The sequence below is a fragment of the Grus americana genome, chromosome 11 (assembly GCF_028858705.1).
Source record: "Grus americana isolate bGruAme1 chromosome 11, bGruAme1.mat, whole genome shotgun sequence".
NCBI classification, from domain to species: Eukaryota; Metazoa; Chordata; class Aves; order Gruiformes; family Gruidae; genus Grus; species Grus americana.
In genome coordinates, this window is record NC_072862.1 from 17,010,897 (window position 1) to 17,141,304 (window position 130,408).

The 130,408-nt window shown below is 51.7% G+C and overlaps 6 protein-coding genes and 2 long non-coding RNA genes across 24 annotated transcripts; 5 read left to right on the forward strand and 3 right to left on the reverse strand.

Moving 5' to 3' along the window:
• Positions 1-14,164: 14,164 nt before the first annotated feature.
• On the forward strand, positions 14,165-15,825 carry LOC129211225 (uncharacterized). Its single transcript, XR_008578780.1, has 3 exons — positions 14,165-14,663; positions 15,285-15,441; positions 15,696-15,825. It is a non-coding gene; the product is annotated as an uncharacterized LOC129211225 (long non-coding RNA).
• A 1,077-nt stretch (positions 15,826-16,902) lies between these two features.
• GLYCTK (glycerate kinase) lies at positions 16,903-31,059 on the reverse strand. 7 transcript variants are annotated; one of them, XM_054837915.1, is made up of 8 exons: positions 31,045-31,059; positions 29,527-30,421; positions 29,087-29,183; positions 24,660-24,771; positions 22,348-22,744; positions 21,839-21,990; positions 19,824-19,999; positions 16,903-19,238 (listed from the first exon to the last, which is right to left on the reverse strand). In XM_054837915.1, the coding sequence occupies exons 5-8, from the start codon at positions 22,632-22,634 to the stop codon at positions 18,333-18,335; spliced, it is 1,521 nt and encodes a 506-aa protein (XP_054693890.1). In that variant the 5' UTR covers positions 22,635-22,744; positions 24,660-24,771; positions 29,087-29,183; positions 29,527-30,421; positions 31,045-31,059; the 3' UTR covers positions 16,903-18,332. The 7 variants fall into 7 exon arrangements, with proteins under 7 accessions (XP_054693890.1, XP_054693888.1, XP_054693889.1 ...); XM_054837913.1 differs by lacking the exon at positions 31,045-31,059 and adding an exon at positions 30,900-31,000 and having other exon boundaries at positions 29,653-29,829; XM_054837914.1 differs by lacking the exon at positions 31,045-31,059 and adding an exon at positions 30,900-31,000 and having other exon boundaries at positions 29,527-29,829.
• Positions 31,060-31,116: 57 nt separating this feature from the next.
• Positions 31,117-50,469, forward strand: WDR82 (WD repeat domain 82). Its single transcript, XM_054837939.1, has 9 exons — positions 31,117-31,538; positions 36,306-36,403; positions 39,812-39,878; positions 40,064-40,163; positions 43,610-43,726; positions 44,513-44,668; positions 44,786-44,855; positions 46,192-46,334; positions 46,827-50,469. The coding sequence occupies exons 1-9, from the start codon at positions 31,378-31,380 to the stop codon at positions 46,854-46,856; spliced, it is 942 nt and encodes a 313-aa protein (XP_054693914.1). The 5' UTR covers positions 31,117-31,377; the 3' UTR covers positions 46,857-50,469.
• A 765-nt stretch (positions 50,470-51,234) lies between these two features.
• PPM1M (protein phosphatase, Mg2+/Mn2+ dependent 1M) lies at positions 51,235-59,192 on the reverse strand. Its single transcript, XM_054837921.1, has 10 exons — positions 58,917-59,192; positions 57,557-57,680; positions 56,631-56,885; positions 56,000-56,112; positions 55,326-55,410; positions 54,875-54,993; positions 54,336-54,399; positions 53,289-53,396; positions 52,846-52,994; positions 51,235-52,575 (listed from the first exon to the last, which is right to left on the reverse strand). Exons 1-10 carry the CDS (start codon positions 59,135-59,137, stop codon positions 52,431-52,433), a joined length of 1,383 nt encoding a protein of 460 aa, XP_054693896.1. The 5' UTR covers positions 59,138-59,192; the 3' UTR covers positions 51,235-52,430.
• A 61-nt stretch (positions 59,193-59,253) lies between these two features.
• On the forward strand, positions 59,254-83,785 carry TWF2 (twinfilin actin binding protein 2). Of its 7 annotated transcripts, none has more exons than XM_054837930.1 (11): positions 66,755-66,997; positions 67,126-67,243; positions 67,695-67,984; positions 69,341-69,418; positions 73,287-73,465; positions 75,030-75,125; positions 75,959-76,063; positions 81,319-81,444; positions 81,541-81,691; positions 82,098-82,219; positions 82,390-83,785. In XM_054837930.1, exons 3-11 carry the CDS (start codon positions 67,756-67,758, stop codon positions 82,555-82,557), a joined length of 1,254 nt encoding a protein of 417 aa, XP_054693905.1. In that variant the 5' UTR covers positions 66,755-66,997; positions 67,126-67,243; positions 67,695-67,755; the 3' UTR covers positions 82,558-83,785. The 7 variants fall into 7 exon arrangements, with proteins under 7 accessions (XP_054693908.1, XP_054693910.1, XP_054693905.1 ...); XM_054837936.1 differs by lacking the exons at positions 66,755-66,997; positions 67,126-67,243 and adding exons at positions 77,249-77,263; positions 79,857-80,051 and having other exon boundaries at positions 67,372-67,984; XM_054837933.1 differs by lacking the exons at positions 66,755-66,997; positions 67,126-67,243; positions 67,695-67,984 and adding an exon at positions 59,254-59,365.
• Positions 83,786-91,232: 7,447 nt separating this feature from the next.
• Positions 91,233-98,690, reverse strand: ALAS1 (5'-aminolevulinate synthase 1). The gene is made up of 10 exons (XM_054837912.1): positions 98,317-98,690; positions 97,370-97,576; positions 96,223-96,378; positions 95,920-96,142; positions 95,234-95,418; positions 94,467-94,646; positions 94,099-94,263; positions 92,750-93,018; positions 92,111-92,273; positions 91,233-91,521 (listed from the first exon to the last, which is right to left on the reverse strand). Exons 1-10 carry the CDS (start codon positions 98,516-98,518, stop codon positions 91,361-91,363), a joined length of 1,911 nt encoding a protein of 636 aa, XP_054693887.1. The 5' UTR covers positions 98,519-98,690; the 3' UTR covers positions 91,233-91,360.
• Positions 98,691-99,014: 324 nt separating this feature from the next.
• On the forward strand, positions 99,015-103,475 carry LOC129211224 (uncharacterized). Its single transcript, XR_008578779.1, has 3 exons — positions 99,015-101,457; positions 101,573-101,747; positions 103,002-103,475. It is a non-coding gene; the product is annotated as an uncharacterized LOC129211224 (long non-coding RNA).
• A 6,946-nt stretch (positions 103,476-110,421) lies between these two features.
• On the forward strand, positions 110,422-123,697 carry LOC129211221 (uncharacterized). 5 transcript variants are annotated; one of them, XR_008578777.1, is made up of 4 exons: positions 110,422-113,140; positions 119,710-119,808; positions 120,145-120,277; positions 122,211-123,697. XR_008578777.1 is itself a non-coding variant. In XM_054837941.1 (4 exons), exons 2-4 carry the CDS (start codon positions 119,799-119,801, stop codon positions 123,551-123,553), a joined length of 702 nt encoding a protein of 233 aa, XP_054693916.1. In that variant the 5' UTR covers positions 118,943-119,325; positions 119,710-119,798; the 3' UTR covers positions 123,554-123,697. The 5 variants fall into 5 exon arrangements, 2 of the variants coding, with proteins under 2 accessions (XP_054693916.1, XP_054693915.1); XR_008578776.1 differs by having other exon boundaries at positions 110,422-112,877; positions 112,988-113,140; positions 120,145-123,697; XM_054837941.1 differs by lacking the exon at positions 110,422-113,140 and adding an exon at positions 118,943-119,325 and having other exon boundaries at positions 122,995-123,697.
• Positions 123,698-130,408: the final 6,711 nt, after the last annotated feature.

Sequence of the window (130,408 nt, forward strand, 5' to 3'; positions counted from 1 at the left end):
AGGGGAAGAGGGGTATGAATAAAATATCATCATGACAACTTTTATATATATACATGAACCTGCTCCGCCAGGCTGCAAGCTTCATTTTTAAATAAGAAGCTCGACTCCATTCCCAAGAGGCTGGGAGAACGCGGCGGGCTTTTAAGAGAAGGGACCAAAACAGAAGAGCATTTTCCTCTTCCATCACATCAGACTGGAGCTGGGTTAATTACGCTTCTCTGTCCTGATTTAAGCACGGGAGCTTATTCAGTACAACTGTTCCTTTATTAATGAATTGCAACCCAATTTTAACCGGAGGAAACTGGCGAGGAGGGAAAAAAAAAAAAAAGGAAACCTTTTGCCAGCATGCTCTGTTTGCCACTGCCTTTCATTTACATAACTTCAAAGTGATGCATTTTTTAAACCAACCTATTTTCCAGGTCTGGCTGGACTGCATGGGTGCATGGACATCCGCGTGGATGTGCCGCCCGGCATCTCTCCGTGTGCGCCTGTTGCTGCCGCAGGGTGCAGCACGTCCTGGGCACGGCCGGGATCCACCACCCCGCTGGGCTGGGACGTGGCTCTCCCGCACTCTGCCGCTGCCCGAAATGCTGCTGGCTCGCTCGGGCACGCGTCGCCGTGAGCTTACGACTCGGTGCCAGCCTGACCCTACAACAGCATCCCGGGGCCCCGGTCCTGCCCCTGGCCCATCCTCCCTGGGCTGGACCAAGGGGCTCGTGGAGGGTGCCCCAGGGGGCCGGGGGACACACTGCCCCGGTCCTGTGCTGGTCCCACAGGTCATCGCTGGCACCTCGGGGTCCCGCTCTGCCTCCCCGCAGCGTTGGGGGAGCCGCGGGCATCGCCGCCCGCCGCCGCGCTTGGGAACCGGGGACATATGCTGCTTTTTCACGCCGCGGAAACACCACCTGCTCGGCTTCCTGCTCAGCCCCAGGCAGGCGGGAGGGGAGCCCGGCGCCCCGGTGCCCCCCGGGACGTCCCCATCAGCCCCCTGCCCCCAGCGGAGCTCGGCCTCGCCCTTCCAGCTGTGGGCACCCATGGGTGACCGGAGCTCTGGAGCCCTCTGGGATGGCGCAGCCGCTCCCCAATGCCGTGGGAGCGGAGAGTGCCGAGAGCAGCTTCCCAGCCCCTCCGCGTGCCGGGACCCAGCCTGGCGTCGGTACCTGCGGTCGGCACCCGCCGTCAGCTTGCTCCGCACACGGGAGAGGTGCCAGGGCAGGGGGGAGCCTCATGGATATTCATGAGCAGAGAGTTTGCTGATCAAAAGGCACAATCCTGTTTTCCTTTATAATATATCTGGTTAATACGGACTTAATGAACGAATGAATAATATATTAGTCCAATTTTGTTTTCTTTCTTCTTGGAAAGGCAGGCGCGAAGGGGGACTCTGTGCGGGTTTGATTGATAGCAGGGGCTTGCTGGGAGAGCTGCTCCTCAAGCCCTTATTAAATATGAAACAAATAACGGTGCAATTGGTTTAATCTCGTTACAGCAGCGGATGCCGGCCGGGCAGGGGGAGAGGAGGAGGAGGAGGATGGTGGGGAGGAAGAGAAATCCTCCGTTGCCTTTGCCCTATGCTGAGGCAGAGCGTGAGGTCCCCGGGCAGGGTGCTGGGTGGCACGGCACGGCGGGGTGCTCTCGTTGCACCGTTAACCGGAGCAAGGTGTGGGCACATGGCTGCGGGAAGCGACTGGCACCGCATGGCACCGGCACCGCACGGCTGGGTCACCGCATGGCCTGACGCAAAAGGCATCACGAGAGGATGGATGGAGTCTGTGCGACGGCATCATTGCACCGGCTGGATCAAGGCAGGGGCTTCTGGGCTCGGTGGGGTGACGTCTGAGGAGCTTTCACCAGAAGAAGGACGAGATAACGAGCTCCATCAGGGAGATGAGTTGTGGCCACCCCTCGTCATGGCCACAACCCCGGGATGACGAGGGGCCGTGGGTGCCCACATGGCAGCACAGCTCGCTGAGCCGGTACTGCCTCTGCCGGCACGGCTCATTACAGCCTTTGGGTTCATTTCACATCCCACCTGCTGATGCAAAGCACCGGGAGAAGGAGTCGAGTCACGGGCCGCTGGCGCATCCTCCGAACCACGGGAAGGCGGCTGCCCAGGGTGAAGCCCACCCTGGCCCAGGGTGTTTCCCCGGGGAGGACCGGGGCTGGCGTGTGGGTCTCCAGGGACACAGACTCCTCCAGAAACACCCTCCTGGCTTCCAACAGGCTTCAAAGTCTGGGCTCCATCCTGGTCCATCCCCAGAATATCCCACCGAGATGCCCGAACCGCCCGGGTTCCCTGCAGAGTCGGCGATGGGAACACCCTCCTGCCCTAGGACCACAGCACCCGCCTCTCCCCACGCAAGGGTGCTGGGCTCCCTGGGGGGCAATGGACATGGGTGTCGTGGGTGACTTTCCCACTCCCAGCACCCCTCTGCCCTGCCAGGAGGGACCGGGCAGTGGGTGCCACCCAAAGCAGTGCCCAGGCCCAGCTTACACGGCAAGGTCACCTCTCTGCCCCCGCCCGGTGCTGGGGACGCCCCCGTCCCCCCGACCTTTCCAGGCAGGAGGAGGTGGTGAGTGCACCCTGCTCTCTGCCACCCCAAACCACCCAGCGATGCCTTACGGCACCCAGCTTCCTCCGCTGCAGCAGGCGTTTGGCCTGAAAGCTGCTCTTCTCCAGGTAGCTTTCCGCTGCCATCACTTCAATCAAAAAAACAATAAAAATAAGCAATTCCCAGCCGCTGTGAGCTTAGCGCCGCTCCAGCTGCCCTGGCCCGGCCTCGCCGCTTCCTTTTGAGGCTCAAAGCCCCTCGCTGGAGTCCCGGCCACGGTGGGAAGCTGGGCTGGGGATGAAAGCACCGCTTACCTGCTTACTTCTGCTCCAGTGCCCAACGAGCAGCAACGCACGGATTACCAAAAATAATTCCCCCTAGAAAAGGAGTGAAAAAAAGAAAGAGGAAAAAAGAAAAGAGAAAGAAAAAAGGAAAAAAAGCCTGTGCTGTGGGAACAGCCAGCTAACCTCGAAAGCCTCTTACCTGGCTAGATTTAACTGCCTTTGTTGCTGCATCAGCCTGAAAAATCCCCTTTTGCATCGTGTCGGTGCTGCTGGCAGCTCCGAGCCGCTTCCCGGCCCTTTGTAATGAAAGGCGGCTCTGTGCGGCGCAGTGGCCGGGTCTCCTCTGCTCCCCTTTTGGGCTTTTCTCCTGGGAAACTCAGCTCATCTACTGCGGTTTTTTTTTCTTTGCGGACCTGTGCTCGGTGTGCATGGGGCTTCAGAAGTGAACCGGGAAGGATTTGCCTGTATTAAACGGCCGCCCCGGCATTAAAATGTCTTCTGCCTCCTTGAGCCTGCTTATCACCGTGATCCGAATTGAGGCGCTTCCAGCTCGCTTGCAAAGCGGCATTTCTGAGCCATCTCTCCAACCTATTAATTAATTAATGGCTTTATTAATGCTAGAGGAACGGCACAGGTTGCGCCCAGGGGCTGTAGATGCGAGGGGCAGGGGAACTTGGGTGAACATGAGGGGCAGTCCTGGGGGGTCGGCACTGGTGGGGCGCAGCTCTCACCCATGCCCCGTCCCCATCCTGTGCCAGGGACAGCCCCAGGACCACCCCGGCAGCTGTGCCACCCTCCAGCCGGCATCGCCGTGGGGCTGGCAGCGGGCAGGACACCACTAAGGGAGCTCTTTTTGGGAAGCAGCCAAGCAGGGACATTGGTCCAAACCACCCGCATCCTCAAGCCATGCCTCATCCAGCCCCAAGGGCCACCTTCCCTCGTGGTTTTGGGGTGAAGTTGCTGCCCGTAGACCAGCATGGACAAAAGGGAAGACAAGGTCCACGTCCTGCAGCCTGGTGTCCCCCTCTTGCCGTCCCCTCTGCCTGGCATGAAGGGGAGCGCTCCAGGCTGGCGTTCCCGAACCCGGGCACCATCTGCGCTTTTCCTTTGATTTTTCCGCCGGCTTGGCCCCAGCCCTCAGAGATGAAGGGGAAGGCAAATTGGTTGTGAGGCATCAAAGGGGGAGGCATGTGTGCGGATGGGGCACACCACCAGCCCAATGTCCCCTCCGAGCTGATGTCACCCAGGGGGTGGGTGGCAGCCACCTTGCCCGGAAGCATCAGGGCAAGTGAGGTGGCAGTACCCAGCTTGAGGGGACCTGTGTGTGCATGGTTTTGGGGGACCTGTGTGTGCCCCAGCACCCAGGGCTGCAGCACCGGTGTGGGATGCACCTGCAGCGCCCCGTTGCCACGCATTGGGGACGGTCGCATCCGCTTTCCTGGACCTGCCACCTCTCAGTGGGGAGACAGCGGGAAGAGGCGGGTGAGGATGCTCCGTCCTGGCTGAGACGGTTTTGGTCTTTCTCCCAGGGTGGGCAGCCCTGTCCCAGGCGGTGCTCCCTCTGTGCCCCCCTATCCCGGGCTGCGCTCCCCTTTTGCCCCCATCCTGGACTGCGCCCCCCATCCGGGACTGTACCCCCTATCCCTGGCTGTACCCCCCACCTCAGCTGTGCCCCCCATCCCGGCCGCGTTCCCTCTGTGCCCCCGCCCGGGCCCAGCGGGGGGTCCCGGGGGGTGTAGGGCAGTTGGGGGTGCGAGGGGTCCGGGGGAGGCTGCGGAGGGGGCGGGGAGCCCCGGCGGGCGCTGCCGGGGCGGGGGGGCCGGGGCCGGGCAGGGCCGGGCCGGGCAGGGCAGGGCAGGGCGGACCGGCGGTGCCGGGGGGAGGCCGGGGGCGGGGAGGGGGCGCTCGCCCCCCCCTTTCCCGCTGCCCGCCCCCGCGGCAGCGCGACTCGGCGGCGGCGGCGGCGGCGGCTGCAGACGGGGACGGTGGCGGCGCCGCGCAGGTAGGACCGACACCGGGACCGGGACCGGCACCGCGACCGGGCGATGGGGACCTCGCTGCGGGGGCAGGAGCGGGCGGCGGGGCGGGCGCGCCCCGGCTCGGCTGGCTGGGTGAGGGCGGGGAGCGGGGCCGGATCCTGCCCGGCCGGTACCGGCCCTGGCGGCAGCATCCCCGGGGATGGGGAGCGGAGCAGCCCGGCGCGGGGGTCGCCCCGCTTCCCCCCCCCCCCCCCGCCCCCGCCTCCGGCTGCCGCTGGCCGGTGGCGCTGGGCTGGAGCCGGGGACGGATCCTGCCGCCGGAGGGTGCCGGCAGCCGGCGGGGAGGGAGGCGGTTGCCTCGCCGGCCGGAGAGAAAAGGCTCCGGGGCCGGAGGGTTGGTGGTCCCGGGGACATCTCGGGGAGATGGGGGGCTTCTCGGGTGCCCCACGGAAAGCAGGGTCGTGGGAAGCTGGGGGCTCTCGTGGGCGTGGGCTCGGGGCGCTGGCAGCCTGGTGGCAGGTGGATCCCGGGGGGAGCTCGGTGGGACCCCTCGGCCGCTCGCCGTGTCCCCCCATGGCCTCAGTGGTCACTCCTCTGGCCACCGTGGTGGAAAGGGGCCTGGTGGAGAGCCCACCCGAGCGGGGAGCACCCTTGGGATGCAGGGGCCATGCTCGGGGGGGGTGTGTGTGTGGGCGAGCCCTTGTCTTCCCTGCACCCTCTTCTCCCCGCAGAGCCCTGGCCCACGAGAGACTCCTGTGGGGGCACGGCATCCCCCCGGGTGGCCTTGGAGGGCTGTCAGGGTGGCTGGTGGCTCCCCGGGGGTGTGATACATGTGACACGGCCGAGCTCCCCGCTCAGCTCCTGGCTGCCGCCTCTTCCCTCTGCAATTTTTTACCCTCCCATCTCCACGTCTACCTCTGCAGCCTCCGGTTTCTTTTTTATCCTTCCCTCTTGTTTCAAGATCTGTGGGTTTGTGTGGGTTTTTTTCCAGGCACCCCCCCCCCCCGCCTGTTTTCTCATCTGTGCTCTCACTCGCTCTAGCCCTCGTCTTTGTTTCAGCTGGGGGAAAAAAAAAAAAAGAAAGAAATAATTGCTTCCCTTGTAAAGTTGGCCCTGGCAGAGCGAGCCCCTGGAGAGCGATGCTGCCCGGGTGGTGCGGGAGCCAATGGCAGCCCCTGCCACCCGCCAGCCGCGGTCCCCGGTGCGGGGAGACAGCCGCTCACCCCAATAAATACCTGTCACCTCCCAGGGAGGGTGGCGTTGGGATGCCCCGTGGTTGGGGGGCACCGGTGGTTTGGCTGCGGATCGCACAGGTACCTCCGCGGTGCTGCTTTCCCCAGGGTGGGTGTTTCTCCCGGCATGATTTTCATTGCGGGCCCTGTGTCTCAGTTTGGGCATCTTCGTCACTTGGGTCTGTGCGTGGTGCTGGTCCCCGGGGGTCCCGCGGGGCTGGGGGGGGCCTTGGCTGGCCTGGGGTCTCGGGGGGAGTTGTGTTTCACGTGTGCACTCCTATGCCCAGGTTTGCCTTTGTCTGGAGCAGGGACAGGGATGGGGGACGCGGCAGGGGGTCAGTCTTTTATTTTCCCTTTTGCATGTGTCTTTGATACCGTCCCCAGGAGGGGATCCCGTTTCCCCAAGCCGCCTTCGCTTTGCGTCGCTCCTCCTGTGCCACCGGGATTCACTGTGGCCCCAGGTAAAAGGAGAAGCCGGGACTGATCTGTGCTTCCTGCTCCCCATACCGCGGGCAGGCTGCCGGATCCCGGTCGTGATCCCCGCACGGAGCTGCTTTGTGGTTGGGTTTGGCCTTGTTGGCTCAGGTATCGACTGCCGGATGCTGGCGGCAGAATCTGGCCCCTTGTTTATAAGCGGGGGAGTAGTTTTGTCCTTATCTCCATACGCTACAGAGGCCAGAGCTAGAATTTCAACGGGATGCTGTGGATCGCCCCGGGTGGCAGCTGGCATGGGTGCTCCTCCCAGGGGATGGGGTGCCTGGGGGCAGGTGTGGGCACCCCGAGCGGGGCAGAGGAGCGACGAGGTCTGTCAAGCCTGGAGCTGGACTGTCGAGGACTGCGGGTTTAGCCATGGGTTTATTGTCTGGTGCTACCATCTCCCCTCTGCTCCGTCTGGTTCCTTCTCTGTCTTGGGGCTGGCTCTGAAGGGCAGGAAGGACGTGATGCTCGGGGTGGGTGGCACACAGAGCGCAGGCGGGCTGTTTCGGGGGGTACGTGCACTCTAGGGTCTACAAATCGCCCGCACAGATGCCTCATCCCCAGGAAGTTTTTTTGAGGATGCTGTTCTGGCTTCGGGCACTCGATGGTTTTGATAAACTAAATAAACGCAGGCCGTGTGGGAGCGGAGCGCGAAGGCACTAAGCCCCACGCTGTGGGGCACGCCGGCCGGGCCCCCTCCGGTGTGTCGGTGTCGGCACCGCCGCGCCAGCTACGTGGGCTGTGTTTGGAGGAATGACGTGTGCGGTGACGGGAGGGTGGGAGGGAGGGCGAGCAGGGGACGAGCGGGAGCCGGAGCCCAGCCACGACCCAGGGCTGGCGTGGGCAGCCGCAGCGAGGACGGGAAGCCGAGGAGAGGGATGCACAAGGGATGGCGTCTTCCTCCGATCTGCCCCTCTGCCTGCGCTGCTGAGCACCAGCACGAGGTGCTGCGAGCCCCTGCCTGCCCTCTTGAAGCCGTTTGAACTCGGCCGCGGGGAGAGAAGGCCAGGCGTAGGGTTTCCTCCCACCTCCCTTTTTTTTTTTTCCTCGCTTTTAGACATGAGACATTCCGGAGTGGATATTCGTTACTGGGGCTGGGATGCCTCCTGCCAGACAAAACTAATGGGCAATGGGGGAACTGGGTTGGGATTTTTCCTCCTGTGTGTTGACCCTTTGAGTTATTGTAAAACCAGCTGCAGCTCAGCCCCGCGCAGCGATTCCCACGTGTCTCCAGCCAGTCATTTTGGGTCTGTAGGTGGTTTGCAAACAAGTCATCGTGAGTACGGGAGCGGCAGCTCGCGCTGTCGTGGTTACTGCGGCGGGTTACGTGGTTTTTGTCTCTGTTTTCCCCCACCCCGATCGGATGTGTAATTATCAGAATCGGCAAAGTGTAAATTATAAAACAAAAAGCCTCAGTGAAATATTCATAACGCTGCCCTCAGCGAAGGCGGAGGAGCGCTCTGCCACCGTCCCATCGCCCGTCCGGCGGCAGGGGAAGGAGAGGGGAGATGCAGGCGGGGAGCGGGTGACCTTGTGATGTCCCCGCTGTCCCGCTCTGCTCCACCACCTCTCATTTTTGTCCAGGCACTGTAGACATCTCTGAAAGCTGTAATCTGCAAAGCCCTGGGGGGCTCCACACTGCGCTGGCTGCTATTATCCCCGAGACAAAGAGGGACAGGCAGGCAGATTACCTTGGCCTTTATTTTTTCAGCTGGGAGCAAAGAAAAGCCTTAAATGAGCTTGCTGCTGCCGGGGAGGGATTGAACCCCGAGCGCCTCGTGCTCGTTCCCCTCCCCAGAAGCCGCAGGACCCCGGCTCGTGCTGCCCCGTGGCTCCTTCCCCGGGCTGGCTGGGAGGGTGGATGCTCCCTGCTCCCCTCCAAAGCCCCAAGGCCAGGTGAGGTCTTGGCTCAGGGCTGGGGCTCCCCGGCAGCACCCCACAGCACCCTCACCTTCTCAGCTCACGTGGCACCCGGGGTTGGGGTGACCAGGAACAACCTGACGCTCACACCCATCTTGTACCCATCGCCTCTGTGCCTGGCCTTGCATTTCCAGGCCGGACTGGCGATGGGCAGAGGCAGGGGCCGCGTGGCCTCATCCCGCACAGCTCAGCACCCAGGCTCCTATCTGTGCCGGGGGCCACATCCCCAACCAGGCTGGCCCCGTGCCGAGATGGCACCGCCGTGGTGAGGGGCAGGTCCCGTCCATATGGTGCCCCTGGCCGGCTCCCAGCGCCGGGGCAGGTGCTCTCGTCTGGGCTACACAAAACCCTATTGTCAGCACCCGCAGGGTTTCCCTCCCCGGGCAGGGACCCGCGCCAGCCCCTGCCGCTCTCCTCACCCCAGCACCGCCGGGGAAAGGGCTTAGCCTGGCCGGACACGGCTGCATCCTCCCCAGGGCTCCCCCAGAGGATGCTCTCCATGCAGCCAGGGTCCCCCCACGGTCCCCTCCACCTTGGGTGTTCCCGGGCAGCCTCACTGCTGATAGCCACGCTGGATGGGTTTTGTCAACTGGCCGCTAAAGCGCTGATGGTTTTATGCCTGGCACTTAATTATTTCCCCGATTGCCACCGCCATGTGCTGGCGAGCAGCGCTGGCTGTGACCCCACCGAGCCTGACTCCGCTGCTGCAGCCTGGGGAGCTAATGGCACTCCACGCCCCACGTGGAGTTTAATTATTGGCTTTCTTCCTTAACAGAGTACATTGGCTGACCTTAATGCAATTAATTAGGGCTTAATCAACTTCTGGTGGCTCAGCACAGCACACAGCGATTCCTGCCTTTCCAGGAGGGTTTATAAGAGGTTAAAGTGGCTGAGGTAGGGGTGGGATTTGTAGGTTTTGTGGGGTTGTGCTGGCAGGTGGGGCTTGGCCAGCTGGGCACTGGGACATGGCATGTGTGTTCTCCCAGGCTGGGCTTGTTGCTGGAGGTGCTGGTAATGGCAGGCAGGAGGTGAGCTGGGCTCAAGGGCTGCGCCTGTGCCCGGGATTGCCTGTGGTGCTTGTTTTCTGGCATCGCCTTCAGCTTGGGGGTGGCTTTCTGCGGGGCTTACCTCTGTAGCCTGTGCTGGGCCAGGACTTCTGCGCTCTTTGGGTGCTCTCTGCTAGTGATGGGGCTGTGGCTGGGTTGTGTATCCAGCTGCTGGTGGGTGGCTCCCAGGTTTGCACCCAGGGTGCTGTGGTGGGAGCCCCTTCACCTCTCCCTTAGTGGGTGTTAGCCCTGGAGACAAGAAAGGAGCTGTCAGTCACTGGCCCTCTGTGGGCAACAGGGGGGCTCCTTCCCCCCTCCAGCAGCATTTAATAACTAGTAGTGCTAATAAACATTGCAGGGTGTCCCCAGCACCTCTGGCATGAGGTCCTGGCTCCCTCTTGGCTTGCCTGCTGGGTGCTTTTGGAGCCCTTAAATAGGGACTGAGGCACGGATGTCCAGTGTAAGGATTTATTTGCATGCCTTATGTCTCCAGCTGCTGGCTTTTACGTTTCCAGGCCAGCAGGTACCTGTTGGTGTAGCTGGTGATGGGGTGCCCCATCCCTGGGCTGCTGGCTTCATCTGAGGGTGAAGGTGGGTGTCCCTGTGCAAGTGGTGGCATCTCCCAGTGGCAGCTGTGGGGATGGGGACCAGGACTGCGGCGTGGCCTGCCACGTGCCCTGGCATCCCGGATGCTTTGTATCCTTGCTGTGCCATTTATGGCCCCTCTCCCATGGTGGCATGTGTCCCCTGTTTCCTTGGGTCCCCGTGTCCCTGGCTGTCCCCACCCCAGTGGCTGTGCCACTGAGCCCCCCGTGCCGGCAGCCTGGTGCTGGGACTGGGAGGGGGTGGCAGGAGCTGTGCCAGCTGCCGTTGCTGGCTTGTTTGCTTCAGTGCCAGTTCATTAATATCGAAGAGCTAATTAGGATTCTGCAGCCCTTCCCACCCGCCCCTCTCCTTCAGAGGCTGGAGGATACTTGTTGTCTGTGGGATTCTGCTGCAGCCCTGTGTTAAAAGGATTCAGCCCTGGTCTGTCCCAGCCTGCTGGTTTGTGTCCCTCTCTCTGCTCCCAGCTAATCCGCATGGCTGAAGCCTGGCAAACGGGAAGTGATATTTGCCAATAATCCCTCTGCTCCCCCGGGCAGGCTTCTCATATTACAGGTTATTAAAAACCCAAAACCCAGGCAGCAATAAGTGTGGCCCGCAGAGAGCCCAAGCACAGGCTGCTCCTGGTCAAACCCCCCCCAGCAGAAGAGCCACAGGTGGAGATGGCACGGCATGGCACGGCACGGCACAGCACAGCTGGATCTTGTGGAGCATCTCTAGGCAGAGCCCAGCCCCTCTTGCAAGCAGAGGAGGGATGAGCCACAATCCTCTTGCTCCCTGGGGAGCGAGTGACGATTCCCATGAGTCGCAGACTAAATCCCGCTTCTCCCCGTGGAGGCTGTGGGGAGCCCCGGAGCAGGCGGAATAAACCCCACGATTGCTCACCGAGGTTCCGCACCCCAGTGCCGGCATCCTCCGGCCTCAGCACCTTCCCCACCGTTCGGGCTGGGCAGGGGCAGCTCCTGCGCTGGCATCTTGCGGGGACAGCACAGAGCCAGCACCGCTCGCCTGCTGCCCCTCGAGGACAAAACCAGCCTCTACTCCCAATTTTTTGCTTTGCTTTGCAGGGCTTTTGAGAAAATTTGCCCAGAATTGGGGATGCTGTTTCCTCTGGAACAGGGCAGTGATGCTGTTCCATCCTTTTCCATGCAGGTCTGGCAGAGAGAGGCCCAAAGTCTTGCTTCCTCAAGAATGGGTTTGTCCCATGGGAAATTCAATCCACAAAAGATCTGTAGTTACTTGCAATTTTGTTTTTTTTCTTCTTCAAAAAACATCAATTTCCCTGCAAGGAGTCTCACTGCAGCTCAAAATGTTTCATTGCATGGGTTGGGGGGTTTCCTTCTGGTTTTAAGTCAACATTTCCCCTTAAAATGTCACTCAGGGAAGGCTTTTTTTTTAAAGCAAAAGTCTGTGATGACATTTTAAGTGGAGAAGAAAATTGCTGCTTCGTTTCAAAATGTCAACTTCGAGTGGGGTGGGTTTGGGTTTTTTTTTATTCCAGTGTTTCCCAGGGGAAAAGTGAAACGGTTTCATTAGACTTGAGTAACCACTGTGGGGCCCCCCCCCCTTCACCCCCAAAATTAATTTTTTTTTTTCCCTAAACCCAATTGCATTTTTGTAGCAGGGAAACTTTTGCCAGGAGAAGTCATGCTCTGGTGGGATGCCACCCTGGGAAGGGACAATCCTGTCGCAGCCAAACCCTCTGCCACCAAAGTCCGGTGGGGACCTGCGGGAGAGACTCCATCGCTGCCGGCCGGCTTCGATCGCTGTGGGAGGGATTAACGGCACGTCCAGGTTTTGAAGCTCTACTCTTTCTGCTTTCCCTCTGCCTTGCGCTCCTGGTTTTCTTTCACGCAGCTTGCCCCGAAAAATCACTTGTGCTAGATTAGGCTGGAGACTGGAGTTATCTTCCTTTTATTTATTAGGGTAATTATGTCTAATGATTCACATGCTCGTGGAGAGTAATTACTCCCAAATACAGCACCGGCAGTGTTCTTACCCAGCCTGGGTACAGTGATTCACAAACGCATCTTTTCGTACAATTCATCAAATAACGATCCCTTAATTGCTGATCTGGTTTGGAGGCGGTTAAGAAGCGACCGAGGACCTGGCGGCACCATCCCCGAGCCCGGTTCCCTCCGGTGGTACAGTTACTTGCTCGTGTGCGTCTTCTCCCTGCCGTGCTGACGGCCGTCACTGCTCCCCTCCTGCGTGGGCTTTGCTGGGGATTTCGGTTGGGTGAGGCCCCTCGAGCTGCGGGGTTTGCGCTTTGTTTTTTGAAGAGCTGCAGCGCCTGATCCGGCAATCGCCGCGGCACAGCCCGGCTGAGGGAGAGCTGGGGCTGCCCCCCTCCGGGGCGGGGACGACCCCTCCATCCTCGCACGGCACGGCAGCGATGCGGCTCGGCTCTTGCCGTGTCACAGCTCTTGGAGCAGGTGGGTGAGGGCTTAGGAAATGCTGATGTGGAAAGCCAAACCCTCCAGGTTTTGCACCAAAAAAAAAGGGCCCCTTGCACTAAATTGTTCTGTGTGGGGCAGCTGCAAGGGATGTTCCCCCCTTCCCTGGGGCATAGCAGCCCCCTGCCTGTGCTGCTCCGGGGAGGGGACACGTGGGGACCCTCGGCTGGGGACCCCTGCCTGTCTGCTGGGCAGGAGCATCCCATGAGGGATGACGTGCAGAGTCCAACCTGCGGAGCTGCTCCAGCCCCTGGGGATGGAGGAAGGTTTCTGGGAGTGTTTTGAAGGGTGTCGATGTCTCCCGGTGCTGCCATGTGGCTCGGAAAGGCAGCCTGGAGCTTGAAGTTCCTCCTCCTGGGCTAAGGGGAGCCCAGGGTGACGGTGCTGGGGTGGCTCAGCCCTTCCAGTGCTGCCCAAGGCAGCACCACGGTGCTCAGCTGAGGCTGGTGATCAGCTGCCGTCTCCTGGGGCAGCTAAGAGAAGCTCTTCCCTTCTAGGTGCCTGTCCCGGCTGTATTGCATGAGCCTGCGCCCACTACCCGTCCCCTCCTGCTGCGGGTGCTGCTCCAGGTCTCCCATCCTGCGGATGCCAGAATCGCTGCTGGGATGTGAGCAGGAAGGCAGGAGGAGAGGAGGCGGCACAAACCCCCTTTTCTGTTGGCCACCGCTTGCCTTTATCCCCAGCATTGCTTGGGTGGGCTCCCACGGGAGCCTGTCCAAGTTTCCCCCCAACCAGTACGCGGGGCTGCCCGCAGCGGCCATGCCGGCACCACTCGGTAAGCGTTCACCAGTATCTCATTCCACCTACATCTGCCTTCTTCGCGGAGGATCCGCGCTCGTTCGCACCGGTGCCTGGCCCCGTCAGGAGCTCTGCAGGCAGCCGGGAGCTGCTCCTAATGGGCTGCCAGGGGATTTGTGTGCTGACAGCTCCCTGCAACCGCTCGCTCCGCCCCCCGGGCTCTCCTCTTCTTGGTCGGACGGTGGAGGATGCTCCGACCAGCGTGGGGAGGGGGCTGGCTCCTTCCCCCCAGGTATTCGTGATGGTGCTGGAGGGTTGCGGTACCCATTGCCTTGGTGGGGCTGATACAGCCCTGGGGGTGCTGGCGGTGGAAGCAGAGGGTCCCTGGGCTGGAGGAGCCCCTGGAGGGTGATGCTCTGGGATGGGGATTGGTAGAGGGGAGGTCTGGGGGGTACCACAGGACAAGTCTTGTCTCAGCTCCAAGGGGAAGCCTGGGGTGAGGGGCTCCTGTTAGCTGGGAGAGTTGGGAGCAAGTGCTGATGCCCCGCAGGACTCCCTCTCCAGCGGCTCGGGGGCCTCCCACACTTTCTCCTGGCTGAAACATCGCCTCTCTTCTCTGTTTGATGCAGGGCTCCCCTGTCTCCCCACGGACCCCGCAAAGGGGCTGCGGGGGGGGGGTGTCCTGGGGGCTCCCCGGGGCCCAGCCCCATCCCAGCGGGGGCCGTGGCAGCTGCTGCAGGGGGACTGCCCTGTCACCCTGCCAGCACGGAGCGAGTCGCAGCCTGCCGTCTTGTATGGCTTTTTATTCCTATGTGATTATACATCCCACTTCATATAGGGATTGAAGCCGTGCAATACGCCGGGGTCCTACGGCGGAGAACAGCCCCTGAGCCATGGGAACTGGCTTCGGAGGAGCCACCAAAGCTATCCCCTGGGGTGCGGGAGGAGAGCTGCTGGCCCCAGCCTGGGCTCTAGCCTAAATCCCAGGCTCCCCAGCCCTCTCGGGGCAGGTGAGGGGTGCCATGTTGCTTTGGGGTGAGGCCCAGCGCAAGCCCACCCCTTGCATTGCATCCCCTTGCGAGGGCGGGCCTGATTCTGCACCGTGTCTGCTGTGGAGAGCTCTGGCAGCTGCGCTGATGGGCTCAGCCCCAAGGTGGGGAGGTCCCTGGGGAGCCCCTCGCCTTGCTTTTGCCCCCCACTATCCCAGGAGACGGGTGACAGCCTCCTGGTGAGGGCACTGGGAGGAGGTGCTGCTGGCAGGACAGCAGGAGAGGAAGAGGAGGAGGAAGGAGCTGGGGAATGGCCACAGCAGCAAGGGCTGCCCCAAGCACGACGCTCTTCAAAGTTTGTCAAGAGGCCTCAGCCACTCTTTCAAGGTTTGCGTTAAATCTGTCACATTAGCGAAAATAGTGAAAATTACCTGGCTTGTGGAGGAGATGAAAGGCAGCTCCCTTCCGATCCCTCCATAAAGGAAGGGCCCCATTAACACCTAGTGAAATATTAGCTATTAATCAGGCTCTGTGCAAAATAAAACCATCCACATTTATCATTATTGGATCCTTAATGAAGTGATAATGGGAATGCTGGGGAGCTGTGATATTAATGTCTCCTAAGAGGCAAGAGCAGAGCCAAGGGTGGCAGCCAAGATTTTTAATTTACTGCCAAAAGCTCGTGCTGTTAATAACGCAGTTACTTCTCCCGGCCATTAGCACTGTTTGGCTACGAGCAGCCCACTTAAGAGAGCGAATCGACCCTGAACACGCCTGGGCTTTGCTCGCCCACTCCCTGCCCAGCGGCTGGGCGTGCTTTTCCCGACAGCTGTCCCTGCATCCCCTGCCCGGGTGCGGGGATGCGGCCAGGGAGCTGTTGGCCATCTCCTTTCTGGAAGCTGGCTGGTGTAGAAAGAGTTTTTGCTTTGCCAATAAAAAGGACAGGGACTGGGAGCACCAAAACCAAGCAGCTCTTGTCCTCGTTCTTTCTGTGACTTGTCTCCTTAGGTGAAAGCGCCCCTCACGTGATGCTAATATCCCAACCAGGACAGTGCGGGCAAGCCGCAAAGCCCTGCTCAGCTGTGGTGACTCACTCAAGTTCCGACGGGAAAGTCATCGCTCCTGGCAGGCTCTGACAGCCCAGAGGCAAATCAGTACGTGGCAGGTAAGTGAGGCTGTTGCATCTTTAGATGCAACTGTTATCTCGTAAATCCTTGTAAAACCTGACCAGCGTGGTCCAGGTGTATGCTGGCTCATGCGTGGGGTCTTCTGCTGTCAGCGAAGGGACTGCAGGTCAGAGGGAGCTGGCTTAGGGCTGGAGCAGTAACATGCAATTCTGTGCTGAGCATAGTCCAGAGGAATAAAATGATGCCTTGTTTGTAAGGGGTGCACACGCTCCAAAGCTCCTTTCCTCCCTAGGCAGAAGATGCACCAAGGTCCATGCAAGCAATCTGTCGGAAATGGAGCTTCGCTTTATCCAGGCAGAAGCATCAGAAGAGAAAAAGTGTTTCTGTAACCCAGGTGTCCTTGGTCAACCTCCCCCTGCCCTGCTATCTCCTCATTAGAAAAGAAGGGACAAGAACAAAAACCGTATATAGAGGCCAAACGAATGTAGATGTGAAGTGCACTTCAAACAGCTCCATCCTTTCAACAAACCTTTTATCAACCTTCTCTCCTCCCCAACACAAACTCTTTTTAATGATGAGTGAAAAGGCACTTTTTAGAAAGCAAGGACACTGCTCAGGGTACGTGTGGTATTAGCAGTGTAGGCATTTCCCAGGAGAAGCCAGCGAGCCCTAGCCCAAGGTCTTCTGAACTTGACTGCGACGCAGCGCAAGCAGCGGCTCCAAGGACTAGCGTGGCGCTCGGTGATGCGGCAGGGCTGTGGGCAGAGCGCCGGGGCATGGCGGGCCCAGGCTGGCACGCTGGACCTGCTGCTGAAGATGCCAGTGACCCTTATGTCAGGCACCTCGGCCCAAAACTGGAGTCACTCTGGATTTCACCGGAGCAGAACTGGACAGGAAGCATTAATGTTTTGGAGCCAGATTTAGCCAGTTATCCTGGCTGCAGCCCAGACTTTTTGGCTGTATCGTTGCTTGTGTTAGTGCCCCCGCGGTGCTGGCATGCCGGGCATGCAGCAAAAGCCAAATGCTCTGAAACCCGCTGGTGACCTCCGGAGAAAAACGCGCAGCACAAAGCAGCTTCTCCTGCGCAACCACCGCCTGACATCACGGGGGCACAGCGAGCTTTAGAACGCTTGGCAGGCTTCTCCCAGCAGATCTCAAAGCCGTTTGCCAGTGTGAGCAAGTTCAGGCATGTTACAGAAGACCTTCAGACTCAGAGGACAAATGAGATGCGTGGATGAGTTTAAACCACCGGGGTAAGACCAGGGCTTTGAAATCCCCAGGCTTGTGCCTTGACACTATGTCTGGGCTGTGGCCCAGACAGTCCAGCTGCCAGCCTGGCATCGATAGCGGGCCCCGTGACGGTCCTGCTGATATCCCTACTTGTTAGATATTGGCTTCAAAACCAAAGCAGGAGGTGTCGCATCCTCCTCAAAAATCTACCCTCCGATCAATCTCGGAGCAGGGTGCAGAACGACTGTTCAGTGAGACACCATGACTCGTGGTGTTGGCAGGATGGTGTATTTATGTCACAAGATGAGATCAGCCACATGGAGTAGGTCTGTCTGTCTGGAAAGAGTCTAAGTCAAGCGTGTCCTATTAAATTAGGGCTGGATTTTCAAAGGAGCTCAGCTCCCACTTAGGCTCTGTAACAAACAGGCAGATATTCAAAAGGAGTCGAATGTGTTGGGTCCTACTGGCTGCTGAGCTGAAGCCCTTTGAATATCCAGCCAAAACTGTCACTGTGCCTGTTGCTACAGGCAGAGCCCTTCTGAAATCCCGCCCCACCATGGGCTCCGTGTCCTGGGAAACTCAGCTGATCTCTGCTTTCCCACATACTGCACTGCAGTAGGTGATGAAACCGTGATAACCACCGCATCCTTATACATGCGGGGAAGCGGCTCCCTGTCAAAGCATGGCTCCAGCAGCTTTGCCCTTTGATCAGCTCAGCAGCATGGGTCAGGAGAGCCGAGCGTGAAGGTTTCCTTGCCTTTTGTTCTGCAGAATTAGTGGAGTTAATCAGAGTGACAGTGACTTCTGCCTCAGCGCAGAAGAAAGGTCAGTGGCTCAGCCTGGATGCGCAACTGTTTTCTAGGCAGTTGGAAAACAACACTGTGAAAGCTCATGGCATACACGCTGCAGGCCCGGAGGCTCTCCTGACAGGGATCAGTGGGGAAGATGTCCAAGCGGAGGGAAAGAGGCTGGAGGAGAAGGGCTCAGCTGGTTCACCACTGCACCTCAATCGTCCCCTTCCTTATGCTGCACAGTGAAGGTATACCACCCTCTCTGTCACTGCACTGCTTGCGTGTCACGCGTCAGGATGAAACACTGCCGATGTGCTCCTTAGCTGTGCTGCTGGGTGTGTGTCGTGCTGGGCTTGGGACCTCTGTGTCACCTCAGGCACCCTGGTGTGGGAGCAGCCGCAGGGCACTGCGTGGAGCTGGTGCTGGGTGCCCCCTTCCCACTGCGTCCCCCCGTGCCTCCGGCTGGCAGGCCGTCCTGTTGCTCTTCCATCCTTCAGTCACTGTGAGGCACTTTGTGAACCTGCAAAAGCCCCCTGATGAGCTGCTCTTGAGCTGGGGGCACTGGCGGTGCAGCAGCCGCAGCGAGGGCTCTCCCTGGCAGCCCGACCGCGGCCTCACTTTCCTCACGTCTTCTAACTGTAGTGGAAGCAGACACAGGAGTGGCGGCTCACAGCACAAGTGTTAAATGTGGCCTCCGTGTCCGTAATGTGACCTCTTACCTTCCTCTGATCCCAATTACAAGTGCTTGCTTTTGCTGTGGACATCCACTCATGTGTTTAATTAGTGGATTCTTTCTGTCAAAGATATTAGCAGCCTTAACAGTGAGCCTTAATTTAAGTGGTTTACATTTGTCTGCAGTGTTGAGGCCTTCATTTACCCCCAGTCCTAATTAAATGCAGAGGGAGCTCTCACAATCTCTCTGTGGCTCTAATTAAAATTGCCTGGATGTCCATGACATTGGTGCCCGTCAAGCCTGTCACCAGGAGGTGATGCCCACCTTGGAACTGGCTGAAGAACGTATAGGAGTCGTTGTTGCTGAGAAAAGCCTCCACATCGAGGCCCTCCTGCAGCGCCTCATCCACCAGCTCCAGGCTGCAAATGGCGCCCGCTGCCTCCGTGGGCCCATCCTGCCCGTCCGTTCCCCCGCTGAGGAAGACGATCTCGCACCTCCCTGGGGGGCTGCTGACTTCTGCAGCCTGTGCCCTGTGCAGCTCCAGCCCCACACGCAGGGCCAGCTCCTGGTTCCTCCCTCCTTTGCCGGTTCCTTGAAGCTGAACCGTGGTTTCTCCGCCGGCCAGGATGCAGACTGGTCTTTCAGGTCCTAATCCTCGCAGGGCCTGTAGAAACTTGGCAAGGTTCAAACCCGGGATCCCTAGCTCTGCCACCAGCTGCCGGAGATTCCCTCTCACCTCATCACCCAGGGGCCCTTCTCCGAGGCCGGCAAAGCCCAGGCAGACCAGCCAGATCAGCTGGCAGTACAGCGTGGCGACGCAGCCAACTTCCCCACAGATTGCTGCGCTCAGAATCAGAGTTGCGTAGCCCAGGCCCTCGGCTTGGCGTTTGGCCTCTTCTAAAGCCAGTGTGTTTGACCCGATGATGATGTTGCAAACGTGGGAGTAGTCTTCTGGAGCATTGGGCTTGGTGGGAGAGCTGGACAGAACTGTTTCCACTGACTGGGGCAGGTTGTGTAGCAGGTTGTATTTGGCGAGTATCTGAAGGCAGTCTTGGACGCTGTGGGAGCTGGCAGCAGTGGGCCCACTCGCTATGATGTCCAGGGGGTCACCAATCACATCAGAAAGGATAAGGCTCACCACCTACCAAGAGAAACACCTGCAGATTATTGTGGGAGGCAGAGACAGATGATTGTGCAAGAGCCTGGCACAAGCACTGCTCTGAGTTCCACCTGCACCACCCTCATGTCAAAGCAGATGGAGACAGGGGCAGATCTTGGCCCATTTTTGTTTTAAGGTCCCAGGAGAGTCACCTTGCCCTTCTCAAGTTTGCAGATTTAAAACAACCTTTGACGTCGGATGGTGACCTAGTGTGGGCTCAGTAACAGCATGCGCTGAGAACAGTCCCCAGAGGAGCCAAGGATTGGACCCAGCCTCGAAAGCGTTGTGGTGGAGCACCAGCATGCTGGAAGTGCCTGCTGGGAGTGGTGTGATGGGACGGCTGACACTTGCAGAGTCTGGATTCCCCCTGCTCCGTCTCCGTCTTCCTGAGAGTTTGGGTCCTCAATGACATCTGAGCCACAGAGTCCCAAAACAGATTGCAAAGGTTATTCATTCATTGGGGGGGGGGGGGGAAACCCTGCAAGTACACTTAGGTCAGTTGATTAAACCCCTATTTTGAGGGCAGATGGGTGATCTCTGGGCAAGTAGGGGCTTCCCCTCCGTTACCTGTGCGGGATATGCGAGCCGGGCCAGCCCTCCACCCTTCAGCAAGGACAGAGTCTTCCGGACAATATTCAGCTCCTGTATGGCAGCTCCTCGGGAAGCCAGCGTCTTTGTGAGTTCCTCCTTCTCTTTGAGGAGGATGGGAGGGATGGGAGCAGGTAGCAGGGCTGATCCACCCCCTAGGATGCAGAAGAGATGCCAAGAACATCAGGACGGCAGGAAAAGGAGGACAGGAAGAAAGCAAGGCTGTTCAACGCTTGAGTCTGTCTTCCCTCACCAGTGTGCAGTGGGAAGGCAGAGGTGGTTAGAGAACTATGCTGAGATCTCTGCAGAATTTCATCTTCTTCACCAATGGAATTTAATCACTGCTGTCCCGCACTGTCTGTGGTCAGCTACGTTTCACCTGGGCAGCGTAAACCTCACCGGCCCAGGGTACCACATGCCTGCAGTGCTGTGGGGATGACAGAGAAGAGCCAGCAATTACTATCCCCACCACATCAGGCTTAGTGTGTTGTCACACTGATTTTTCAAGGGCTGTGAGCAGGGAGCGTGGGCTCCACAACTTGCACAGCAGTCAGTGCTAAGCAGATGGAGACACTGCCTGCTCTGGCTCCATTTATTCAGGACAGTGTGTAAAGACACCAGCTATGGCTGCAGCAAGATCAGAAACTGCTGAACTGCACTCATCTAGACCCGGGGGGTAAGGAAAGGGGGAGGGAGTAATGCAAAGGACAAAGCACGAAGAATCAGGGTGATAGATGGGATTCCCATTGGTGAGGCTGATACAAGTGGGCACTGGAAATGTGGAAAAGGTGGCAAGAAAAAAAGGTTCTATTGGAAAAGTGGAATAGATGGAAAATACAGAGGAGAAAGGAGCAAGAACTGAGCAGAGAGTGTATGGAAGTACAGCTGAAAGCTACTGTCAAAAGGCAAAGCCTGCTCAGATGTTTGAGACAAATCAGTATCAATAAAACATGATGAGCAAGAAAAACAAATGCAAATGCCTGTGTTTCAGTCAATAGCCAGGGATCTAGCAGAGACTCAGGAGCAGTTGGGGACCGGCTGCTGCGTGGGAGCGTGTGTGCATGGGGAGCCACAGCTGTGGGGAGATCCTGTACAGGCTCCCTGAAGGGCTGAGGAGTCTCTTGGAGATCCCTGTAGCCAAAGGACAGGAGGAAGCCCAGGGGAATCCCCTGCAAGTGCAGCTGGATGCCATTCACTTGGGTGTTTGCCTAACAGCACTGTTTTCTCTGTGCTAGATTGGGCTGCAGCATCCACACAGGAACCAGAGGGAAAATCACTGAGCAGAGGAGACCAAGGGGTTTCTACAGAGCTGCTCCAAGCCCTGCATGCTTTTGCCCTGTGACACCCACTCACTCACTCAGCCGAGCTCAGGCTGGGGTGACATCGCTGCATCCCTCTGATGCACAATATCTACCTTCCTTACCCAGCCCTGGGTCTGGGGACAGCCTGGGGGCCTAGCAGCCAGGGCCTGGGAGTGTTCAGCACTGACCCTGCAAGGTGTGCTGTGGCCTCATTGCCACTGCAAAACCCTGGAAAGGGTCAGTCCTGAATCTCAGCTTACAGACTTGCACCCCTGCACAAATTCGGAGCATGCAAGTCTACCAAGTGCTTGCTTCTCCAAGTCTGCATCCCCAAATGTAAGGAGGGGGCAGGAAGAAAGCATCCCCTTGCTAAGGGGTGAGAGCAGCTGGCAGGCTGTGCCCAGAGGTGCCATCTCACAGGGGTGGCACAACCGCAGGACCCAGCCTGTGCAGCTCAGCTTCTCCCCCATGCTGGGAGGCAGCGTGTCTGCTGCAGCAGCAGGCAGCCCTGTGCCCTTCCCTGCTGCATCCCTGGAGAAAGGCTGGCAAGAGAATGGAGAGGAAAAATCAGAGGTGCAGGTGTCAGTGCAGAAAGGGCCGGCACAGCACAGCGCTCCCCTGCTGCGTGGCCGCGTGTGGGCAGGCAGCTGGAGGGCCCTCAGCAGAGCCCGTTCCCTGGGATCCCCACGCTACCTGAGATGAGCACAAGGAGCAGGTCGTCCGCAGTCAGGCCCTCAGCCAGCTCCTGGATGGCAACTGCTCCTTTCAGAGCCTCTGCATCCGGGAGGTTGTTCTTGGCACCTTCAATGACCTGGATTTTGCTGCGTGGCTTCAGGAGCATCTCCCTGGTGAGGTAAGAGAGGCAATCACACTACTGACATGTGCACCTACACAGTTAGCCAGGCTGTCACTCAGCAGGAAAATGGGTTTGGTGCACAGCAAGTGACCAGGATAGGGAGGTGACCTTTGCTCAGTGTCTCTTCCCAAGAGCTGGGATTGCAGTGCGTCCAGTGCAAGACGTGGGCTGTGTCACTGGTGCCACTGGGATGTGATGGTGGTTGAGGACCAGGGCAGTGTGGTAGATGGGGTAGGCACCAGAGTGAGGGCAGCTGGAAAGGACTGAAGGGGTTCACAGCAACATCCCACAGAGGACAAATCTGGCAGCCTACCCCCCCAAACTGTCCAGATACAGCCCCACTTACTGCATTCCTGCTCGCTGCAGGCTCTCCTGGATGCCTAGTGGCACATTGATGATCCCCTGAATGAGGTGGTCTCCCAGGATTTCTTCTGCTGCTGCGGCCATCCCCAGCACGGCTTTGCCGAAACCCACCAGGTACAGGTCCCTCTTCACTGGAAAGGCCTGGCCCTTCACCAGCAGCTGAGGGCACTCACCTCCCTGGAGCTTCACAGCCCTCTTCAGCATTGGAGCCGGCCGGACGGTGCCCACTGCGCTGCGGAAGAGGGACAGTGCGTGCTCACGGAGGGACATGCTGCCCAGGGCGGCCAGGCTGAGTATGTCTGCTCGGTGGGGTGGGCTTGTACACACTCTGCTGACACTGGCAAGGCCTCAAGAGCTTGGGGCAGCCGGCACGTTCCAACCTGCAAGGGAAAGTGAACGTTTTTGCTAGCAGAAGAGACAGAGCTGTCACAGAGAGCACAGGGAGGGCAAAACACGAACCACGGAGCTCTAGTTCCTGTTTCCTCTAGATTACGGTGCCATATCAATGGCATTTTCAAACCTCTGTCCAAGCAGGAGGGAGGGAAGGACAGTGTCACGTTCAAACTACCTGTCAGCTTGTGGTTCCCTTGCAATCCCATCACCTCCCGCAGGGAAGGTGAGCCCTGCCAGCCAGCTTCTCCACCACTGTAGATTCACCACTGGCAAGCCATCATTTCTATTTGCTTGGCATTTGACGCCTTTCCAAACTGTGGAAGCTGCTCTCTGTCCTGGAGAGAGCAGGGCCTCTGGGTGGAACAGCTTTTCACTACATTAACTCCCTTCCTCGTGCTAGCCAAATGCTGATCTCATTCCCTGGCTGCGCGTTGCCCCCTGTGCCCCTGCAGCATCAGGCGTGGACTTTGGAGAAACAACAGGCTTGCTGGCTGCCTGCTCCCTTGCTGCTGGTGGCCGCAGAGAGACAAGTAAAGAGGCCTCCCCACCAAACAGCAAATTAACATAAGGCTTAATTCACCTTTATTTTTCAGTCCCCTCATTATCCATTACAATCACATTTAGAGCACAAATAGGACTTCAGATCCAGGCAAAGTTGCCAGACGTGTCTGTGAAAGCCCATTTGAGCTATTCTCTGCTGAGTATTAGCATTATACACAACAGAGATGAGTGTGGACCAAAGGATCTCAACTGCTCAAGGGCAGACACTTGTCCTGACAAAGGAAAGCAGCCCCTGCCAGCACGCACACATCTATTCCCTCCCAGCATTTCTCCTTCCCTCCGTTAACTGGCAGCAAGTTCACCGCTGGTTTCTCAGGATCAAAGATCCTTGTGATCTGCATCTCTCCCGCTCATGGCAATTATGGCACAGGCAATTAAGGCAGGGTGCCAGGAGGCTGAGGCAGCCCTGGCAACACACTCCATCACAGAACCGTTCAAAGTACCTGAGAGTGTTAATCCTCTCTAGTAAATGGATGTGTTTTGGTGCAAGGCCAGTGACTGGCTTCTTCTGGGAGAGCTCACAAGTCCAGAGGTCTCTTTGCCCTAACGCTGCCATAGCATTGCAAAGCATTAATCATTAAGCCAGACAAGTTTTCCAACAGCTTCTCTGGGTGTAAAATCTGCCTCATTTTGCTGCAAAACACCAAAGGCTCTGAAAACCTTCACACAAGCACCTTCTCAGGCAATGAAACTTGGACACATTCTGAAATCTATTGGACGGGGGACTTGCAGGTAAAACTGTACTGCGAATCATAGCTTTGCCAGAGGAAAAAATGATTTAATGCTTAGGAGAAACAGATTTTTAAAGGCAAAACCCAGGAGAGAGAAACTACCTATCTACGCTCCCTTTAGATACTGCTCAGAAAGACTGGCTTTTCAGTCATGAGGAGAGATAAGAATAAATAAAAGACAGGGTGTCCTGACCACTTTGTTACTGGAGTCCTAAACTTCAGGGCAGTTGGTGCTGCCAGCAGTTTAAACCACTGAGCCTCAGCCCTCTTACAATGAGGGCCAGAGTAACCCTGCTAACACCAGTGAAGTCAGCTGTACACCTCTCAGGAACTGAGATTAGCATCTCCGTTCCCAGCAGGTCCCCGATTCACCTGGCAGCACAGCGCAATCAGAGGAAGGTGTTACAAAACAGAGGTGCATCACGCCCCAGGTCGCCTCGTCTGAGCTGCAATACAGGGTTTGCAGAAGTGGTTGTAGAAAAAAGGCTTAAATGGAGCCAGGGGAGTTTAAGAAAATAAAACCCCAAAGCTTTTAACAGGCTCTGTCTCTGCCTTGATGTTTCTGTGCACGGCTGACCCTGAAGACTAGGAGAATTGAGCACAACCAGACCTGCAGCTGCGGCTCCTGTCACACACGCCCTCCCAGCAGCTCCGCTCAGCTCCAACTCCAGACACGACACAGCAGGCGTGAGTTGTTTAAAAGCAATCCTCTCTTACTGGGGCTGAAAAAAAATAAATGCCAGCTTAATTCATCTCACACTTGTGTACATACTGCTAATGCTTGCTCTGGAAAGCATTTCACTACAATAGCAGGCATGTAATCTGTTTTCTGCACTCTGAGCTCAGATTATATTTTAACCATCAAGGCCTGATTCAGAGTCTGTTGAAGTCAGCATGTGTCTTTCCATGGCTTCTAAGGATTTTAGGGCATGCTGCCTGCACAGGAGCCCTGGCACAGATCTTCATGCACAGGTGTAAATGCAGAGTAAATCTGGTGTAAAATCCCCTTGCAGCCAGAAGATATCCAACTTTACAGCAATGCAACGGAGAGCTGAATTTGGCACAGACCCATTAGCTTTGGAGGTCTCGGTGTGTAACTCCGCTCCTTGTCAGCTCTGATTAGACACGCAGGCTCACTGGAGGCTCCCCTTGGAACGGGGGTGCTGCTAATGCCACAAATCCATTTTTATGTAATTTATTTATACAGTCTCAGGCACCAGGTACTAAACGTCATCAGGGAACAGCTATAAATCAGTGCTATGAAATCCACCGTAGATATTAACAAAAACTAAAACTCCTACTCATTTTATTAGGGCTTTAAAAACAAGATCAAGAGAACTGAACATCACCCCACACCGAGGCACAGGCAGCCTTGGAAAGAAAAACAATCCAAATGGCAGCTCTCGGACTACCTCCACGGATGGTGGGTCTAGAAATGACATAATTGCCAGTTAGCTGCTATGTATTGCACGTGGGGAAATGACATCCTCACATCCCTGCATTTTCCTCTTTCCACTGCTGGCTGGGAGGAATCTGGGCTGGGAGAAGGGGCTGATGATGTGACTCATAATGCTTCACGTGCTAATCTTTGTTCCTCAGTTTCTCAGGGAAATCACATAGGGATAAACAAGCCCTCTTCTATATGGATATAAGGTGACAAGCGATAGGCAATAGTGGGGCTCGGATTTTACACCTTCCCTTTGTCCCTGCTCGGGATAATTTGGAGTTGGGGTACAGATAGTATTTTGGAAAGTTTACTAGAAGTTTGCACTAAGCTTAGGAGGAAAATGATGCTAAGAATTGCCTGTTCCAAAGAGCAGGAGGACTGTAAGGGGTTCAGATTAATCCCCTTTAAATGAAAACTTCCTCAGCTTTCATTGATGAGTAACGTTCACCATCTACATACTTGTTTGTGTGCATTACCATTATAAGCTCTTTCTTCACAGGGCTCCTCCTAAGCCTGCAGAAATTTCCACTGTTAACTCTCACAACAAAAAGCAGCAAAACCCCAGCTCCTCTTTTCCCCCATCTCTGGGAAACAGGGAGGGAGAGGAGCTGGACTGTGATAAAATACAGGCAAAGCGCTTGTTTGCATTACCTTTCATTAACTTTTTAATTAAAGCAATTCTGCAGGCAAGGAGCCAAAGTCAGAGACAGAAACAATCCAGCACTAGGGGCAGAATGTGATAAGCTGCCAGGTAAGTTGGATGGTGGCATGAGACCAAAAGCATGGACATAGGGGGGCAGAGTCTGAGCCATAAACTTGGAGTCACACTGGGGAGGAAAAGAGTGAACAAATGAGCTGGCTGTGGACATACAGTGAGAAAAATGAGCCAGCACCTCGCTCCATGGCAGGTACTTGAAAGCCAGAAAAATATTCCCTTCTAGAGGCCGGTCTGCCATGGCTGGGCAGAGCTGAGCTATTCCAGGTGCTGTGGTCGGGGGTTTGTTCAAGGGTTTGCATCACGGGCTTGTGGTTTTCTTGAAGTTGGGGCAACTGGGCTTGTTGCAGGCCAACCCAGTCACACATCCCGAGCGTCTCAGGTGCTGCAAGATCAGAGGATGCTGCAAGATCAGAGGATGCTGCATATTAATGCTCTGGGATGTCTAATTTAACTGAGATCTTCAGGGGTCTAAGGTAGTTTAATTTTAATGTCATTGGGATGTCTCTGGATTTCCTGCAGCGTGGCAGTGATTGGTGGCTGGCCCACTGTGTACAGGGTCAACTCCAAAATCCCTGAGGGGCTTGGAAAATGTTTGAGATGGCACCGGATCAAGCCCCAATTGTTTGAGGATAATTTTGAGCTCAAACTCTAAAAGACAGATTACATCTTTGTTACAGTAGTAAACTACCAGACACAGCAAGTTTTAGCAGTGTCTCTTGCTACTTGTTTTTCTTGCTACATGACTTTCTTCTGGCCTCTTCGTACGTAAATTACCGTTAGACTCACTGAGGCTTACCGCTTCCATTTTTCATACATTACCATGGGAGTTTACCTATGAAGTACAACAGAGCAGAGATTTTACTGCCTTAAACTCCCCTGTTCCCACTTACTGACACATCTTTTCCATCATTTGATATATCAACTCTTATTTGCCTGGTAAGCCCTGCTCAAACTCAAACTTGCTGCTCCAGATGGTCCCAAATGCATTACGAGAAAATTTTCCAGGAGATGCACTGAACCCAGGAGGAAAACAAAGCAGTGAAGGTTTGTTCCAAGTGACTATTCTGGGAGGATTAGATGGGGGATTTTTCAAGACTAATTTCTTTAAATGAAAATTTCAGAATTTGATTATTTTTTTAATCTGCACATGGATTTGCATAAAATTACCGCACTGTCTCATTCACATTTTGTAAAAGAGAAAATGTCTGCAGCTAGGATGGACCAGCTCATCTCTGCTCAGCTATGAAGGGTCCAGTACGCAAATGGGTGCGCAGGGACAGGGTGAAAGGTCCTTTTACCCTCGCTCACTGTGGTGCTTCTGCATCCGTAACTGCGAAAGAGGATGACGGTGGACAGAAGCAGTAGGATGAGACCAGGGTTTGCCAGGCAGGCAAGGGAAAAAAGTAGGATGGAGGGTGAATATCTTTGTTTCAAGAATATGCTGAGCTGTGGGCAACCTGGGAGTCCTAATTTCCAATACATGGCTTTCTATATGTTTCTTGGAAAAGAAATATGTTGCTCTCATGACTGATTTACTCACCAGGAAAGTGTCAACAAGGTTTCTTTGCCTTTGATGGGGAACGTAGCCTAAGGCCAAATGCAGGGAAGATAAGTGTTCTGTTCAGCATTTTATATATATAGATCAGTATCATTAGTAAAAAAATTAACTGGATTTGACATATGCATCTTACTAGTTTTTCTAGGTCACACTCCCTTCACTCCCTATATACCTTTTGGAAATGATTTTCCCATGCACTGGGGATTGCAGGGAAGAAAAACTTTTCACTAAAAAAATCCTTCTGTAGCTCAACACAGAACAGTACTACCCTGAAGCCAAGTCCATGCCAAGTCTACTTCCTTTCATGCTGTAATTTCTCAAACTACCTATTCTGAGTCAACTTGCAATCAAAGTTGAGAGTCATTTAAAATACAGGGAAGGATCATAGTATTCTAGAGAAGATGAAAAGTTGCCAGCCTTGAGGACTGGAATAATAGAAACGGGTTGAAATTCAATACTGCAAAACACAAGGTCATGCTCTTTGGGATTAATAGCAAAAAATTACGAGCTCCTCAGTTGGAAATAACATAAGAGGAGAAAGAGCCAGGAATATTAATCAGTCAAAGGATGATGATTACGGCTGCCCTCTAGGCTGAGACAGCAGAAAGTGGAAAGTGGTAGACAAAATCTACCTCGACTTTAGTGAGGTTTTTGACACCATTCTCATGAGGACACTGAAGAAGTGTGGGCTGGGCAAACACGCTGTTAGACTTGCTGACAACCAGCTTGACCACTGGGCTCAGAGGGCAGAAATCAGTGGCGCAGGGTCCAACTGACAGCTGGTAACCCACAGGGACTCTGTCGAGGTTTGTGTCACCCTACGGCTTCATTAGTGACCTGGAGGGTAGCGCAGAGTGCCTAATTTGGGGGAAGTGCTGACGGAGCCACCTTCCAGAGGAACCGTGATAAACACAAGGTCAGGGCCAACAGAACAGAAACCTGATGACGCTCAGCAAGGAGAAGTGTGAACTTTTTCTGCTGAGGCAGGATCCCCGTGCTTCAGGGCGGGCTAGGAACCAAGTGGTGCAATCAACTAAGGAGCAACTTAATAGCAGCTACAACTACTTGAAGGGTGGCTATAAAGACAGTGAAGATGAACCCTTCTTGGTACACTTCCTTCTCCCCACACTTCTGTGATTCCACATTGCAACAGCAGGGACAGGGTTCGATACTCCAGAGCACCACGCTTAGTTTCAAGAGCCCATAAAGAGATGCCAAGCTGTAGGATACAAGTCCTCCTCACGAGCCTTCAGTCATAACCGTCACCCACAGAGAATCATCACGCCCAGCAGAGTCCAACAGAAATATATTCACCTGAGCAGTGTCGTTTCCAGAAGCATCTCTCTGAAATTCACATCCACGCATTTGAGCAAGCACAGGTCTGTCTGTATTGTGCAGGTTACGGTGGCATCTAATATAGAAATGCATAGGTAGAATGACTGTATTTGATCAATGTTACTCAAGCAGCAATTAAACATTTTTTTCCATTAACTAGTTTTGCAGGGGCATTATCCATAATTCCCACTTAATGTGACATTTTGCTAGGAGATCCAATTATCCTGCCAGATAAATTCCAGCTTGGTATAAACTGACAAACTAAGTTCCAACGATTAGGAAGAAAGGCAGAAGAAAGAATAAAAAGGGAGTGACAAAATATCAAATCAACAACCCACGGTGTTATACAACTCTAAAACTTAGCTAAGTATTGTAGGTGTTTTGAAGTAAATTGTCTTATGATGGTATTGGTGAGTCACCTTCAGGGCCCGCATGAGAGAATCCAGGCTTTGATCATGCAATTTACAGCGTGCAAGAGGCATTCTGTTCTGCGCTTCCCTCAAATCTCTCCTCACACGGAAATCAATTGTAGGTTTTGACCCGACCTGCAATGGGGTGGCTGACGCCGAGACCCTCAGAAGTAACGAAGACGTCTTCTGTTGAGTCTCCCTAGACTCCGATGTGAAAATCTTGCCTCCGTTTCAAAGTAAAAATCGGTGAATCGTTCCGAAAAGCCAATCCCATCACAGCGTGAAAGGGTGAATCGGGCTGGATGTCTAAGCCTGTAACGATGAACTCTAATAAGCGAACAGGAAGGGCGAGTAATCTGAGAAAAGACTTTTGTTTCACTAAATTGTATATGCACATAAAATAATTAAGCGTTTGACTGAGGTGCAAGCAGACCTTTGACAATAGCTCCTGGACTTAGCGTTTGACCACAGGAGGGCAATGTTATTCTAAAAGCAAAATCAAACTCTATTCTGGAGACTATGAAAGGAAAATGCAGTTAACACTTATGAAGGCATCCATGGTTTGTGGTTTTTTTTCTTTTGATTCTGAGCTTCTGGGGGACCAAAATGACAAAAGATCTAGTGCTCTTCTAAAATTAAAATAGCAAGGTGCTGGAAATCTTTGGGGTGAGGCGGGGCGGGAGTCCCACAGCTACTGGACACTCCAGGAACAAGTTTTTAAGGTTAGAAATGTACAGAAAGGCCCATGACAAGAAAAAATAACATTTCCAAGGTGTCTGGATTGGAACACCAGCCTCAAAAGCCAAGGCGTCTTTCTCAGAGGTGCAGCGTGTGCTCATCCTTATCTGACGTCTTACGTGATGTCAGACAGTAGCTGCGGTGTTTCTGCAGTGCTGCGCGGAGGCTAGTTTTTAGAAAAATAAAAATTAGTGGGAAATAAAAATATGTAACAATAGAACTGAAGGGGGGGTGTGGGGGAAGCACGAGGAAGTGACCGCAGTGCATTTCCAGGGCGGGGATCCGGCCCGGCCCCGCGGCGGTTCCCGTTACGCGCTGCCGGGCCCCCGGGCGCCGCTTCCTGCCTGGGCACCGCGGAAAGAGCCGTCCCGTTCCGTATCGGGCACGCCACACGCCGCGTAATGCCGGCCCGGGGAGGGGGGGCGGTACCGGGTACCCGACACCGCGGCTTCACCCCGCGTCCCCCGGCCCTGCGCGGCACCGGAAGTGACGCCCCCCCCCAGCGGCGCGAAGCCGTTGCCCGCTCTACGGGATGACGTCGCGCCTTTAACCCCACTTCCCTGCACCTCGCGAGGCACGGATGGGTAATGACAGCTCGGCCCCGCCGTAGCCGCCCGGCCCTACCCTCGGTCGGCCCTTCCCACCTGGGGCCCCGCGTGGGGCAGGACGCCGACAGCCACCCCCGGCCCGGGGCAGGGCAGGCCTTCCTGCCACACTCAATATGGCCGCCGGGCACCGGCCATCCCCCCCCCGCGCCCTCCCCTATCCCAGCAGGCCGTGCGCACGCACCGCCCTCCCGCCGAGCTCCCCCAACGCCCCGCAGCGTCCGAGCGCGTGCACCCCCCCTCCCCTTCCCAGGGTGCCCCGCGCGCCGCCCCCTGCTGTTCCCGGAGCAGCAAGATGGCGGACACAATGAGGAGGAGCCGCCTCTCCGCGGCCTGAGCGGGCCGAGCAGAGCCGGAGGGCGCCGCCCGCCCCGGCCCGCCGTCCCTCCCCGCCCTCTGCTGATCCCCGTCGCCCCGTGAGGTCCTGCCCGTCCGCTCCCGCCGCCGCCGGGAGCCCCGCCCGGCTCCCCTCAGCGCCGCCGCCGCCGCCCTCGGCGCGGCCCGGCCCGGCGGCGGGATGAAGCTGACGGACAACGTGCTGCGGAGCTTCCGCGTGGCCAAGGTCTTCCGCGAGAACTCGGACAAGATTAACTGCTTTGACTTTAGCCCCAACGGCGAGACCGTCATCTCCAGCAGCGACGACGACTCCATCGTTCTCTACGACTGCCAGGAGGGCAAGTGAGTGGCGGGGACGCGGCCGGGCCCGCTCCTCCGCCGGGCCGCGGGAGGGGGATGCCCGCCTTCGGGAGGGCTGGGGGGGGGGGGCTGGGGCGGGGAGGGGCTGTGAGAGGCGCCGGTTTGGCTCCTGCCCGTTCCGGCGTTCGGGGAGAAGCTGTGCCCGGCTCCCCGCCGGTGCGACTGCGCTGAGGGGATGGCAGGTCTGGTTGATAAGCTTTAGCTTTTCTTTTGTTACTTTTTAATGTAGGTTTGCAAGTGGAACTGCAACGATGTCTAACGGGGGTGGGGATTATAAACGATTAAAGTGGGGCGCGGAGATGGGAGCAGCATGGGTTTGTCTGCACTACGGGTGTCTCTGCTTGTTATCTCTGCTAGGCTGGAGCCAGCGATGGTAATTTAATTTCCCAAGTGTGAGGGAGAGTTCACTGCTGTGAGAACTAAATAGTTGTTAAGCTTAAGGGGTGAGTCTGGTCACATTTCCAGGCCTCGGGATTGTTACAGATATGCAAACTGACTTCTCTGGGCTTAAGTCTCGCTAATTAAAATAGAAGTAATTGCTGTGAGCATTGTACAGATGTGCCATTTTAAACAACCAAATTTGAATGTAACTTCTTGGATAAATGTTTAAGCCAAAAGGTGAAGATGTGGTGTGTGTTTACTGTAACTTCTAAAAACTCGATGGTGTTTTCCTTAAAACTAGTTCCTAAGTGGTGTTAGAGAACATTGCAGATAAAGGTGGTCCTCTGTGCTTTAAATCCTTTCCTCTAGTTGCGCTCTTATCTATAAAGCACAGTTAAAATATGTGTGTGATTTACATGTGTCTTCAAAGGTTGTGTTAATTTACATTTAATCAATCAAGGTGTTTATTGATTTCTGTTGCTTAAGGGTAATGGATTAAGATGTGTGTGTTTCTCACTGAACAGAGTTGTCCAGTTTATCTTTCTTCTTTCATTGATCACACGATGTTTGTCCTGTTTTACATATAAAACCCCAGAAATTTGCACTTAAGATAGGGTGCTCTTGTTCAGAGGATGAAAACGTGCAAATAAGACCACCAGTAATACTTGCAGTTGATGTCTGGAATAGAAAGTGAAAGAAAAATGAACATGTGTGTTGTAGGAGAGAGAATAAATAGGACAGGGTAATGCAGGAGTGAAAAAAAAATGGTTTGGGAGTACTGCGAAGTAGATGTGTCAGTGTTGTGTATATTTTCTAGTAAACCAGGTATTCCTAATCCTCCTGCTTTTTCAAGCAGACCAAGACGTCATACTTGCTGTGTTTGAAAGACTGCATCCTGCATATTCTCTTAATTTTGTAGACCACTTATTATATGTTTACACTTCTATCTAGTTTGCTTGCTTTACATGTTAAAGTTGTTGCTGTTCCCTATCTGATACAGTGAACTCTCATTTGGAATGGATTAATTTTTATTTGTGTAAGAATAGGTAACTTTATACCTATGGTGCCTGCCGTGGATTGTATTCTAGATCCTAATTATATACAATAGTAGAAGGGCTGAGTGATGTTAATGCAGATGGTATTGATTGCTCTTCCCCTTTCAAACTTGTAAAGAATAATTTGATGGGTTGGAGGCATTTGGTCCTTTCATCCCTGTCTCCATCTAGTCCTGATGTATGCTTTACAGTCAGAGGGTTTGCTTTAATTAAGTTAAATGTTGAAGATTGATGGTCATCTACTGAAGTGCTACAGGGCAATGAGAGTAGTTTCATCAAGGTAACCCCTGTTTCAGGATGCATTTCTTTAATGGTTATAAAATTAATTTGAGTTTCTCATGTACTATCAATTGACTTAAAAGTGTAAGCGTGATTTTTAGAGGTACCTAGGGATGCAGGACACACTTTTTCTCTCGCCTGGAAAGTTTTAGCTCTGAATTACTTTCACAGGAGATTCATGTGGAGATGAAAAATCAAATCTGTGAATGATCATTGTTGTGACATGGTGGAATTTGGCAGTTTCAGGCCTAGAGTGTTTTTGTTTTTCTTAAACCACTGTTTCAAGGGCCTGGAATTCTCACCTTCTTGTGTATGTCATTGCTAATGAATATAATGGCCAGGAGGAAATATCCTGCTTGCTGGGTTTCAGTATAACGTACCCTACTTCATCGCATGGCCTGAATGTTAAAACTTTTCCCCATGTAAAAGTGGCAAAATTTGGGTGGTGTTTTTTCTCTGTTAATGAGCAGTTCTGTTGGTAGAATTAAAATGCAACTGTGTTTGGTTATACTTTAGGTACACCCTCACCTAGTTTGCTTTGTTTTACTGTACCAAAATGAGCTATACAGTTATGAGAGTCGTTACCAGTATGACCAGGCCCCATCTCAGTGAAATTTAGTTTCTAAAGGCGTCAGGACAACTTAAACAATGATGTGTAGCCAAGGGCTGACAGAACAAGATTATCTCCTTGTAACACAGATTCCCTTATCATGTGTATTTCGAGCATAGCCAACAAACTTGAAAAAATTGTCCTGCTTCATGAGCATCCAATAATTTTGGACCTGAGATTCCACTTCTATTTCAAAATGTGTAAACAACTAAACTGTTGTTATTTTTTTAACCCATTATGTGTCACTAAGTACCTCCGTAATAGGCTGGCTGAAAAGCATAACCAAGAGGCTTACCTGTGTCTGTTGGGGCTTAAGAATGAACTCTGAAAGCGTTTAGAACAGAATTGTGTGTTGGGATGTACAACAGTCCTTGAGGCTGGGAACAGGAGGCTTGTGGCTGCAAATTTGTAGCCCTAGTATGATGTAATGGTGGCCTAGCAAAGGTTTATCTTGTATTTTAGTATTTTTGTTTGGCAATATTGCCTGATTTGCAAGTGGGCTGCATAGATTAACTATAAACTTTGAATTATGTTTAGTGATTGCGATTTGTTTAAAAAAGTATGTAAAACTTAGGTTTCTTGTTTGTATTTTTAAATAATCAATTGGGAACAGGCAGTTGGTCTTGTGTGAAGTGACATGCTTCTGCTTGTATCAGCTTACATGGAAACTTCACCTTCCTTAAAACACAGAAGTACTTTCCTTTTTTCTGGTAAATGTGCTTTTCTCCATCTGTTGATCTTTATTGTCTCTGTGTATATTCTTTGGTGCATATACTTTTATTCTGAATAGAACTTCTAAGCTTTAAACTTTTCATAGATAAGGAAGAACCAGACTAGGCATGAGAGTCTTAGTATGTTTTGCATTTTGGGGGATTTTGGTGGGTGGTTTTTTTTCTGATTTGGTCAGTAGTGTAGCTGGGGTAATTACAGAAAGCAGTATGGAGAAGTATATCAGGCATAATGTTACAGAATTCTGGTGTCTAAATTTACATTTGATATTTCCAGGCACATATTTATATGTGCTGTTTCCAATTTGTAGCATGTTTGCATCAGAAAAATTGATTCAAAAGTCCACTGAAGGAACTGAGGAAGAATCTGTTGAGATTTGGTGTAAGTGGTACAGGTGGTGTATGGGTTTTGATTACACTTGCTGTATTGGCTTTCAGTTAATGGAAGCTTGTCCCCAGCAAGTTCATTTGAAGTCAGAGCCTTATGGCTTCTGCTGTTTGAGAATTAATCCTTAAGAATGAATGTCTATTTTTGTTCTGATACGAAAAGTCTCCAACTTATGCTCATGTTTGGGTGTGTCAATTTGAGGCTAATGAAAACAAGGAAAAAGTCGAGCATTTTAGAAATACCTTGTCTGAGGGTATAGTCTGATAAACTTTTCTTTTGGCAGCAGTATCAGTTTAAACTGCTCCTGCTGTTTGTTTCCATTTCCATGCTGTTGTCCTTGGTTTGTGTTGGTAAACTATTTGGTAAAATATTTTGTGGGCCTGTGTAATAACCAGAGTGATGAATTTCTGGATTAAAAATACCTCCCGGAAGAGACTGTTATTTCTGATGCTGATTGGTACCCCAGTTGGTTGACTGCCCAGCTTTGAAACCACTGTGCTACCATAGTTGAGGAAGAAAGGGGAAGGAGGGTGGTGAAGACCTTGCACTGCTTAAACAGGCACTGCTGCTTTTGTAAGGTGTGCTTATTAACAGACTACTTCTAAGTTTACTTTGCAGTTTAAATTTCTAGTACTGCAGTACATCAGTCGCTTACCAGACCCCTAAATACCCAGTTCTGTGTGTTGTCTTCACTCCCACTAGAATGTCTTTAATTGTGTTGCAAAATGTTACACTTGAGTTTCATGCTTTAATTAAGATAGAATATGAGTATAATTCTCCAGTAGTTTGAGTCTCTGTGTTACCGTTGCTTTTATAGACTACTGGTATATATACATGTTTGTGTTAATACCAAGATGACCTATTCTGAATGAGACACCCTGCTCTAGGTTTTGAAGTGACATAGAACAAAGACAAATTATTCTCAATCTAAAATAAGCAAGATGAATTAGAGATTTGGATGGGCAAGGGAATGATGAGGCAGTGCTGCTTGACATTAAGGGCTCATTATGCTAGCTCCTTGTATTCTTTTTACAGTAGGCATCATGGGAAAAAGAATTTTTGGAGGAGACAAGTGCATTTTGCAGGTGTTACAGGGAACTCCTCAAGCCTAGGGATGGTCTTGGAGAAAGCACCACGGTGCTTGTTTGAAAATCAAATACAAAAGCTTTTCTTTCTTTTTATAAAAACGCCTGACCACTTGAAACAATCTTGTAATAGCTCAATGAAAACAGGCTTTTTTAATGTGGTGAGTTTCGGTGTAAGCTTTTTGTTGCAGTGAGTGCAATTATTTCTGCTTCCTCCTGACAGACCAAAGAGAACGCTGTACAGTAAGAAGTATGGAGTGGACCTCATCAGGTACACACATGCTGCCAACACTGTTGTGTACAGCTCCAACAAAATAGATGGTAAGTGATCCACTGGAGTTGGGCGTATTTAATCTCCTTACACTTAAAACTACATGCCTGGATAAATAGCTTTAAAGAGCTGGGAAAAATTATAGCAACTTTCCAGTGATAAATGCGCTGTCAGACAGAGGAATTAATGTTCAACTCTAATGTACAACTCAGTGATATTCCCTCGAGCATGCTGATGTGAGTTTTGTTCATTGCTGCAATAACTAAGGGATTAAATATTGTTAGTGCCATAAAAGTTCAATTTGTGATTCTGCCGTTCGTTTTGCTGTTAGATACCGGTGCAGTCAGTCAGCCTCCTGCCTTAATTTCTTACATGTGAAATGAGGTAGAAGGAGCATGTGGCCAGAAGGTGGGCTAATCACTGCAGCTCTGTTCTGGTACACACACAAGTCAACTGCAAAAGAAGGGAATGTTTTTCCATTCTCTGTACACAGCAAGGAGGGCAGGAAGTTCAGGTAACGCAGCAAATCACCAGCCAAGCCTGGAGGAGGTTGCAGAGCTCTCCTGAGATTAGCTTTGCTTCTGTCAATCTGTTTTTTTCCATGTGATAGACAGAACACCCATTTTCATGCCGTTTTTCCACAGTCAGTGTCTGTGATAGCTACACTCTCTAATTGGTGACATTGAAGGGCTTCTAGAGCTTCATGACAGGCTCACTATTTGTATTTGTGTATTTGAGTTTAAATTAAAATTCAAACTTAAGAACTGGCACAGATAGCTACATATAATTCTTCCTAAGGTTGGAAACAGCTAGCGTTCATTTCAAATTTTGTCTCAATTTTGTTTGTCGTAGGCAGTGTCTGAGAGTTTTTCAGTGAACGAGTCTCTTAGCACAGCACTTTATAAATGGGTTTTAACACTGTATTTGTAAACTCAATCATTTCTGGAATAGTGGTTTTGGTTTGGTTTTTCCTTTGCAGAAATGGAGCTTGACAGTAGAGGTACTGGTGCCTTGTGGCATGTGCTCGGTTACTTAAGGAATTTAAATGAGTATGAATTTAGAGCAGATGGAAGCTAAGAGTTAGGAAGTCAGGTTAAACTACAACAAGCCGGGCCTGAAACTAGAGGACAAGTAAGTTTCCAACGGAACTGGATTTAATAGCATAAAAGGATTAAAACTGTGATGGGAAGCACTTGCCTTTCTGGTCTGTTTCGCAGCTTACTTGTTATTTTTTTAATTAAGTTATTACTTTATGTCACATTTCTGATTTGGCTGTTATTTAATTTACAATTCATTAACAATTTAATGAAGCATTTTTAATGCCAGTTTGAGTTGTGAGTTTTTGTTTGTAACACTGGTAAGCCTTTGAGGAACGAAAACTTAAGTCTTCATCCTGCAGGGTAGCATTATGATAAATAACTTGATGAGAAGAAAAGGAAAAGATAGAATATGAAAGTATTCGTTGCTGTTACAAACTGTGAGCCTAGTAAAACCAGCAGTGTGTTCTGTAGGGGTCCAGATATTCTATAGTCCCTAATGTGTGCAGTCTTGGGCAAGGTACGTTATATTTAGTGCTAGGCAGTTATCGGGAGGGAAAATTAACCCAGGAATGTGTTACAGGAGCGCTGGCACTTGTTCCCAAGCATTTTATATTTTGGAGTTGCTACCAATCCACTTACTTCTGAAGATTTCCTCAAGACCTTTGAACCTAGTTCCTCTTGCCTGATTCCAGGCTGAGGTAGTAGTTTGTACAGTTTGAGGGTCTATGATACCACCCGGTACAGGAGATAACTGTACAGGCCACTGCCTTGCCTGGGACAGAGCACTGCCAACAAAAAGGATCACAAAGGATCGCAGTTCCTCAGTGCTTCCTCTTTAGCAAAGGAAGATGAAATTCTGCATGGATACTTCAGAAATCAGGTAACGACAGTTCTTGCAGGAAAAACTAGAGACGTGTCTTAACAGCATGCTTGAAGCATGTTGGTTCTAGCCATGATGAGATGCAACACTGGCGTTGGGGATTTATGTTTTGGCTAGTCACCTCAGGTCACTTGAAGCCTTTCAGAATCGTGTGTCTCCAGCATCATGTTTCCAGCTTGATCACTCAGCTTTCGTTTTCTTGTCAAATGCTGGAGGGTGGTCTAGAACTCTGATCTCAGCTTGATGTGAAACCTCAGGCAAAAAATGGTAACTTGATAATTTTTTCACAGAAACTTAATTTTGTTGAATGAGCCTTTCAAAAAGCTCTGAATGCAGTAGCCCTTATGAGTTTTAAAATGCTCTGTGCATGTTGCATCCTGTTGGCTCTTGTTCTTCCAAGTCAAAAGTAAAAATGTCCTTTTCCCTCCATTTTTGTGGAGCCTTGGCAAGACTTGTTGTTTCAGCTGTATGGAGACTCTTAGCACTGTACGGTGCAGGTGCATAATGCCAATCTCTTCTGTCCAGCAATAGCTTAAACTGGTGTCCTCTAACTAATGTGAGAAGGGATTTTGCTGATGCTGCTTTCAGATATCAGAGGTTTAACTTCTGCTCTTCATGTTTCATTGCTCAGATGGATCGGTACATAAAGATTATAAAGTGACTTCTGTGCTTCAATAATTGTTTCCTCTTGAAAGGATTTCTTTTAATCTCCTCTTGAAAGGATTTCTTTTAATCTTGGGAGAAAGTCTTAACAGCATCTTCCAAAATTCTGGGCTACTCTTGGTATGTTCATCTATACTCAGAATAAATTTACCACTTGAGGAATATTGTGGTGCTGCTCTGATTTATTCAATGTATTTTTAAGATTGCTTTAAGTGGACTAAACTTTCAGTTACTCCTCTGTCCTCTTCTTAAAGCTTAGCTGCTCTAAGCGCAGAGAATGTGTGAAGCTATTGTCTGTCAGATTTAAAAAAAAAAAAAAAAAGATTTGCTACTTTTTAATGGTCTTGTTCTGACTTTGAAGTTCATGTTTTTATCTTCTCTTCAGCTACATGCTAGAATTTGCACATTTCCTATACTTACTGTTTAGTTGGAGACTTAGTTGCTGGATGTGTACATAGGTAATGCAGCAAGATTCATGCTGTATAGCAAAAAAGTGATAGTATCAACTTTGTAAATTGATACTCTCAATTTTGTGAGAATGATGGAATAAAACCTACTTGTACTTAAATTTTAGTAACTTTGAAATTAACTTGCGTAAATCATGTGACAGTTTGCCTTTAAGATGCAATATGACTTCAGACTGTGGGAGGTATCTTTTCCTGGTGCCTGATTTCCAGTTCTGCCTTGGAAACCAAGTTGGTTTATGTCTTTTTCTAACTCGATTCAGTTTCAAAGTGTGTCTTGAAATCAAATGACCAGACTTACTCACTGTGTCAAGACTGCTGTTGCTGTGGGGAGCAAGTTTACTCTGTGACCACTTTAGATGACGTTGGATTCATGGTATAATAAAGCTTATGGTTTGTTTATGTTTTCAGATACAATCCGATACCTCTCCCTGCATGACAACAAATACATTCGGTATTTCCCGGGGCATACAAAAAGGTGAGATGTGGCTTGGAGACAGTACAGGAGAAATTGAAAAAATGATTTTAATGAGCTTGATTTACACTTAAATCATTCTGATTTTCGTGGTGGTAATTATGAGCTTGTACACGGCTGTTGGGGTAGATGTTGCTCCATTCCCTTCCTTTCTGTCTCTCTGATGCATGTGGTCTTCTGTGTTGCAGAGTGGTTGCTCTTTCAATGTCTCCAGTGGATGATACTTTTATTTCTGGATCCCTTGATAAAACTATTCGACTTTGGGATCTCCGTTCTCCAAATTGCCAGGTAGGATATCGAATTCATGTGCATAATGTGTTGCATTTTCAGTCAGAAGGATGAAAGATGGATGTGTGCTTGTTATAAAACAAAAACACTGCCAGAAAATGTGTGCTGCTGATTTAGTGTTGACACCTTCCTAGAATGCTGAAGGAGCCTCGATCACAAATCTCTGTGAAATATGTATGCCGCATTGTGTAACACCACTTGCTTTCACCTATGTCTCTGTTGGAGAGGTGCTGGGAAGAGCAAGAAATAACACCCACAGCTGATGAAATAAGAGAAGAGCTGGGTGTCATCAGCTTGTTCATCAGGCTGCTACCCCATGTGTGTGAGAGAGTGTTCTCTCTTAGCTGGTGTCTTAGTTTTTGGCTGGAATAGAGTTAATTTTCACAAGGAGCTGGGAGGGGACACTGCCAGGGCAGCTGACCCAAACTACCCAAAGAGACATTCCATACCATACAACATCATGCTCAGTATATAAAGGGGGGAGCTGGCCGGGGAGGAGGGATTGCTGCTCCAGGACAAGCTGGGCATCGGGTTCCGGGCAGTAAGCAAATTGCATTGTGTATCACCTGCTTTTTATATTCTTTTATTAGTGGTGGTGGTGTTATTTTCCTCTTCCGTTGCTGTCCTGGTAAACTGTCCTTATCCCAACCCACGAGTTTTACCTTTGTCCTATGATTTTCTTCCCCATACCACTGCGAGGGGGAAGGAGTGAGTGAGCGGCCACGTGGTGCTTAGTTGCCAAGTGGGGCTAAACCACAACAGCCAACATCTCTCCTGGGTTGGGAACGCATCTTATCTGAGTGTTTATAGTGGGTATTTAAAATTGATGCCTTGATGCAATTAAATTTGATGAAGAAACTGATGATCTACAGTAACACTGCAGCCATATGGTCTACCCCCTCCTTGCATCACCTTTGTTGTTCATCAGACCTGTTTGTGAGCAGATGTAACTTTCTAGCAAGGCAAACTCTTCTTTGTTTTTATTTATTTATTTTGCTGGAATACCTTACTGCCCTTTTTTTAGTGGAAGCAGGCTTGTGTGGGCTGAGAAAAGTGCCAGAGTTGGCAGCAGGGGCAGGAATGAAAGACTAGGAGCGTAATCTCCACCTTTTATTGTTGATGAGCTGTTCTGTCCCTATATCTGGACATGCAGTATTGTGCTCTCATATTTTCCCATCTCTCTGGGACCATTTTGCTTATGAGAGGGGGGGCTATTTACTTATTCCAGACAATGTAACTGTAAATGTAGAAAGAAGAAAAGGTTACTGTGGTGGGTTGACCCTGGCTGGGGGCCAGGTGCCCACCAGAGCCACTCTATCACTCCCCTCATTCACCAAACAGGGGAGAAAAGGCATAACGAAATGCTTGCAGGTCGAGATAAGGACAGGGAGAGATCACTCACTAATTGTCGTCATGAGCAAAACAGACCAAACTTAGAGAGGGAATTCATCTAATTTATTACTAGGCAAAACAGAGTAGAGGAATGAGAAAATAAAATCAACTCTTAAAACACTTCCCCCCACCTCTCCCATCTTCCCAGGCTCAACTTCACTCCCGGCTTCAACCTTCCCCCCCCTCAGTGGCACAGGGGGACGGGGAGTGGGGGTTACGGTCAGTTCATCTCACGGTGTTTCTGCCGCTTCTTCATCCTCAGGGGGAGGACTCCTCTCATAGTTCCCCTGCTCCAGCATGGAGTCCCTCTCACGGGGTGCAGACCTTCAGGAGCAAACTGCTCCAGCGTGGGGTCCCCCACGGGGTCACAAGTCCTGCCAGCAAACCTGCCCTGGCGTGGGCTCCCCTCTTCACGGGTCCACCGGTCCGGCCTGGAACTTGCTCCAGCGTGGGCTTCCTACGGGCCGCAGCCTCCTTCAGGTGCCTCCACCTGCTCCGGCGTGGGGTCCTCCACGGGCTGCAGGTGGAATCGCTACACCCCCTCATCCTTCCTCCATGGGCTGCAGGGGGACAGCCTGCCTCACCATGGTCTTCACCACGGGCTGCAGGGGGATCTCTGCTCCAGCACCTGGAGCTCCTCCTCCCCCTCCATCTGCACTGACCTTGGTGTCTGCAGAGTTTCTCACATCTTCTCACTCCTCTCTCCGGCTGCAAAAGCTCTCTCTAAGTGTTTTTCTTCTTCTTAAATATGTTGTCACAGAGGCGCTGATTGGCTTGGCCTTGGCCAGCGGCGGGCCCGTCTTAGAGCTGGCTGGCATTGGCTCTATCAGACACGGGGAGCTTCTAGCAGCTTTTCACAGAAGCCACCCCTGTAGCCCCCCCCACTACCAAAACCTTGCCACGCAAACCCAACACAGTTACATTCCTTACAAAATGGTTTTATCTGTCTTAAGCTTTTTCTGACAAGAAATCTTAATTTTGCCTTTCTCCGGGAGTATGCCTTTAACGCCAGTGTGTGAGTTTTGCTTGGGATGAATCTCAATCTCAAAGTTGCTACAGATGAGATAGGGTTGTAAATTCAGTAGCAGTTCTGTGATTTATGCTAATACCTGAAGTTACAAGAATGGTAAAACTAAGACTTGTAAGGAAGCTGCATCCAACAAAGTTTGGGAAACAGGCTGAGGAAGTGTTACTTGTAATTTTCAATTTGCCCATGAGATGGCAGCCATAGTGCCTAGAATTATTATCAAGAAACCAGAGATGTCCCACTGGAGGACCCTGAGTATTGGCTAGCTTACTGCCTAGCCTTCAGAGATCACAGGGAAAACTGACCTAAATTGGAAAGAATAAAGAATAGTAAAGTCTCTAGGCTTTTCTAGAGAAGAATGGTATTTCAGAAATGCAGAAACTTCTTGAATGTATTGTTGATGTAATCAAAGATGTGTTCTTATTTAACTGTATGCACGTGAATAAAGACATTTGGCCAACACACACAGACTGGACAGTCAGGATACAGAAGATCATATATCTTGTTGGCTTTTACCAAATTTTCTCAAGTCTTTTCTACTGTGTGACTTAAGGAAAAGTTAACATTAAAAATAAGCATTGATAGTAATCTGTCAATTTAAATATGTAAGGTCTGTTACCTTCCAGAAGGTATGAGTCCTTAAACCATCGTTGGTAGAGTGTTGCTATCAATCCCAGCAACAGTGTTTTGTGACGCTGTCTGGTGTGGTTATTAATACAGCCACATCATCCTCCCCATCCTCCCTTCTCTGGGTACTTTTTGAGTGGATAACAGCTCGAATGAGGTCTTGATTTGTTCCGCTGTAAACTTTTCATTGCAGCAAACTGGAAACTCTGTATGATGACACGAAATAGTCAGAGTTGATTTTGAGAAGATGAATTCTGAACCTTTGTAAAACTTCAATATTTACAATTGAAATTCAGTTGTTCCACCCATAGGCTTCTGTCCTGCTCACAGTAGGCTCAAAGGGTGGTGGCAGAAGTGTGAGCATCAGTTTTGCAAAATAATTTGGACTTCTATTTTTCAGGGTTTAATGCATCTCCAAGGGAAGCCTGTGTGTTCTTTTGACCCAGAAGGGTTGATTTTTGCTGCAGGAGTCAATTCTGAAATGGTGAAGCTTTACGATCTCCGTTCTTTTGACAAGGTGAGCTACCCAAACTTCACTTCTTACGCTTTTTAGCTTGCAAGAAGTAGTCTAAACTCAGTGGTCAGAGGCTGGATTTGTTTACTCCAGCTTACCATCTGGTGTGCCTACTTGGCACCTAGAGTGTTTCCGATAAGTACACATCTCAGAGAGGGGTAGATGCTGTCACAGATCCTGAAATCCGCTCTTGAACCAATGCTAAAGTTTACTTCGGCGAACTCTTTAACCTGTTCCAAACTCCTGTTCAGGCTTTTTGTTGTTGTTGTGTTTTGGTGCTTGCTTTGTTTTTTTTCCTGGAAGAACACTGCCAAAGATGGAGCCAGGATCGTCAGAAAGGATGGAAGTTTTGAAGGAATCTGTAATTGGGTGGGCAGCTGAACTGGCTAAGCAGTGAGCATAGCTAGTTCCATGGTTTTCAAAAAGTCAGATGACAATAACACTGGCTCAAGCTCTTTCTCTAACTTCAACTAGCAGCCTTGTTTGAAAACGTCCTCCTACCTTAAATTAATTTCTGCTGTTGAATGTGGTAGAGTATGGGACTACTGGGCATTGAAACACCCTACTGGGGATCTTTTTTTGCTACAAAACTGCAGATTCATACCACTTTGAAACTTAAATGTGCAGTGACGTGGTTTTGCCATGACGCTTTCCTTTGGTATCTTTAGGACTAAAGATTTTCTTTTGAAAAATCTTAAACATTTTCCTGAGCTAAAGTTAAAAGCAGACTCTTGTTAGCAGCAATGCATACAGAGTCTACATCATATTTCCCACTTTTTTTCTTTGAAGGGGCCATTTGCTACGTTTAAGATGCAGTATGATCGAACATGTGAATGGACAGGCCTGAAGTTCAGTAATGATGGCAAACTCATCCTTATATCAACTAACGGAGGGTTCATTCGGCTGATTGATGCCTTTAAAGGAGCTATCCTGCATACATTTGGGGTGAGCTTGTTGCCTGTGTTACCTGCTTGAAACTTGGTGTTAGGTTTGGGAGCAGGTGCCCTTTGCTTGCAAAATTACTGTGGACACTACTACATCATCTCCTGTTTTGTGCCATAGGGTTATAACAATAGTAAGGCTGTCACACTGGAGGCATCCTTCACGCCAGACTCTCAGTTCATCATGATAGGTAAGATAATTCTTCTTGGAAAGAATTGCAGTGCTCTGAAATTGGGTGTGTTATGTAGGACTGAAGTTGTGTCTGTTGGGAAACAGAATATATTTAAATAACACAATGCAGCTGTAAGTTTTTTCTTTGCATTGAGAGTTTCCTGTTTTGTTAGTTTACTCAGCATTTTCTAGACTGAAATGTAAATGAGCCTGCAAGAAGGCTTTTCTTTTTTCCTTTTATATATGAACACTATTCCAGAAAAGATAAGAAACTGTCAAACTATTATAATGTATGGAGATCTATCACATAAATTATGTCAGTGATCCTCACCCTGTGGCTAGGATGGACATACTTTGTGGTAATTGGTATCCTGATCCTCATTTTTCCTGGATGAGTGATGCTCTTGGCAAAACTTCTTTTTTTGTGGGGTTTGTTTGTTTGATTGTTTGTTTGTTCTGGCTGAGAACTTCCCAATTGCAGAGAAGGTGGGGAGGGTTCTTTGTTTAGTCTGTTTCTGGAGCACTTTATTGCATATATTTACCTTCCTGTTGTGCCCTTCCAAATGAAAACTATAGTGGAAGACATTCCAAAACACTTATTTCTGTTCAGTTTTTACATATGGTTAAGTTGTAACTTGTGCTTCTTAATTTTTTTCCTCCCTGAAAGGCTATACATAGAAATACAGAAGCAGAAGAAAATTCTTTGCATTTTTATTAGGAATCCTATCTAAAATGAGATTAAAGCACAACTGAATTATAAAAATAAGTGCCCAGCCTCAGGGTTTGCAAAATGCATTTTAAAGTGAAAAACCTGTCACGTTGTAGCAATGTGGAGAGTTGACATTTCCAGTGAAGCTTCTGGTATTTGGCACAGTGCATTGAAATCTGGTTATCTTCAGCAGTAAAGCCTTTGATTTGATTCTGTGCCTACCAAGTGAAATATTTATCTCCTCCTGCGTCTGAACTGAGAACTTGTGGGACTCTTCTACCCAGCTTTTGACCTCTCACACAAACTCTTGCAAGCTGGCAAGGGTCTTTCCTCCTTAGATGGATGGTGTCAGCTCTCCTTTTCGACCGTAGTTGTTAACCTCTTTGCCAGAATAGTGTTGCACTGTGCTGCATAGTTGAGTTTCTGCAGTGCAGAGATACAAACCCGCTGTTTGGATACAGGTGTGTAAACTCTAGCAATGTTTTGTAAATGCCCTAGTGATACTTTGAATATTTTAAAGGTTAAGCTAGGAAGATGAGGCGTGGTTGTTCCTACTGTTTTCTGACAGTAAAGGTTATCTACTTCATTTTCTCTGCTGGCCTCTCCAAAGTATCTTGCATATCTTGTTTTCCACTCCTGCCTGCAGGTTCGGAGGATGGGAAGATTCATGTTTGGAACGGGGAAAGTGGTATGAAGGTGGCTGTGCTGGATGGGAAACACACAGGTCCTATAACCTGTCTGCAGTTCAATCCAAAATTCATGACTTTTGCTAGCGCATGTTCCAATATGGTAAGGAAAGTGTTTTAAGTTCCTCCTAGCTCAATGAGGTGCTGACCCTTTTAGAAATGAATCTGAGACCCATCAGTGGCACTGAGACTTATTTCCTTGGGCTCTGGTGCCCATGTCTGTTACGCCTTGGTTGCGCCCTACCTGGCAGGTAGATATGTGGGGCAGCACACCTAGCAGGCCAGCATCTGAACACACACACGAAAGCAGAGCAGTGAGTGAATGCGCACGCAGAAGTATGAGTTCTTTAGGTCATTGTACATGGCTGGTATTTTCAGTTTGTGTAAGACTGGCTTGCTCTGGAGAACGTGCAATGCAAACCAAACCAGCGTAAGCAAGGATTGTAACTTAAACTGCTGGGAGGGTGTTGCTGCCTCTTTGGTAGTCTCTGCCTGTGTGCTTACAGAAGGTAGCAGTGATAAGCTTTTGCAGTGTGCGGTAGGAGAGATTTGTGTTCTGCTCTGTAAAAGATGCTCTTTCTTTCATCTTTTGTAGGCCTTCTGGTTGCCAACTATCGATGACTAATTCCTACGTTGCTGCTGCTGCTGTCAGATGACTTCCATACTGCTAACAGCAGCACACCATTGCAAGCATAGTATTGGAACTGCCTAGGTCTCCTAGACTGTGTTCCCGTTCCTGCGTATGTTTCCATCTGTCTTACCTTTATTTGTTGCATTCCTTTGCGAGGACTCCTCCACTTGGCCTCCTCCTAGCATGTTCAGAAGCAGCATGCTACACCTTCTTACCTTCCAGTCCGTGCCCTGCAGGCTTCAGCCGAAGTTGGAACTGACACAGTATTAATTTTTAAGAGCAATGAAGTCTGTTTTATTTACAAAATGTTTGTGGCATTTTTTAAGCTGTAATTGTGTGTTTTCCTTCTGTAAGTGCACAAGGCTATTGATGTTCCAACGTGGAACGTGCATTTCCTTCCCATAAGTGCATGTTTTTCACATCTGGGATCTCTGGTTTCACTGCAGTCCACAGATGCAAAGTTACTTCTGTGCCAAAAGTGAATACTGACAATTTTCAGCTTAAACAACAGATGCTGGTTTCTCTTGCAGTGGAACACGTGCCGAAAGAGCAGGTGACTGTAAATATACATTATACATCCTGTCATCCTTTTATTGACAATTTAGTGTGCAACGAACCACAGAGGTTTTGTCCGCTGCCAGAGCTTGCCGAAGCCTCCCTGCTGCTTGCTGTGCCAGCATCCTGGAGGGCACAGACAGTACTGATGAGGTCCGGTCAGTGGCCCAAGCAATAAAGGAGTCTGACAGCAGGAAGATGAAGAAACCAAACTGAGACTGAAAACACAGTCTGCCTGTGTATCTTCCTTCTGTATCATCTTGGCTGATCTTGTAAATATTGGGGCGGGGGGGGAGGGCAGTGGGAATGGGCCATATTTTTTTACTTTTAGATATTAAAAAATATGATGTGGGCCAGTATTGTGGGGTGTCTAGGCTGTTTACCTTCACCGATGCAGTTTTCCCCTCCTGGTTTGTAAATAAGCTCCATTAAATTCTCCCCACACCAGGCTTAGACCCGTATCCCTTTGTTGGTAAAACTGACGTGCAGTTAGTTCATCATGCATTTTCTTACAGGCCCCGCAGGTTTTCAGCGATAGCCCCAAAAGAGCGATGCTTCCTTTGTCAGATGGTGTCTTCAGAATTGAATTTTAAAAGTCTTAATGTGTGACTGTGCTGTCTCTGCTGTGGCCCTGCGCCAGGGAACGCCCCTGCAGAGAGATGGAAGGGACATGCTCTCCTGCTCGGGGGTGGGGGGCAGAGCTTGTGAGCGAATGGCATGGAAAGGCTGGCAAGCTAGTCTTCAAGCCTGGTTTCAGTTTTTTTTTCCTGAAATGCTGCATTGATCAAATGCATCCACCAGCAGGCCGGGACAGACTCAGCCTAAATGTGGTGTTCATTGTATTCTTGCCTTTCCAAACACGCTTGGTTTTACGTGCTAGGTCACAGCTTGGAAAGTCCATTCTTTCCCTCATCAGTGATGTGTGCTTCCCCTCTTCCAACTGTAAAATGCTGGTAAGGTGATGAGCACCATAATGGGCGTGTTCTCTGCTCTCAGGTCCTAGCCCATCCCAGAGAACAGTGCTCGAGCGTTTTACCTTAGGTCAGTTGTCTAGATATTCCCCTATTACAGCAAAGTTCCTCTCAACTGTGGGGCTCTGTATATAATTCAGAGCGTGTCTCCCTGGAAAAGTAAGTCAGCTTGTAGAACAGCTTCTTCTGTGTTGCTTTTCCTTGCCTCTCTTATTTTCTGCAGCCGTTGTCAGTGGAAATGTGCTGTGCTGGGGATGGGGAATGAGCATTTCTCCACTGCTGGTTCCTTTTAAGTAGCAGCGTGTGGTGAGCTGCAGTGTTTGCATGCGGTGGGAGGACTGCTGTGCGTGAGGCGGTCTGATAAACTTGATGTTTGGACTGATGCTGTGGTTGAAGCTTCTCCTTAAGCTCTGTGGCTTGTCTCTGCTGATGCTACTGTGCGAGTTTAGAGCCATTTCTAACAGCACAGGTCTGCAATGTGAGTTTGCCGTCCTCCAGACTGGAGGAGGGAAGGGAGCAGCGGACTGATGCTTTTGATCTTACCAAACAGACCTGGAGATGCAGATGAGAGATTGATACTACTACACCAGCATCCCTCTTCCTGGCATGAACTGTCCCACCGTCACCTATAAATGCCCAGCATGAAAGGAGACGGATATCTCGGTCCTCATAGTTGCGGACGTTCCCACAGCCACCTCTTCAACTCAGTATTGTTGCATTTCAGGCTGCTTGGTGCTATTTTACCATTGTTGGTGTTTCTGTAAGCAGCCGTATTTTGCGGTCGTTTGTAACATACAGGTATTTAGGGGTTGTAGTGCATTTTAACAGTTAAACTTTAGCGTTCAGTAGCAAATTGTCTTTCAGGGTTTTACCAAGTCTGTTGCCTGGAGGAAGTGAACAGATAGCCTTCAGCCATTTTTTGGTTTACTTTTCATAGGGAAGCATTTGGAAGTCTTCTAAAAATGCTGTTTGCTGATGTGGTTTGAGTGCTTGTCTAAAGACTGTGGTTCAACTCTCTTCCGCTTCCAGCGTTGTAAAACATTGTGTGTTGCAGCATGAAATGTTGAAGAAAAAGGACCAAAGGACTGATCTAGAAGGGCACGTACACCGAGAACATCAGCGGATTTCTGGAGTGAAGATGAATTTACAGGTTCGTGCATAACACAGCACTGATGCTCAGCTCACAATTTGAGCTGAATGCCTTCCCAGGGCCGATGGCCACCCACCCAGGCAGAGACTTTCTTGGTTGATAGAGCACTGAGTGTTTTCCATCTGCCTTTTTAAAAGGGGAAATGTGCCAAGCATTGCCAAGGAACTTGAATATTGCGTGTTTCTAAAGGGTCAGACAGGAAAGGTGAATAAAGCTTTTAGCTTCCAGCTTCTATGTGCTTCTCTAAAAGTATCAGGACAGCAGTCTGTCTGCTCTTCAGGGCAGCCAGCTAATGAGAAACAGACCTCGTTAAAAACAGCACTCACGGGTCTAACAGAGTGTCCAACCTTATGTAAAGCCAAGCAGGAAACAGCATTCCCCCTCCAAATTCAACATGTAAAAGATGAATCCCCTCTGTGTTCTTGTAAAAACCTTTCTTCAAAACAAGGGGGAAGCGAGACTCACCAGCCCACCCCTAAATAAGCAGTGGTGGTGGCTGAGCACATCTGCTTGGGCTGTAGATGTCAGGTGTCATTCTCTTCTCCAAGTTAGTCTGTGAGAGATTTATTTTTTTTTTTTGAGGCTCCCAGGTCCTTGGTTAATGTCCCAACCCCTGCTCTGGGGGACAGGGAAGCAACCAAACTGAACAAATTTGGAAGCAGTATTATCTTTTCCAATGCCTCTTGACTATATTTGCACTTTAAGAGACTTCACCTTGGTTTTGGGTCTGGGGCTAGGATCTTGGCGAGCCTCTCGGAAACTGGTCTCTTTGGTTGTGAGCTGGTATGGGGAGTTTGACTCCTAGGTGGTATCTGCCAGATGAGTGTAAATACATCAAGTCAAATTATGCTTTGTCACAAAATACTACATATGTGGAGAATTCAATGTTGTGGCTGTTAACAATAAATATTTTGTAGAGAGATGCTGTAAATTTCTGCGTTTGTCTGGTGTGATATGACTTGCTGGTTTCTTAGAGGGAGAACGGGAAAATAATTTATTTTTATTACAAATGCCTTTGTTTTGGAAAGTCAGAAGCTCTCTAGTAGAAACTGTGATGTTCTGAAGATACCCTTACATAAATTGCCCATTTTAAGAGGGTTTTTTTTTTTGCCTGGGAATGTATTAGGATAGGGAAGCAGTCTTGTGACAGCTGCTGTTGAGGTGTGGTGCCCTAGGAAGAGGGTGTGCAGAAGCCTGTGGTGTGGAGGGAAGAGCTGAGCAGCCCTTTCTCAGCAGGAAGGTGGGGAAATAGCTGGTTGGAGTAACAGGAGACTTGAATCATTACAGTCAACGTGTGTGTGTGTATATATATGTAGCATTACAGCTGCTGCAGGGGGAATGGCAGCCAAGTTAATGCGAGTAGAACCCCATGTGCGTTGTTTTCAGGCTAAAGTCGAGAGAATGGGGGTAAAGCAGAACTGGAGAGAAATGTTTTTTTTCTTCTATTCCTTGCTTAAACCATGAGCAGATAGCTGAGAAGGCAGCATTGTTCCTGGGTCCAGGCCTCCCACTGCGGGAAATCATCTTCTGACACTTAGCCCTCGGGGTAGTACTGCTAAGGGAATGCTTCCAGTGACAAACTGGTTTTCAGCAAAGACAAATCCAAAGCAAAAACTCCCCTGCAATTTTCTAAGGCTGTTTTTCTGCATCTCAGGTCTGTGTAAAACCCGACAGGAATAAAACTGCAGTAAGACGTGTAGGGGAAAAAAAAAAAGTATTTTTATTTGGACTTTCATCCTTGTGGAATTTAAATGCACACTGCGGTTTGCTCCTTCACTAGGGAATCTTGCAACTTGTGAAATGAATAATGAAAACACAAGTGGGGACTTGGGGAGATGGGAAGCTTGTCCAGACCTGAATTTATCTGGCTAATGAACAGGTTGAAGCAGCAGATCCTCAGAATTTAAGGCACAACTTGGTTTGGCAGGTCTTCTGCACTGCTGTTCCTGTTGTAATGAGTGTAAGTGCTTGAGATTCATCACTGCAGACAACTTGGAACAACCTGGGTTTATTTTACATGGAGCTCTTCTACTAAATCAGCTGATGTAAATGCTTTTGTTCTCATCAGTGCTACTGCTACAAAACCAGCCTTGCTGTCAGAAATGACCTGAACAAATAGAAAAGTGTTAGCAAGTGTTGTGGACTAAGATTTGTTAGAAAACTGTACGTTGTGTGACATGCTAATATCCTTAAATGCTCTTAAATAAGTAAGGCACTTATCTTTACACAGGAGGCTCCTGTACACCAATGTGTAGCTTCATCCACTAACAACGTCTGTTTGGAGGTGGTGCTGCCTACAAATAGCAACTTTCTTGAGAGGTCTGGGCTACTGCTCCAGCACTCGTGTTAGGCAGGCGCAGTCACACCTGATGCTGTCTCGGCAGCAGCTCCTGGGTTTTCAGTACCTCTTGTGTGGCAGCAAAGGGATAGGAGGGACGCTATAGCTTACACATCCAGTTTTACACAGCTTAGTTCAAGTCTGATTAAAAGCCAGCTCTTGAGACTGGTTGGATCTCAACTGATCCTCATTCTTCAATATTAAAAAGGGAGGGGGGGGTCACTAGAAATGTGGATTTGAGTCTTGCTGTACTGCAAAGATCCTAGAAATAGTGCCCTTCAGCTTGCGTGGCCCCCTTTGCAATTTCTCCTTGGCCCAACGAGAAAGGAGTAAGGGGAATGATTTGTTGCCCACTGTTCCTCTCCCGTGTTCTTCAGGGGCTGATGTTCTTGTTGATTGTTTGCCTAAGTGCTGGCTGTGCGTTTTCAGGTTCCACTGCAGATGGTTTTGTTGGAAGACAGTGTATGTGCACGGCAGAAATCCCTCTGCCTCGGGTTGATGCCAAGTAGCACCACAGTAGGGGGACACAGAGATCCCGCATGCCATGGTAACAGTCAGTCCTCATCCCTGTTGTATAGTGGGATGACAAATACAGAGATGTCATCGTAGGATGCCTCGTGGCTGTCATCCAGCATCCACTGGTGGCCTCTCTTCTGTCCCCTTGCTCTGTATACCAAGCACTTGGCCAGTTCTGAAAATCTGTGGGTGGAAAAATGCGAGGTTCGGTTTAACGTGGCACTATCCCTTAAGAAAAACACTAAGATGGGGCTTTGCGATGTCAAAATAGGTAGACACCAGCTTTAGAATTGTTTCTTTAGGATGGGGAAAGATTAGGAGGCAGTTTCCAGAGTCACAGCAGAGAGTGCTTGGTCATGCTAGAGCTGACCTAGAAGCAGAGTGATCTCAGCCTGCTTTTGGACTGACCAGGTTCTCTGGAAAGAAAAACGATGATGGCAAGGCTGATGTTACCTGTGAGGATCTGTCCGGTTTTCTGTGAGGAAGCTTCTGACCATATGGGCCACCTCTTTGTTGCACAGAACATCCCAAAAGCCATCAGTTGCCATGATGAGGACATCGTCTTCCTTAATGTCATGCAGAGCAAAGTCAAATACATTCACCTGGAGGGCACAGGAGAAATGTGACAATTCCTGCAATGTACCATAGGGGTCAGGGAGATGACAATTCCCCTGAGAGTGACTTAAGTGGGACCAGGGTGCTTTGAATCCTTTATGCCCCCTTGCTGCAATGCTTCTAGATTCCTCGGTCTTGGGGATTCTCTGGGCAGCACGCAGAGAGACGGCGGATGGAAAAAGGATATGACTGAGATCTGCCAGGTCTGTAAAAGATGGGTGCTACAGAGGGGGAGCAGCATGTTTAATTCCACCCTGTGGTTCCCACATGCCGCGACTGACCTTGGGAATGCAGGAGAGGAAAGGTTTGACTTCAATGTTGGTGTCAATGACTTTGAGTTGATGATCCCCCAAACCTCGAGAGACAGCCAGAGTCCCCAGCAAGCGAGCCTGGCCACAAACAAAGCAAAACAGTATTGAAACATAAGAACGTGGCACCTTAAAAGGCCGACGAGTGGCTTGTCCTGACTGATCTATGTGCTGCCTTTAGGACCCTTCTCCAAGCATCACCCAGAGCAGCCCCTGGAGACTTGAGAGATGGAGGAGTGATCAGAAGCAATGGCCTGATGTAAGCGTGGAGACAGCCTGCACGTGGACAGCTTCTGGTGGCCCATGGTGTGCTCTGGAGTTAGTACCTGTATGCTGGGTAATGCTACAGACCTTGGGAACCCCATGGTGGCACCTGCTCTTGATTTGGGGTTGTGAGGAAGAAAACTGGGTTGTTTTGGGATGGAGGGAAAGGGGTCCCTTCTCCTGGCAAAGGAGGTTCTGTACTGACTCCTCGCAAAGGGGGTGGCATGTGGGTTGTAGTGCTGGGGGAGGTGATGGGGCTTTCTGCTTGACCCCAGCAGGCAGACAGTGGATGTGTGCAGCACTGCTTCTCCCTGCCTCCCCTCTCCAGGCTCCTTTTCTCAGCATCTCCTCAAGGAAGAGTGTTTGTGGGAAAGGCGGTAGGTAGAGCTGGAGGAGATAGTCCAAAGTGGGATCTGATGAAACGAGTTCTCATCCGAAATCAGCTCCTGTGTGCAAGGGAGATGAGGAAAGGGTAGGCTGGCTTGGGGCTGCTGGAGGGAACTCTGGAGGAGGGAGCGTGCTGCCCCTCTGCTCTGGAGGGCTCCGGTCTACACTAACCAGGTCACACAGTGCTGGCCAAGGGAGCCGCTGGAGCGGGGCTGTGGGGCTGCGCCATGCTGGAGAGCCCCAGAGCACTGGGTGCTCCGCAGCCCCAGTCTGTCGTAACGCCCTGGAGTGTGACCGTGAGTGACAGGGACACTGATGACCCCCAGCAGACTTGCCTCTGCCTTCCCAGTGTGTAAAACATTAAGCTACCTGCTTCCCATGACCATGGACAAGAGGATACTTGAGGTCAGCTTTCTCCACCGTCTTGTATCCCCTAGAATACAGAATTCACGGTTGATTTGGGATTTGTCTGACTTGAAGGTACAACCCAGCCAGAGCATTCTGACTGATTCAACGCTGGTGGTGCCCCCATGCACAGGCAGCTGACTGGGGGGGGGGGGGGGGAAGGTGACTTGCAGAAGCAGAAACGGTGAAGACGACCCCTTGCTGAATGCCCAGGGGTTCTTCCCTCTCCCCTTCCTCTCCAGCTTATACCTGCCCCAGCCCCACCTTACAGGAGCCCATAAGGACCATCTCAACTGTTCCCTAACCACCCTGCCAGGGCTCCAGCCCTTCAGTCAGGGGGAAGCTGCTCATGGCATCCTTCGCTTTACCTGGCACAGCTTTGCACCATCAAACCCACTGCTCTCACCAGTGGGGTATGTCCCTCCTCCCTTCACCTCCCCATTGCTACGAGCAGGTCAAGCTGCCCTGTGCCACACCCTTATCCTCAGGCAGAAGGGACTCACCAGCCCTCCATGAAGTAATCCCGGTACAGGACTTTCTGGCCCACATCATCTCCCTTCAACCTCCGTGGAAACTCAAAGCGTGTGAACTCGCCGTCCAGGAGCTTGGGGAAAAGAAAAGCCTGGAGGAGGGAATGAAGGTGTGAGGATGGACAGGTTCTGCTTCAGCAGAGATGGGCACCAAAACTATGCTCTGCTCCTGCCTTGGGACTGGCACCCGCAGCAGCAGAGTGGGAACAGCCAGAGAACAGAATTGGGAAAACACATCCTGGGGAAGATGCGAGCATCTCCCATCCCCAAAGGCTGTCGGTTGAATCTTGCCCCCAGCCCTCCTTGGCTAGTGCCAGATGAAGTGGCCTTCAAGGAAAGCTGGTGGTGCTCTTGCCACAAGCCCTCTCTGACCCAATGGGATGCTCACAGCTGGATCGTCAGATGTGCAAAAGGAGTCACTCACCAGATGCTGGATTCGCTGCCTCTCTGTCTGGGGTGTGAACTCGCAGCTCATGGGCACAACATTGTCCTTCAGAACAAGAATTGCCCTACAAGGGGGAAGAGGCAAGGAGCTGAGCTGTGTCCTCCCCCATGGCTATCAGTACAGCCCTCCTCTTACCGAGGCTAATCCCAGGGTCAGCCAGGTGTGGGACCAGGGGTAACCAGCAACTGAGCAATACCGGAGAATAGCTGTGCACCCAGGAATGTTTAAAAATGCTGGTGTGTTTAAAGTAACTCCATTGAAATTGCACTGTTGCAGCAGAGAACTGAGCCTGCCTAGTCTGACGATAGTAGAGGTCACTGCTAGAGGAACGGTGGGCCAAGGCCAGATGAGGAAGCTCTTTAGGATGCTTTGAAATCACCTTCCACTTTTAAACACCTTCCAGGTTGAGTTTACGGCTGCACTACTGTCCCAAGGCTGCCCTGTGGCTGGGCAGCATTAGTCCCTTGAAATCCCCAAAGCCTTCCAGGAGGCATGAGATGATCCACCCACCCACCCAACAGGTCCTGCGGCAGGCAGGAGGGAAATGGCTGGGCTGCACATTTACCTTCTGTAGGATTAAATAAGATGCTGGAAACACTGCTTATGTCCCAGCTCTCGTCCCCCAGAACCTTCACCCTTTTATTGTGGCTCACCTGCTGTCCCCAGCATTAGCCACATACAGCTTTCCCTGGAAATAAAGGGCAGCCAGAGCAGTGCAGCCTCCTGTCTGGTTGGTAGCTTCCATCTCCTGGCCGATGACTTCATCCTGTTGGTTTAAACAAGTCTGGAGAGTGACGTGAGCTGAGCTGCTGCTTTCTGCAGCTGCCTCGTGCCTGCCAGCAGAAATCCAGAGCCAAAACTCATTACAGATGGGCCACGGGAAACCAGCAAGGTGAAGGACGATGTTGCTTCGGTACAGCCAGCAAAGCTGTTACTACTGGACTAAAGACCGCTTTGGGGCGTGATGGGGAGATCTCAAACCTGTATTTGCTGTACAAGTCTGACAATGGCCACCGTCTAGCCCTAAAGAAACGTATTCCCTGGGTGAGGGCTTAGCAGAGATGCTGTAGCTTTGCTCTGAGTCAGCACTGCTGATCTGCAATAGATCTGAGGCAGATCTTGGGGAGCTGACCCAGTGTGATCTCAGCACGCTTAAGGTTTGGCCGAATGCTCCTGCCTGCTCAATGAGATGTGCAACTGCAGACCTTGCCCACCGCAGGCAGCGAGGAGGGACAGAACGACTGCTTAGGGCAACGGGACCTGTGCCCTGCACAGGGTACTCACGCATTCCTGGAAGGCGTTCTCCAGGGCTCCCACCACCAGGTCTTCTGCGCAGATGTGCTTCTCCTCCACGAACTGCGGGTCGCTGTCGCAAACGCAGCGTCCGCTGAGATGCATGGAGGGACGGGCCTCTGTGATGCCTCCCACAACCTCCTCCAGCTTCTGCTTGATGCAGTAGTGCAAATAGTTGGAGGCAATGATGGCAGCTTCAGGGCCACCGTGGCCGTCAAACAGTGCCCAGTAGTAACCAGTGAGAAACTGCAGTGAGGAAGGGGGACAAGACAGCAAAGAGGGGGAAGACAGGGGCTGGAGAGGTCGTACAGATGGCAGGCTCACAGCCAGGGCATCGCTGTACATGTTTTGCCTGGCTTTTCCATCCCAGCTACCCTTCCCTGCCACCAGTTAATCTCCTGCGCAGCTCAAACTCATGTGATGCCCATGTGCTGCTCTGCCAGACCCACCATCTGAGCTCTGAGCGGGTGGATTCGTGGTCACCCGCCCTCACACGCTATTCCTCTGTGGTTTAGGGGAGATGGGGCCATTTTACAAGAGGCGAGGCAGAGCCGCTCCCAGATGAGAGTGTCCCATGTGCCTGGTTCGTGGTGCTGCCCCCAAGTAACGACAACACACACTGGCCCTTGAAAGCAGAGTGAGGTCAGTAAAGGAAAGGTGAGGGCACCGAGTAAAGGGCTTGGACAACCTCAGATGCTGCAAGGCGTGAGCCAAAGAAATAGAAATGGCACGTACGGGCAGAGCTGGGCGTTTGCTGGCCAGCCATAGGTACACGGGTCCCCTAAATGCATCCAAGGAAGGGTTTCAGCACGTGGTCATGTAGGACTGATGGGGCAACCCCCTGTTTGCTGCACCTGGGCCCTTGGGTGCGGACCAGGGCTGGCAGCAGGTGAGCACAGCCTGCCTGGGGGCTATACCTGCGGGTGGCACAGGATCAGCCATTCCTCATCCTCCTCCAGGCCTGGCTCTCTCCTCCGGATGGAGATCTGACAGCAGGCCGCCTGGTCCTCGTTGAACTCTGACTTCTCAGCGTTGATAACCCTGGGGGTACAAACGCTCTGAGTAAGGCATGTGGACATCCTGCACCTCACCTGCTCCCAGCCAGCTGTGCTGGGTGCTCTGCAGCTGCAGAGAACGGCTGCACCTTGTCTCATCCTTCCAGCCCCACGCTCCCTGCTCCCTTTTCAAACTCGAGGATCGCTTTGCTGGGGACCTAAATAACAAGTCCTTTGTGTGCAGCAGGGAAAAGCTTGGCCAGGGACACAGGGACAAGTGGTTTTGGAGCACCCTGGCCTCGGGCAGCCCTTGTCCGCAGCCCACGCCATGCTATTTCCTTGGCAACACAGTGAATTGCAAAACCACCATCATTGCTTTTCCTTCCAGCCTTACTAATGTTTGTCCCTGGATGGGAGCTTGCTCAGAGGTTTCCGAAATTCTGGTCTCCCCGCTCTTTGTTTTTAAGGCGCTTTGCCAGGAATGGACAGCCAGCGTCACTAGCCCCCAAAATCAACCACCTGCCCCAAACATCCTTCCTAGTCCCCCGTCCCTTTCCCCTGCACGGGAGGGTTTTCTGCCCAACGCAGCAGCCCCGTGGAAGAGCCCTGCCTGACCAGCTCCCTGCAACCAGGGAGCAGGGGACGTTGACATCCCAGCAGTAAAATTACAGTGTAAACATCGTTGCGTTAGGGGATGAGCTGACCCGATTCTGGTCTCAGAGCTGCTCCTGCCACTTGTCACAAGCGATGGTGACCTGCTCTGTGGCTGGCAGGGTGCAGGCAGCTAAATGCTGGCAGGGAGGCGGGCAGGTGTGTCCCACGCCGCTGCCAAGCCACCGCTGGGGAGGGAGAAGGGCCGAGGAAGACGTGCCAACACATCAGACCTCGCACTGCTGCTGTGTCCCGAGGGGGCAGCTGCTCCCCTCCCTGCAGGCAGAGGCGGGCGGCGGGGGGCGATTTCTGCCTGCGAACCGTCCCTCTCCAGGGGAAGCCTGAAGCTCCGTGCCTGGGCCAGGGCTGCAGCCGAAGGGAGCTGCGTGGGGGGAAGAAGTGGGGTGCGACCACCTCCCTGGGAACCAACCCAGGAGTCCCCTAAACCCCCTCACACCCCCTACACACCCCCTAGCCCCACGCAGACACTGGGCGTCCCTCTCAATCCCGCACTACGTCCCCCAAAAACCCTACAAGCACCCTGAGAGCCCCTCTAACCCCGCACCCCCCACCCCCGGGGCTCTCCCTGAGCTCCCTTCCCGGGGCGGCCCCGCTGCCGACCCGCACTCACTCGGCGTAGCCCGCGCCCCATGGCAGGGGCCGCTCGGGCCCGGTGCCCCGCACGGTCCGCCCGCTCTGCGGGCTCTCCTCGCCGCCGCCGCCGCCACGCAGGAACTTAGGCCGGCGGTAGCAGAGGGCGGGGGGCGGCGGGCCCGGCCCAGGTCCCTGAGCGCCGCCGGGCCGCTCCGCGGGGCCGCCTCGCCTCAAGCGCCGCAGCCACTCGGCGGACATGGCGGGGCCCGGCTCGGGCACGCGCGGCACCGCCGAGCTCCGCCAGGCGGCGCCGCAGTGCGACCCCGGCGCGGCGGCTCCTCCCCGGGGCGGTGCGGGCGGCGGGTTCCAAGCTCCGGAAGCGGGCGGTGCTGCCTGCGGAGCCGTTTCCTGCCCGGGACGCGGCGGAGCCGGAGCGGAGCGGAACGGAGCCGAGCGGAGCCATGACTCACCAGACCGGTATCCACGGTAAGCGGCGCCCGCCGAGCCGCTGGTCCCCTCCCGCCCCTTCCCGCGGGGCGCCCGCAGCCCCCGCTGCCGCGCTGGGCTCGCAGGGGGTCAGACCCCCACGCCCCGGGCTGCTCCTCTGCACCCCCCTCGGGAGGCACCGGGCGGGGACGCGCCCTGAGCATCCCTCGGCCCCGCCGCGGCAGGTTGCCGGGCGGTGTCGGTGTCGCCGTAGCGATGATGAGAGCGATAAGATGAAGCTTCCCGAAGGAGCTGGCAGGTTTTCCTGCGAGTAACCGGGGGGAGGGGGCGCTGAGCCAGGCTCAGAGCATTTGGGTGCTCTTAGGAGGGGGGCTGGCTCCGGGGATGCTGCTGGTGAGGGGCTTTCCTGCATCCTTTGTCTGGGCTGATGCTCAGTAAACTGCCGTGACACTGCTCGTAAAGATGCCTTCTGCTGCTCCGCCGCAGCCCCCCGTCAGCCCCGGCCACATCTCCCCTCCCTGCGGCCATGCTCGGCCCCCAGCGCCGCGCCTCCTCCCGGGGGGATTGCGGAGACCCGGGATAAATTCCTGCCTGGGGGAAGCTCCCCGCTTTCTCCGCTCACAGGACCCAGCTAGCACCCGGAGATGATGGCTTTTGCATTTATGGGTGCACGACTGTGTGTCCTCATGGTATTTCCCTCCTGCTCCCCACCGGCCAACTCAATTAACAATATTAATCAGGAGCAGAGGTGCTGCATAATTTATGTAGCAGAATCGGTATGCGAGCAGGGATGTGACAGCAGCCGCCCCTGAAGCCCTGGTCCACGCCAGTCGGGTGCGAATCCGGCACCGCTGCGTGCCCCGGGAGGGGAGCTGGCATGTCGGCCTGGCAACTCCATTCCTCACGGCCGGCACCTTTGCGCGAAGGTGTTGAATTTGTGGCTGCTGTTCCTTTGTGGCACGAGCATCTTTGTTCCTTGAGGGCATGGTTGAGAGCATCCTTCCCCTTCAGATGCTCCTGGAAGACCTATAGTTGAGAAGCGGTTAGCAATGGCACTTCGATGTTTCTCCTGCTTTGCCTGGGAGTGCTGGTAGCTGACAACATTTGGGTTCAGATTCATTGCTTCTGATTTAAGCTGAGACTCTGAAGTTCAGGCTCTAGTTGAATGTTCCCTCTACTGTAAAAAAAAAAAAAAAAAAAAAAAAATCGCAGGATGGACCCCAGTGCCCACCTGAACTCTCGGTGTGCCGGCCCTGCTCTGCAGAGCTCTCCCGTGGGGTTTGGTGCAGGCAAGGCCTGTTGTGCTGCTCGCACCCCAAGAGGCTGCTGCCTGTTGCTCACCGCTGTGCCTGCCTGCTACTCTGCCGCTGATGCCGCCCTCCCTGGCACCCCCGCGGCTGTTGGAGGGGATGCACCGGCTGGGTGAAGCTGATGAGCCGCTCTCTGAGAGCGCCGACCTTCGCTGACCTTGGTTGCCCACCGCTTGGCAAACCCTGCCGGGACCAGCGCTGAGAGTCGCCGCGAGTTATCGTTGCCCGCGGGACGTAACTGCCCCGTCAGCAGCACGCTGCTGGAAAGGGGAAGGGACCCGCACTTCCCCTGAGGAGCCGCAGCCGGTGCAGGGTGGGGATAGACCCGACGGCTCTGCCCAGGCAGCAGGTCCCCAAGCTGGGGGTGGCGTAAAAACCTCCCTGTGGTTATGAAAAATGACTTGCGTGGGGTGGTCTTGCTCTCGCAGCGTCTTGGACATCTCTGGGTGGCCGAGGTCTCTGGGTCTGGTCCTGCATCCCCTGCTGCACGGTCCCTCTTCCAGGAAGCAGCTGTTTCCTCTCTGAATGCAAATCTGCCCCTCCAGCACCTGTGATGCTGAACTGGGGTGCTCTGGGCTTTAAGGAAACCACCCCAGGAGGGGCTTGGGGTATTTCAGTCCTCCCCACCCTGGCACGGTGATCAAATTAATCCCTTTCCTTGGCAAAGAGCAGATTCAGTATTGGATGAGGAGCAGCAATCCCGCTGCTACTTTCATCCCCTCGACTGAGACGCTGAGTTCTGTTGTTTTCTGAGGAGGAGGAGGGATTTTCCGCATCTTCCTGGTTTCTGGGGCCTCATTATTTTTGTGTGTGCGCATCGCTGGGTGTTTTTTTGTTCTCATTTCTCCTCCGTTTGCAGGAAGGCATCTGCTCCTGGGGGACTTATGATTGGACCTGCTGGCTGGCTTAGGGGAGGCTGCAGGCAAGCCATCGAGAGATTTTGGGTGGTCACCACTGTGGCAGATCAGCGTGAGAGCTGGGTGCTGCAGTGACGGGGGAGCCCCCAGAATAGCCCCCCGCTGCGGTGCTACTGAGTCATCTCGGCTTTTGAGGGGAACTGTGTGGTCCCCGGGAGGAGAAGTGATGGCAGCGCTCGCTCGGGGGTGCAGAGCCGCAGGTTTGGGGTGTTTAATCAGGGCTGAGCCTTTCATGCAGAGGCAAGAGGCTAATTATTATTTTTTTTAGGTATCCGTGGCAGCTCCCTCGAAGGTGCTGGCAAGAAAACTGGGCTGCCATGGAGACTGCCAGGCTGGGGAGGTGGTTGGAAGCTATTGAGAATTGCTGTGGGCTTCTTGGGGCTGGAAACCTGCTTTTTAACTACAGCTAGGAGGATTTGCCCGGTGTTTTTGCAGTCCCTGTTCCGCCCTGAGTGGCGTTAGATGGGGACAGCGTTCACTGATGGAGTTCAAAAGCCAGGCCTGGCCATTGTGCCTTAGGAAGGTGATGCTGAACCAGGGCTTTGATGCTGGTGGGAGATCACCTGGTTGCCTCTGGGTGCTCTTTCATGTCCTCTGGGTAGAGACAAAAAGTCTCTTAAAGGGGAATTTATTTTTTTTTAATCTAGAAAGTAAAGAAGTCAAATGCATATTGTTTCTTCAACCAAAAAAATAGAGTTTGGTGCTGGTTCTTTCTGGTGGAGGTGGCAGGACATGGGGACAGGGAAGGACCTTTGCTCCCGTCCATGGCTGAGCCACCACTTTGCCCCAGGACTGGGTCTTGCACTGGGAAAGCGTCTGGTAGGAATGGCCATTTGCTTCAGGAGAAGCATAACTGTGATGCACGCAGGCAGGAATGATGTCAGACGGAGAGAAAGCAGCAGAGAGCGGGGACCCGGGAGCTGCCGGGTCTGCAAAGGTCTCCTGTGAAAGCAGCCGGCTTCCTGGCTCTTCAGTGAGAAGAAAGACGGAGAAGAAAGAAGGAGCTTCTCTCCCCATCCACCGCTTCCTTGGCCCCTCTCCTCCCACCGTGCTGGGAGGCAGTGCTGGCTCCCAAGGTGCCTGGCCGCCTGAATTCGGGGGTGGCTTCGTGGCTGAGATGCCAGGGGTAACCCCTAACCGGGGGTGCATTATGCGGTGCCATCAGTGGAGGAGGAGAAGGGATGGCTGGTCCATGGCCCTTGGTGTCCGCCGGGGACAAGATGCAAGGATGGTTCTGAGGAGCCGGTCCCCACTTGTGAGCTCTTTACTGGGGCCAGCACCCAAATCAAGGTTGACGCCTGCTTGAGGCGATGGCCCGTGTCCCAGCGGGTGGCACGTCAGGATGACCAGAGTGGCAGAAGGCCGTAGAAACACCCTGAGATGTCAAACCCCTTGAGGTTAAAACCTAAAGTGGCGGGGTAGAGGAAACCCCTCGGGAAGCGTGCTGCGAGAGGCTGTGCATGCAACGAGATCTCTGCCACGGTCTGTTCCTGGGTCCTCGTCCCCACCAATGCCCAAACCAGTGCTCCCAGTGGTGGCTTTACCGGGCAGAGAAGAGGAGCAGTGACCAGCAACTTCTGCAGGCAAAGCAGGACTGTGCGTGCTGGCACCACCGCTTGGCGCTGGGATGCTGTGGCGCTGGCCGGATCCCACCGATGCTGCCCGCAGGGTGGGCGCTGCCTACCCCGGCGCAAGGGGAGGGCCGAATAATTCTGATCTGAGGTGCCAAAGAGGAGAAAAGACAGGTCCCGGGCACGCACGTGGAAAATCGGGTGTTGAGAAACGAATGGCTGGCGTGAGGTGGGCGGCTGAAAGTTTCTGGGCAGGATTTGCAATACAGACCAGAAGTCGCGTGAAATCCTGCAGAATACGGCCCAGGTCCACAGAAAATTGTGAGAAAAGCTTTGCTTGTGTCTTCTCTTGCTCAGATATTTTTCCCCCCCTTCTTTATATTTTGTTCTGACATCTGTAGCTTTTTCCCAGAGAAAAGATTCCCTGCAAGGACATTTCTTTTCTCCCACGGTGAGATATAAAATCCTCTTAGCACTGACCGGCCACCTCCACCAGCAGAAAAGCGCTTTGCAGCGAGCGGGTTGAGCGGGCGCTGCGTGACGGAGTTACACTGGGATAGACTGAACAACAGGAATTTTAGCAGCAGCCACAGCTATTTTGTGCCTGTTGCAGCTGTGCCCTTTCCTGGACACCCCGGCAGGAGTCAGGCAGAGCTGCCTGTGCAGGGAGGGCGTGCGCCGTGTGGGTGTAACCGTGTTTTATCCATCAGCATCTCGACTGCTGTCTGGCCAAGCGTCCCTGGAGCTTCGACAAGTTTTGCCCAGGTTCGTGGCTGGATTTTTGGCTGAGTTTCCCTGTTGCGTCCCAGTCACGCTGTGCCCCGGCAGGTGAAAGGGAAGCAGCTGCTTGGAGTCGCATCAATGTGAAGATTATGTCCAGGGAATGAAAGATTGATGGCCGGAGGCTCGGGTTTCCCGTCGGGAGGGTGATGTGACTTGATGTATTGAGAGAGGCATCTGTTTCAGGGAGCATGTATTATTGATCCGGGCGCTGTCGGCGGGTTGGGGGGGGATTGGACGGGTCGAATAAGCAAGAACCTGTTGCTCCCCCAACAAGCGAGGGAGAGGATGGAGGAGAGGAAGGTGCAGAGGCGGCGGAGCGGCTGTCGCCTGCATCCCCATCGCCGCGGTGCTTCCCCGAGGGATGCTGGCACCCTGGCATCCCCCGGGAGAGACCGGCCCGTCGCCATGGCTACAGCTGTCATCGCTGCACGGTGCCTCTGTCTCCCTCCGGCCTTGTTACAGCCTGGCTCTGCTCAGATAAGCTGATTGGGACTGGAGACATCAAAAAAGGCTCGGCTTTAGGGACGGCTTTTGTGTTGGGGTGGTACCTGCAAGCACCATCTCGCTGCTCCATCTCGCAGCGTTTTTGGGGAAGCCTGGTGCTTTGAGCCCAGCACTGAAACCTCCCGGGGACTGATCCAAACAGCCGCGTCCCGGGGCAGGGCAGCTGCCAGCTCTGGCTGCAAACGCGTCCGTCGAGTAAGCGCAAGGATCTGGCCACCCTGCTGGTCCCCGAGGCGCGGGGGCTTCAGGCTTTGGTCCGCACCCGCTCGGTGCTGCTGAGAGGGAAGGCACCGCCATGCCTTCCCACCATGAGCTCCTCTTCTCCTCTGGCAGCTTGCCTGCGTGGCTGGGGCCACCTGAAGGCCACTGCTGGCCAAACCATCGCCTCCCTGCCACGCCACAAGCTGCCCTGGTGCTGACAGCCAGCTCTGCTCAGCCCTCCATCCCAAACGGGTGCCAGGTGCCGCTGGGCAGGGAGGTTTTGTGGTGCAAGGAGACCTGGGACATGCTCTTAGCAGGCTGCTAAATGCATTTTAATTCATGCAGGTGGCTCATGAATAGGGGACAACTCATCCGCAGCCTACAAACAGGCAGGAGAGGAAGGCGTTGCACGACTCGATGGCTGGAGGTGATTTTTTGGGCTGTTGTGGGAGGGTGGATGAGGAGGCACGGGTGCTTGCACGCACTGTGTCTGCAAGGAGAGTCGGTGGCCAGGCCGCCTTGTAGAAAAGCCAGAAGGTTCCTCGAGATGCCACCAAGCTCACCCTGTCTCAAAGCAGCAGCATCCCAGGAGGGTTTCTGGAGGCCTTTCAGGGCAGGGATGGAGGCATGGTGTCCGTCCAGTGTATGGTCACCCTCATCGTGAGATTTCCCAAATGCCAAGGTGGGACCTGATGCTTCTGGCTGGAAAACCACTGCAAGTTGTTCGTGTTTTTCTCCTCTGGGCTGACCAGCCTTGGTTCCTTTGGTTGCTCTGGCACATTGCACCTTCTGGCAGAGGTGCCATCCACCCTGCGCTTTTCTCCTGGCACGATGCTGAGCCTGGACGTGCTGTTTGTGCTGCACCTGAAGCCTTTTTGGTACCAAATAACATCTCGGTGGTTCTGAGCCGTGCTCTTGTTTGTGCCTTCACTAATGACTTTGCCCACAACAGCATGAAGTGATTAACCTGCAATTTGGCTTTTGACCTGCTTCTCCTCTCCAGAGCTGCTGGGCCCTGCCCTGTGTTGGTGTAGCTGGTCCTTCTAGTTACGGTGCTTTGCTTTCTATTGAGTTTCATCCTCTTTCTTTTTTTTTTCAGCCCATTTCTCCAGTCTCCTGAGGGAACGGTGAATTCTTCTCCAGCGCGCGCTTGCATCTCCTCTAGCTTCCAACCTTACAGCTGCAGGCAGCACTATTGCAGTTGCCAGAAGCGTTCATGGAGATGTGGACTAACCTGGACCCACCACAGGTCCCCAGGAGATCTTGCTCCATCCAACCTCTGATGCCCCCCAGAGTGAGTTATCTGTGCAGCTTTGTGCCGGTGCTGTAGAGGTTCACCACCGCCACGTTTCCTAAGCTGGCTTCCAACACTTAGAGATGCTTAGAAAGCCGAGCTGAGACCCCACAGGTCTGTGGCTCTGCCGGAGGAAGCTAGGTTGATCTCGTGCAACTTGCTCTTGGTAGATCCCTGCTGGCTGTAGCCCAGCTTGGGTTTTTCTGGATTATTTGTTCCAGGATTTTCCAGGAATCCACATCAGGAAGGTGATTTGGATGCACGGGTCCCCTTCCAGTCCTCTGCACTGTTGCTTCTCCCTTCCCCATCTGGACGTGAGGATGGTCGCAGCTGGCGCCGTGCATTGGCTGTGCTGATGTGTGCCCAGTATCTCCTTTCCTGCCTCGTCTCATTGTCAAATGCGAAAGGGATGAACCGTCAAAAGCAGCTGATTGTTGCGATTTCCCCACACTTGGGTTTTTAGCCCTTGAGTTGGGTCCTGGAGACTTCCCGGCAGGGAGGTGCCTTGGGGTGGAGGTACTGCTCGCCTCCATCTCCAGGGTAAGGTCTCCTCCTTGCCTTTCTTCCAGAGCTGTCTCGGGGCTTTTATATTAATATTTCAGGCACGCAAACCATCTCGTCAAGTCTGTTGTGCCAATTAAGTTGTAATTGTGCTGTAATGAAGCAGTCGCTGAGCTCATGCTGAAAACCTGCTCTAGCTTCTTCCTCTCCCTCCTTGCTGGGTCTTGGCTCTGCGTCATGAGAGACAGAAGAGGACATCAAAGACACCCCAGTGATCTTTTTTTTTTTTTTTTTATTTAAATGAAAATTGCCTTTTTTTTGTTTTTTAAAATTTTATTTCAGCAGAATTAAAGCTCAGAAGCCCACTCTGAGTTCTTTGAAAGCTCTGCCACTGTCTCCTCTGGAAAGCATCTCCCTCCTTGGCAGACCTTGCGGCATTTGCGGTCGTCAGCATCCGTGCTCGTCCCCATCCCCTTAAACCCCTCTGTACCTACACCGCTCCCAGTGCTTGGCCGTCGCTTGTCAATCACTCAACTGTCAATCACCCCAGCTGTCGATTCAATACTTCTGGGCGCTCCTTACGTTTCCAGGTGGGCTGGGGGGCTGCGTTTGCCCAGACTCCTGATTTTCCAGACCCCCGTGTGCCCCTGGGCTCTGGGAAGGATGGGGTCGGGTCAGAGGGATTTGCAAGCAGAGCTTTCCTCTCTCTCCCCCATAGGTGATGCTATAGAAACGTCCAAGACCAATGTTATTCTCTCCCGTTTTGGCAGCGCAGTAGGACTCGGTGAAGCTTAATGCTTATTAGGAGCTTTTGTCTCCTGCACAAGGCTTCCTGGGTGACTAAATGTCTCTCTCTTCCCTCCTCCTCTTCTGCCTTGTGTGTTTGCAATAACCGCAGATGCTGCCGGAAGGAAAGAGCTGTTCTCAACAGGGAAAGGGGCTAAAAATATCAGAGCATCCTGGGTGGGAACCGCGGGAGCAGGCTGAGCTCCCAGCCGGCGCTGGGAGAGGGTGAAGGTCTGTGCTGGGAACTGGGAGAGCCACGTGCCTCGGTGCTGATGGAGGGAGAAGGATGGTTTGCTCATGGTGGGATTATCTCAGCAAACCTTCTCTGTGTGTCCCCCAAAGTGCCGTTAAGGACTGATGTGCCTTCGCTGGGGTGTCTGCGTGCCCGTTCCCGCGGGGTCCTGCTGGGGTGGCATCTCTGGGTTTGTGTGGGAGCGCTGCCAGTAGCGGGATACCAGCCTGGGAGCTCTTCCTCGTTTGTGCCCCTTCTCTCTGCGGCAGGAGAAACCGTGCGGACCTCTGGTCAGGGCAGGCTTTGAGCTGGCGGGACAGAACGTATCAGATGTGTCACTTGGCGGGGGACAAGCAGGAGTTGCTCAGGGGGCTCCCTGGGACGTCCCCGTCCACCTCTCTGCCTGCGTCGTCAGCGTGGTGTGTGGGGACAAGTCCATGCCCACCCCGTCTGCCTCGGGGCTGGGGGAGCTGTGGGCAGCGCCCCAGCCTGGGCTCTGCCTCCAGGGGACAGAGGGCACCGGCGTGTGACAGAGGCGGTGGCCCCACGCGTCCCTTGGGTGAGTGATGGGTAACGTCCTCCCGCGGCGATGCTGGGGGGCTGCGCCTCGGGGCGGTACCCGCTGCCGTGGGGACTGAACTGGAACGGATACGGCCCTTGCTGTCAGGGAAAGGCTTCTCCAGCCACCGCGCCTTTCCGGCGGACACAGCGGCGGCTTTCTTTGCGAAGTGCCTCGGCTGTGGATGCTCTCGGGTTTGGGGGACCAAAGCAGGGCTCTTCCCAGCTGCAGGCTGCTCCGGCGCGGTGGTCGGTAACGGGGAGGCAGCGTGGCAACGTGCCGGGAGTAGGGGCTGCAGGTGGCAGCTCCGAGCACGGATCCTGGCGTGGACTAAGAGGGGCGTCTGCCCGGGTCTCTGATCTTTGTGTTGCCGGTCTCTTTAGTATTTCTAAAAAGCGCCGGAGCTGCCTGTGGCTTTGAACTTGCAGGACCCCTTTGGCTGTGCGGCCGCATCCAGGAAGGGGCTCAGGCGTGTAACCGAAGGGGCTTTCAGGGGGAGCTGGGCTGGGAGATGCTCCTTGTCGGGGGGCTCAGCCCCTGCAAGCTGCATCTCTTGGGTGTTGCCTTCGCATGTAGCGTATCCTGGGGGGGATGGGGAGCTCTGCACCGGGGATGCTTTCGGGGTGGGCAGGTTAAGCCTCCGATGCTGGCTGTGGGCTGCCCCTTCAACGTCCGCTGCCCGCTGTCACCTCCTGGTAGGATGCTGCAGACCGGTTGCTGGTGCCTGGTTCCTGGGGAGGAGGGATGAGGAGGAAGGTGGCTCCCCAAAACGCTTCCCAAAAGCCTTCTGCAATCAAAGCCCTGCCGGCTCTGGAGCAAAACCCCGGGACCGTTGCCTTTCCCTTCTCCAGGGGCTCCGCTTCGAACCAGTGCCCCCAGTCTGGAGCCACGCTGGTCCCCGGCTGCCTCGGGAGCAGCACCCCCGCCATGCGTTGCGAGCCTGGGACGTCACAGCCTGTCGGGACATCTCCCAGCCACCCCCTGTATGCAAAGCCTGCCACTCTGTAAAGCGAATAAACTTGTCACTTGAGCCCTCCCTGCCTGCACCGGCCAAGCCGTCGTCTAAATTTGGGTGATTATGTTCACTCAGGCCAAGTATCAAGTTCTCTGGATCACATGTGCTCCCAGCTGCTATTTAACTCTGACGCCTCGGGGAGACGCAGCATTTCCCTCCCAGCTGTTTGGGGTTTTTATTATTATTATTTTTATTATAATTTTTTTGGCACCAAAGATTTTATTTTCTTTAATTTTTAAATTTCTATCCCGCCAAGTTGCTCCCCTCCTCGGTCGGTCGTCGAACAGCCCAGCACCTGCTTTGACTGCTAAATCTGATCACAATGTTTCTGGTTCTTTCAGCCACCACGGAATTAAGGGACTTTTTTGCCAAAGCCCGAAATGGTTCAGTTCGGCTCATCAAGGTCATCATTGAGGATGGTAAGTCTTGTTTTTAAGTGCTTTGATTTATGTCGTGTCGGTTCTCTGTTTTGCCTCTCCTCCTCTCCTCTTTGCCGGTGTGGTGCCAGCTCTTGTTTTTGAAATCCTTGAGGAAAATCCTGCTGGGGCTTCCTGGCACGCAGCAGCCTGGAGCTGAAATCCAAGCCCAAAATTTGGGTGTGCCGGTGAGCAGCTATTGGAGCCCCAGGGCAGCTCCGGCGGGGAGCAGTGACTTTGCCAGTGGACCGTCACCAGTGTCTGGGTTCAGCGCTGGGCTCTGAGGAGGCTTTTGCTGCCGCTGTGTCGAATTTTATTACGGGAGCCCTGCGAGAAGCTGCTGCGGGTGCCATGGGACCGCGGTCGGGGGCAACGCGCAGCACCCTCCTCCTCGGCAGGCAAGGAGATGCTCTGGGCGGGGGTGGCTCCGTGTGCGGGGCTCGGCACGGGACCCCCGTTGCATCCCGCGGGGGACGCTGCCCTCTAAACCCATCCTGTCCCAGCCCCTGCTCCTGCGCACGGGGCTGCCCCTCGCCTGGCTTGCAGGCTGGTGCCAACCTGCCCGCGTTTGCCCCGTGGAAAGGTGCCTTTGGGTGGCCTCTGCATCCGACAAACAAGCAAACGGAGCAAAGCACTGATTTAGCATCCCAGCGGGGAGCCTCCGTGGTGTAGGTTTTCCATCACCTCAGCCTCATACAATCGCATATGAATGACTTGTTTCTCATGGCAGTGGGGATGTTAATGCCCTGCCAAGCTGCCGTCCCCACCTCCCTCGGGTGGGCCACCAGAACCACGCGGCAGACGCTGAGGTGGACAGACGCTGAGGTGGACGTGGTCGTAAGGAGCCTGTGCTGGCCTTCGGAGGGGCTCTGAAGCCCTGTTTGGAAGAGCAGTGTGACTTGAAACGCGTGGGACGCATCAGCAGGACCACGCAAGGTTTGACGGTGTTGATTTTGAGTCAGTGAGGTCCCCGTGTGTTGGGATGCGACATCTGCATTGTTTCTTCGGAGCATCTTTGGCAATGATATTGCTCTATTGGCTCTTTTTGCTTTTAAAAAGTAGGAATCAGGTTTGCGTTAGGGACACCCATGACTTATCCTAAGCCAGGGCTTTGGGTCGTGGCCGGTGACGCCAGCAAGGGAGACTTTTTGCCATCAATGGAAGCCACGTCCCACCATCTCCGCTTGGGCTGGATGGATATGTTTATCTGAAGGCATCAGCCTGCTGCTACCCACCAGGGAAGGACCTTCGGGCGGTATTGAGCGGCCAGGCAGACGTCGCAGCTGGACAGATGGGCTCAAGCACGCTGACCCTGGAAGGGATGTGTCCTGAGCTGGCTGGGGAGGACATGCCAGCTGCCCTGCCTGCACAGGGGATGTGGAAGAGGAGCCTCCAGCCCTGCTCGATGGCTTGCACAGGACCTTCTGCCCTATGGGGCATTAGTCTTGGGGTGTGTTGGAGCAGGCAGCAGCGGGTGGAAGGAGAGGAAGATGGTACATGGAGCCTTATGGCAGATACTCTGTGTCTGGGCATCCTCGGGACAGCAGCTACGGCTGAGCGACCCTTTGGGAGCTCTTTGAGCTGATGTTGCCTTTGGGGGCTGACCAGGAGAAGCCAAGGTTGGAAGGAGAAGGTGTGTAGGGGGAGCAGGTGGCACACTGAGGCTCAGCAATGTTTTCCTGGCACGAGAACTACTTGTGGGCCAGCGCAGTTTTGGGTGATGCTCTGCTCCTCGCTGTCAGCAGGTTTCTGGGCAAGGTTGGCTTTGCAGCCTTCCCTGCTGGGTGCGTTTCTTTGCACGTAGGTGGTGATGTGCGCTGAGCTTTGTCGGCTCCCGGCTCCTGCGCTGTCTCCCCGCCGTGCCTGCCAGAGCTGCAGGCAGGGCTGCCTTGTACGGGCATTTCGGAGCAAGGCAGCCTGCCTGCGGCTGAGTGCTGGGGGCACCTCGAGGGCCAGAAACGCTCCCAGCTGCGCTTGTCCCAGCAGCAGCGCCCTGCAGAAACGGAGCCTGAAATAGCCGGTGCTGATGACGATGCTTTGCTGAAGGGCGGCTGCTCTGCGTTTCCCTTTCCTGATTCTTCCTGAGGAGGAGAACTTGGCCCTGACTGGGTTGAGCTGAGCTGCGAAGAGCCCGATGGGAGGCAGGGAACCAGCGGCTGCTCCAGCCCAGGGAAAGCTGGAGGCCGCCGGCTCGCGGCGGCACAGCCAGGGTCTGGCTCGGGCACAGCCTGCGGTGACTCGGCACCGATTGCCTCGTGCGTGAGGGGTCGGGATGTTTGGCAGACGGAGACACCCGCGAGCTGCCGGTGGCTTTGGCCGGGCAAAATTCCTCGTAGTCTCTTCAGGATCCCAGGTCTTTGTGAAGCACAAATCCACTTCCAGGGCTTCATGTTTATTTTAGGGATGCGTTGAGGGTTTTGCGCTTCTTTCTCAAAACAGGTAGTTTTGTTGAAAGTAAAGTGTTTTCAGCACCTTTTTCTCTTCTGTCCTTGTTACTGTACCGGTAGCACGTGCCTCTCGTGCACAAACAATTATGGGTTCAGCACGTGATGGCTGATGCCGCGGCGAGGTGGTGGTGGGCAGGGAAGGGCTACACCGCTGTCGGTGGGGCAGTTCCCTGCTTGGATGGGAATGGGGTTGGGAGTAATTCATCCCAAAGCCTTTATTCCTCAACTGTTTTCCTTAAAAGCTTTCCTGCCACGGGATTTGGAACTGCTGAGCCGGATGGGTTGGGAGGGAGAGGGCTGTGCCCCAGCCAAGGGGCTCCCCATGGGCAGCGGGGCTGCGGGCAGAGCTCCAGGCAGGGCACGTGCCAGGCTGAGCGTCCTCTCGAGTGCCGACTGTGTGAGACCCCAACTTGTTTTGCTTTGGCACCTTTAGATTTTCTTACATCTTGTTCTGAGCCCCAACATCTCCCCCCACCTTTCTGTATCTAAAAATGGAATAAAAATACAGACTGTTTTCCAGCAACCTACACCAATCATCTCCAGCGCTGTCGCTTTTCCATCCAGCCATCTCAGAGCTTGGTCTGAGCCTCACGGGAGGGGTTTTGCGTTCATAGGATGCCTGCACCAGCGTTTAAATCCCAGCTGAGTGCTGCCCAGCTTGTGGGGCTCCCAGCCCCACCACTGCTTGCGTAGCAGCTGAAAAAAATACGCTCCAGGCACTTGAGATGCCACCACGTGCGTGAGATATGTAGGTCGCTTCCAGAGGCTGGGGCTCTCCTGGCAGCATGGTGCCCCCCCCCCCGCCAGGCTGGGGTCTCTGGGACAGCTCTGGTCCCCGTGGACATGGGCTTTGGGTATCAGCTCTGATTTTGACCCCTCTGAGGTTATGGGGAATCTGATGGGAGCAGTGTTGGCTCATCGTCCTGGCTTTTGCTGTGGGACCTTCATTTTTCTCAGCAGCCCAAATATAGGTGGTTCCTCATGTCCCTGGTAAGGTCTTCTAGTGCCCAAGCTGCTAGAGTTTGTCCAGGTGGGATGGAGGAGGGCTTCTGTTCCCCTGTGAGCAAGGAGGGATGGTCGGGGACTACGTGGCGGGAGGGAGCAGAGCGGAAGGAGACTAGGGATGGTCACCAGAGAGGAGACCCCAGGAGGGGAGGAGATGGTTGGACAGGAGGCAGTGGGATGCTGGCAGAAAATCAGGTCCTCTACGGTGGCCACAGCCCCAACGGCATCTCCTGGGGGGTCACCTGTGGGGGTGTGCGCTCCTGCGTGTGGTTCAAGACCTTAATTTGTTTTTCTGCAGGACGGCGTCATTGTCAGTGCTGGAGCTGCAGCAAACCCTTAGACGAGCTGCCCCGTGGTCCTGCGAGGTGAGCTAAGCCTTGCCTTCGTCTAACACCACCTCTTCTGTCTTCTCCTTCCAGAACAGCTCGTGCTGGGAGCCCACAAAGAGCTGTCCCGGCGCTGGGACATGGACTACGATGCCTTCGTGCTGCCCTTGCTGGACGAGCAGCAGCCGTGCTACGTGCTGTACCGCCTGGACAGCCAGAACGCCCAGGGCTACGAGTGGCTCTTCATCTCCTGGTCCCCCGACAGCTCCCCGGTGAGCAGCGCAGAGGGCTGCGACACCCCGGCCTGGGGACACGGACGTGCTCTGGGAGGTGGAGGGTGGAGGAGATGCTGGCCAAGGTGACTGTGGGCTGAGGAGGAGCGTTCGCACCCTCCATCGCTGTGCCCAGGTTGAGTGCAGACCGCTTTGGGGATGGGGGAATTTTTTTAAGCCGCAGTAAGATACGCTGCACCCCGTCTCTGCCCTCTTTGCGGCGCTGCCTGGGGAAGGTGGAGGGTCTGGGACATAGGGAGGGGAGCAGCACGGACCACGGGGCCGGGACGGAGATGTCCCACCGCTGCTCTGGCCAAAAGCGTCACTGGGAAGAGCGGGTGCTGGCACCGACTCGCCTGGCCCTGCGTCCGGCCCGGCCCTGCTCCGCTCGAGGGCTGACGCTGAGCGGCTGCCGGCCGCCTCCGGGCTCGGCTCCAAAATCAGCCGTGAAAAGGGCCGGGCAGGCTGGGTCCCTCGGAGCCACGTGCGGCCGGGTCGGCGTTGACACCGGCTGGGCTGGGCTGTGGGGCCGGCGACGGCGTCGGAGAGCAGGCGCAAAAGGGCCGGGCCGGGCCGGTTGGATGGGAGGCTGGTGGAGAGAACTTCAGTGGCACGGCTTGGAAAATGCCGTCTTGCTGAGCACGTCTCCATAACGGGCTTTCGGCGGGACCGAGGTTTACTGCTGTGTTAACACATGTGCTTGTCATATATATATATATTTTTTTTTTTTTTTTTTTAATGTATAATCTATATGCTATATAGATTTACTGCCATGTTAATATGTGCACTTGTCATATATATATATATTTGTTATATATATATATATAACAAATATATGGTATTATAACATAAATAATAATATATAATAGTAACATATATAGAAAAAAGGTCCTCCCTGGTTTGTTGAGATAATTGAGATATATCTAACAAATATATATTATTACATATACACATATATATGTATGCACACATATACACAATTATAATAGCATCATACATATAATGTTATATGTGTGTATACACATACGTGTGTACACATACATATGCATGTGTACATATAATAATAATAATAGATATTTTTAATCTATATATCTGAAAAAACTGGAGGGTCTTATTGCAAGGGCGGTGCGCCAAGAAGCACTTGCAAAAGCTCTTCCGTGGGTTTTACAGAAGGACGGTGCAAAAGAAGCGCCGAAATGCAAAAGTCCTTTTTAGGTGACTCCGGCGGTATTTGTGCCTCCTCTTACGCAGGTGTGGGTGAGAAACGAGCCGCTGGAGCTCGGGGGTGGGAAAGCAAAGCACAGAATAAGCCGGCCGATCGCTGTGCCGTGCGTGGGCAGCGCAGGAAACGGCACCGATGGGGTTTCCTGGGAGGTGCTGCGGTTAGAAATCGGCCGGAGCTAGAAACGAGGTGGCTGGTCCCAGGGAGGGCTGAGGTTTGCGGAGCCGGCGGTGGGACGGTGACCGCGAGCATCAGGCATCTCTTGTGGGGAGGTGCCGCTCCCCGGTCCTGCCGTGCGGGGTCCCCTCTCTGACCGCGCTTGCCGCCTCGCTCCTCACGCAGGTCCGGCTGAAGATGCTGTACGCCGCCACCAGAGCCACGGTGAAGAAGGAGTTTGGTGGGGGGCACATAAAGGACGAGATGTTTGGAACAGTGAAGGTACGGTGGTGGTTCCTGGGCAGCTTTTTGGGCTGAACCCTGAGCTTCGGGAGCCTACGCCGGGCTCAGCACCAAAGCCAAGTGGGACGTGGGACGCTGGCGTTTGGGGGGGGATGGTACGGAGGTTTGTCCCTCACCCTGCTTTAGTCTCCCCGGTGGCCGCTGCCACTTTCTCATGCCCGCGCAGCTGCGGTCAGCCTGCGATGGAGACCGTGGAAGAGGTGGGAGGAAGGCTCCGAGAAGACCCAGCGCTTTGCTCTGAGTGGGAGGAGAAGCGCCAGGCGGTGGCACTGTCACTCCAGCAGCCAGAGCTGCTGCCGCCGTGCCGGGTTTGTCCGGCTGCGCTTCCCTGGCAGTGCTTGGCGGGAGGTTTCTCCTTCTCTTCCACGGGCTTTTTGCAGAAGCAGCGGCACAGCCAGGGCCTCCCGGGCATCAGACCCTCCTCTGGGGCCGCTGGGGCCGGTGGGAGCCAGGAGCATCCCCGGCAGCTGCCCCCCTGCTCCGCTGCCCCTCTCCGCTGCTCTCGGGCCGTGGTCTCTGCCTTTCCCTCTCGCTTTTGTGCTCGCGAGCTCTGTTAGTCAGAGCAGCCCCGCTGCCGCACCCATGGGTGGCCAGGGAGGGGCAGGGTGGTGTGGACGGGCACGGGCGGTCACGGGCGCTATTTAAAATCGAGCGTGGGATTTGCACGGAGGCATCCAAGAGTGCTGCTCGTCCTGGTAAGGACAGAGCCGGCGACCCACTGGGTTGTTCAGACGCAGCCTTCAAGGCTGGGGCGCATCCAGCCCTGCAGCGATAACCACTCCCTGACGCTTCCCCTGTCCCTCTGTCTGCAGGAGGACGTATCCCTGAGCGGTTACCAAAAGCACGTGTCCTCCTGCTCTGCCCCGGCCCCGCTGACTGCAGCCGAGCAGGAGCTCCAGCAGATCCGCATCAACGAGGTGGGTGTCTGCCAGCCCGGGGAGAAGGAGCCCGAGAGCCTCGGGGCACGCAGGGACGTGGGACGCAGGGACGTGGGTTGCTGCTGGAGGTGTGGGAGCATGCATCCGAGCATCCAGCTAAAAGGGATGGCTCGTTTTCAGTTGCGCTCTCTCCTACCTTTGTGTAACCCATTCCTGCCCTTGCCAAGGTGCATCGAGCATCCTCACGGTCAAATTGGTGGCATAAAGAGGAATTTATAGACTTCTTTTTTTTTCCTTCCTTGCTAGAACATGAGCTCAGAGCTCCGTTTTTTTTGCTGTAACTGGCAGTCAGAAGACGGTTTGAGGCTGAAAGCAGGCAGCAGTCTCTAACTGCTGGGTATCGGGGCAAAAGCCAGAGCTGAGTTTGAAGTCGTGGGGGAGGCAGGAAGAGTTCAGGCTGATCTTGGGGCTGCAGCAGCGTCCTCTCCCATACTCTTCCTCTATGGCTATCAATATGAGGGATGCTCTCCCAAGAAATACAGATCTTAGCCTAAATTTGGGGGCTTACGTGCTGGAAAAAGTTGTGGAAGTGGCACGGGGTAGGGCTGGGGGCAGACAAGGCTGTAACGCCATCATCTCCCCACCGGCATCTCGTGGCACTCGTGCCAACCTCCGCGGGGCTGCGAAACACCGAGGCAGGGAAGGGGGTCGGCTCGCTGGGTGGGAAGACTACCTGGAAGGAGTATTTTGTTGGGGTGGGGGGATTTCACTTAGATGCTGTGGAAAACCTTCCTCTCTAGAGGAGCATCCCTCTCTCTTCCGCCTGTGCTGGGGCTGTGGGGCTCACGGGTGGATCAGGACATGCCTGGGAGACACAAAGCCAATCAGCCTGATGGTGTTAATTAATGGCAAAGAGGAGGCAGGAGGTTTCCACCTGCCAAAGCAGGTCTGGGGGTGGTGGAGTTGAGGGGTGTTTGGGAGATGCCACCAAGGGGTGGTCTGTACCGTGCGGGTCTCGGAGGAGTTATCCCAGCTCCCGGCCTGGAGGGGCTGGGCAGGATTTGTGCTGGAGGATCCAAGGTGATGCCAATACTTGGAGAAGAGAGAGATGCTGCTGGTGGCTCTGCGGCTTGTTTAGCACCTTTGGGCATCTGTGCCATCACCTCGGCTGGCCGGTGCCGCGGGATTAAGTAGTTTTGGGGTTTTTTTGGCTGTGTCCTGCAGGGTGACGTGGCCCAGGTAAGTGGTGCTTTTGGTGCTTGTTCCGACTGAGCTGCTGTGTCTGCTTCCCACCCTCGCCTTTGCGAGATGCAGCTCCTGGGTGAAGGTGCTGCTGCCGTTTGGTTTGGTTTGGTTTGGTTTGGTTGGGGGTTATTTTAAAAGTACGCGTCCCCTGTGTCAGCCTGGGCCATGAGGAACAGTCACCAGCGTTTAGAAAGAAAGGAAAGTGGAGGTAGTTTTGCCCGTGGATTTGAAGGTGGGAAGCAGCTGAGTGCTGGGTGTGCCGAAGACTCTCCGTGTTGGTGTGGGGGCTGCGCCCGCTCGGCCCCGGCACGGAGCAGGAGGCAGTGGGAACTCTGGCCCGGGTGCTCGGTGCTGTGCTCCGTGCCACGCTCACCTCCCCAGGGCAGGGCAGCTCCCAGCTCTGCAGGAAACGCAGCTCCGAGCGAGTTTCTGGAGCCACGCAAAGCAGGGAGCTCTCACCGAGAGGAGCTGTAGGGGAGCAGCTCTCCACCTGTAGCAGCACCCCGCTCAGTACAGCGACGCCTCCAGCTTTGCACGTTGCCTGCCGGCTTACGGGGTCCTTGCACGCGCGTGCACGTTGTGCGCCGGCTCTGGGGTCCTTGCACGTGCGTGCACGTTGCGGTTTCATTTGGGGGAGCAGATGCAGTGCGTGGGACCTGGGAAGCAGCCCCTGGGCAAGCCCTGACCTCAGCACTTCTGCGTGTCTGCCCGTGCCCCCGCGAACGGTTATGGACCCTGCGCGTCCCGCTGAGCCCAACCAATCCGTTAGGATTTTGGAAGTGACACAAGGGACACTGTTTCTTTAAAAGCCAACAGCTTGCAAGAGCTTCGCTGTGCCCCCGGCCTGGAGCCGCTGCTGGTGGTGCAGCTCTCCTCTCCTTCAGTGCCGTTGATGCATGACCCTCAGAGGTGCCGACCTGGTTTGCAGCCTTCACCCCAACGGCGGTTGCGTTTCTGGGCCGGCAGAAGCTCCCTGGGATCCTCCGCAACCACCGGACGGGTGCGGAGAAGGGGCGGGAGGGGAAGGGCAGCAGCCAAGCAGGAGCGGGGAGGTGACGGCCGCATGGCAGCGGCTTCAGGGCCGGCACAGCAGCCTTCTCCACCAAGACGGGAAGGACTCGCGTTTGCACGTCCCCAGCAGCCTGCACAGCCTTTGGTGAAACGGGTTTTAGGCTGCGTGAGCCAGGCTTCCCCTGTGGTTTGAGGACTGCATGGACAGAGGCGATGTCGTGAGCTGCCCTCCTCCTCGATGGCTGAGTGGGAGCTCACAAATTTGCCATTTGCTTTATGTATATTTATTTTAAATAGCTGGAAAACGCATCGCCAGCTTTACTGAGCTGGAAGTTGTCAGCAGACCGTGGGCTAAGAGATGGCTTTGAATTTGGGGTTGAGCTACCTTAACACCCACGAGCGGGAAGTCTTTCTAGAAGCATCGCAGGCTCAGAAACCCGGAGGGAGCCAGGCGCAGGCGTGTCGCATCGTGGGGCCACGGGGAGAAGGCGGCAGCTTTGGAGCTGGGGGATGAAGCAGAAGAAGTAAGAGGAGATAAAAGTCGGTGTGCAGCGTGTAAGAGGGTGTCAGTCGTAGCTGCCTTACAGCGTTGGGGGGTGGGTAGAGCAGAGGCTTTGCCTGAACTGCCCCCCCCCCCCCAATGAAGATTTCACCACAGGACAGAGAAATGTTCGTTAGCCAAGGTCAGCGCCGTGCCAGCACTGAGGAAAGAGGGGGGGAAAAACCCCTAACTTAAAGAAAAGGAGATAAATAACCTCCCCAGCCAAACCTGCTGCCGGCAAGGCTGGGGGGGCGGGATGCGCAGCTCCCGGGCTGTGCCCTGGGGGGATTCGGTGAGCTGATTTTTAATGTTTTTGAAAAGGGAAGGAGTAGAAAATACAGAGGTATATGGGGCAGTTGACATTGCTTGGACAACTTTCCACCTCTTGGGATTTTCGGACTTCAACGTGCTTCATGTCGCAGCTTTAGCTCTCTCCAGTCCTGCCGTAACCCTCCCAGCCTCCTTGCGTTTACGGGGAAGAAAGATGACGATGTGGCAGTGGTAATATCCTCACGGCACAGCTCTGCGCCGGGTAGGACCGGGCGAGCTTGTGTACGCCCTCTGAACCCCCGTGTGCCTGCCCTCGGGCCCTTGCTGGTGCCACGGCACCCCGGGGGACGGTAGGGCAGCGGAGCTTGGTCAGCCAGACCTCTTGCCCACCCCGCACTGGGTGACCCTTGAGCAATTCTTTCCCTAGAGCTGCACGTTCACACCCTGTTCATCCTCCAGGATGCTTGGCGTGGATAGAGGATCGGGCACGTCTTTCCCCAGAAACTTTAGTGTGTGCTGTTTGGCGGGGGATGGCCCAAAATCTATTGCTCCCACCGCTGGAACTCCTCCAGACCCCGGGTTGGGCTGGGGACGCCCTGGCTGAGGAGCTGGCAGGAGCCGGGGCTCTGCGCAGCGACATCAGCGGAGAGGTGGCGTGCGGCGCTGGCGGGGCTCAGGGCTGGGGCTGGGGCTCTCCCTCCCGTCCCTCCCCAACACTGACGTCTCCCGCGTCGTTTTTTGCCGCTCTGCTGCCTGCGCCGCCAGGACCTGCCTTCCCTGGCCTCCAGCAGAGAGATGGTACGCCTCCATCCTCAGCATGTCCGTGTGTCCCCCACCCCCTCTCGCTTCCCACGAGACCCCCCGTCCCCCCCCCCGTCCCCACGCGGGGTGCCATTGACGGTGTGTCTCCTCTCCCCACGCTCGCAGGATTCCTGTTCCCAGGACTCGAGCACCGAGATGGTAGGCTGCTCTGCCCGCTTGATGCCCGGTTTTTCCTTCTCCCACTGGTGTTTTTCTGCATGCTGTGCTCCAGGCACCCGGGCCCATCGTCTCCCGGGGTGTGGGTACCATGCGGGGCTGCTGTAACGAAGGGCAGCCTTGTAACGAGATCCGCTTTGGTGCTGTTGAGCTGGTTTTGAGATGTGAGCTAAAACTCCTGTGTTTCTCTTGGCATGCCTTGGTTTTTCTTCCTTTTCTCTACTGGGCGGGGGGAGGAAAGAAGGGGGAAAAAAAAAAAGGCTGGACCGTCTATCCAAAATCCCCCAAACCGATCCCAAAGGGAAAGGACCCACGCTCGCTGCAGAGCACTCGGGTTAGTGTTGCCGGACTGTTTATCTTGGGGGTGGTCTGGAGGTGGGATGGGCTCCTCTGTCGTCGGGGTGACGCCGTCTCCCTGTATTCTGTGGCAGATGGTGGGGGGCTGTTGCTGCTGCCCATCGCTGGTAGAGTACCCCGGCCCTGAGGAGGTATGCCGCGCCTGCCGCGTCCTGCCCCCCCTTCCCTCCTGCCGGCTCACGGCAGCCTGCGGTCCCGGTCAGGGACCCCCGCGTTGTGGCTGGATGGAGGCACCCAGGGCGATGCGATGTCTCTGCGATCTCGTTCTCTTCCCTTCTCGAAGTGGGGTTCGGTCTCTTGGAGTAAGGGGTTTGCTTGGGGTATGGGCAGCAGCCTCTGCCTTGCAGGGGTTGCGGGGAAAACAATGGCCGGGATCATTCCGAGCTGGGATCTCCCGTTCCCCAGCCCCAGCATCAGAGGAGCTGCCTGTCTGCTGCAATTAAACCCACTGAGGAGGGGGTTGCCCTCCGGGCCGGGGGCCCGTGCAGCTGCACGCTGTGATTTCAGGGCTCCCCACATCACCCGCAGGTTGCAATCAGAGGTGGCTGGAGATGGACACGTGCCAGCATTGGCCGCAGCATCCCTGCCGGGGACTCGCTGGGAAACATCGGTTTTGAGATGGTCTTTACTAGGAGTGAAGTGTGGGGGTGTGGGGGTGCATGGCTGGGGCTGGGCGATCTCCTGGAGCGACGGTGTGGCGACGAGCATCGCCGCCCTGAGCCTGGCTGACTTTCCGTAGTTTAATGCCGCGGTGCCCGTGAGCCGGGTGCCAGGTGGCTCCTTGGATGAGAAGGAGCTCCTTTTGCTGTGGCGTCGGCCGGTTTTCCTTTCTCTCCCTTGCCCACCCTTTGCTGGTCTCTGCCCTGACGCTCGGGGTGGTCTCCATCCCCAGGTGAAGACGGAGATCAGCGTGGAGAGCAAACACCAGACCCTGCAGGGCCTGGCCTTCCCCCTGCAGCTGGATGCTCAGCAAGCCATCCAGGCCCTCAAGCAGAAGAAAATCAACTACATCCAGCTGGTAGGTCCCTCACACGGCTCCTCCGCACCCCGCTGCCCCGGCCTCTTGCTGCCACCTCTCACTCCCGTCCGCTCCCCTGTCCCCTCTGTCCATCAGAAACTGGATCTGGAGCGGGAGACCATCGACCTGGTGCACACGAGCCCCACGGAGATCGCCGACCTGCCCAAGAGGATTCCCCAGGACTCGGCTCGCTACCATTTCTTCCTGTACAAGCACTCACATGAGGGAGACTACCTGGAGTCTGTCGGTGAGTGCCTCGGCACGGGGGATGGCTGCTTGGAGCCTGTGCCGGTGCCCGCTCTCGCTAGGCTTGCAAGCAGGCAGAGATGGGGATGGTGCAGCAGGGGACCTCGAGCGGGTTCCCGCTTGCCGTCCTCCCGTGGTGGGTGCTGGCAAGCCCCTTGGTGCCGAAAGAAGTTGCCGCGCATGGTGCGGGGCTCTCTGGGCACTGTCGCAGAGGATTTGCGTGGGCGGCGTGGTGGCCGTTGCGTTGCAGGCTTGCCAGGAGAGATGTGGGGAGGGGTGATGAATGGGATGGCTCGCCCGCTGTCACTGGGTGGACTGGGACACTTGGGGCTGGAAGAGCCACAACTGGGCTGGGATGCAGCTGCCTGGTGCTCCCTGGTCACGGGAGCCGCGCTCTCTTCTTGCAGTCTTTATCTACTCCATGCCCGGGTACAAATGCAGCATCAAGGAGCGCATGCTCTACTCCAGCTGCAAGAGCCGGTTGCTGGACACTGTGGAGCAGGAGTTTTGCCTGGAGATAGCCAAGAAGGTAAGTGTGAGCCCCCCCGGAGGTGATGGAGCAGAGAACCATGATGGGCATCTGCAAGGGAACGTGCCACAGCCTTGGTCCAGCCCCGCTGGCTGGCTCAGGGGGAGCTGGGTACCAAAAGGTGGGTGTCGAAACCCCACTAACCCCCCCCTCGCATTTTCTGGGCGCAGATCGAGATCGACGATGGAGCTGAGCTGACGGCGGAGTTCCTGTACGAGGAGGTGCACCCCAAGCAGCATGCCTTCAAGCAGGCCTTCGCCAAGCCCAAGGGGCCCGTGGGGAAACGGGGACAGAAGCGGCTGATCAAGGGGCCGGGCGAGAACGGCGAGGAGAGTTAGATCCCGCAGGACTGGACGGTGAACGGACAGCATCCCCGCAGCGCTTCCCAGCTTCCTCTCTGCTGACCTGGAGATCTTTCCCTCCATCTCAGCCTTCTTTTTTTTTTCCTTCCCTTCTTTTTCCTACTTCATTCCTTTTTTAAACATCAAGGTGGCCTGTTGCACCTGGGGGCAGAGCGAGGGGGAGGGTTCGGGGTTGTTGGTGTTTCTTTTCCCTGCGTCCTTGTGCAAGCCCCGGGGCTGCTGGAGGAGGACGGGAGCAGCAGGGTTGTGCCCCCCAGCCTTGCTCCTGTCCCCTCCAGGGGTCACAGCCGCTGCTCTCCGTGTCCCCTGGGTGACGGAAGGACACACTCGCTTGCAAGCTGCTCTATGCAAAGGGAAGGGGATGGCGGTGGGGATTCCTGTTTGAAAAGAGAAAATGCTTCTTCCCCTGCTCCCCCAGCCCCAACATTTTGCTCTCCCATCCCACTCTCGGTGTGCACAGCCCATCTGCCCCAGGCCTGGAGCGATCCTGCACCCCCTCAGGGTGCGGGCAGGACCCCTCCCTGCGAGGTGGCTTTGCTGGCAGGAGTTTGTCCCTGGGGAGGTAGAGGGTCCCCCCCTGAGGCCTGAGCTCAGCTTGGCCCTGGAAAAAGGTCACTCTGCCTTTGGGCGATGTTTGCATCCCCTTTCTGAACCCCCCAATAAGGCTTTTCAGGGAGCTGTTACAGCCCTGACTTGGCCCCATCCTGGTTTAGGAGGGGAGCTGGGGGGGCCCCGAGCCCTGGTGCCCCCCTCCCCGTGTCCTAGCCCCCGCTGTCATCCCCCTAGTTTGCTGCTGGCTCTCTGGTCTGGGGCAGCCTCGTGTTTTAAAAATTTGGCTACCCCAAATCCTCATGCAGGGCAGCGTGATAGCCCCTGCGTGCCCCCCCCGCCCCCCTGGGACGTCCCCAGCCACCAAGGGCCATCATCAGCTCCGAGGGCTGAGCTTGGTGCTGCGAATTGGGCTTCACTGGGGGCTTCGGGGGGGGAGAGCGCCTTGCTGCTGGGTACCAGCGAGGGCTCGGGAGCCGCCCCCCTCCCCGGGGAGATGGAAACGGGGGGGTGAAACCTGCCCTCCGCTTCCCTGCCACCCCGTGAACGTGCCTCAGTGGAGCAGGAGCAGGCGCTGGGGGGGCCGAAGCTGGGTGGAGCAGAGCACACTGTACTGAACGCTGTATTTTCTAAAGAATAAAGTATTTTTAAAACAGTCTGATGGTCTTTAGAGGTCCCCCGGGCTCCCCAGGTTTGGGCAGTTAGCAGGCGCTGGAGCTGCAAAGCCAGGAGCCAGCAGCCAGTGCAGCCTGCCCGCTGTGGCCGCATCCAGCCCCCCTGCCCCCCGCACGGACTTTACGCTTTAATGCAGAGCTCTGGGCCAACCCTTTAATGTCTGGCCGGGGTTCAAGGCGGGACCCCTCCAGCAATGGCCGGAGCTAGAGGCAGCTGCGGGGAGGTGGCATCCCTGCTCAGCCCAGCTTGCCGCCTTTTAATGGCTGGGGATGATTTTGCGAGGCTGTGCTGCTGCCGCTGCTTGGGGCTGTTGTGTTCTTGGCTGGGGTGAATCCCTGTGTGACGATGAGGAGAGAAGGCGGGATGACGCTGAGGCAGGAGCGGGGTTGGGAAGGCGATGGGGTCTGCCTGCGTCCCGGGCCCCAAGCCCTCCCGCTCCTTCCCAGGGCAAGGCAGCGTTTCCCGGGCTCCTGGGAGGGGAGCCGGACCCTGCACGTCCCTCCGTGCCGAGCGGCTGCCCTGCCTTCAGCATCCGAAGGAGGGCCCACAGCCAAAATCTCCGAACTCAGCTGGGCTGCGGGGTCTGAATTTCCCAACAGCGGGTCCTGATGGAGAAGCAGGGAAGCATGTCCTGGCTTGTGATGCAGCCACCAAAAGTCACTGCCTCCCTCTTCCATGCCCAGAGGAGCTCAGCTGCCATTTGGATATAACCTTTTTTTTTTTTTTATTTAATGTATTATGGTGTCCTGAGCGGGTTTCCCAGAAGGAGGGTTCCCTGTGTGCTGCACCAGGATGGCTCAGGCCCAGAACGAGCTCTTGCAATGAGCCTGGCGGGGTTTGCACCAGGTCGGAGCTGCACCCTGTCTCAGCTTTACTCACTGTGCCCAGGATGAGATGGACCATTTGGGAAGCTGGCTGTAAAACACCACTATTGCCAGAAAAAGAAAAAAAAAAAAAAAAAAAAGGGTTTAATGCAAAAAAAGAACCAACCCCAAATGAGTTTTCCCTTGGCACAGGGGAGGAGGAGGGAAGATGCTGCTATGCATGCAGTAGCCCTGGTGCAGGAGAGGTCCCTCTGCATGTAATTACTAATAGTCCTTCAAAGACACGGTGGGTCACTGAAAACCCTGGTAAAACCTGTCAAGAGCTCACCCCAGCTGGGTGGGCATTGAAAACTGTAGGACAGGGAGAGGAAAAGCTGGTCAAAGAGATTTGCACCAGAAATAGGATTAAAGCTGCTCCTGGGCTGATGGGAGTTCCCAGGGTGAGCGAAGGGGCTCAGCTGCAGCGAGGAGACCCCAGTCACTCCCTGGGATGCTCAGGAGGGGGCTGCCCAGGAGGGACCCCCCAAAGCGGGGGGACAGCCAAGTCCCTCCTTGTCCCAAGCAGAGGTGGTGGCTGCACAGCTGGGAAGGAGAAGACACACCTCTGCAGGTCCTCCATCCCAATGTCACCAAGGCCCAAGCCTGCCAGAAGCCAGCTCCTTTGGTGGCAGCGTGGGCTGACACCACCAGAGTTGTCTGACAAGCTCACACACCCTTCTCCTTTGGGTCCTGCTCCTCTTCTGTGATTGACAATTTTTAAACTTGCCCAAATATTGAGGGGGAATGAGGAGTGTCCCTCATTTCCCACCCCCTCACTGCCCTGTCCCCCTGCCAGCACAACCACCCCCAGCCGAAGCCACCCCTGTGCCAAAGGACAACTGTGTGTGGCCATGAGCAGCCCAAGGGCTGTGGATCCCCAGCTGGGTGCCCGTCCCATCCCATCTCATCTCATCCCATCCCATCCCACCCTCCATCCCTTCCCATCTTGTCCCTCCCCATCCCATCCCATCCTGTCCCTCCCGTCCCATCCTGTCCCCCCATCCCATGCCATCCCATTCCACCTCACCTCAACCTGTCCCTCCTGCCCCCCTATCCCACCCCATCCCACCCCATGTCCTCACCTGGCTCAGGTATCACCAGGCTGGGCACAGAGGCAGGCAGCCCTGCTCTGCTCACCCCCCCCACCCCACTCCACCTTTCTTGTCCCAGCCACAGACCCAGAGGGGCCACCAGCCTTCCCAGTCATGGTGGCCAGTGGAGTCTCTAGGGTCTAATACAAGGGTTGAGTGCAGACTGCTGCCTCGCTCACAGCAGGCACACGCCGTCCAGCTCTTTGCTTTTGTGAAGCTTGTCAGGGTTTAAGTCGATTCACAGCTCACCCTCTGTTAATTTTGGTTAAAAATTAGTAGAATAGAATCTATAGAGTGGGACGGGAGGGTGCTGAAGCGGTGCGGGAGAGGAGCCGAATGCCTGGCAGGCAGAGTACCAATGATCACGTGTGCCAATGCCAGCTCAACACCGAGCAACTCCTGGGAGCAATGAAAGCTCTCACAAACCTGGCTGCCGCCCCCCGAGCCGGTGTCCCTACACCCAGCACACGCACGAGGGTTCATGCAAGCATCGGCCCCCTCTCTCTTTTTTAAGATCTGAGCTAAAAGTCTCCCCTGCTGCAAACCAAAAGCTCTGGGGTCTGAGGTGACGCTTGGGAAGCCCAGGTTTGGTCAGCAGCCGCTGGTGCCACCTCGGGGCACGCGTGTCAGGGGACAGGGCCACCCCACCGCGGTGTTGTCCCAGCTGGGCAGGGAGCAGCAGGGCACAGCCAGCTTCAGAAAGAGGAGGCAGCTGCAGGTGGAGGTGGCTGAGCACCCCCACAGCCAGCCCCAGTGCTCAGCTGTTTTAGGACTCACAGACGAGGGTTCGTGGGCTCCGTTGCAAACGAGCTGCAGGGGAAAGGATGGGACCAGGATGCTTTTTGCTATGGGATTTCCAGGTGGAAAAGGGCAAAATCTCAGAGGAGATAACTCCTTTGGCTTCTGCTCCCCTGAGAGCTGAAGTGGAGGAGCTGCAAAGGAGTTACACCTGGTTGTAAGCCAAATGTGTGAATTGAAAGAGCTGCCTGGCATCCCAGCTACAAAACTGCAGGTGCCTGTGGGAAGGGGAGACGAGCCCTCACCCTCTCAAGAGCTCCGTGCGCCCCCCCCCCCCCCATGGCTCTGCTTGGGGGATGGCGGGGCAGTACAGAGTGAAAGGATATTTGGATGTTTACCCAAGGGCGTAAGTACAGGGCTGTGCAAGTCTGGGGGTGTGGGTGGAGAGGAGGGAGCCTGATCCATCCTGGGGATGATGAAGGGTCAGGCTGGAGGTGGTGGCTGGGGCACAGAGCATCCTAAACCATCCAAAGCCTAGTCATGCTGGTGCTGGGCTAGCGGCTTTGGGCCAGGGACTACCGTTGTGTCAGGCTTCGGTGCCTCGTGCCAGCACTAACTGCAGCCTGGTCGGTGTCTCCCAGATCTGTCTCCCTGGATGGGAGTCATTTATATGCCCCAACTACGGCAGTTTGCAGCGAGTCCCCACGCGTGTCCCCTGGCCCAGCCCCTGGCGGCGGGGCTGAGGGCCTCTCTGCAATCCCCTTTGCAAGGAGCTCCCTGCTGCTCTTCCCTGGGGTGCAGCAACCGTGGGTACGGTCCCCTCTGTCCTCTCTGCGCACCCCACCCCGAGTCTGCCAAGAAGTGGAGTTTTCTGTGCGCAGAGCCTGCCCAGCCAGCCAAGGGAGGGCTCCTGCGCTGGGGCTGGTGTTACAAATATTATCTAAGAGCAGGTGCCAGTTCACGGCATAGTCCCAGACTGGTGTGTAGCTGGGTGGCTCGTCTGAACACAAGAAAAGCAGGAGATTCGGACCTGTGATGTGGCTATTTGGTCATGCTGCTGGTGTTTAGAGTAAGACCTGCTGCGTGCATCCATCCGGAGCCTGTGAGAGGTGGTGTGTCCTGCAGGCAGCAAACGTTCAGCCTGGATTTTTAAGGGGAGTAAAGCATGGATTTGCTTTTTCAGGAAGAGACAACAGGTCTTTTGGGGGCTGAACACACCCAGAGGGAAATGCACGTGGTGAGGCACTGGTGTGGGCTCTAAAATACCCATTACCAGGCAGGAGCCCCTTCCTTGAGCTGCAAATATTGGGAAGCTCATGGGGCTTTTAAAGCCCTGGCATGGAGAACAGCAACGGGCTGTGTGGTCCTCCCCGTGCTGGGAGAGAAACCCTGGTGAACATGAGTGCTGGGAGACCGAGCATGGGCTGAGGGGCTGTGGTGTGAGATGTGCCCCAAAATAAATGGGCGCAAGGCACCAGAGATACAAGAGCCGTGAATCTGGTGGTGTTAACAATGCTCCAATTACTGCTGTTATTATTGCTGGCTAGGAAACAGCATGGACTTAATAGCTGAAAGCTGCAGCAGCAAGTGCAGGTGCTAGGAATGGTTTTCAGGGCATTGATTTCCCCGCAGGAGCGTGTTTCAGCCGGGGCTGGATAAGGCCAATGAAGACCTCACGCAGCACAGGGCAGAGGGAGCGCGCAGCCCGGCGGCCGTGACAGCATCCTCCCTCTCCTGCGGCAAAGTCCTGCTGGCCGGGGAGGCTGACCCCAGCCCGACAGGCTATTTTTAGTCCAGTTCCCTAAAGAAACAAAGGTCATGAGCTCATGATGCTGGTTTCCTCCTTCTGGGCTGAACTCATGGGTTATATCCAACCACCCACGTGTTACATCCTTCTCTGGGGATATTTGCAACCCACCTGGATGCGATCCCGTGCACCCTGCTCTAGGTGATCCTGCTCTAGCAGGGGGGTTGGACTAGATGGTCTCTAGAGGTCCCTTCCAACCCCTACCGTTCTGTGATATCCAACCACGCTGAGGGGCTTGGCAGAAAACCAACGCCCCCAAAAGCTTCATGAACGTTAGCAGCTCTGCGAATTAGCAGTCTCTGCCCTGTGGGGCTGAGCCACAGACAGTGGTGGAGGAGGGAGCATGGGGGGGAAGACACCACAGCCTGCCTGGCCTGGCACCTGGTCCTGGCCATGGTAGTAAGAGCAACCTCCTGATGCCTCCTCCCAGCGACGGGGAACATGTGCTTCTGTTTGCACTTGGGATGTTTTCACTTCTCTGTTGTGTAAATTGGTTGAGAAATGGCGGAGGGTATGAGTTTAGGGCTGTGCAACATCGAACTAGATGAATTATTCTTGCCCCAGACAAATGTCAGCAGTGACTTTACAGATGCGTTCTTGCTTGCTTACTCTGTCACAGCCATGGACCATTTGTCTCAGGCTTTAAACATCTTTTACCGATTACTTCCTCTATTATTTTTCCAGAAACCAAACTAAAGCTGACATAACCATCCCTAGTTATGCAACTCGCCATTCAAGTTTTGTTTGCTAGGAAACAATATGTGTTTGCTTTTTCATTCTTTGTCCTTTTCATTGGGGAAAATTTATCCTTTCTATGTGCCATTGGATTTGTCTTTCTTTTGCAGTTCAGTGATGGACTTCTGCTGGCCTCTTACTGCGCACGGGTTCTGCTTTCACGCACCCCCTTGCCAGCACCAGAACTTAAGGTACCATGTCACGTTTGATGTTAATCTGATTGTCACGTGCCGGAGGTTAGTTGTGCTCCTGTCATTTCAAAGGTTGCTACCTTTGAATCTTAGGACTTGGTTCTCTCCTGTGACTCACTGGAATAACATTTTGAGATTTCTGATAGCTGGTACCCTTTCTGTGTCTTATTTCTTCTCCTCTGCAGTACAGAGTGTAGGGTAGCTGCTATAAAAAAACCTAGAAAGAGAAATTTGGCTTATTAACTGGTATGTAAAATGCACTGGGCAGAACAGCACTGAAGTCACTCCACGGTGTTAGGGACACTGTTCTAGGAGGGGCTGATGTAGGATCTGTGGCTTTTTACTTGATGTCTCAGGTTAATGTAGTAATATAACCTAATATGTAATGATAAAAGCTCCGTAATGGTGACGCATATTCAGTCTTAGGCCACAAACTGCTCATAGCAAGACAAGGCGGTCAGGGTGTGGCATCGTATTTATTTCTTGAGTAGCCCCGGCACTTCGCTCAGTAAGATCGGGATAAAGTCACAGAAGTGAAAGCCGATCTATTTGAACGGCAAAGCAACTCCTTGCGTATATGATAATCCGGTGGTGAGTTTGAGCACGTCAGTTCATAAACTGCCTTGTTTGGCAAGAGAGCTAAGTTACCCCGTTAATCCTACAGCCGGATGGTGGGTAGCTTCCTTCTTCCTGCAGAACACCTGCATGTGGCAGAGGCAGGAACTGCCTGGCTGGCTGGTACAGGGCTTTTAAAAGGTAGCTTGACTGGTTGGGAAGTCAAATATTTTACTAGGAATTCTTCTGAGAATAGCAGTGTGCTTCAGTATGTGCTTAAATGACTGGCAACTTCCAGCTAATGATTTTGCTCTAACTTGGGCTCCTATCTCCCCAACACATGGCTACTTGTGATGTTATCATGGATCCCTAACAGGTGCTTCACAGCATGTCTGTGGGCAGAACAGACAGGCAGTGCCAGGAGGGTGGCTTCTTACATCTGGAAAACAAGAGTACCTGGCCAGAGTAGCTGTTCAATGACTTGTGAAAGCTAGACCATAGCAGTTATGGGACATGCCTGTGCACGAAGGAAGCACTTTGGTGCTTTGCTCTAGACTTCATGCCAATATTGACCTCTGTGTACATGTATACAGCCACAAAATTACTTCTCCCTCTTCAAAGCATGCCCTTGCTATTCATGAAAGCATTAAATAGCATGGCAATTAGGCAACAGGCCTAAATTTTCAGAGGGTTGCAAAAGCAGTGCTGATATTCTCTTACAATGACTTCTGTCAGAGACCTGAATTATTAGCTTGCTTACTGATAAATCAGTTTTCACACTGAAGTTTAGCTCTGAGGATGCTGGAGAGCAGACCATGCAGACTTGAGGAGACACAAGCAGCCAGAGGCAACCTGCACCTACCACCTGTGGAGTGGTAAATGTGCCCTCCTGTCCCTACTACACCACCCTGCCACCTTGGTTTTCCAACTTTCGAGCAGTCACAAAATACCCCACTTAAATCCCATTAGCACTTTCTTTCCTCTTAATAGCAAGCACCATGCTGAACACCAAAGGAGGAATGCTGGTGCATGAAACTACAAAGGAAGAGTATGGCAGTAGAAAGAGACAGCAGCTAGCAGAACCCCTTCTAAATGCCTGCCTCAAATAAATGGGTGCAAGCTTGTCGTGCAGCATTTCTTCCGTATACTCTAGCTGAAGTCTTAGCGTGCATTTAGTACCATACCTGCATGTTTTCAAAAGATACCATGAGGAGCTAAAATACCAGTTTTGTTTTTTCATAAGAAAAAAATCCATCCCTTGTAGCACACCAGGAAACGCTACTGAAGTTCTTTTGGTGCTTGCTCATTAAAAAGGCAGTATGTCAACTGAAGGGCATTAAGCTGTAGACCACTGTTTTTATTCCATCAGCTGCCCTTCCAGCCCCTGACAGTGCAGTTCCAGTTATGGAAGGTAAGTGGAAAAGCAAAACAAGAACACAACTGGGCATAGTGGCTCTAGAAATTTATTTTCAGAGCTTAGTGCTTCAACTATGATTAAAATACTTATTAAGCAATTTAAAAATGCTACTGCCTGGGTACTAGAACTAGACAAGAATACAACTAACACCATTACTTTCATGCACGGACAGATAATAGTTTGCTCATGCCACTGAAGTAGGATCTTTCCCGTTCACTCATCAATTCAAAATGCAGGGGTCTTCTACAGAAGTTACATTCAGCTGACGAATGTGGCTTCAGCTCCAGACCAACATCCTTCCATGTAGCCAGCAGTTTTTCTGTTAGGAACAGAAAAGTTAATCAAGATCAAGGCTTAAGACAGTGGATTGCTTTAGAGAAGCAGCAGAAGAGAAGCATCAGCATACTTACTCTCCTAGCAAATGAGAAAGGATAACAGGAATTCACTGTGACATAGTTTACCTCTTGAGTGAGGTGACTGGGCTGCAATTAAGTCTCAGCTATCCTCATATCATACCACCTCTTCTGACAGGATCAAGCAGTAGCTACTTCTCCTGGACAGATCCATGTTTAAGACTGGTTAACAGCTCAGAGGAAAGCAGATTTCTCTGGACCCCACATAAAAATTTTGTTTGGACATTGCATGAGCAGAGCACAGCAGAGGTGGCTGTGACAGAAGGGGCTGGGTGTAAGACTGCACTGGCCTTGCACGCTCCGTTTGAGGTTGCGGTGCAGTGGCTGTCACATCATGCTCAAAGCAGGTTAAGTGCAGAAGTACGTGCTACGTATGCTGTGGCAGTGGAAAGACTGTCCAGCTAGTGACATCTAAGACTTAACTATTTCCTAGTCTCATCTTTAGTATAAAGACTGCACAGACAGCCCAGTATTTTCATGCAAGGATCCACTCACCGAGAAAATAACTCATCATCTGAGGGGTGTGGTGAGGCGTAGGGGCAATACGTAGCAGCTCTTCTCCACGAGGAACCGTGGGGTAGTTGATTGCTTGGACATAGATGCTGTGCTGGCTCATCAGCTTGTCACAGATCTCTGTATTTTTAGCAGCATCTGCAACCTGGAGTTCAAAATTGTAAGTTATGAGATCAGCCAAAAAAGCAAGGTGGCAGAACTGTCAGCCCAGCTTAGCTAGTCACAAGAATCAAATCAGTCTAGTCTTCCTTAGTGGCACTATAAATAGCATATACATCAGAAAGAAGGGTTAAAAGCTTGTGCTGTAGAGCCCTCTGGGTATAAGTACAGCATTGCAGCCTAGGCAGGTAGCTGTTTATACCCCAAATCATCTTTTTACTAGCTTGTTACAGTATACAGAAGGCAAGGAAACTGGTAAGATTGTGGTTTCACACACTTATTTTGCTTTACAACACCTATAGCAGGCTGAAGTCAGCTTAAGCCAGACTTCTGGCACATCACTGCTGAACGCTAGGACAGGTTTAAACTTGTGACTGTTAACTAAAACCTCAAAGTCTCATGTGATCATGGACAGGAAAACAGGCACCACAGCCCTGTGTCAACAGTAACCCAAGTACTCACTCTTATTGGAATGATGTGACTGGGGCAGTGCACCACAGGAAGCCCTGCATCCATCAGCATCTGTCTCATAAGCTTCACATTGCGTTGGTGCTGGCGCCTCAGAACTTGCCCCTCTGCGCTCTTTAGAGTTCGGACGGATTCTAGTGCACCAGCAAGGAGCATGGGTGGCAGGGATGTTGTGAAAATAAAGCCAGCAGCATAGGAACGCACAGTGTCTATCAGAGAACTTGTGCTGGAGATATATCCGCCTACACAACCAAATGCTTTGCCTGAGAAGGAAAAAAAAAAGGCAATCAAGCTTATTCCTTCCACCCATTAGAATCGCCTTTCACTTGAAGGAATGAATTATTTTGACTACATACTTAACATAATTGTGGCAGGCAATAATTCTAGCCCCCTCCCTTGCTAATCTCGCATTTACTCAGCACATGTTACAGCTTTGTTTTTAAGCCAATCCTAATAACACAGATCTAGTTATTATATAGCAAGGACAGTTCAAGACTATCAAATACTCAAGTTTTGATTTTAGGGAAGACCTTAAGCCCATCATAAGCATAGACTTCAGTAGTGATCCCAAGAGATCAACACTAAGTCTCTCAGCAGATTTAAATTAATCTGTTCCAGACATGCTAGAAATAGCCTAGTAGATCCTTAGAAATCTCCTAAGGAGCACATACAGTTGTTACTGTGATTGTTCTGGTACCCAAACATTTGGAAAGGGGGTCTGGTATTGACCGCACAGAGTCAGAACTAGGGTGTCAGTGAATGCTTCTGTTTCTATTAGGCTGTAACACAAGATTATAAGTTTCAAAGCCATGAACTTTCCTAGTAAGTTTTATTTATGTTTTGAAAGCTGTTTAAACAACTTTCCAATTTGCAGCAGTGGACTTACTTCTAAGCCTGCATTCTACTCTAGATAATAGCAGTTGCTTCAGTTCTTGCCAAATCTCTTTACATAACTCCCCATCTCAGGTTTCGGCATTAGGAACGCTCCATTTCACATAAAAGAATTAAGTACTACTAAATATAGAGTACTACCCTACTAGCATTCTCACCTGAATTTATTCTTGAGTTGTATAATATGCCACTGAAGGACTTTTTGCTAGCTTGTTTAAAGAAAAACCCACAATGCTACCCTAACTGATTTGTAAGGCAGTGTAAGTAGCTTAACACAAGCTTTACAAATGGTTGGGCATACTTAAATCCTTTGGGCTTTTTGAAAAATCCTAGCCCCCAACAGCCCTTAGCGAGTTCACTTGAACAGACTGGTTTTTGAGTTAACCCACTTAATTTGGTTGCTCAGAAGCTTTGCTGCCTTAGCTTCTGTAAAAGTGCCAGGCTGTGCATACCAAGCGTTCCAGAGATGATGTCCATCTTGTGCATGATTCCATCCCGGTCTCCTATACCACCACCTCGAGCTCCATACAGCCCCACAGCATGCACTTCATCCACAAAAGTGATTGCCCCATGCTCGTGGGCCACATCACACAGCTCTTCCAGAGGACAGACTGCACCTAAGAACCAAAGCAGTGACTGACAGTTTAGGATTCCCTGTACTCAGCTTGGATAAATATTAGAAGTACCTCCAAACACTAGGCATTTCATGTAATTTACATTTACGTAAATTCTTATAGCACTGTATGCTTTTTGACCTAAAATACAGATGATTTGAGCACTAACCGCACTGGAAAGAGAGGAGGGTTTGATGTCAACTTACCATCCATTGAGTGAACAGTTTCAAATGCAACAATTTTAGGGGTAGATGGATCGGACTTCTTCAATAGTTCTCGAAGATGGTTGACGTCATTATGGCGAAATATGTGTTTTGGCACCCTGCTGTTTCGGATCCCCTGGATCATGGAGGCGTGGTTTCCAGAATCAGAGTAGATCTCGCAGCCTGAGGGAACAGCCCAGTTACACTTCAAGTAAAGAAAGCGTTAGCTGATTCCCAGTGTTGCTTTATGTATGGGAAGCATTCAGGCAGCAAGGGTAGCATGTTCTAGAAAGTAATGCTCTTGATCAAAAGAGCAAGTTACAGATCATGAAGCAAGAATAGTATTTTAAGGCTTATTTTAGGTGTTAAACTAACACAAACTTGAGCTTAAAGAAATACAGAAGGGTTTTTCCAAGTCCTTAATATTTTTATCTAACTCACCTAACTTCTGGAGTTAGAGAGTTCACATCCACAGGTGGGAGGACACTAAATTCCTGCTGCCTCATTTTTCAGGTAAAATTTAAATGCAAGAGCAGAGGACTCTGTGCTTTGTCTAATTCCTTCTGCAGTTCCTAGCTCTCAATCTCAGTAGGCTGCTACTGTGATTTCCATGAGTTGAACACGGCGTTAAAAAAACCCAAACAACCATACTTTGCTGTTTGAGTAGGATGAATCCTCGCTTTGGGTAGCCATTTGTAAGATGTACTCCCAACTGCTTAGGGCAGGGTTGTGTTTTTGTGGTAAATAGGGGGTGCAATTTGAGATCTCACCTGGCAGCATTTTAGCTAGAGTGAAGAGAGTAGAGTCATTGGCTACAAAGCAAGATGAGAACAGTAGTGCTGCATCTTTTCCATGAAGATCAGCTAGTTCTTTTTCCAAATCAACATGAAATTTACTTGTTCCTGAAATATTTCTTGTGCCTCCTGCTCCAGCACCATGTTGTTTCAGTGTATCCCTACAGAGAACCCAAAGAGAGGCATTAGCGTTACTGTGTGACACACAGATGAATAAAAGGATCATTGCCAAAAAACATTCTAGTATATAATAGGTATTGCTCTAAAAAGGAACCAGACACAAAAAGCAGCTGTTAAAGTTAGGGTCTCTGAGCAACTTGTACAACTCAGGGATCCAAGAAGCTAAGAAATCAGTTACTGAGTACAGCTGCAATATACCATCCAGTTTATCTGGTAAGATTTGGGGGCTTCTAAGGAAAATCCAAGGAGCAGGGTCAGTGACTGACACGTAGACTGCAGCCCTGGAGTTAAGTACTAAGTTACCTACCACAGCTCAAGAGAAGAGCATAAGCTTAATTATATACTAAGAATAATATCAGAAACAGCTTATAAGCAGCTTATGTAGCAGAGTACACAAATCAATTCTTCAGAAGCTTTCCCACAAAAGCTTCTGCAGGGCACTATAGCTTGAAACTGCCCCATAAGAATATGGCACTACTCACATAACCGCTCCACACACACGAGGGTGGCGACTCATCCCCAGGTAATCATTGCTGCACCAGACAGACACCTCTCTCTTGGTGATCAGAGAATCAGTGTAGTCATCTGCCATGGGAAAGATTTGTGCCTTTCGGTTCACTGTTTTGAATACTCGGTAGGTGTGATCCTTCTTCTTTTCATCTATCTTTTTCTCAAAGAACTGATCATACTGGAAGGTGGATACAGCTGAAATAAGACAGAAACTTAGGCACACAGGAAATAATCACGAGAGATCAGGCTGTGGGGGTTTTGCCAGACAATCTTACATTTTGGCAAGTTATCCTGAAGCAGATGAGAGACACTTTCTGGTCTTTGCTTCAGCACAATATCCTTAAACCTCTTGAGCAAGCCATCCTGCTCTTCTCCCTCAGTCTCGATGTTCCTCACTGTGGAAGTAGTTGCTTTTTTGGCAAAATCTGCACCTACAGACATTGTAATAAATTCGAGTGAGCTTAATCAGTTTGAAACAAAATGAAGTTAGTTGAGTTCAGCAAAGCAAACATTTTAAGTAACTCTAACTCTTCATTTTTCAGGAAGCGCATGCCTGAATCCACACGTCCCTGTTAGGATCAACTATTTTATGTGCTTACAGTTTTGCATTGTATGAGACAAAAGGAAAGCCTTGCTTATCAATGACAATACAACATCTAATTTCCTTACAACACATTTGGTTCATCATGACTCAGAAAACCACTCTATACAGCTACAGCATTTACCTGAAAGAGCTGGTACACACCTAATTGAAGGCAGAGTTCTAGTTAGCCTCTTCCTTTTTGCTCCTAGTATTTTGTTCAGTTAGCACAGATTTATTTTTTTAAACTATGCCACAGAAAACACACAGAAAAGTAAAATAAGCTTCCTGAGATGGACAGCAAGGCTTTACTGATAACGGTGAAAAATTCCTTCCTTTGAAGGAACAGCCCTTCCGCATCAGGATTGCAAACCAGCCAACACCCTTTAGTTCCATAAAGAAACAATCAAAAAAACCCCCCAACACCACTTTTGCTTGCTGTCCAGCTTGGATTTGTGCTGGTACTTGCCTAGTACCTCAACAGAGTTTCTTCCATCTCTGGATATACCACTTTTGTCTATACCAGCACCCTATTAAAGCTCTCTTCAGTTCTAAGCATTCACTTTGGGTGTGAGCATAACAACTCGATTCACATATTTAGAGCCAGTGTATCAAAATAGAGCATATGGTATTCCCGCACCACAATCACCCAGGGGAAACACTGCACAATTTTGCAGGTATGCCATTAACACCTACATTCTCCAACAGCTTTTTATTGCAGTCTCCTATAATCTTACCCACACAATTTAAGTGGCGACTGTTAGACTTGGCACACTCTACAGTCAAGTCAGGCATCAGAAGCTCTCAGAAGGAACCAACGCTTCAGCACACAGAATACATACCTTTCCTGTCCGCCTGCATTTCCTGCACATCCTCTTGGAGTTCTAGGCTGGCTTTGCAGAAAACATTACTGTTCTTGTGATTCATCTGAGCTGCCAGGAATGGGCATTTGGTAGCAGAGCTCTGGCTAGCACCAGCAGGTGGGTGACCAGCAGGTGGCTGGGTTCCATCTGTATTCTGTTGGGCCACCTCTTCGGCATTTTTGGCCTCTGAGGTAGGGGTGGAGAAAGGAAAGCATTTCAGCATTTTAATACAGTGACTTAAGCTTTTCTATCCATTACCTTTGCAATTAATTTGGCACAAGCCATTCACAACTATTTAACTGAGCAGTCACATTTTATTTATACAAGCACCAAATCCCAGTAACACCCAGGGGACATCTGATTTAAGATACTAGATGTAGCACTGTACCCTGTGAGGGGGAAAAAAAAAAATCTGTTGCTCCCAAAAGGGAGATTTTCTTTTGAGGAGTTCAGCTATTTTCAGCCACTGGTCCTTCCTTTGCTGCAAGCCTCAACTCTTTCCTCGAGTGCCAGAGTAAGAATCCCCCAAGGAATGTTACCAGGTGGGGTGAAGAGCCTCTCACGCGTGAGAAATCCCAGCTCCCCGGTCCAGGATCATGGATCCCCAACCAGAGCTCACTGCAGGGTGTCCTTACAGGCTGTCTCTGATTTGTGCCCATGCTTAATTACCACAGACATTTAAAGAATGAAGTAACCCTTATCTCAAAGCTGCCCATTCCAGAAGTTTCCTTCTATGACATACAATATCTGTGTGTATGTATATATTTTTTTTCCTCCCTTAAGGGCGACTAGGTCTGTGCCTAGGAAAGCTGCCCGCTGCGGCTCCCGGCCCCCGGCCCGGTGACCCGCCGCCCACCCTCAGGAGAGGCCTGGCTCCTCAGGCGCAGCCCGGGGCCGCCGCTCCGCCAGCCCCGGCCGTAACTCACCCCTGCGGGCCGCGGGGGTCTCCTCCTCCGCCTGCTGCCCGCGGGCGGCAGATGTGGCCAGGGCGCGGGCTGCGGCCGGGGGGGCCGCCTCCATCATCCGGGGGCAGTGCTGGGCGTAGAGGAGCAGGGAGGGCCCGGCCTTCTGCAGGAAGGCCTGCGAGACGCGGGCCAGGAACGGGCAGCGCCGAACCACCGCCTCCATTCTCGCTGCCTGACGGAAGACCGGACGTGACGTCAGCGCCCGCTGTTGACGACCACCACCTGTGAGGGTGACGCGAGCGTCAGGCAGCACTCACCTACCCCGCACCGGGTGCTCCGCTGCTGCCTATATAGCCCTGCCGGGCACGGCGCAGGCGCGCTGCGGCTGTCCTGTTGCCACACTGCGCAGGCGTGGGCCGGACCGTCGGGGCAGGCTCCGGGGGGGGGGGGGGGGGGGTCGGGCCGTGAGGGGCCGGTGGTGGCTCCGGGCGGGGAGCGGGGCGATCTCGCATGGCTCCTGGGGCCCCGTGAGGGGATGGAGGGGCTAGAGGGGCCAGAGGGGCCCCAGGCAGCTCCCTGGGCGTTACGAGGGGATGGAGGCACTGAGAGGGCACGGAGGGGGCCCGAGGAGCTGCCGGGGGTGTGTGCGAGGGGGCAGAGGGGGGCAGCCGGCCCCGGGGGGCTGTGAGGGGATGGCCAGCGAGGGGGGCATGGCCAGCGAGGGGGGGATGGCCCGCACGGTAAGACGAGGCGGCAGTTGCCCTGCTCTGGGTTTCCCCTCAGCCCCAGGCAACGCAAAGCTCGTTTCCCAGAAGCGCTGGAGTCCCTCAGCCCTAGCGCTGCAGATTTGGGGGCCCTGGTGCGCTTGTTCGTTGGAAAGCACGAGGTCTGGGTCAGCTGAGCGGGGAAACCCAGCGCTGCTCAGACACAGCTCCTGGATGTTCTTCCTAAATGCGCATCCCTGCCTCCTGCGGAGCCCTGGCACGGGGGCTCCGAAAGCAGCAGGTAGTCTCACTGGTGGTGGTGGGGGGATCCCGAACCCCTCTCGCTTTGCCTACGGCCATTATGAATCTCCCTGTTTCCCTGGGATGCTCAGACTTCCACCACGTTTTTGAAGCATGATGCCATTGCCTGGGTTTTGAAGATAAGACTCTTGTGAGAATGATAGCAGCAAGTAAAATTGAATCCTGCATCCTCTGGTTTGCCATGGACATTAAAGTTTATTTGTTTAAAAGAATATTTACAGGTGGGTAATGATAAAAGGAGCTTTTCTTATATATCTGGCCATCTGAGTTGCAGTAGTACTAATTCCCGTAAGCGTATGCTCACTGCTGAAGCGTGGAAAAATGGAGAAGAAAGATGATGATGCATTTTTTCCTCATCTTGCGAAACAATGATTTCACGGAAGACAGGATTCGGGCAGAGTACTGCGTCTTTTGGCCTCGCATCCCTCAGCTCACCGAGTGCTGGCTCAGGCACTTTGAGGCAAGAGTGGTTTTTGTAACAAGTATGGAGTTTTGAGGAGAGCTCTTTTGAAGCTCACTCTTACTTGCCTCGTGTCTTGCGTGTAGTCATGTTGTGTGGTTACTAGAAGGTGGTCATGGTGGAGTGATTAGTGCCCTCACGTACTCCTTGAGGGGCCCTGAAAAAAATACATAGAGCTTTACAAGGCGGAGGCATGGGGCTGGGGTTTTAGTAGGGCTAAATGTTTTTTTTAAACACAGTTCACTTCTTGCTTACTAGGAATTTAAGACAACATTGTTTAATAAGTCTTGATGCTTAGATCTTAAACAATTCAATTAATTATTCCAGCAATGTAATGCAGAAGTTACCATTAAGAAACAGCCTTTCATCAGTGGGCATAGTTAAACTAGATATATGCTAGTTTTAATTAGTTCTGTAAATAAATGGTTAAACTAAGGCTATAGTATTTGACCCAAGTCTGTATAGTAGTTACAATAGCAACAGTCTTGGTCATTTGGTAATACCAGGACAGTGCTTCAAATTATTAGTTCAGTTGGCTCATGAAAAGTGCTCTTTTTTCACAACTGGCTTTCAGTTAGTGTTACACACCTCAAATATTTACATTTTGTAAAATGTAAGAGTTAATTAGCACTTGAAGTTTAAAGATACCTGATCTGGGTTTCAGACTACTGCTATCTCTGTTCCCCTGACCATCAACACTTGACTCCCTACCCTGAAGCTTTGTATCACATCAGTTACTTTAAAAAATGAGGAAACATCGCGACATTCTACTATGCAGATAGCTGTCGAGTGTCCCTAGAGCACAGAGTTAACGTGTCTGAACCTAAGGGATCACGCCAGTGCTCCTTGGATTAATTTCAGTTTAAACAACAGAAATCAAGTCCCATATGCTTGATTTATAGTATGTTGATAGTATTTTTCTTTGTCCTCCTAGTCTTCCCTAATTAATTGACCATAGTACTTAACTAAGAGGGACAGAGGGAATACACGTTTTGTTGTAAGAGGCACCAGAGAAAGGTGGTGTGCAAATATGCTGGCAGAGTACGGCAAGAGGCTGCAGAGCTCTTCTGTGTGGACACCTGCCACAGTGGGTTCAAGCCCACAAAAATCTGGTAATCCTTCTTTATCCTGATAATCTTAACAGCAGCATTTTACCATGTTGCAAGGTTGAGGGATGAAATACATCAGCCTGCTCTGTTGCTGGAATTCAGAAACTCGTGGTTCTGTATTCAAAAGCGCTTGTGAATTCTGAAGCCTGAAGAGCATCTGGTTTTTACACAAACATCATTCAAGGTTGGCAGCTGAGACACAGCGACCTTGGCTATGATATGGAGATCTCCAAGTGGAGCAGAACTCTCAGCTTCCCTGTCAGACTTCCCTACAATCTGTGCTATTAATCAGATCCTGCAATAACACTTCTTTTAGAGCTTGATTTCAGTGAATTTATTTAACCTTGTACATGACAGGAGTTGCGCAGAGCTAAATAGCAATGGAAAGACATTAACTTGACCCTCACCTTGAAGAGCTGCTGAAGGAACCTGTCCTTGGCAGCACTCAGAAATGGCGGTGAGCTCTGGGACCAACAGAGTGGGGAAAAGTCGGAGGAAAAGGGTGTCTTGTCAACTGCTCTGCCAGTTTGCTCCCTTTGGAAATATTGCCAGAGCTTACATGTTGAAGGTGAAGTAAATATTAATAAAGCTGCCATTAATTAAAATTTCTTACGGTTTCACTGGATTAATTAAATGGTATTTAAAGATGTTAATTGTGGCAATGTATTACCGTCATCCTACAGGGCTCAGGAGAAACTAGCATGAAGTGCCGTGCAAATGCTGTTTGCCACGCTCCAGGAGGAGGAGGAGGACTTCAGCCTGTGACAAGGGGCAGTACCTCAGCAGCCCAAGGGGAAACAGGGAGCCCGTCCTGAGAGAGAAAGCAGGCTTATGCACCCGTCTGGGGAGAGACAGCAGGTACGGCGGGCTGGGGAGAAGCAATGACTGCCTGTGAATATGTAAAGGGCAGAGTAGCATGTAATAAAGAAGTAAAATGGTTTAAGATGGGGGGATAGGATTGGTGTGAGAACAAATTTATTCAGCTGACCGTGACAAAGTTTAGGTTGGAAGGTGGGTAGTTTCTAGCTGTAACTGTGTTTTGGAGCAGTTTTGGGAGCTGGTACCTGAGATGCTGGGTACCAGATGGATTCAGCAGAGGAAGCTCGATCTCCCTGAGAGGCTCATCCAATGCAGCAGCAGGGGAAGGGAAGACTCTCATCTACCCTGAGATCCTCTGCTGATTTTAGTTTTCTAAAGCCCATTCCATTTGATAATTTGTCCATTTCTTTGCTAAATAAGTTGCAAGGGGGGGGAAGGTTAAATTCCAGCAGTTTGGGAGATGGGTGATAAGGCATAGAAAGTGCTTCCCATATAGAAATTGAAATGGGGGAAAAAAAAAATCCCCTCCCACAGGGTCAAGTTGATTTCTGCAGATGTGTGTGAAGGGTTGCTGCTGGAGATGGTCTCTTTCCATGTTCCTGGTTTACCATATAGGCTCAGGTGTAAGTTATCTTCAATAATTCCCTCCCATCCCTCTTCACTTAAGCACATTTTGCCCAACATTCCTGGAAACAGACCTTAATTCACAGGTTTGTAGCCTTCATGTGGCCTCACATCTGTCAATAGTTACCTCCTTTCATGGAATTTTATTGAATTTTATGCTTTTAAGAGAGCATTTAGATACTTCAGCAGAATAGGAAGAGTCAAAGCCCCTCTGTGCTTAGCCTGTCCAAATGAAAGCATATAACTGTACCATTAGCAGCATTTAATCCCTTTTGCCCACTTCTGAAGTCAGAGCTGTGCATATTCCTAATTTTTTCCCACCCAGTCAGTGTCATGAGGGGGCGAGCCAGAAAAACAATTCCCCCTCCCCATGCACAAGCCACTGTCTATATCGAGATCTGAATTTTCCAAGGGAGTGGATGTGATCCTGACATCTGGATTTAATCCAGACTCAAATTCCAGGCTTAGATCTGAGAACTTCCACCTCCGGTCCTGAGGTCAGCAGTTCTTAGAGAGAACTTAGTTTACCTTTTAAGGCAAAATTGGAGGGTTGCAATGACAGCTGCATAGTGAAAATTCTTCCCATGCTCAATTTTTTTAGCAGATTTTCCCCATCTGGATCTAGTCTCTTCTTTACATGACAGAACAGGAAATCTCATTTCTCTCTAGGACCCTCTAATGGACAGAGAATTCAACCAAGCTGGAAGAACTGCTGAACACTGAGGCACGTGCGACCTCTTGCAGAGCGACTGAGCGGCACCCCTGTTTCACAGACGCAGGCCAGGCAAGCTTCTTACCCCATCTCATACAAACAAGCGCCAAGGTGGTTTTCTCCCCAGTGTAATGGATATCTTCTAAAGTTCCTGAACTGCCAGTGGGCCCTCACAAGGGTGTTGGGTTAGGACACTTTTGCCCATCTGCTGGGCCCCAGGTGCTGCCCATTGATGCAGAATTTGTTCTCAGCAAAGTCCCATTACAGGGGCATGTCTCATGCTCAGTCGGGACAGCAGAAGCTGTTGCCGCCCTCCTACAAGGTACCCTGCCCTTCTGCTGAAGGGCACCACTCGCCCACTGGGGCTGCTGTGGTCTACAGCCCATCTGATGAACACATCCAGCAGCGGTTTATCTTAATTCCAGAATATGTCCCTGACATCCCTCCAGTTGCTTTAGATGTGGAAAATCACACAATAGTCTTTTTTTCATCTTGCATCCTCAAGTTTGTCTTGCTTTGTGCAGCTCACGGCAGGAAGTGATACACAAATCCTTCCAGCTACTGTGAGCTTTGCCACAGTTGCAGTGATTTGCATTCAAACCCTTGTTTCCTCCTCTCTCTCGGTTTTCCTCCTCCTCTTAGAAAGAACCAGTAGACTCCAACCAGTATGTTTTTAGTTAGGATTATTGCTGGGCTTCAGCCTGTCATTTTTCTTGCATATCTCAGCCCTCATGTCTCCTCATTAGCTACTTAGGCAGAGACACCACCTTCTACGTCCAGTGTAGGAGCTTGAACTCTATGTAGTCAGCAGAGAGCAGAAGTAACTTCAAAAAAGTGAATCTGAGTGCTTCCTGTAGCAAGGTGTGAGAGAGTGGGGAAATAACTTAGCTTTGAAGTCAGAGCTCTCTCTAGCTCTCTCTAGCTGGTGTTTCCAGAAGGGAATTATGTAGATTGTCTGCTCCCCTTTATATAGGAAGGGCAGCCGGCAGAGGAGAGAAAGAAATGGGTGTCTCTTCTTTGTCTCAATTTAAATGCTGCAGGCCCAGAGAAACACTCAGGTCATGTTTATATAGTAAAACATCTTTGCTACACCAGGTAGCTCTAGTAAGCTCCGACTGGTGCTCGTATCTGCATTAGTGTGGGCATTGGCAGGAAGGTGGAAGTCAGAGCAGAGGCAGGATTGTAAAAGTCCTTGAAAACAGAAATTGACCCCCATTAGTGAAAAATGCTGTGCGGGAGCCCCTGTGGGTTGTCTTTTTTAAAGCCATGTCAATGTTAGGACTTTTCTGTTAAGCAGAGGATAGCTAGAAATCAAGGGCATACCTTGTTCTCTCCCTCTCGCCCTGTAAAAATGTACTGGTTTTGGCTGGGATAGAGTTAATTTTCTTCATAGCAGCTTGTATGGGACTATGTTTTGGATTTGTGATGAAAACAGCGTTGATAACGCAGGGCTGTTTTAGTCATTGCTGAACAGCGCTTGCACAGCGTCAAGGGCTTTTCTGTTTCTCACTCTGCCCTACCAGCAGGTAGGCTGGGGGTGCACAAGAAGTTGGGAGGGGATGACCCCAACTGACCAAAGGGATATCACACACCGTATGGCATCAATCTCAGCAATAAAACTAGGGGGATGGAGGTTGGCCAGGGCTGCCTTTGCTCAGGGACTGGCTGGGCATCAGTCAGTTGGTTGTGAGCAATTGTTTTCTTTTGCATCACTTGTTTTTCTTTGGTTTGGTGGGGTTTTTCCTCTCTTTGTTTGACTTTTTTTTTCCTCTTATATTTATTAAACTGCCTCCACCCACAAGTTTTTGCACTTTTACCCTTCTGATTCTCTCGCCTGTCCTACCGGGGGGAGTGAGCAAGTGTCTGTGTGGGGATTTGCTGTCTACTGGCGTTAAACCACGACAAAAAAATAATCTGACTTGTATACCTGTCCCACGGGCCTGCCACAGACACCTTACAAGGCAGTAACATATTCAAGTGCCCTCACTCCTCCCAAGTCACCCCAGACTCAGTTTGACACAGTAAGTAAAATCCTTTGTGTAAATTGTTGTAGTTTTGTTTTTCAAAATGGAAATTCCCTGACTAGACAGGTTTTTAATCAGTACTATTTCCTGCAGATGTACATGCTACCTTTCTTTTCCCAGGTGTAAAAATACAAATAAGATTGCCTTCTCAGCCTGGAAATAGGGATAAAGGCATCCTATAAAGTCCTAGTAGTCTCTGATCTCTTTTGGGTGGGTGAAAATGATGGCATTTCAGAAGGCTGTCACCTTAAAATGTCTATAGTAGGTACAGTACACCTACAAGCAAGTTGAGTTGTTGTGGTTTGTTTCAGCAAAGGCTTATTCTTCTCTTATGCCTCTGGTATTTTAATTTCTTCTGCAAAGATTGATATTTCATTGAAGTAAGGAGAAGCATTTCAGAATTAAATACCTGCTGATGACATGAGAAGGTGGGGGAAAATCCCCCTCCTGACTAAACCCAAGCTGGGAATTCCTGTGTGGGTGTTATCCCATGAACAAGGACGCAGTGAGGCAACAGGACTCTTCTGTTACCTGGGTGGCTTTTCTTCTTATCCAGCTATTCCATAGAATTAGATATTGCTGCTCTTGAGACAGTCTTAAGAACTGTTTTGCAGAAAGCAAGCAATAAACAGAGGGAAGTGTGAAGCAGTTTTGATCTTTTATTGTTTCCATCAATGGTCAGTAACTAATCAATAACTAATAATAGTTATTAGTTGCTATAGTTGTATAGTCACTTAGAATTAGCTCCTTGAAATAAACAGTCCAAAAGGTTGAGAGGGAAGTAGCCAAGCAGTAGAGTGGAAGGATGCCTCACATCTAAGTGGAGATCTTCCAGATGTGAAAATAGAATGAAAGCGTGTGGCAACAGGGGATATGAAACCTCACAGGGCCAAACCCACTCCTGTGAGTGGGAGAAGAGTCTGTGTAACACCATAGCCTGTGTGCCACAGCAGAAAGCTGGAAGGATGAGCTACAGCCATCTTGGTGTCCACCTCCTTCCTCTGCAAATCTTTCCATCTCCCGGCCTAAGTGTTGGTGCGTTCTGCCCATGGGGTTTGCTGTGCTATTTTGCAATAGCTCTTGTTGCTTAATCTTTGAGGTGCAAGATGTATTAGTCCTTGTGCTCTAAAGATTATAGATAGAGGGTGGTGATAAGGTATTAAAATGAGAAGAGTGTCAGCAACAGGGAGGAAGGGGCCAGTGCTGAAATATTAAGGGAGGAAATTGGCACATCGTATCTCCAAATCTGAACTTGGGAGCTGCAGACTAGAGAAACTCTGTGACATATTCAGGTTATCTGAGTATGTGAGGCTTCCATTCCTTGTTTGCCTTTGTACCGAACTCTTCAAAAAGCTGGCAAGCGCTCCGTTTCCACTGTCTTACAAACAGCCTAAGTCACGCAAAGCTCTGGGCTCTACTTTCAAGGCTCCTGGGCTGCTCTGCCTGCCAAGCAGCACAGGCAGTACCAGGAGGAATGTGAGTGAGGATCAGCCAGGACAGCTGGGATGGGAGGTTTCTTGGGGTACTGTGACCCCACTGGCAGCCTTTTCTGCATGTAGTTTATTTGACCTGATGGCTTTGCAGCTGCTTTGAACACCATTCCAGTTGAGATCTACGGGGTTAGAGGACTCAAAGGAGTGAGTTTTAAAAGTCTCTGAGCAAAGCTAGTCTTGTCAGATGTTGGCTTGGGGTGGTGGTAATGGTTGGAAAATGTGTAGTTCTTCTATCTCCAGGAGATGTGGTAAAGAACCTGGAGTCTCTAATGTCTTCTTTTCAGGAATCCCTCAACTTATTCAGCTGAGATGCACGTGCTTTCTCTTGGAAATAAACATTGTCTGAGCCCTGGGTGGAGAAGGTAAAAGCTGATTCTAGGAAATGTCCTAGAAAGAGATGGAAGTGCAAAAATTGCATAACAAAAAAGTTGAAAGGGATCAGCTGAGAAATTAAGACTGAAATGGCAAAAATACAAACCCGGGGTTAAGTCATTCTCTTTACTTCCGTGCCCGGTTTCTCATGTCGAATTGATTGTAAGAGCAAACCGAGGGAGAGTAGAGGGTTATTGCTGGCTCAGCATTAGTGATGGATCATGTGGCTGACCTGTGTGCTGTGGTTTTATATAGAGCCCTGCTAATCTTGTGGAGCTTTTATATACATTAGAACATCTAGTCTCTTCAGACTTGCAAGGTGCAGCACTTTGCCCAAAAATTCCTGCAGCCATCCCACAAGCTCCTAGGAGTACTAGAGTGTAGTTCTGATGGTTTGGGGTTTTGGGGGTTTTTTTAAGTACTTCCAATCTTGATCTTTAAAGACCTCTAGTCTTGACAAGTCTCTGCTTCCAAGTTTAACTTGACAAAACAATTCAGAGTTCATGTTTTCAAAAAGTTGCATCTTGTTTCCCGTATGAAATTTGATAATGTGTTCATTAAAAAAAAATAATTCAATGTTAGGACAGGAGACCTCTCCTGAGACACCCCCCTCCTAGCACTGATAAGGGATGATTGATCATGTAGGGAGAAAGTACAGAGCCGTGTGAGAATGTGGCGAGGAGGGGTGGTGGCTCTGCATGTAGAGGTAATTTGGGATGAAGGGTAACTGATTTTCTCCAGCCATCAACAGCACCAGCAAACTTTCAGATTAACTGCACTGCACAAGGCTCTTGCTGGGATGCTTGGGTTTAAGCAGTGGCTGAACTGTTTCCCCAAAGAAGAGTTTGGAATTTTGATTGTTTGGCACTTTGAAGTCTGCAAACACAGCACAGCTGGCTTGTATTATTTCAGTGTTTAACAAGTAGGGAGGTGGTTGGGTTGCCTTGCAACATTTTTCCCTAGGCCATTCACTACTTAAAGGTTAATTCTTCTGCTTCTGATGGAGTGTGCGGAGCAGTCTCTGTGTCTGGGTGGGTGTGAGGTAGGGCTTTTTTGCCAAGCTGCATTTTGTGAGGCAACGATTTCTTGGAAGCAGCAGTTTTGGGGAGAGATGTCATACTGGGCAACACACGCTTACTAGGCCAGGCTCTAGGATATGAAGCAGATGTTCATCCTGTCCAACCTGCAGTAGGAATGAGACCCTGTTGTGGAGGGTGGGGTACCTGTTGGGGGGGGGGCAGCCACCACTGCAGCCAGAAAACAAAAGCCAACAACTCTAACATGCGAAGGTGTGCAAACCCTCTGGATCCTTGTGCTGTCTAGTGCTGAAATCCAGAAGGGTCTTCAGGGCTTGTGTGGTACCTGGTCTTGCACTTTGGCTGGAGGAGGGAGAGAGGAGGCTGGTGCTTGGCACAGCAAACAAGCGTGCTGCTCTTCTGTGGGTGAGCAAAGGGGGCAAGCTCTGGGTTCCCTTGTGAGCCTTTGGGACCACGGATTGCTCCGTGCTTCCTGTGCTCTCTGTACTGCTGTCTCAGAAAGGTGGTAACCTTTCCTGTGTTAGCTTCAGCTTGGTTCCCAAAACTGCGTGTCTCCTCTACAGCAAAAACCCTGTCAAGGTATGTTTACCATGAAGGATAAGATTTTGAGCAAGTAATTGAGATTTAAAGCTCCAATTACAAGAGCAAAAAACTAGAGCTGCTACCTAAGCTTGTGTTTTAATTGGAAGAAGTGATTTCAGTACATCCTTCCCAAAGTCCTTGCACTGTCTCTTGGGCTTGATAACCAGTGACCTAGTTTTCATGGAGTGATCTCGCAGCAGCGCAGTCCTCACCCAGCTGCACTTGGATGAGGGAGAACAGTGCATGTGTACGGTGATGGTGCGTATGCCTGGAGTTTGATTGATCTGCTATTCAGAGTTTCCTTGGGTAGAAATACTGGTTTATGTTTACTTGGCAGCTCTTCTCCTTGCTACTTGTTCTGGTTTAATTGTATGGAGTCGTGTCTGTTCCCTGGTGTGCTGTCAGTTGTGCATGTCGCTGACACAATGCCTTTGGGGGTGGTAGTGTGCACAAGTGACACCTTAATAAGGGTCCCTGGAGACATGGCTTTAGTACTAAGCTGCCTCAGTCTCCCAACAATTGTCAGTTTAGGGCTTATTAGTCACATATCCCTCCTTTGAAAAAACTATTTTTAATGCTCCTGCTCTGTGCTGAGTCCTCAGAAGCCCTGTTAGGTTTTGCCATCTTTGCTGATGGTGGCTGCTTTTTCATTGCTCAGGTAGCAGAAGTGGGTCTTGAAAACCCAATCAACATTATCTCAGCTTATCTCCCTGTCACCAGTGGCTTTATGCAGATCAAGACATTCGTAGGGATGATGTGTAGATGCAAAACACAGCTAGCTGTAGAGTCCAGGGCAGATCACATCCACGTAGACTGTTGTTCTCCCAGGTGTCAGCCACCCATGGCCCTTGCCCTCAGCTGGTCTCTGCCACCCTGCTGCCAGATGGGCTCTCTGCTGTCACAGTCAGGGACAGGTCTTTCTGCCAAGTGAACAACCTGGCCCTGCCAGCATGAGACCTCTCCTAACTTCAGCTGCAGTGTCAGGCCCTTCTCCGCTGGCCTTGATGCCCCTTTGTAACATCTGTGCCTCAGGGCTATGACTGCCAGCCCAGCATGTTAATTTAACTCTCTGTGCAAGCTGAGACAGCACACGTGGAGAAGCTGGTATCTCTCAGCTTCTCCCAGAGGAGTAGGGAAGAAGCGATTCAGGATAGCTCACCCTTGCACAGAGAGGTGTGGGGTAGAAGAGCAGGGCTGCGGGTGAAGTGCAGTGCAGGGAGCTGGGGCTCAGCTGTCCAGCAGGATTTGGTATGGGTTCTCTGCTGGAGCCCCATGTCTGCCTGCCCCTGGGCTGTTTTCGATCCTGTCTCTCTCCTGTTTCATGGTTTATGTCAGTGTGGTTTGGGCAGTGGCTTGTGAACAGGCTCCAGGCTGCCGTTGCTTCCTTGGAAGAGATGGGGAGAGCTTGGTGCGTCTGCTGGCTAAAAGCTTGGCAGACAGCAGGCTGGGCAAAGCAGCTGCTGCCGCTGCTGCCAACAGGATTTTGTCCCCAAACCTCTGGGGGCTAGGCTGGGGTCTGGCATTACCCCTGGCCTGCTTCTGGGCTTAATGAGCTACCTTATCTGTCATGTTCCCCATGGCAGATGGGTTCTCTTCAGGATTAATTAAGGATCATAACTGTGACCTAGTTACCAGACTTGCACTATTGTTACTGGAGCTCTCTGAGCCATCAGGCTGTTTGAGAGAGCTTCTTACCCTTGTCTGCTCTGGTTACTCGCTCTGTATATCCTTCTGGGACTGACTCTGAGCCCCAGGCAGGATCACGTTACATTCATTTCTCTAACAGGTTCTTGCCTTAGCCTTGGGTAGGTAGCTAGCTGCTTCCTGCTTGCAGTGCACCAGTCGGTATGGGGATTAGATATGCTGGCCTACATATTTCGCAGTGTTGTCTCCTGTTTGGGGGGGGGTGTGTGAAGATGAGGAGAGATCAGATGCAAGATTAGAGAGGATGGTGCTGGAGACAACATCTTGAGACAATCTGGTTCCATACTGCTATGCCTTAACCTATACTGATGCTGAAGGGATATCCCAGGATCTGTCTTCTTTCAGCTACACAAATCCTTCTCATTTCTAGTTTGTACTTTATTGTGGCAAGCCTTTAGGAATGCTCCCCATAAAGGACCAGAAATTATTAGAGCTTGAAGTAAATTGAGTCCAAGCTCTTCTAACCCTGCTTCTTGCCTGCCAGGTTTTCAGGTAGGGCACTGTTCCAGCTGGGAACAACTCGGTCTTTTATTCCTGTGGTCTGCAGACCTGTTACAACCAGATCCTTCCTTTGGCTGGGGAGGGGTTGTACCACCAGATCATGGTGGGGACTTGTCCACTTCACATCTTCCTGCTCTCTCCTTCCCTCCCTTTGATGCTTGTCTGAGAGCTCACCTTGCCTGGTGGATTGAATCTCACGCAGCTAGGCCATTGCACGGGCTCACAGCCTCATGCACAGGGGTTGCACGTAGCACGTTTACTGTTCACGTGAGGAGGGTTTATGTTCCTGAAGCTCCCCTTGGTCCCCTGTGGAGCTGGTCCTTAACTAGCCTGATGTTCTGCTCAGGGTCTGACCAGGTCCCTGGTGGGATCCCAGCAGCTCCCACTGATTTCAGACGGGAAAAGCATGAAGGAGGCTGGTGAATGGGACCCCTGGGAAACACTGCTTCACTTTGTCCTCAGAAGCACACGCAGCAGGGAAACTGCTTGGCTTTTCTCCTCTGCCTCAGAAAACATCTCTCGTGTTCCAGTGACCTGCTTATTATGTAGGTCAACATCAGCTGGAAGGAAAAAACAATTTCAAAAGTAGGAGAAATCTAGCAGGGTTCCTCCACGGAGCAGCACTTTCTGGAAAAGCAGGGAAAGTTTACCTGGGGGAGGTGGCAGGCAGTGTGGCCTGTTCCTCTTCCACCCACCCACCCTGGGGCAGAGCAGTCGGAGAGCAGAAACTCTGCAGCTGGAGGGATGTGTGATACCCTGAAAGCAATCAGATCCAGTGTGCCCTGTGATGGGGGAACAGTGCATTAAAGTAGACAGTAGGAACTTGACTTGAGTGGTCAGGGGCTGTTTGCCCTTTAATGACTTTGTTGGGCTTGGGTTTGGCAATTAGGACGTTGTTTCTGTTGGTCTTACCTTGATTGTGTATCTGCACAGTGGAGACCTGTGCCACGTGTGCTGCAGGAGCAGTCCCTGCTGGGAGACAAGACCGTCCCACCAGGGGTAAAAAAGGGACACAGAACAAGCAAACGCCTCTGGATGCCAAAAGTAAAACTGGGACCTGAACCAAAATTCATCCCAGTGTCGTGCTAATGCCATTACCCTGGGGCTGCTCCAGTTTGCTCGTAGCAGAGCTGACACTTTGTGATACCCACTGAGAAAAGAGAAGGCCCTTAGCATAAACTGCTGACTGTAACCTAAGCAAGGGACAAATTGCTCTGTGAACAAGAGGTCTGATGAAGTCCAACTTCACTCACACTTGCCTCTGATGCAGTAACTCTTAATATCCCTCACTATCCTCACTTCTCTCAGATCCCCTAAATATCGGCTGTGCCCTGGCTACTTCCTGCTTGGGAAAGTCTGTGTGTGTGTTTGCTGGCCAGCCAGCAGGCAGGTAGAGCTGCAGCCTTTCCTTTGCAGGAGCATGAATGTGACTCCCCTCTCTATCTGCTCACTTAGGGATTTCTCTTTCCCTTCAAAATGTGTAGAAATGCTATGCTTTTGAGACAGCCAGGCTTGACAGGAGAAGCTGAAATCACTCACAGGCTTCACTAGTAATCAAGGTGAGGCAATGTGATCTTGTTAATTGTTACCTTAGAAAATGAGATTTCAATATGCTGCGGTTTTGGCTATGAAAATGTGTATGAGGAGGTGGGTTGTGCAGCGAGCAGAGGGCTCTGTCCGCCTCTGCCTTGCTGTTTGCTGGGTCCCCTCCCCAGGTCCCCATCACGGCTGTGTTGCTGCTCACTGTAGCAGGGCTGGCTGAGCAACCTCTCACTGGGCACTTGCGCTGTTGCTGCGTTCATCCCTGCTAAGGCTGAGTGTTTGAAGCCTCTCCAGTTGCAGGAGGCTCCTGGTACAGACTCTCATGCTTGAAGGTGTGACTGACGTTTTCCCAGAATACAGGTTCTTGCAGAGCTGCTTGCTTTGTTTCAGATGTGCTTGTCTCCTGCAGCCTTTGCTCTTCACTTTATACCAGCATCTGCTGTGTTGTCTGGATAAAGCACATACATCTGTCTGTGACTGGACTGTCCTCCCTCTTCGGCATCTTGATCTTGGTGGTTTCCATGTAATATATGAAGATCTCTCTGTGGATCACAGTTCTCCTGCTGTCTAACCCAAGGGTAAGCAGTCCTCCTTGTCTCATCGCACCACAGTAGTCTAGAGAGAAGTCAGTGTAGGAAGCGATACAACAATGACATTTTGAACAAAATGACATTTTTTTCACCTACAGTAAAAAGATATCTCCCATGCTTTGTGCACCCACCCGGAGCAGAGCATTAATAAAGCAGGCAAGCAGGCGTGTATCTTAGCTGGAGGCACTGCCATGCGATCTGCCAGTGCACCGCAGACAACTTGGAAGTCTTACTCAAGATGTAGGATTAGGGTAAGTTCCTAGCACAAGATTTTCTGAGTTAGTTCTGACAGGGGATGAGTGCCCTGAGGCTGGGATTGTCATGTTGGCTTGGTGGGTCCTCACACAATGAGGCTGCTGTGTGCTGTAGACAGCAGAGTGCTAGAGCTGTCATGTACTTGGGGTAAGAACGTTGAGGATAGCCTATTATCTTTGCTTGGAGGAAGGGTTTGGTTAGAAATTGTCTCATAAATGTGCGATTATTGAATGAGTTGCTCCTTCAGTATGTATGAGCCAACTCCATATACATGCCAAGTGCATCTGTCCTGGGCAGGCATGCAGCTGGGCTAAAGCAAAGCAGATGAGCTTTCCTCATCACAAGCTTTTCCTCATCAAGCTTTTTCTAAATTGCTCCCTGCATGGAGCAATTCTCCAACAATGTTAAACACAGTGGCAGGGGTGAGTCAAGCAGATCTTGTCAAGGCTGCCCTATTTTTTCTCTTTTTGTTTTTTTTATAAATGGAATCCACTGTGTCACAGGGCACCGTGCTGTTCCCAACACGATTGGTGGCAACAAATAGCTACCCAGGAATGGTACATATTGTGTAGTAGCTGGAGAGAGCCTCCTATTCTCAAAATCTCTTGCCTGTCTGGGTCTTGTTGCCATGAAATTGTGGAACTTAACTAAAGGATGATTGGGCTGTGAAAAAATTGTTTTAGCCACTGATTAACTGAGTTCACTTATGTGTGTCTCATTATCTTCAGAAGTTGGGTGTCTTATTGTCTTCAGAAGTTGGTGAGGTCATGAATTTAGCAAGCCTAACTCAGGTTCTTAAATGGGAAGCAAAGCAACTGGGTGTTGTAATGAGCGGTGATACTTTCCTGAGGGCCTAACGGTTGTTACAGTTAGACATAAACCAGTCCTGAGGTAGTGGAGGGCAGGTTGAGACCTATATGGGCAGGCTGGGGTTCTTGCACCTCTTTGGGAAGTGCCTGGTGTTGCTCTGGATAAGAGATGAGGCGAGGTGGCCCTTGGACTTGACTTCTTGAGATGGAGGCATCGGCAACACTCTGCCTCGCCTGGGGCTGTGCACAGCTTTCTGTTGCGAGAGCGCATCTCCCATTTGCTCATCTCAAGATAAGTCTTGATATTGTTTAACGTAGGTTTTCACCCAAACCACGGTATAACAGTTTAACAGTTACTGTAGCCTCAGATGTTGCTGAACTATTGTGGGTAGTAGAAGAGCCGTACTGGAACATGGAGGCTCTTTAAAGTAAACACCAGCCTGGGTCTTGAATAATAATTAGGGCTGCTAGCGAGTAGCTGTCCCACCAGTTACTTGTCTTGCGAGCTTCAATTGTTCTACGAATTAAACAACTTTCACTTGAATTAATCTCAAAGTAGGGGAGTAAAAGGAGTAGAAGGAGTAAAACACCTTAGCTGTTCGTGCTGCAGTGAGCTTGCTGCAACCTGGGGTTGCTCTTTCCTGCACGCCCCCACCCTGCCACCGCTGAGTAAAGCGGGCACGATAGCCTCCCCACCAAGCCTTCATCAAGAAGAATGAGATGGCTTAATTACAACCAGACAAAGCCTTAAGGATCACAGCCTCCAGTGAGCCTCTGACGTCTCTGGTTGCTCAGCCCAGTGTGGCCACTGCAGCTTGGAGTGGGACCGTGCAGGGAAATGGCTTTACAGCTTTCTTGTGCTGGGTGAGATTGTGTTGGGGGGACAAGAAAATAGACCAGTGTCCCAGCATGAATCAGCCATCCATTTATATACAGCTACTGCTTCTCCAGTGGTACCAGGCAGTCCTGCAGGGTGATGGGCTGCAAGGATAAAGAACCGACTCTCCTCTTGTGACAGGAGGGTTCATGCTAGGCAGTTGTGGCTGGCTACTCTTTGTGAGAGAAGAACGAGACTCCAGATTTGGACTGCAGAGCTTCCCTACTGTCTGGGCATTCAGGGCTGAAGGATCTGGTAGCTAGACTGTGACTGTGGAAGCTGTTCGGTTTGGAGGTTCAGGCTATATCTCTGGGAATTGAGGAGATGAGGCTACAGACAATTTTCTGATTTGATGCCTTTTCATATTTGGTATTGCAATTCTCTTGCATTTTAAAGGATTTTTGCTAGGCTATTACATGGTTCACTATCGGCTTCCTTTTCCATCTGTTTTAAGCTGAACTTCATGATGACACACGGTTGTGCTGTGGTTGTACTGACCGCCTGCCAGCGGCTTTCAGTGTGGTGGCTGTGCTTCAGTTCAATGAAAAGCTCAAAGAACAGTAAAGCTTTGAAAGGTCCCTAAGGGATCTCTGAAACCACATAGCTAGTGGGTAGAGACCTTACAATACACTGACCAAGAAAGAGGCTCTTAGCAGACTCAAACCATAGTAGCCACGAGGAAAAAAAACCCCCAAACATGCAGAAACTAATTATCCAAATACTAAATCCATGAGGGACCAGGTTTCTTTAGGTTTGCTGCTGCTGGAGCTCCTTGCATGGCAGAGGAAGCTAAGGTGCTCACAAATTAGAAACCAAGCGAGTGGAAAAGATTTCTGGATTGCCTGCAACTATTTGCCAGTAGCTTAAGACAGACAAAGATTAAATGTTAATTTCTATCTAGTATCTTCTGTACTTTTTTCACTTGCCCAGTGCTAATTCAGTGTAGCTGCCTGGAGGGTGGGATGGCGCACACAGCGCTGGGGGGAAGAGGTGCTTTTGGGTGAGGATATAGCATGAATGTCCACCTTTGTGAGATATCCTGCCAAGACAGGGCTGCTGTTGCCAGTTAGACCGAACGCTACTGAGCTGCCAGATCAAACGTGTGCCACTGTGGGACTCTGCCTCAGGCAAGGTGCTACTCATGGCAAGCCCGGGCAGGAGGATTTGGGCTCAGCATCCAGGGTTGCTTCCTCTCTGGAGTTAGCCTGCTGCAGTCAGTCCCACTATGTACGATGGTATCTTTGGACAAATGAGAAGGTGATGACTTAGCGTGCGTTATCATCCCTGCCTTGGGTTTCTCCAAGTCCGTCAGTTATGAGTCACTGTTTATTTACAAAATGCATGCAAGCGGTATCACTACAGAGTAACGCTATTGCAGATGCTGGTGTTTGGACATCAGGCTGAGTTTGCAGAGCAGAGACAGAGTAGTTGCACAATCTGTGTAAGTAATCACGCACTCCTAAGAAAACCAGTCAGATATCTCAGTTTGTCCACCTGACCTATTGCTTTAGCCCAATGACTTGACTCTCTGTGGTTGCTTTTCCTATGTCAGGGGTTTGATTTTTCTGCTCTGAAGGTGGTTTAGCATGCATGGGCTTTGTATCATCTTTCCACTTCCTCTACTGCATAAAAGCATTAAGTCAAAAGCTGTAAGAGCATCACATCTGCACAGCTGTATTTCTCTTGGGAAGGGGAGGGGTCGTATCAAAGATATGTTTAACTTAAAACAATTTAATGAGTTTACTAGTAGACTTTTTTTAAATTTTTGTAAAGACTCCTCTCCACAGTCTAAGCCCAGAGCAAGCATCGTGAGCACTAACATCACCAGCAGAGCAGCAACCATGGCTCAGTGCAGGGGCAGTGTTTGGTGGCTGTACCACCCTGAACAAGGATGTTTGCCTCTGTAAGAGCTTATGGTGTGGTTGGCACCAGGAACCTTTACCTTATAATTATGTCATCTGGGGGTGAGATCACTATACATCTTTATAGCAGCAAGGAATTGTTTCTGTAACTGTGCAAGAAATATGTATAAAGCAGTTGCAGTAAAATCATGCTTCTTCTGTTTGAAGTCATAAGAACAAGGCAGTCCACTCCAAAGATGTGGCAGAAAATCTGCTCTAGCTTAGTCCTGAGCTAAGATAACAGACAACAGGGTGCAAGTAGTTGTTGGGCTAGCACAAGAGAGTTGAGAGTCTTTGTTTGTAATTAATGTAAATAAGCCATGATGGAAGATTCTCATAGTCCTCTTCTTTGGGTCGTTTTTATCCATGACACCAACGATTGCAACATCAGTGTGACTAATCCCATGCATGGGATTTATCTAAGACGTCTGTTTCGTCCGAGGTTAGACTGTTTGTTTGCACAGCATGTGGTAATACTTTACAAACAAGAAGCAGAGCAGCTCTGTGTGGGGGTATCTGCCCTCTTTGGAGATGGTGGCGTGTCTTCTGCTCAGACTCACAAGAAACAGAAGCAAGAAGTAAAAGCATGAGACATTTTGAGAAACAAGCCTGTAAAATCCCACACCACTGGGTGACGGGGCTTTGTTTTGCACAAACAAAATTGAGCCTTGAATAATTGAGTCTTGGCTGACTGTATGTGACAAGCAAGTCAGACCAAAAGTCTGTTCAGCCAGCAGCGGACACTAAGGGAAGATGCTGGTGTGCACTATGCTCCTGGCAATCCCCTGAGCCAGGGATACAGCCCAGGACATAAAAGTGCTGGTGAACCCATTCTGCATTGATCTGTGTAACCCTTTTATGAACTTGCTTGGTTTAGATCCAGAACCAGATGAGTTAGACAGTTCTTTATCATTTGGGAAAAACTTCCTTCAAAGAAATGAGTATTGTGTGTTCGATGTCAGCTGCACTTTCCTGCCCTCTAAACTCTAAGATAACACATCATGCTGTCATAAAACTTGCTGATCTTTACAGCTGTTGCGGTTTAACTCCAGCTGGCAGCTAAGCACCACACAGCCACTTGCTCACTCCCCTGGTGGGATGGGGGAGAGAATCAGAAGGGTAAAAGTGAGAAAACTTGTGGGTTGAGATAAAGGCAGTTTAATAGGTAAAGCAAAAGCTGCACACACAAGCAAAGCAAAACAAGGAATTAATTCCTCACTTCGCATCAGCAGGCAGGTGTTCAGCCATCTCTAGGAAAGCAGGGCTCCATCACATGTCACGGTTACTTGAGAAGACAAATGCCATCACTCTGAATGTCTCCCCCCACCTTTTCTTCTTCTTCCTCCAGCTTTATATGCTGAGCATGATGTCATACAGTACGGAATTTCCCTTTGGTCAGCTGGGGTCAGCTGTCCCGGCTGTGTCCCCTCCCAACTCCTTGTGCACCCCCAGCTACTCGCTGGTGTGGTGGTGTGAGGAGCAGAAAAGGCCTTGGCTTTGTGTAAGCACTGCTCAGCAATAGTGAAAACTTCTATTATCAACACTGTTTTCAGCACAAATCCAAAACACAGCCCCATATTGGCTACTATGAAGACAATTAACTCTATCCCAGCCAAAACCAGCACAACAGCTCACAGTTTGAAAGGCATAAGGTTTCATTTTGGCTAAGCATCCTGTAATGTCAACAGCTTATATTTCTGACATCTTTTGTCATGGTGGAAGTATTTATGGCAACTATGTTATGCTGGAGGGTTTTTTCCCTGAAGGTCAGGACAGTTGCAGATGAAATAGCCTATCCTTCCCTGTGCCAGTCCCTTACTGTACCTCTGCAATTTCTAATGAACATTTGCTGATTAGAAAAATTACCCTTGGAGTAATTTGACAGAACTAAGTGCTGCCAACCCTAATTGTTCAAGAAGTTGACTTAGCAAGTGGGGTCCTTCTCCTCTGCCTTCTAGTTACGAGCATTTGTGGTGCACCTAGGTTTGTGATGAGGACCATGCTGCATAACTGGGAAAACAAAACTCTGGATGCTCTTAGCATGAAGTTCTCCTACCCCCTGAAATCGAATACCAGCTCTCTTCAGGTGAATACAAAATACTGAAAGATGTGTAATAAAAATAACAGGAGTTGGAAATGACTGGCCTGGCACTTCAGCTCTAATTATAACAGTATTCAGCCACTGCCTGCACTTGGCAGAGATACTGTCTTCTGTGAACAAAGCACCCAGCTCGAACCAGGGCTTGGCCATTCTCCAGCGCCTGGATTAGTGTGGCACTTCTCTGGGCAGGCAGCGCCTTTCTTGTGCTGGTTCTCCAGGGAAGTCTCTCACACAGGACAAGTTTCAGTGGATCACTTCCTCATTCTGCTCTTCTGCTTCTACTTGCACGGGTTAAAAGTTATCATGAGCTTGAAAACTGGGCAGTAAGCATGTGGCTCCTGAACTGGTGTAAGTATGAATGCAGCTATGGTGGAAGCTGTGGAGCCTGCTCACATCAGCTGAAGGTCTGGTCCATCAAACCCTGAGGAGCAGTTGAGCATGATATTCCCACTGTTCTCCTCCTGGCTGCTTGGAGCATCCCAAAGCCCAGCAGGTATTTTCCATTCGGCTGCGGTAGCAGGCTGTGTAGATAAATATCTACATATTTAGTAAGCTGAGCAGGAGGGTTTGTGTGTGTCTGCCTTTAGGCTGGTCTGGACTTTGTCATAGTCTGGCTCCCCTTCCTAGACGCTTCCTTCTGTGCTTCAGTGAAGCAGGATATGGCATCACTTTTGGTTTTGTCTTTGGAAGAGTAAACAAAACAGAAGGCCAAAAGCCAGCTACTTAAAACACATTCCTCTGCTGTGACTGGGAAAAAAATCTCTGCTTCAGATACAGGCACCCACTGTTTGCATTGCTCATCCTCTTGGCAGGGGTTATGGGCTTTGTCTGCTTCACTTGGTTCGAGCCTAACCTTTCTGATATTTCTATTTTTGAGATGCCTGATACGCTGTCCTTTCCTCCCACGGATCCCGGGTTCCAGCTGCTTCCCACATCTCCAGGAGCTGATAAAAAAAATCTCATACAATGGGTCAAGGTACAGTGATAGACAAGAATGCTCTCACTCTTGATAGGGCTTGGTTTATCAGGTGCATTGCGGACCTGGCATTGAGCTGAAAGGCAGAGGAATGTGTCTGCCCTCTGAGAGGGAGTAAACCTGACCAAGAAATGCAGGGCTGGGTGACCTGTGGTGGGAAATAAATTCTTCTAAGAAGGCCTGAGGTGCTGCAGGGGACAGTGGCTTCTCCTGCACCTCAGGATGACTCAAAGCAGCACATCTCAAACTCACTGCAGCTGTAGTAGCTCTCTTTTTTTTAACTTGTCCATCTTCCTGTGACAACTGGCTCCTTTGTTCCCCTTTCTGTTTTTGCAGGAGAAAACGGAACGAGTCGCTTCCTGAAGGCAAAAATGGGAGGTGGCTGTGATCGCTGCATCCTGGCTCGCCACCCCAAAGGATTTGCCCTGCTGCATGTTGCTTGCTGTTCCTTGGCTTGTGTGAGCACTTGGTGAGCTTCACCCCTGGAGCAAGCGTAAATTGCTTAGAATTTTCTGGAGATAACATGAAAGCCGAAAGCTGAATATGGACACTTTCCAAGGGTCAGAATGTGTTAGGAACTGTCTTGTTAGTTGAATCTGTGGGTGGAGGATTCACATCCATTTACAAAAGTCTGAAGCTAGATGGTGAAATACCTTCTGCTCCTCCCATTTCCCAGCACTTAATGGAGTAGTAGAGCTCTGTTACAGCATTTTGAAGGACTCATGCTTAGATATAAACCATTCTATAGAGAAAATACTGTACAGTAATGTTTGTGCTGCTCCCTTGTCCTGCTGCTGGTGAATCTCCCTCTGTTGACAAGCTCTTCATTCATTGGCATGATAGCAGCAAGCCTGCTTTCAGCACTGTTTCCAAACTTAGCCAACGCTTAGAACAGATTGATAGAGAACGGTAACCTGGGACTGCTAATAAGGTGAGCTCAGGGGTTGTTCTGGGCTCTCAGCTGTCTGCTGGGTCTCTGTCACCTTAGAAATAGCCTCCTCTGTTACAGAGCTTGCAAAATGCTGCAGCCAGCCTGCCTCACTGGGCTGCGAGAGAGAGAGAAGCAGGAGCTCAGATACTGGGTACTATAGACGGGTCCTTTGCATTGGTCCTGCTGGCATGAAGAGGGTTTATGCCGCACAAAGGCTTGCTGCAGTGTGTTTCAACAAGGGAAGCTCTTTCCTCTTGTTTGGCAGAGGCATTCATAGCCCCTTTGAAAGGTTAGTTTGCTACCAGGGAGCTTTTCCAGCTGCAGGATGGGTCTCAGGGCATATGAGGAGTCCTTTCATATTCAGGAGTTCCTCCTCTTTTCAGGAGCCTGAAGGAGCTCTGTCAGTATCATGGTAGTGCCTGGAGCCCAGGGTCGGTATAGCTTACATTGAACACGTAAAGCTGGCTCAGGAAAAACTGTTGCCAGCTCTTCAAATCCAGAGAGGGTGTTTCAGGGCAAATTTCTTTATGCACCCCCTCCCTTTCTCATCAAATATAAGAAACAAAAGGCAAAACATATTCTTCCCAGTTAAACTCCTCCAGAGCTACAGAAGCCAAAGGATGAAGGGCACAATGCAGCCAGTGCCAGGGAGGGAGTGCACTGAAAGGTTGGAGCATGTCACGGTGCCACTTCACGTGCCTGGAGCACGAGGGTGCCTGGGGGCTGTGACAAAGGTTATGACAACCCATATCAGGCACAGCTTGACTGTCCTGGTGTGCTGGGCTGGCCTGAGCTGTATGCCTGGCTCCTCCAAAAGTGGCTGTGCAGCTCAGAGGGAAAGATGCTGAGCTTTCACCAGCCCATTAGGCTTCTCACAGCAAAAATACTATCAATGCCTGGGGAGAGTTGACATTACGACTGTGCAGTCCTGCAGTGTTTAGAGATGGGAGTATTTTGCTTGGCTTGTAATGAATGTGCAGCCAAAGCTTGTAAGATGTTTCTCCAGTGAATCACAAAAACTTCAGAAACGGGGCACCGGGATGCCCAATGCTGCAGCTGTCCCTGCTCCTCCCTGTGGACCCACTCCTGGGTGCAGCCGGACACAGCACGGTCCTGTCATTGCCTGCAGCCGTTCAACACGGCTTTACTGACTTCTGGGCTCTGGAGTCCCACCGCCGGTGGCTCTGGGAGTGAAAAGCAACAAGTGCTCTACAGCAATTCCTCCTCTGGCTGCTCTGTTGTGCCAGGTCACAGGTCCCACCCTGTGATGTCATCGCCATGCAGCACAGGCATCACGGTGATGTTTGAGAATGTCCCATGGGAACCTGCAGTTGGCCAGTTGGCTCCAGCTGGCCTTCGATTGGTGTCTGGCTGGCCAGAGCAATGGTTGCAGAAGAAAGGTCAAGCCCAAATGAGACCAGGTGGTTTCAAAGGGAGTTGTCAACAGCTGAAATCTTCTCCTCTTCCTCAGATGAGCTGGGGGAGTCATCAGGCTCAGCTTCTCCTGCCTCTCCAGGGTGGGATGATCAAGCCGCTGGGGACGATGCTGTAGGAGCAGTGATGGAAGAAGTGTCTTTCCAAGCTTGGAGTGATGACAGCACTACTGAAAGACACACTCCTGTTTCTTTTGAGGAGAGCACTGCCAAAACTGAAAACCTCTCCTTTCTCAAGCAGCTCTGGAAAATTACCTGGAGCGATGAGTTTCAGTCCATTTGGTGGGTTGATGATGGAGTCTTTGTTGCCATCAACGAAGAAATGTTCAAGAAGGAAGTGCTGGCAAGAAGAGGACTTGGGATAGTTTTTGAAATGGAGAGCATGGAATGTTTCCATCGTCAGCTTGACCTCTGTGGGCTGTGCAAACTGCCAGAGGTGTCTGATTTGTCTAAATCAGGGGATGAATTTCCAGCAGAAGCAGCTGCTCCTGCTCCTAGAAAGGTACATCAGTTCCTCTGCACAGGAACTGGCGGGAGAGACTGATGTTGAAATCAAGTAAGCCTTGGCAACAGAGGAGATGGGGATGGCCATAAATGTCCTCACCTTCATTTCTTTCTCAGGTGAAAACCCAGGGCTGGTGATGACTTAACAGAACCATATTGTAACGTTTGAGACAGCCCAAGCTTGAGGTTTCAAATGCCCCTAAGAGTTCTTTTCAATACCCCAGTTTGGCTTTTGCAATTAAAAGTCTTAGTTCTCATATATTTTGTTTTCCAGGCTTGAACTGGTTGCAACTAACTCTTCTCCTTTGCATTTTTTAGTTTCTATGCTTCTATTATAGCCCCAGCTTTAAAAGGGACCATCCCCAGCTGCCAGCAAGGTGCAAGCCAAGAGTGGGCCACAAAAGGAGAGCCCCAGCTGCATCGTGCCTGGATGTGGAGCTGGAGGAAAGCTGCTCTACAAGCTGCCAACATCTTTGGCCTGCGCAGGGAACTGCTGCTGGGGTGGAGAAGGAGGTGTTCACACCAGCTCCACCGCAGGACACGTGGGTGTCTCCCCCTTGGAGGTCCTCAAAAACAAAGCGCTGGGCTAAAGCACTTCCTGGCCTCAGCAGCGCCCAAACCCCTTCCCAGGCAGCTGCCCCCCCCCACTTCCCAACCACCTTTGGCACCAGGGCTGGGTTTTCCCACCTTCCCCCCGTGCAGCCCGGCGCAGTGGCTGGGCTGGTCCCCTGGGCTGGCCTCTGTCCCTGCTGCAACCCCTGGCAATGCCCATGCTGGCAGCAGCCCTTGCCACAGCCATGCCAACGTCACCCCACGGACAAAGCCCAACAGCCCCACGTTGTCCCACCTGCACCTGTGCCACCAGCGCTGCAGGTAACGGGGCTGGACCCAGCATGGCACGTGGTAGTTAGGGTAGGGATAGTCGCTAGTGAGTGAAGAGAGCCTAATAGAGGTGAAAATAAATAGGGTCTAAGAGAGTTGGTAAGAAATGGAGCCAAATAGAATTGGTAATAAACTGTTTGAACAATAAACCTTTTGCAGTTGTCCTGTTTGGACAGTGGAAAACACTGTTCTATAGTTCTGTGGCTTTAATGCTCCCACTTGTCCTTTAGTGGTTGTAGCAAGACAGATGTCCCAGCACAAGCATGTGCCAATGTCGCGGTAACGCCAAGAGGTCCGGCAAAGGCTGAGTTCCTGTTTCACTGCACAGAAGAGCAGCCAGGCTCCTCTTTCTTTCTCCAAGGATGAGATGTTGGGAGGGGAAATGATCTGTTTAAGGAAGCAGCTGGTTTGGGTGGTGGGCAGTGGGACACACCACCTCTCTGTCTCTGTCTGCCTTGAACTGGCTTGGAAATAAAAAGGGCTGCTGTCCCCTCATGCAGTTAAATTCACTGCAGAAGGGTCTGGTGTTAGTAACTCTGCAAGCTGTTGAGAGAGGAGAAGGGGAGATGGTCAGGTGGATGCCACAGATTTAATGCTGGTTGGAACCAGGGCTGCTCTGACTTTTTGCAAACAGATGTATCTTTCCCTTCAGCATGTAAAGGCAGCAAATGCAACAGCCATCAGCTGGTAACAACTGTCACTCATTACCTACTGAAAATGTGATCAGATTGACAGCACAGGGATGAAAGTCACTCATGAATCTGAAGTATCTATTCCTTCCATTGAAAGGAGTCAGTCCTTCCCTTCTTCAGAAGTTTAAATTGTTACCCAAAAACTATTAAAAAAGGTCATGTACCTGTGCTGGGCAGGAGAAAATGGGAACAAGAGAAGGGAGAGAGTGATTTTTGTAGTGTTCCGGCAGCTTAACCAATTTGGATGCTGGCAGAGTAACAACAAGAAAAACCTCTAAGTCAGATGTCCCTCACAATTGCATCCTGCTATCAGCATCTTTCTAGTTATTTTAAGAGGGCTGTATCTCAACCATCTCTGCCAGATAGTTGGTTTTGTTCTGTGGTCGGCCCTGGTCATGTTGATCTGCGTGCAGGAATGGTGTGGAAAGGAGAGCAGGTGGCCACCCTGGGTCATCAGGAGGTACAAGGCCACTGGGAGCGTGGAGCTCAGACAGTTGTGTGCTTGCCCGTGCTGACCAAACTCAGTGCTGTCAACATGAGTTTCTCTAGAAAGGTCAACATCCTCCTGCCCACTCTGCTCTCGGCATGGCTGGGCGTGGATCCTTTTGGCTCTTCCCATGCAATCCTCTGCGTGGAAACTGATACCCTCCTCTAATCTGCAGAGTGAGGGCTTGGACTTTGGATATTTTGGCACAAAGATTTTCGACAAGATTATGGACTTAAAAGTTAAGGCCAAATGTGATCCAGCCCAGTGGTCAATGTTGATGGGAAAGCAGCCTGACGGAGCAAGATGAAGAACTCGAAGCATGCTCCCCTTGCGCTGTTCAGGCTGATAATGCCTTTCAGGTTTATTAGGTGGGTGGTGCTGGACTGTGCAGCATTGCCCCCTCTGGCCAGGCCTGCCCCAGCGCCAGGGTCTGTACGGCAATGCCCCTGCTGAGTGGGGAATTCCGTGTACCAACGGTCTCGGCTTCACTCCTGTGAACTCTGCTAGCATTTTCCTAGTACTGGTCTCTGTGCACTTTGCATTCTGGGTTGATGCAACTGTGAGTTTAGCGAAGGCTGAACTCCACTCGCCCCTGCAGGCAACAGCAGAGAAAGTTCAGGGACTGAAAGCAGCCGCCTGCCCTTGGTCAGCAAGTTCGGCGGAGAGACTCTGCTTGCTTAGCAAGCACCTAAATTTCAATAAAACAAAAATTCCTCTGCAGCCAAGGAATTTGGGGCTAGCCTGTAACGTGGGGAAGAGAGGGCTTATTCATGCTGCAGAAGGGGAAACCTATGGGCAAAAGAGGTGCACGTGTCCAGGAGGAACAGCTCTATGTCTGGGGACACCTGTACTGGGAGATATTTTAAAGGTGGGTTTGCTCTACATTCATGTAACAGATTTGAAGATCTTACAGTGGCTTAAGACGCTAGAGCCAATGTAAGTCGTCAGAGACAACTTTGGAGATGCCCAGAAAGCTGCTGATGGGATTTAGGCTGGATCCAGCTTGCCAGGATTTCTCACTCCTGAATCTTTCTCCTCCCTTAGGCCAGTTCTGGAAACTGTGGGCATGTATGAGCACCCTTCCCTCCACCGCTCTTGGATGGCTGAAGAACTATAGCTTCACGCAGGGAGCAGCAGAGTATTCCTCTGGTGCTCCAGGACACGGCCTGGTGTCTGTATGTCTCTGTGCCCTTGTCACCCTTCCCCTCACCACTTCAGCTGTATGGATGAGCAGTGAAAGTAGTTCAAATCACCTGCAAAGACAAGGCAGCAAATAAAACACGGTATTGTGATTAACAGGGTGCTTTCTGGCTCTATGCCTAGCAGATGTTTTGGATCCAAGACAGACACATTTTCTCTTAGTGGCCCGAGCGGCTCCAGAACCCGGGCTCTGCCAGCACTTTGCTCTACAGCAGCGGAGCACCACTGCCTGCCAAGTGCTGAGGAGCAGCGACAGGCTCCCGCAGCCCTGTCAGCCTTCTCCAGTGGTTGCTATAATCGGCTCATGTCACCTTCCTCCCTCTTTTCAAGGCTCTGATAACAAGCACCTAGGACAGCCAGGTGACCTTTGGCTGAGCTTCCTCTTTAAACTCCCGTGGCTTTTGCTTCATTGCCTAGTTGTTACGCAGCAGTAAAGATCCGTTCTGATAGCAGCAGAGCCTGCTCCGCTCCCCTTTCCCCTCTTACTCACACAGGATCAAAGCTCTCTGAATTTGCTCGAACAAATTTGCATTTAGGTCAGTGAGAGATTTACTTGAGGAAAATGTTGGGGTTTTTTTTTCCTGTCTTTTTTCTTAACTCCGTAAAAAAGGAAAATAAGCACAAAGGCGGGTGGGATAAAAAATCCATGGGCTATAAATAAATGGGTTTGGCACACATGGGAGGAGGAAGTCATTAGTAAGAGAGAAAATCAGTGACGTGGCAGCAGGAAGCTACCTCTTCAGCTGATGTAAAGCAGCATTTCTCTGTGGAAGCAATGAGACCGTGTCATTGTATCAGCTGAGCTCCTTGGTGGACCTGGTCCCCTCTGCAGTGCCTGAACTGCCTGCAGCGGCCACCTTCCACCGCAGCAAGGAGGGAAGTATGGACAGCAAGTCTCAGGACTACATTGATCTTCACCTGCAATTTTTGGCTCCTTGTAGCTGCCTGCTTAGGCTGCCTAAATCCCTGCTGCGCTCTCTGGATGCAAAGCGGCAATAACAGGGTGGCTGTCCCATCCCAGTCAGTTGGGTTGACACACCAAAGCATTGCAGGGTTGGTTGCTCAAGGTCCCTGCCTTCATCTCTAGGGTGCTGGGACTTCTTTTTGTTCCACACAACAGCTGTGGAAGACCCATGCTCAGATCACAGTGGTCATGGAGACAGGACGACCTTGTTCTGGGAGTGCTGCTAGCAACTGGGAGACCAGGGTGCAGTTGCTGGTTCTGTCTTAGCTTGTGTGCATTGTCTCGACCAATTCCACATCTCTTGGTGCTTCCTCTTTAGATGGCAAATACGTCTCCCCACTTGTTGCGGAACTCAGCTTTTCCAGAAAAACAGTTGCATCCTGGCTTTCTGAAGCCTAGCACACTGTCCCCCAGTTGGCATATTCTTAAAACTGCAAAATATGTACAGAGACTGGTGTGCTCAGCAGTTTAAATATTAACAGGACACGTGAGAACTGGGGGTTGCAATACAGAAGTGGTAAACATTGAGTTTAGTTGCTAAACTTAGACCCACTCACTCTAGCAAGAACTTCAGAGCTTTCTGATTTAGGCTTGAAGTCAAAGGTTAGCTGTAATTTCATGCAAGAACGACCCACCTGAATTCTGGGTGGGTCTGATGCTGTGCAATACCTTTGCTGCCCAACGTGGCTGCGTGCTGCCTTGCAGCGTGCAGGGACCGCAGCCCTGGCAGGGCTCTGTTGTTATGATAGAGGAGTCAAATCTTGGGGCTTCTGGTCTCTTCTCCAGGGAAGGAGTCGCTGAGAATTACCGTACAATGTCTAAGTTGCCAGCTGGGAAGTGGTATTTGAAAGAGGCTAGCTCAAGGCTTTTTTTTGCCTGGAGTTATGGTAGTCCTAACAAAGAAGCTGGCTATTTTGGCATGATTCATCTTTAATGAAATCATGTTGCGTTTTATCCAATTTTCCTCCTGATTTCTGCATCTTTAGAAAACTGAAGGCTGGAAGAGGCCTCAGCCTGCCCTCAGGTGGTCATCTGAAGAAAAGCAGGAGTCTCACTCCTGGCCGTGTGTCTTCACGCTAATGGGTTGCTCTTTCCTCTGGCTGTTGGCATTGTGCAGTGGCAGCCCAAGGCTGAGGACTTGGTAAGTGAAGTATCCATGTCCACCATAGATGCTGCTACTGTATCATCTAGAAGGTGGGTTGGGTTTGGTTTGGGTGGTGGAATCCTTCAATAAAAGTAAATGTTCCCATTTCCTGCTCTTATAAATGGGAGTGCAACCACACCACGTTTCTGACTTCGTATTTTTCTCTAAAATGGGTTGTACAAGACTTCTTTAGTGCCTCGGGCATATTTAGCATCTTTTCTGTGTTCTGGTTTATTTCCATGCAGAGAAAAAAAAAAAAAGTGATCAAATGCCAAAGAATTTCACAAGGAACAGATTAAGCGATGCTGGAAACTGTTTAGATTTATAGATCCAAGATCCATAGCCACATGGGCAGAAAGGCCAGGCCTGAGGGAGGTACGTGTCTCTTCAGACCCAGTAACTCAAAGGGCAGAGGGAAACAGAGAGCTTTTCAGACACACAAACGCTCCTGAACCAGCAGACTGTCGACCACGGGATGGCAGTGCAGGAGGGAGAAGGACGGATGGCTTCCCTGAGAAGCACAATTCATGGGATTGTGTTTACAGCTCCATGGCAGCCTGGATGGCAGCAGTATCGGTTTGCTGTGGCCATGAGGGACGTCAGTAGGCTCAAGAGGCAACACGTAAGCAGCGACTGCGGGCTGGCAGTGGCCTATGGAGCCTCACACCGACCTCAGTGGGGATTTGTGTCCTTATCCCTTCGCTGGAATCCGGCATGGAGGTGCGAGTGCTGTCCCCAGGGACCAATCAAGCTGGCTTGATGCCGTTGGCTGATTTCGGGGGAAAAAAGCTGCAGCTGGCAGTGGGAGGGGTGTGTTTGGACAGTGCCCAAAGCAAAACATCCTGGCAGATAAAGGAAAAGGTTTGAAATTGTCAGGTGTTCCACTTGGCTCTGCTTTTCCTTAAGAAAGCAAATGTTTTTTAACCCTGCATGAAGCAACTTCGCAGTTAGAGATAGTAATCTTGAAGAAAAAAGGAAAAAAGCTGTGAAAGGCATTTAAACAAAATATATGACCAGTTGCTTTCTGAGATTTGGAGAGCTTGATTGCTTGGGCTGATTCACATTAGGGAAACCTTCTTTTCCTTTTTTTTTGCTCTCAGTTAGAAGTGGGAGCAAAATAATTTCTGGTCCAACTTCAGCACAGCTTGAAATTTGTCTTGTAAAGGTCCCTATTGCTTGGCTGTGCTCCTGGGAAGCGCCGTGTTAGAACTCGTCCATTGCCCTACACCATAACAGGCAGTTTTCAACAACAAAGCTAGACTGGTATAAATTGGAAGCGGTTTGGTAATGCTGGAACAAAAGCCGGAGGATTCCCTGTGTGTTGAACAAAGCTGTCAGTTCCTTAATAACTGGAGAAAAAATCTGTTTCATTTTTAACTCAATTTCATGTAGTAGAATGAGGTCCCTCCAAAAAAACCCTCAGCTTTTAACTCACAAGGTCTCCAGACAAGTGTGCGCTCTGCATTTATGAACAAAGCAGGATCAAATAAAGGGAACAGGAACATCTCCTACCCAGAGGATGAAGAGGAAGGAACACAACGTTTGGCGGTCTGACAAGGAGCCTGTAAAATACAGGCAGGAAAATTATGTGCAGTTCTGCTCTTCTTGGACTTGAGCACAAAGTTAGGAAGCACGTCTCCTGCTGATGTCATAAGAACCGTGCTGGGGAGAGGCATAATGGGATGAAAAAAAGCTGTCTTGGCAGCGGTGCAGGCAACGCGCTATGTAATGAAAATTCACAACTGACCCATGCTGACCGAGGAGAGAGACCAGGATGCAAAGTCTAGAATTACAAGGGTGAATAGTTATTCATGAGCATGAAGTGTCCCAGCCAAACTAGGGCACCCCAAATGCGGTTTTACACAGGGATCTTCCACCCTTCAAGTGTTCAGGTGCAACACGATTTAACTGATCACTTAATCAGAGGAAAACTTTGCAAAGCAACTCTGTTTCTACAGCATTCTTGCTGCTTGTCTGTTGATCCAGACGTACGGGCACTCAGTCTTGCTGGAGTTACTTGTGTATGATGCTGGGAGGGCTTCAAAGCCGTGTCAGAGGGGCTGGAGGCTGGCGTCCTCTCGGTGGTCCAGGGGACACTTTATCCCTCACCGACAGCTCTAAGCTTCCACACAGCTCAGGCCTCGTGCCCAAGGCCGGCCCATCCTTTAGTTTGTTTTACGTAAGTACAAACAATACCAGAGCCTCCGGCAAAATTTCACTACCTCCTTATATTGCAGCGTATAATGTGAACCGTAACATATATTAACAAAGTTAATACGCTTTCATACTCTAAAGACTGACTGATGCGGTAGCGAGGGAAGATGTTTGTAACCAGCAAGTCCCCTCAGACGGGGCTAGCTGTG

What these genes read in the sequence shown, in the direction of transcription:
- GLYCTK (XM_054837915.1), bottom strand. Translation starts at nt 22,634, where the DNA reads ATGTCCCTCCGTGAGCACGCACTGTCCCTCTTCCGCAGCGCAGTGGGC. An exon ending in CTGCAGCGAGCAGGAATGCA is followed by an intron (nt 21,991 to 22,347) that starts GTAAGTGGGGCT and finishes TTACCTCACCAG; the next exon opens with GGAGATGCTCCTGAAGCCAC. An exon ending in GGCTCGCATATCCCGCACAG is followed by an intron (nt 19,239 to 19,823) that starts GTAACGGAGGGG and finishes TTCTCTTGGTAG; the next exon opens with GTGGTGAGCCTTATCCTTTC.
- WDR82 (XM_054837939.1), top strand. Translation starts at nt 31,378, where the DNA reads ATGAAGCTGACGGACAACGTGCTGCGGAGCTTCCGCGTGGCCAAGGTC. An exon ending in TACGACTGCCAGGAGGGCAA is followed by an intron (nt 31,539 to 36,305) that starts GTGAGTGGCGGG and finishes TCCTCCTGACAG; the next exon opens with ACCAAAGAGAACGCTGTACA. An exon ending in TTCCCGGGGCATACAAAAAG is followed by an intron (nt 39,879 to 40,063) that starts GTGAGATGTGGC and finishes TCTGTGTTGCAG; the next exon opens with AGTGGTTGCTCTTTCAATGT.
- PPM1M (XM_054837921.1), bottom strand. Translation starts at nt 59,137, where the DNA reads ATGTCCGCCGAGTGGCTGCGGCGCTTGAGGCGAGGCGGCCCCGCGGAG. An exon ending in TGATCCTGTGCCACCCGCAG is followed by an intron (nt 56,886 to 57,556) that starts GTATAGCCCCCA and finishes TCCTCACTGCAG; the next exon opens with TTTCTCACTGGTTACTACTG. An exon ending in AACCGGACAGATCCTCACAG is followed by an intron (nt 52,576 to 52,845) that starts GTAACATCAGCC and finishes TTCCACCCACAG; the next exon opens with ATTTTCAGAACTGGCCAAGT.
- TWF2 (XM_054837936.1), top strand. Translation starts at nt 67,756, where the DNA reads ATGTGTCACTTGGCGGGGGACAAGCAGGAGTTGCTCAGGGGGCTCCCT. An exon ending in GGTCCCCCGACAGCTCCCCG is followed by an intron (nt 73,466 to 75,029) that starts GTGAGCAGCGCA and finishes CTCCTCACGCAG; the next exon opens with GTCCGGCTGAAGATGCTGTA. An exon ending in AGATGTTTGGAACAGTGAAG is followed by an intron (nt 75,126 to 75,958) that starts GTACGGTGGTGG and finishes CTCTGTCTGCAG; the next exon opens with GAGGACGTATCCCTGAGCGG.
- ALAS1 (XM_054837912.1), bottom strand. Translation starts at nt 98,518, where the DNA reads ATGGAGGCGGTGGTTCGGCGCTGCCCGTTCCTGGCCCGCGTCTCGCAG. An exon ending in GACCCCCGCGGCCCGCAGGG is followed by an intron (nt 97,577 to 98,316) that starts GTGAGTTACGGC and finishes CCCCTACCTCAG; the next exon opens with AGGCCAAAAATGCCGAAGAG. An exon ending in GATGATGAGTTATTTTCTCG is followed by an intron (nt 91,522 to 92,110) that starts GTGAGTGGATCC and finishes TGTTCCTAACAG; the next exon opens with AAAAACTGCTGGCTACATGG.
- LOC129211221 (XM_054837940.1), top strand. An exon ending in TTGGCTTGTGTGAGCACTTG is followed by an intron (nt 120,278 to 122,994) that starts GTGAGCTTCACC and finishes TGCATTTTTTAG; the next exon opens with TTTCTATGCTTCTATTATAG.